Source organism: the organism of the source record quoted next, unplaced genomic scaffold, assembly GCF_019419815.1.
Source record: "Pyrus x bretschneideri cultivar Hongxiangsu unplaced genomic scaffold, Pyrus_bretschneideri_v1 Contig22, whole genome shotgun sequence".
NCBI lineage: Eukaryota > Viridiplantae > Streptophyta > Magnoliopsida > Rosales > Rosaceae > Pyrus > Pyrus x bretschneideri.
The window spans coordinates 5,504,753-5,643,357 of record NW_025999524.1 but is presented as its reverse complement, the minus strand read 5'-3'; the positions used below and the strand labels follow the sequence as shown (position 1 = coordinate 5,643,357).

The window sequence follows — 138,605 nt, the reverse complement described above, 5'->3', positions numbered from 1 at the left end:
TAATCCGGATTAACATGTTTCTTGAAGCAGCTTTTGGAAAGGTAAAAAGTAGTAGCACGATTAGAGATTAGTCATTTTCAAGAGGCCTGCCGTAATCATTTCTCTAACTTCTGTTTAATTTCCATTTTATGTTAATTGTAAATAATAATTAGTCTCTTTTTTTGTTAATAAATAGTAATTAGTTCAAAAACAAATATATTTGCCGCTCTTTGCATGCACATCTCAAACTTCTCGATCTTTCAAATTGGGTGTCCAGTAAAGTAGTAATCGATTACGGTAATTGACAATTATTCCAACATCTTTTCAGAAACCTAGCTTCCCGACCAACAATTATTCTAACATGTATTATCATTTGGCATTGAACTAATACAAAGAAATTCCCTATATGATTAACTATAGGGTTTTTCATATGTAAACGCGTTCCGCTTCTTATTTAGAGAGAGGTGCTGAAATCGTTCCTGTTAGTGTGACATCCCATATCACCTAGGGGTGTGATCCTTATATGTATATTTTCATCCCTACCTAGCACGAGGCATTTTGGGAGCTCACTGGCTTCGAGTTCTAGGGGAACTCCGAAGTTAAGCGAGTAGCGCGCGAGAGCAATCCCATGATGGGTGACCCACTGGGAAGTTGCTCGTGAGTTCCCAAAAACAAAACCGTGAGGGAATGGTAAGCTCAAAGTGGACAATATTGTGCTACGGTGGTGGAGCGGGCCCGGGAAGTGATTCGTCCTGGGCCAGGATATGACAATTTGGTATCAGAGCCTAACCCTGGTCGCGTGTGTGCCGACGAGGACGTCGGGCCCCTAAGAGGGGTGGATTGTGACATTCCACATCACCTAGGGGTGTGATCCTTATATGTATATTTTCATCCCTACCTAGCACAAGGCCTTTTGGGAGCTCACTGGCTTCGGGTTCCATGGGAACTCCGAAGTTAAGCAAGTAGCGCACAAGAGCAACTTCCCAGTGGGTCACCTATCATGGGATTGCTCTCGCGCGCTACTCGCTTAACTTCGAAGTTTCCATGGAACCCGAAGCCAGTGAGCTCCCAAAATGCCTCATGCTAGGTAGGGATGAAAATATACATATAAGGATCACACCCCTGGATGATGTGGGATGTCACAATCCACCCCCCTTAGGGGCCCGACGTCCTCGTCGGCACACACGCTACCAGGGTTAGGCTCTGATACCAAATTGTCACATCCCAGCCCGGGCGAGACCACTTCCCAGGCCCGCTCCACCATCGTAGCACGATATTGTCTGCTTTGGGCTTACCATTCCCTCAAGGTTTTGTTTTTGGGAACTCACGAGCAACTTCCCAAAGGGTCACCCATCATGGGATTGCTCTCGCGCGCTACTCGCTTAACTTTAGAGTTCTCATGGAACTCGAAGCCAATGAGCTCCCAAAAAGCCTTGTGCTAGATAGGGATGAAAATATATATATAAGGATCACACCCCTGAATGATGTGGGATGTCACAATTAGGACGTGCATGTCCCCCGGCACGGTGGACTTAATTAACTTAGTAATGGTGGAAGACGACCAAAATAATTTCGCAATTGGAAAATCAATTAGAGCATAACAAGTGTATAAATAAAAGTTTTTCTCTTCAATTGAGCAAGTGAAGTTTTTCATATAAATTTGATAGTTGTTAGGGTATTGTTTTGTAATTTACATATTATAATGTTGTCAAAATAACTGTTTGATCGCTATTGCCTTATGTGTAAATATAGTCATCCAAGATTAATTTTCTTATGGTTTGGAAGTGCTTTTAAATTGACTAAAAGTTTTTTTATGAGAGTACTTTTGGAATTAATCCATAAAAAAAAATATAAGTGAATCCTAAAAAAACACTTGAAGTGTCTTCCTGAAAGAAGTACATAATTGGTGCCTCCTTGCAAGAAGCCCTTCATGTGCTTTTTAAATCCAAAAACACTTTCATTAAAAGCATTTTCAATCAGTTTAGAAATATTTTCAAACGAGCCATTCGTTATTCAAACTTGCAACTTTGACACTCATATGTCTTCATATGACAGAATGACAGTTACAATTGAATTTGTAAGTTGAATTATACTTTCTTTTCGGAATGCTCCATCCTGTTAAGGGTTGGTACTTTTGAATTAGATAACAGTCAATAAGGGTCTTCGTATATATATGTACTGATAGCTTCAGCAATGCCCATTATTTTTTCAGCTAGAAATCCATCATGATTCTTCAGCACCCTCTACAGCCTTAAACATGCATCACCAACCGTTGGAAAAAAAATCAAGACGGATATCATCACGGGTCACATGCAGTAATTAATAATTATTTTTTATTATTCTTGTTTACATGTGAGCAAACAAGAGTTGGAATTCTCTTGATTAATTAGATAGCAAGAAACTGAAATTTTATTCTCCAAAGTTGGAGCATCTTCTTTTAGAAAAAATACTTCTCTTTGATTAGTTAGTAGCTATTATCCCCATTACAGGAAGCTTCTCCTTCTTCTTATCAGTTGCTAGTTGCAGATATAACTAGGGTTTCGTGACCTTGTGATATTCTTATATAATCTTTCCTTCTTTTTTTTTTTCCGGGTTCTTGCCCCATAATCAATCCAAAAAAATAAAATAAAAGTAAAGTAAAATAAACAAACAACAAATTATAAAAATAATTTAAAACAAAACTACTTTTTGAAAAATGTTCAGAAAACACATGTGAAAGTAAAGTTTTCACCAGATAAAGATGGGGGTTTTGATGAGTGAATAATATATGATGAAGGTGCAGGGCCAGGTTTTTAAGAATGAATATAATTAGATAAAGGAGAAGATGCTTTATTTACTTGTTGAGTTGGAAAGAATGGGGAGAAGGATTCTCGTCACATGCTGGCATGCATTGCTGCATCAAAAAAAGCAATCATCCCTCCCAAGTGTTTGTGATTCCAAATCTAATCAACTTTTCTTAAACTAATCCTTTTCCCACGTAGCAAAACAAGTTAGCTTTAAAAAATTCTGTTGACTTAAACCTAAAGTCCAATTAATTAGTTAATTAATTATCATAAGTTTCTTTTGGGATTTTCTTTTTTAAATTTAATTAACATATGGAGAGTACTACCATATATCTTTCGTTGCAATCGATTTGAAGTTTCCTGGGGCTTGGATTCTTGAAGCATGCCCTTTTCTTCACGGCTAAACAACTCGTTCCTTTTGCTATATCGCCATGAACTGGACTATTTCAATTAAATTTGAGCTGGTGATATGACCACTGTTTGGTAAAGTATAAGTATCTTAAGAACTAAATTTATTAAACTGGACAACACTCCAATATATCACACCATGTCTTATAAATCCCATCTAGAGGAGTCCGACTGTGAGTATTGCTAGATAGACTAATTTATACACTAAATTTGCAAACCGTATAATGTGGCACTAATAAGAAATAAACATATCAATCAACACTTATGTAATATTCAATAATCAACAATTACGTCATATGGTTTATAAATTTGATCTAAATAATTTATCTCTCTAGTTTTACTCGACTGACTTTATGTGTATAGAATTAGCTTGAACTCAGCTCCTATCTTATGCCGTCACATCGACCAAACATTTTCCTTGTTCTTCATTGAAGTTTCCGAAATTTCCGATTTGAAAAAGCAATGCACAAACAAATCCCACAAACATCTGAGATTATATTGGCAAGGAGATGTGTTTGGTTTTGTTCAATAATTTCATGATGGCGTGAGGCCGAGGGCCTGAGGGATTTTTGTCTGGTTTAGTTTTGTTGGTATTCCAAGAACTGGACCAACGTTGGTCTATTCCATTCTTTACTGTTGCACTGAAAACCGAAAAGGAGAAAAATAAAAATTAAAAAATAAAAAATAAAAAACAGTCACAGTACAAGCTATCATTAACAAGCCCATCTATTTGTCCATCATTTCTTCCCACTCAAGCCACATTAAACGTAGTGAATTGAGATATTTTTGTTTGTTTTCTCCACCTTCTGCGAACTTTCATCTTTTATTTCCTGGATAAATCTGTGTGTTTCGCTGTGTACATGCAATGTGTGTAATGATTGAAAAGAAAATTTTGAATAACAAAGTCTTAACAGTACTTATGATCAGATACCATCACAAAGAAACATTGGATGCTAAAACTTCGAATGCATACTTGCTCGCCATTTCGCAAGGACGATCTAACCAAAATGGTTAGGTTAGCTAAAATTATTTACATTTAAATCATTGATCAAAGATATTATACTCAAGTTTTAACGATTGAAATTTTAAAATATTCTAAAGCACCATAAAGTTTTGTTATATTAATCTATTAAATATTTTCATGTTGGTTCAATATCCTAGTAGATATGGCGTTGAGTTTCTACCTATGAGTTCCGAGTTCAAAACTCCTCCATTCCAATTTCGAACTCTCTCCCTCCTCTTAATGCATAAACAAATATACCTACAAACATGACTAGATATATATAAAGTTTGATTATTTGAAGTTTTAAAGGGTGCGATATTATTACATTTTATGCACCTCTCTCATTTATCCCCGCGACTAGTTTTTTATTTGGACATCATCTCAATAGGTGCATAAAATTATCTGTACTTTTTACAAGAACCGAATGAGAGTGAACTGTTAATCATACCATTTACTTAAGGTTAAATTAGTACCTTAATATAAACCTCCATCTCTCTCTAATAATTTTACCTAACTGATTCTCTATCCGATAAATTCTCACATCTTACATCACATGCAGATCATGTGTGATAGTTTTACTTCATGTTAATTCAAACGGCAATTTTCATTTTTTTAAAAAAATCATTTTATTGGAGATGCTCTTACTACTTGTGAGAATGTGAGGTCAAAGTAGGGACCAAATTATGCAAGAGCTTATAATAAATTGAGTTACTTTCCATATTGCCAAGTGGTTTTCTGGTGGAACTCCAACTTATTCATGGTTTCAGAGCAGATTGTTTCACATATGAAGCCGAAAACCCACACTTGCTCTACGTCATCCCGTTTGTATTGTATTCACAACACGGGAGGGGTGTGTAAGAATGTATATTGCTAATTAATTTTATGATGAAACCCCAACTTCGTCACCCACCCATTAAGAATATGATGCTCTACTAACCGGAGAGCATAGAACGTGTTTAATACAACTTCACACAGCTGTGAAACACAATTAAAGGTATTTGAGCATGAGGTCTAGAGATTGCAAGTTAAAAGGATCATGGTGGTCAAAGTCAAATATTGTAATTCATTGCACAAATAATTCTTTCAAATGAGTCTGCTTGCCTCTTCCCCTAAGTTACAGAAAGGACAAAGTTCAAGTCCTCGTACTCAAGTTTTGATCATACACAAAGGGATTATTTCTTGACCTCAAACAAAAAGGAGATGATTTCAATCCTAAGTAGCTAAATTTTGGTCCTCTAAAACACAAAAAGCAAAAGAAAAAGGGCTAAAAATTTGGTGGTGTCGAGCTCTCCTATATACTTTTATTTAAATTTTTGCCAAGTGATATAAGTCAATGAAAAGTTGTTGCCGTTTCAAAGTTGATAGGGTAAAAAGAAGATGATCCTTGTAGTTGAAGGGAATGTTTCCCTTTTTAGGCGTGCATGCAACACCTCAACAACCAACTACAAACATAAATTTGGCGCCGAGGATAATATCTTTAACAAGTTTCTAATCTATAATGTGCTCGTAATTTAGCCGTAAAACACTATTTCGATACAATAATTGTGTCGATATATAGAAACGAAACTCAATAGGCATAATTAGTTGAACAATTACATCTTTTATTATAATATAGTGAGTTGAAAAGAAAAACCATATTCACCACGACGATTCACAATTTACGTTGAACATTCACACTTGAGTTTACTAGTTTGGGAATAATAAGATTGTCGTTTTAGGTGTAATCATGTCTTTGTGCTAGTGGCCTAAAATTTTGAAGCCCACAATACTAACTGAATGAAGCCCATACGTTGTATTTGTGATCGAAGTTCTTGTTTAGTAGGTGATGGGTCCCAAGGCCCAAAACCGAAAATGCTTAACTAATTGTAGTTGACATATATGGATTTTAACTAATCAGTTAGACTTTGGTAAGGGCATCTGGATCACGTAACCCGTCCGTCTGCACGCCCAAACGGCCAAACCCCCACCCCCCCCTAATACCCCTTGTATTCTGTCACCTCGTCGCCTATGGTTCTTACCCTTTCCGTAGTGCGGTACTCCTACTGAATATGAATGCGTTTATTTGAGTAAAAAAAAAGCAGCTCAAATGATGAATCCTTCTCCAATTAACATATACTTTAATTGACTCAATTGATCTGTGTTTTTATAATCGACCAATTTCGATCTTATTCAATGCATACTACATGAACGTCTTCCAAATAAAATGACATAAATTAAACACATACATAAAATTAAATCACCACAAATTTAATAGGATCAGACATTGGACTAAAGGGAAATGCAAGAAATTACGTATAATAATTGCAGAAAATTAAACAAGGAAAGTAAATAAAGAAATTAAAATTCGTTCATTTGATGCATAATTCTCCTTACATCAGAAAATGGGTTGAAATTAGGGGTAAAAAAATACTGAAAATCTCGAGCTGTACCGATTTCCTACCGAAACCAAACCGAAAACATCTCAAACCTAATATCTTAAACCGTTCGGTACCCAAAACCGAACCAATCTCAAAAAGTTTGATACGGGCTTCGGAATCCCGAACTGAACTAAAACATATTTTCTAATATTTATTTAATTTAGATTAGGTTTAGGAATTATGTGGACCGTCGAATTGGGTGAGATTTAATCTCAACCATCCAATCTAACTTAGGGTTTCAATCTCGCTTAGTCTCTCACATTTTTTCATTCTTGAAACCTCTCTCATCACTCCCGAATTCTCTGTTCTCTCCTCTACCTCTCCTCCACCCATCTTCTCTGAGTCTCAACTCTGGCCACCACACTATACCTCTCATCTCGCTCCAGCTACCACATCATACCCTCTATCTCTAGTTCTCAACTTCGTCATAATTCTCTCTTCGATTCTCCCTCCTTCTTGATCGAGCAACTCTCGAGCCCCAAAATTGAAGTATTTGTTTTGAAATCTATGGTTTTGTTTCGAATCACCTTCAAATTTAAATTTGTAGGGTTTTGTTTTGTTTTTTCTATTTTTTTGGGTTGATTTCTAGGGTTTGTCAAAATTGGATTTCTTTGATTGTTTTTGGATTTGGATTTATGAATTTGGAGAGACTGATTTGAAAAACAGATTTGGATTTCTAGGGTTTTCATCTTTTTCTCGATTCAGGTTATGGGTTTTCATATTTTTCTTTCAATGTTTCTATGGTTTTCTTTTCTAGGTTGATTCGGATTTAGACTATACTAGAAAGTTGTGCCCGCGCGTTGCTGCGGGATTAAAAATTGTAAGAAAGATTATGTTTGAAAGATGTAAAGACTATGAGATAAAAGATTAATATTATTTACATTGAAAAGGAAATGATGATTTTTACATATGAAAGATTTTATATATGCAGCAGACACACCAAACGTTGCAGAAGTTGTATTGTATTATCTAGAATAACAAAATATGAGAAAAGTAGTTTACTGCAACGCTAAAAGGTTTTCTCCAGTACTGTTGATTGTTGAGGAAGCAGCCTAGGCAAGGAAAGAAAAATATTGAAACACATGAAATGAATTTATATGACAGTAGAATTATACCGTGAAGAAAATAAGGATTTTGTATTGTTACCTTTTTCAGCAATTTTACAGCACCTCATCAAACTGTTGTGTGTTTGCCTTTGTGATTTGTTTTGGCTCACTATCTTAGATGCATAACAAAGATTGAAAAAGACAAATTTATATTAGATAAAAGATGGTTGAAAAATAGGAGAAAATATTGTTTGGTAGGGTGTAAATAGAAAGTTATATACCTGTCGATCAATTGCGGTAGCAAAAGTTGTGTAGCTGAAGTTGCAATGTAAACGTTCTATATCAAATACGGTTCATACATCTGTCTTTGCAATTTAAACTAAATGGTGTAATACTTAATTGAATGAAGAAAGATATATATATATATATATATAAAGTAATTCAATTTCTTCAAAAAAGGAAAAGCTAAAAAAATAGTGTTTTAAGTTCCCAATTCTCACCGTAATGAACATAACGATATCGTTTTATATGTTCAAAAAATAACAACATTGAAAAAACTCATTACTAAAAACCTCAATTTGACAAAAACATGTCAGCTTTTATCACATCCAATTAAAGTAGTGCAACAGCACACTGACACACTTAAACATGGAAACTTATATACTATTTGACAATATAAAATCATGCAAACTCTAAACATTAGAAATGGATTCTAGAAAGTAAAAATATTTCCTTATTTATGTTAAAAAAATTAACAAATTTTCAGTGAACGGTCACAGAAAAGGTATAGAAAGTAACCTAATTTCTTAATTCCAAAAAGGGAAAAGATAAAAAAAAAAAAAGGGTACTAAGTTTTTAGTTCTTCCCATAACCAAAATTATCATATTGTTTTAATTTGAACTCGGGTTGATTTCCGTCATCAGCATTAATAGAACCAGTAATTTCAATCTATGTAAGCAAATGATTAAATTCGACTCAATATGACCAATTTTCAATTCAACTAAACCAAAAAAGTAACCACAATCAAACTAACCTCTCCGTCCCATATGGAGTAAAAAACCTTGTCTCCTGTTTTGTCCTTCGCAAAGAATGAACTATTCACTCTGTATATACAAAAAGAACACAGGATAATTTTGAGCACCGTTTCAAAAACCATACATAGACAATATTATATAATAAAATCCAAATATAACACAACGAATGAACCTTAATGTAAGGTACAACAGCCTCCGATTACTTCTCATTTGTCCTTGCAATGAATATGTCCAAAAGACAAATCACCATTGAAAGAGGAATCATTCTAGTGCATTAATTATTGCATATTCAAATCTAAAAGGTTTACTCTCCAGAAAATTACTCAACATACTTACTTTAAAATAATCGCAAAAAATCTTTAAAAGAATCCATACTATTAGATTATATCATCGCATTTAATGAATTGTTATAGTTGCATTCCCCCGTTAATATAACCAAAGCAAGTTCTTATAGTTACCTATTTGTCTTTTTCATAAAAATGAATTCTTTTAAAGTTTACACACCAAACATTTTGTATGCATATGAATCATTTGGCTTCTAACAGATTAGTGATTAAAAATCTGGAAAACAAACACTTCCGAAATTTCAAACAAAAACATCATTGCTTTAATCACACATGCGCTCGCGCACACACACACGCCTATTTTGAATTCATAAAAGAGAACAAAAATTATACATGCTTCAAGATAGCCATAATTTGAATTATAACCTACAACTTTAGAGGCCCTTAAAAGGCAAAATCAAGCCAAGCCTACAATTCCGCCATTAACTCGAAGAATGATTATCCATTTTTAAATAAGTGTGCAATCCAATCAAACCCAAGAACCATCCAAAGCAATATCACACAAAATTAACAGATGTCCAAGCATTGAAAGAATCACCAAAAAGACATGCACTTTGAAAAAGAAGAAAACTTACAGGGCTTTTATGTCTTGTGAGATGTCCAACTGAAGTACTTAATAGTAAAATATTATTATCATCATTGATAACTCTCTTCTATTACATGTTATGAGCTTTCCATTTATTACCCATTTCTTGGGAAAATTTACCCAATTATACTCGAAAGCATGAGACATGATAGTAAAACACAAAAACAAATTCAGAAGATTCAGAACTATTAAAAATTTCAACATTTCTTAACAACTATTTAGTAAGGATCAAAAAATCATGCCATAAAATAAATTTGAGGAAAAAAAAAAAAAAAAACTAAATTTAAGTTGAACAAAGGTGACACTTGCTTACCCAGAAATTCAAACCAAATCCCCAAAAATTTAAGTTGAATAGATGATAGCAACGAACTCTGATCTCCATCTCCTTCCAAATCCAAAAGAACCAAAACCCATACAGAAAATCTCAACGATGGGCGAGAATTCCTGAGAAAAATTCAAAAAATTTAGACAAAGATGGTGCTTTTTGCTGAAAAAAAAAAAAGGAAAAAAATCGATCTTTTCAAATAGAATCGAACTTGAGTGTACGTAACGATATGAACGTTTTGAGGAATCGTGGAAAGAAAGCCGAGGTATGGGTGAATTGGTGGTAGTAACGGTGGAAAGGGATCTGAAGCCTGAAAATTTCATATCTAAAATCACACCTTAGCCTGCAAGTCGAATCAAAACCGTGGAATTTCAAAAGCACTCACCTTAAACACAGAGGTCTTCGCAGGCTTCAAAGAAAAGTCATAAATTCGAAAAACCCGATCTCCTGAAACTGAAAGCAAAACCAAATTAACCATCATCACCCAGAATCCGAAGCTACAAACAAAATCCCCAAAATCACAACCAAAAAATTTGAACAAAAAACCCATTTATAAATCCAAATTTACACTCCCAAGCACATAACATTCAAAGCAGAGAATTACCCACACCAAATCCGCAGCAGGAAACACGATCTTTTATGGGCTTCAAATTTTCTTTAAATCGAGACCACTATTTTTCAGCAAGAGAGCACTGCCATCTGTAGCCCCCGACAAAAAGATCCGAACAAATTTCACTAACTTGAGTGTTTTCTGGAAGAAAGGAGACACAGAGAGAACTGGAGATCGGAGAGCGAGGCAAAGAGAGGTTCTCTGGAGATCGGAGAGCGAGCGAGGCAAACAGAGGTTCTCTGGAGATCGGAGGCAAAGAGAGGTTTGAGAGAAACAAAAGGGAGTGTGTGTGTGTGTGTGAGAGAGAGAGAGAGAGAGAGAGAGAGAGAGAAACGGAAAGAAGAATCCAGAAGAGAAAAAACGTTGCGGTTCGCGAAGTACACGCGTGGCAAAGGAGGGCAAAATGGACTTTATACTGTAGCAAAACGTAAACAGTACAGGAAGTAAGGAAGAAACCGAGGGCATTTCTGGCATTTCACTGTTAATGAACAGTGTTCATCAACTGAGTTTTAGTATATATAATAATATGTAATGGGCCTAATGAATAGAAATAACAACAGATGGTCAAATTGATTATAGCAGAAACTCAATAGCTTAAGAGTCACATCAAAATTGAAGAGGTTGATATTACGAAGAAGGCAAAAGTATGATTTCCCCTTCACATTGATTGCAGAGAAATATGCGAGCAACTTGTTTGCTGTTCAAAATTCGAACACAAAGCATATGCTGCATAACTTCACAAATGTCACACAACACTATTCTGCCTCATCGTCTTCCTTAGCTCCACAGGGACAATCACCGACATAGTTAATCGATTGAAACCGAATCATCTCTTACGTCATATGCCTCTTTTGTTGTTGTTGCTTTTCTTACGTGTTCCACCAATTCGTCTTCAATTGTAGTATTCAGGTTGAAGACTGAGGTTTTAAAAGACGCTAGGCACTAGTCGAGCGGCGGGTTGGAGCCTAGCACCTAGGCGACTAGGTGGGGTCTAAGCGGGCTTAATAGATTTAAGTAAATCTATTATATTTCATGTAAATAATGTCTGTTTACATATAAAATATATATAATTTCATCATAAACTACAAAATAGAATAACATATATATTATGAAGTATTGAAACATAATGAAAACATGAGAAATAAGCATGTGTGCTCATTTAAGTATTCAACAAGTCTCTTACAATTTATTGAAAAAATTAAATGCAAAGTAGACTCTCTCAAGCTTCTAGAGGCAAACTTTACAGCAGATTCTCACGCACTCCTTACTTGGTTACACAACGCCACACATATATTAGTCATGATTTTGCGGACTTTTCTACTGCCCGCCAAGTTGGGCTTTGCATAATAGCCACACATCTTTACTAGCGTCTTTGTAAAAAAAAAAAAAACTAGTTTACATATTAACTTTAGACTAGTTTACATATTAACTTAATACAAAAAAAAAAAAACTAGTTTACATATTAACTTAAGACTAGGGAGAGAGTAGGGAGTAGTATTAGTAGCAAAGGAGTCTGGTCAAGTAAATCAACAGCAGAGGAGCGAGAGCCAATATGGAGAAGGATGGTGGTGATCGTGATAATGCTGCACTAGTAACGCTGATTGTGATGTTGCTGATAATGGCAATGGGTGTGTCCTCTGCTTCTTCAGCTTCAGCTGCAGCAGCTTCTTCGCAACTCAGACGAAATCTGCTTGCCAACGGACTTGGACTCACTCCTCCCATGGGGTAGAATTTTACTTTTTTACAAACTACATACAGTGTATATTTTTTGCCTCCTTTGATCGATGGCCAGCCACAGCCAGTCAGATCAGATTCTAAAATATATACATTTCAGCGAACTTTTGAAATGGGAAGCCATTTATTTTTCTTCTGCTGTTTTTACACGCTTGGAGTATGTATGAATCTATGATATTATAACATGAGACCGTTTGCGTTCAAATTCCTAATATTATATATCAACACGTGCCGCAACCCACAAATGCAATTTTATTCAAATATATGATAGACATTCCCTAATCCTCTCAAAGCAAGAAACTTTATTGGTTTGGAGTAGAGGTGGCGTTGGGAGTGTGCAAAAGGTGTAGTGATACAAGGTTCCAAATTCATAAGGGTTCCAAAATTTTTGTTCTGCCTATATATTACATATGAGTAAATTTTCTAATAAAAATGTTTTTAACTGAATGATTTTTTTTTAGCAATATCATATGATGTTATCTATATTATAATTGATTAAGTGGAGCTTCCACTTAAACTTAATATGTTAACTTCCTCTTTTCTCTATCAATAAAAAAAACTTGTCTATTACTTTCTTCCATTTTTCTTTAGTAATAAAAAAATTAACTTGTGTACTACTTGCTTCCACAAATACAATCGTATTTTCGTATATCTTTGTCAGTCGTGCTTTATTTTTTCATGGATGAACCATAAATCATGATTTCATTACAATTAAAGATTATTTAATTAGTAATAGTGAGATGCTGATTTCAATTAGATTTGAATATTGATTGTTGAGTTTTGTACGAACATATTGTCAATTTTTTTTTTTTTAAATAAGAAGAATCTTTTTATTAAATTAGCTTCACAATATCAGAAACGGCCCTAATTCGGGGTCGCCCTTTTACTTGCCAGCTTGTGCGATTAAGATTAAATGATTAGTCAGCTCCTTATTTTCTTTTTTGCTAAATTAGGTGGAACAGTTGGAATCACTTCCACTGCAAAATCGATGAGAAAGTCATCAAAGCAACCGGTAACTCGAGCAACTTAACTTATCCCTAATCATCAAAGCCATGTTTTGTTTCCAAAGCTTGCTTAATTTCTCTGGTTGGTTTGACAGCCGATGCACTGGTTTCCACCGGTCTCTCTAAACTTGGATATACCTATGTTAACATAGGTATTCTTCTTCTTTTCTTTTCTGTCGTTTCGTTTTTTCCGGTAGCTTTGTACCAATTTTAATAAAAGCTCATGCTATTTGTATCTATAGATGATTGCTGGGCCGAAATTTCTCGTGACCACGAGGTATTTGTTTCTATTTTTAATCACAAACAAGCTCGGCTGTAAAAGTACTGAACATGCATGAGATTTCATACGCAGGGCAATCTAGCGCCAAATAAATCAACATTTCCATCGGGCATTAAAGCTCTTGCGGATTATGTTCACAGCAAGGGTCTTAAGCTAGGAATTTACGCAGATGCAGGGTAACACGACTAAGTCTCATACGCTCCATCCCAGTACAAATATATGCTGCATGTATTATGTATAGTTGCTCTTGAATGTCGATATATACCTAAATTACAACTAAACAAATTGTACATTCACTTGTACTTTGCAGGTACTTCACTTGCAGCAAAACCATGCCCGGTTCACTTGGCCACGAAGAACAAGATGCCAAAACATTTGCTGCTTGGGTACGATATACATGTTGTAACTCAATCAAAGGGAGTTATAACGTCTCTATTGATGATATGTTGTCACAGAGTCTTGAAATGCTCATGCACTTTCTTTGCAGGGAATTGATTACTTGAAGTATGATAACTGTTATAACGATGAATCCAAGCCAACTGTTAGGTAAAATACCTCGAATATCTATGATGTTACCGCACAAAGTGGTTTTCTGCCTGCACTTAATTTTCCCGGGGTAAGGTCTCCAAATGATCACTTTTCTGTAAATATTTCATCTCTTCTTTTAGGTTCCCTGTAATGACCCGAGCTCTGATGAAAGCAGGTCGTCCCATATTCTATTCGCTTTGTGAATGGTAACGGTCATGTTTGCTTAAACTGAAAAAACCATGTATTTTGTTTTTCTTAGTAATAGGCCTAATTTTTTTAATTTTTTGTTCTATTTCGTCTTTTAGGGGAGATATGCACCCTGCTACATGGGGTGCTAATGTAGGAAACAGCTGGAGAACTACTAGTGACATTTCTGATACATGGGAAAGGTAGAAAGTGCTTCCGTTAGCTCTCAACTTGGTCTCATGTTTTTGGGGTCTCACATAATACCTTTTTCTGGCGTTTTGCTTGGCAGTATGGTCTCTAGAGCAGACATGAATGAAGTTTATGCTGAATTTGCCAGACCTGGTGGCTGGAATGGTGAATATTCATTTCGGCTAATGGAAGGGTTTTACATGTACATTCATTTCGAGAGTTGATGTTTCACTAAGAGATTAATCTTATTTATCTGCTGAAAATTTGAACAGATCCCGACATGTTAGAAGTGGGGAATGGAGGAATGACAAAAAATGAATATATAGTCCATTTTAGCATGTGGGCCATTTCTAAGGTACGATAAACGTTTAATTTGCTAGATGCTCTTCCTTATATGAAATCTGCAATTTTAGTTCATCTGTTTGGTTACACTACACATGAACTGTGCTGCAGGCTCCCCTTCTTCTCGGTTGCAACGTGGGAAATATCACGAAAGAGACCATGGAGATCATTGCAAATAAAGAGGTTATCTCCGTAAACCAAGGTAACTACAAGCTTTAGACGCACACCAACTTTCCTTCCTAATGACTGAACAATCAAGTTTGCACAAATACAACTTGGAATTGCGATTTTTGTGATGGTTAACCGTAACAGATCGACTCGGTGTTCAAGCTAAAAAGGTCAGATTACAAGGGAATCGTGAGGTAAAAATGAAAATGTCATCAAATCTCTTGTGATACATACACGAAAGAATTCTGTCATTGTTTAAGTGTAACTCTGAAATTTGAACGAACAGGTTTGGGCAGGGCCCCTCTCAGGATACAGAGTAGCTTTACTCCTTGTCAACCGAAGCCGTAAGCGAGATTCGTTCACAGCTCACTGGGACGACATTGGGATCCCCACAAACAGTGTTGTTGAAGCAAGAGACCTCTGGGAGGTACAATAATCCTTGTATAATCAATCAATCATCTGTTCTTTCTCAGTTCTTGCTACTTTTTGTATTTAGCTGTATTGTAATTTGTGAGAGATACTGATATCTTGCTTGCTGTCTTGCAGCACAAGACATTGAAGGCACGATTTGTTGGAAACTTGACAGCCACGGTGGACTCTCATGCATGTAAAATGTATGTTCTGAAGCCGGTGGGTTAGGTAGCCTAGTTTGGTATTGCTTTGCTTTGAAAAAAACTGTTTTTGCAATGCTTCATAAAATAAAGTAGTAATGTGTTTGATAAACTATAATTGTAAAAGTGCTTCTAGCAAAAAGAAAAACATTGTTATAGCGTTTGGTAAACTTTAATATAAAACAACTGTACTTGGGTAAAATGACATAATATTAGATGTGTATTATTTATTTGGCAAATAATGGTCAATTATATATTTGAAAAAAAATATTTATATTTTATTTAAACTCATCTCAAATATTAATTAGTACAACAAATTACTCAAAATATTGGAATATTTCAAACTAAATATTTAGGATTCTTTAGCACAACATTGTTGTTGCACTTAGAACTATCATCAACCAACTGATATATACTTCAAATAGAATAACAATCCAAAAGTTGTTTAATACAAAAGTAGTCGCATTCATCAAACTTCGGCTATGCTACTCCTTAATGCTTCTATTTCATGTGATCTTTCAGCTTAATAATTCTGGTGTGTTTCATTATCATTACTATCACTCTCTTCACAAAAGTCATTAGGGTCATGAAAATGACGATCACGTTCAGAATGTCTCCCTATGTCCCTTAAAATTGCCCATTTTTTCTTCCAATACCCTAAATGTCCTTTCAATGATACTCCTAAGAGAAAAATACATATGGTTGAATACCTCTTTATGACCCATTAGTTGGGCACTCCTACGAAACTTCAGGGAGATGATATTTTTCACCTTTATGTGGTCTCAAATATCCTCTCATTTGTGGATACCTCGTATTTACCAAATAATATTTTCTTGCAAATTAAAAAATTTGTTTGCAAATGTAATAATTATATAAAGTAAGTATATAAAATCTTATAACAAGTACGAAAATTCAGGCAAAATAACAAGTAACAAGTAAAAACAAATGATATTATAACAACCAATATACTAAAGGATCAACAACAAACATATATTTGGTGTCGAGGATCCTCTTCAACAAGTTTCTACTCTTTAATATGCTCGTAATTACTATTTCGATACAATAATATGCTCGCAATTACTATTTCGAGACAATAATTAATCAGTAAGACGCACCAGTGTTTTGAGGTCCACAATACTAATTTAATGGAGGATCGGAGTTCTTGTTTAGTGGGTGATGGGGCCCAAGGCCCGAACAGAAAAAGCTTAACTTTGAGGTCCACAATCCTAATTTAATGAATCCGGATCCTCTCCTGATTTTTTTGGGGAGAATTGTGGAAATTATGAATCGTGTTCATTTATTGTAAATTGTACAGTTAAAAATTATTTTAAATATTTTTATTTAAAATTAAAGGTAAACAGTACTTAACAAAAGCTGACCGCACAATGTACGATGAACGAACACTATTAACAAATTCTTCGAATCCTCACCAAAAAATTCGAAGAGCATCTTGTTACGGTCTAGTGGTATTTCTCTTAGTGAGAGATCTTAGGTTTGAATCTCATAAATGACGAATTTGATACCAAATTAAGCTGCCCATGACTTAGCCGAATCCTTCCCTCCTTAATATAAAAATATCCTTCAGAAAAAAAAAAAAAAAAAAAAAAAAAAGGACAACTGATCAGTAAGACTTTAGTACGGTCATCTGGATCATGTAACTCGTCTGTCTTCACGCCTGAACCGCCCAATCCCCTTTTATTCTGTCCCACCACGTCGTCTGTAGTTCTTATCCTTTCCGTAGTGCGGTAGCTTTACTGAATATTTTCTCCAAGGCGATGAATGATGAAATGCGTTTGTACACAAATTGAACAAAAGAGGAAAACATAAGAAGAAGCTCAAATGATGAATCCTTCTGCAATTAACATATACTTCAATTTACTCGACTGATCTGTATCGTTATTCTCGATCAATTTCGATCCTATTCAATGTAGACTACATGAACATCTTCTAAAATAAAAATGATATAAATTAATCACATACATAAAATTAAATCACCACAAATTTGATAGGATCAGACATCGGATTTGAGGGAAATGCAGGAAGTTACAAAGAATAATTGCAGGAAATTAAACAAGGAAAGTAAATAAAAATATTTTTATTCATTTCATTCATAGGTCTCTTTACATCAGAAAATGAGTTTAAACATATTCAAGGATAGTAGGTTTGAGGTGGACAATTGGTCATAGCAGAAGTCCAATAACTTAGGGTCGCATACAAATTGTAGAGGATGATTCTATGGAGAAGGCAAAAGTATGATTTCTCTTTCACATCGATTGCAGAGAAATATGTGAGGAACTTGTTCGCTGTCCGGAATTCGAACACAAAGCGTATGCTGCCTAACTTCACAAATGTCACACGACACCATTCTTTCCCCATCGTCTTCCTTAGCTCCACAGGGACAGTCCACGACATAGTAAGCTGCTCCACATTCATATATCTCACGAACTCCACCCATCCTTTTGCTACTCCTACCCTCGAGCACAATCTTTTGACCCACCTCAACCATGCCAAAAACCAAATCTTTCCCCTTCGCATTGTTGAGATTTGCAATTGAGTCCACCACAAATCCCCTCAGCCCCCAGTAGATCTCCTTGAAATTCCTCTCTACTTCTTGCTTCAAATCATCAAATGTAGCATTGTTTTTTAACGTCACACACTCGTAGGGTTGCAATATTATTGCATTGTTGTTGTTTCTAATACTCTTACTATTATCGTCGTCATCTTCTTCGGAATTGTTTTTTAGTGATATTGTGCAGTAGATGTTTGATTCTCCATCCATGCTTAAATATTCAACTTTCATAGGCACCACCTCGCTGCAGTAATCCTTCACGAGGTACTTGGAATTGAGAATGATCCGTACAGCCATCGGTATGGCCGAAAATATCCCGGCATTGCTCATCTTTTGGTCCTTGAGAACGTACTTGTACATGTAGAACATATCCTTCATTAACCGAAACTTCGAAAGCTTGTACCAGGCAGCCTTCGCCTTCGGACTGTGCATGAGCAAACCGTCCCGATGATTAGGGGAAGCATGATTGGAGATGTCTTCTAAGCAGTACTCAAGAACTTTAGTCACTGGATTCAACGTGCGACGAACTAAGTAATTTCCTACAATGTGGTTTCCTAGTGACTTCAACACAAAATCTAGCAACCCTGTGTCGCCTACATAGGCACGGGCGGCATCCCTAACTTCTTGTCTAGATACCCACCTAAACTGAGCCCTCTTCAAGGCCTCAACAATCACCCGAGTCGCCATCTCAACTCTTTTCGAAGACCATCTACAATTCGTTTCCATCAGCATTCCCGGGTTATAGATTGGATCAATAAAAGGATTTTGATGATCTGTGGGTGGCAATCGCGACTTGAGCTCTAGCATGAAATGGAAAAGGTCGCCAAGAGTGACCAAAGAATTGTCAGACAATGTGTGATACCTTGAGAAGATGAGAGCGATTTCATGGTTGGATGTGCCGAGATGGTGAATGAGCAAGCATAAGGGCATGCCTTGTAGAGCTTCAATGGCTTTTTGGTACATTTGTTGCGTGACACAAAATGTTCCACGGCCAAATTTGTAACCCCAACGACCAAACCATGGCTCGCTGTATGCTACTCCGTGGATTAGCCTCAACTCCATCCCTCTTTTATGTGACACATCATTCAAACTCACTTTCCTATATCAAACAGATGTAATAAACTGTTTCATGCATGAGATTTTGTTATAAAACTATTTTGTATAATGAAAATACGTTAATCACAAATTTCCTTAGCAAACTACGAGCACATATATAGTTTAACTTCACTTCATATTACCTTGCACGCAATCCAGTGCATAAGCGATCCCAAAAGTCGAGGATCTGGTGACCAGCCAAGTCGTAACCGGTTTCCACCCCGTTGACACACAGCAAATGCCCGAAACCGTTAGAGTGAAAGACACCATGCATCATATGACCCTCTAATTCCACTAAATTATTCGACGACTTACCCTCATTACGACTATTTGTTGTCGTGGGGTTCAGTAATAGGTGGCCTCCATCGGAGGCGTTGCCACCTTTGCCATTCCAGCAAGCTGCCACCATTGTGTCCGAGGAAGGCAACACAAAATGATACTTCTTATTGCACACCATATGCTGCCCCCAGCCTGAGCTATGTATATATAATCGAAATTAGTCGTCATATAGCTAGAACATATCTGTGATCTTAAGCAAATTCATTATGTGTACATGGCCTTTATTAGCACACGAAAGACCTCAAGTATCAGTAAATACGGTTCAAATAGCAGTTTGTACTTTCAAATTAGAAATGAAAATAAACTTAGAGATGGGGGGAGTAATTGAAACTTTACCAACGTATTGGCATTGCTTGCAATGGTGATTGAGCGATGCCTCGATAGGTTCTTCGATGACAAATAACACGACATGGCCAGGAGCATGGCGATGAACTTGGAGCTGAAACGACCAGCATTGCATGCCATGGCCAGCTAGGTTACCCTCAACATGCCCATATTCAAGGAGAGACTTGACATTTTCCCTAAATGACGATCCTACCAACACTACCGGGTACCCGTTTTCGCCAAAACTCCTGAACCTAAATACCCTCTCACCTCTCTTCCTCTTCTTGCACCCACTTAACTGACTCAAGTCCAAATGGGACGCCATTAATGTGTTAATCGGGATTAGGCAACAAAGGAAGATTATATAGGCATGTATAGATGAAAACGAAGAAGAAGCATGATCAAACAATCTCATTAACATATTATTAGGAGGTCATTGATCGTTTAAGGAGGTAATTAAACTAGTTTAGATATACTGCAGCTAGATCATGCACAAGATTTGTGCCTGGAAATAAAATTGGGGAATGGAGCAACCCAAAAGAGCCCTTTCATCAGCTTATCTGCATGATATATTTTCAAAATTTGGGTTGCCAATTCTGTCGCGGCAACATATGGAAGAAAAGGAGGTTTGGAGTAAATTATAGGAAGCATGCTTTTGACAATGCATAGTGTTTCACCACTGGTGTATGACTTTATGTTCCGCCATTTTCTACGCTCACCTGGGATTTATGCATGTAATTGATATATATATTATATGTAAATATATATTTCTTAGAAGTAGGGATATGGCCAAAACATAAACGCAAAATTTCTTGCCCAACTACCCTTCTTGGGGCAATTATAAAGTTTTAACTAATTTATAGGCTTTTTTTCGATGTACTTCAACTTCAATCACGTGATGTTATTATTTCAGTTAAATTATATTGCTCACAATTATTATAATATGTACAATAATACATCATGTGATTTATTGTTTTCAGCGCCTGTAATTTATCGCAAGAGAGATGCCTGTTTCTTTTCCGTTACTTGAAAACATGCAGAGAGAACTTTGATTGATTTCCATAGTTTGAATAGCTAGGCAACATTTGACAAGGCATGCCGGTTAGACCTACATCAACAAAGATGTTATCAAGGTGCTTTGAGTTCAGCTTCTCGTAATCATAGCCTTCAGGGTTGTTCAGGCCCAATCATATTTGGAGTTTGGTCTTGTGTGGTTTTGGGCTTTCATTTTAGCTTAAGTTTTTAGGCCTAATTTTTTTCCTTCTTTTTAATAGGAATTTTCATCATCTTATTAATTTTTATTTTGTTTATCAAACAATAGATTTTGTTAGATTAGATGTAATGTCACATCCCGGCTCGGGTGGGACGACTTCCCGGGCCCGCTCCACCACCGTAGCACGATATTGTCCGCTTTGGGCCCCCACCACGCCCTCACGGTTTTGTTTTTGGGAACTCACACGAGAACTTCCCGATGGGTCACCCATCCTAGGAATGCTTTCGTGCGCTACTCACTTAACTTCGGAGTTCCCATGGAACCCGAAGCCAGTGAGCTCCCAAAAGGCCTCGTGCTAGGTAAGGATGGGAATATACATTTAAGGATCATTCCCCCTCGGCGATGTGGGATGTCACAATCCACCCCCCTTAGGGGCCCGACGTCCTCGTCGGCACACACGCGGGCAGGGTTAGACTCTGATACCAAATGTCACATCCCGGCCCGGGCGGCACCACTTCCCGGGCCCGCTCCACCACCATAGCACGATATTGTCCGCTTTGGGCCCCGACCACGCCCTCACGGTTTTGTTTTTGGGAACTCACACGAGAACTTCCTGATGGGTCACCCATCCTGGGAATGCTCTCATGCGCTACTCGCTTAACTTCGGAGTTCCCATGGAACCCGAAGCCAGTGAGCTCCCAAAAGGCCTCGTGCTAGGTAAGGATGAGAATATACATTTAAGGATCATTCCCCCTCGGCGATGTGGGATGTCACATGTAAGATTAGCCAATTCAAACCCACATCGTTATGCAATAGTTCAACTCCTTTTCACCAATGTCAGTAAAGAGTCATTTGCATCATCTTATTATTTATAATTTTATACTATTTAGGAGAAAAATATGTCTATAAATTTAAAACAATTTGATAAGTTCTAAACAAATTGGGGTAGTGCACATCTAAGTTTAATTAAATTGTTTAGAACAATGTTGCTATGTATAAAATATAACATATATATTTGATTCAAAATCTAATTCAATCTTTGCATACAACATACAAAAAGAAATGACTTGATTAGTTAACCAAAAATCTTACTCTTACCATCTATTTATATCATTTCTCTAATCAAGATGGAACTCACAGACATTGGCGGGTCCTACCTGTATTAGATAGATGATACAAATAGATGATAAGGACAAATTTACACTTAATTAACACATTTGAGTACGTTTACATACTAATGATGAGTATGATGTAAATTGGTAACAGTCCGGATTTTTTTTTTTTTTAGTCTTTACTAACACATCGAAATAAAATTTAAAAAAATGGATCACACATTATCAATAATCTTATACCATGTTTTGATGATCTCATCCTTGGTAAGCAAATATTAAACAAACCAAGTGTTTTTTCTAACTCACGACTCCTCCGATTCTAGATAAATCTTACATTAGAGTAGGTAATTAGTTTCCACACCCAACTTTTTCTTGATTTGAGTTTCCATCAAACTTTTTCCATATGTATGTCAACATTCCAAAGCTATGGATGTACCAAAATAAAGTTTGAATTTTTTATATATATAATTTTAAAAGCCTCAATTATTATTTTGTTAGATTCAAAAATATTTTGTCATCTACTCGCAGTTTGTAGGGTGTGCCCTGTAGGCCTAGAACATAATTCAACGTTCTCATACACCCAATCACTACAATGTCTTCGCTTAATTATAAGTACATGCTGTTATTCTCAGGGTTTTGATACTCAGAATATTTCTTCTTTGCGGAACCGACCTATACCTCGCAAGGCACCTAGTATTCTTCCTGTACTTTGGTCTCCTTTTTGGTTTCCTCAGATTAAGCTTAATACATATAGTTTGTCTAAAGGAAATCCTGATCCTGCTACTTGTGAAAGAGTTTTCAAGAATTGCCATGGTCTTTTTCTTGGAGGTTTCTCTCAATGAATTGGTCATCACAACTTTTTTTTTTTTTTTTTTTTTAGAATTCTTAGCAATTATTATTGGTATAGAGTTTGCATATCAATGAGATTAACATTGTCTTTGGTTAGAAAGTAATAGTTTTAGTATTATTTTTACTCTTCAATCGTCTGATTTTGATCCTCCTTGACCTCTTCGTACGCAATGATCTATTTGTTTAGATTGCACTTGGAAAATGATTTTCTATGCATCTCACATATATTGGGAAGGAAATCTTGTTGCAAACAATTTTGCTAACATGGGCTTGTCTTCTCCATCTTTAACATGACATGATTGTTGTTTTGTTTTTAGACTACGTTGGCTTGTCTGGCTACCGCTTCTCAAATTAATGTGCATCTCAGCATCCAGGTGTGTCTCACTTTCTTGTTGTTTTCCTAACTTTATGGTGTTATTCAATTTGTTTTGTAGGTTTAGACCTTTAGGTTTGGTTTTAGGGCTAGATTCCATGTCCCCCTATTTTCTTTGTATCATTCTTGTTTTTGTTTTTAGAAGGGTAAAATGTATGTCCCCTTTTTTATGTATTCTTTTTTGTTGCATTTGTGTTATAAGGGGTAAGGTTTATGTTCCTCAATTAGGTGTAACTTATTATTTATCAACAAAAATTTTATCGTTTTCTCAAAAAAAAAAAAAAAAAAAAAGAAAAAAAAAAGGGAGGTTTATTGTCACAAAGCAAATCCACTGTTTTTTTTTTTTTTAGGAAAACTAATGAAAATTGTTTGAAAACTTTGAGTTTTAATGATAAAGACAAAATAAATGATAAAGTGAATAGTAACAGGTTTGATTTTTTTAGTGTAAAAATTTAATTTTTCGTTAAAATGAACAATATCGTGTGCTTTTCGTTAAAACTTTTTTTTTTTTTTTTTTTCCAATTCAACTTCGACTGTTCAATTCAACATAATTACATCATATTTTTTACCCATAAGATTTATCAAATTTAATTAATTAATTTATCCATGGAGGGGCCTTTGGATTTTTACTTATTTTAAAGTGACAGCTATAACTTACAAGTTTGATAGATACCCCCATTTTTAGGTTATCTTGCTTTCTGTCTATCTCTTTCTCATTTTTAGGGCTTTCTCTCTCCTCTCTCCTCTCTCCTCTTTCCTATCTCTATCTCAGAAGTTTCTCTCTCTCCTTCTCTCTCAGGTTTCTCTCTCCTCTCTCCTCTCTCTTCCCTCTCTCTCTCTCCAGAAGGGCAAAACCCTAAAGAGCCGTTTACACCCACCCAAGTAAGTTTTCTCTCTCCTCTCTCCTTGCTCCTCTCTCACTGTCTCTCTTTCTCTTTCTAAATTTTGAATATATGGGTCCTTATACTATTAACCTGCCATTTACATTCTTATGCATATTTATTTATTTGAAAGCTTCAAACTTTATTATGAATTTGTTATTTTTTCTCCTTATTATGCCCAGATCTCAGATCCCAATTTCTCAGATTAGGAAACCCTAATTTGTTGTGTTTTCTTTTGGATGGAAATTCAGATCTGGGTGTTGGTCTGTTTACTTGGGTTCTGTTTGGTTGCTGAGAAAGTGTATGAAATGCACAGAATTTTTTATCCTGGGATTCGCATGTTTATTGATTCGGATTGGAGGGATTTCACTTTTTTAGAACTAAGCCATTGGATGAAAATATGTGCATACTCATTACCAATTGCATGTTTGCAGTTAAATTTTTGTTCTTTTAGATCTGAAAGTATGGGGATTAGGAAAGATCAATAAGATTTGTAACTTTGTAATTTCCTTCTTGTTCTCAGCTATCAAAAAATTGCTTAATCTTTAATTTAATGGGAAGATCCAATATTTGGCAGATGATATTGTTTATAATTTTGCCTCATAGTTCCTCATTTGTGATTGGATTGAGCTATATGCTTTCTTTCTCTATCTGTTTGTGTTTTTGTATTCTTGCTATCCTGTTGTTTTCGATTTCTCTGGCCTCGGAGGGCTAGACGGTGGTAAGTTTTAATGTTGTTCAAAGGCTTTCATTAGAGGGCCTATGCGAGACTAAACAATGTTTGTTTGTCTTGCTGAACTGTAGCTCTCATGGATGATGATGCATTGAACATGCGCAATTGGGGTTACTATGAGCCATCGTTTAAAGGTCATCTTAGCCTGCAGCTCATGTCAAGCATGGCAGAGCGCGACATTAAACCTTTTGCCCCTGGGCGCGATCCTGCAGTCATGGTTAGTGCCAATGGAGCCTATCACCCTCGGGATTGTGTTGTATCAGACGCTCAGCTTCCAATGAACTATATGAGGGAGAGTTGGGTAAACCAGCGAGATAAATTTCTCAATATGATGCCTGCCAATCCCAACTATGCTGCTGTTCTTCCGGAAACTTCAGGAGCTCATTCCTTGCAGATCTTACAGCCACCGGAAGCATCAAGGGATGAGCGGGTGGGTAGGATGGAAGAGCCAGTTGTCCCTAAGGAAGGTGGCACCTCAAAGAAAAGACAGGGTGGGGGTGCACCAAAAGCCCCAAAAGTGAAAAAGCCCAGGAAGCCTAAGGATAATGCCAATCCTTCAGTTCCTCGTGTGAAGCCAGCAAAGAAGAGTTTGGATGTTGTGATAAATGGGATTAATATGGATATCTCTGGTATTCCAATTCCTGTCTGCTCGTGCACTGGAGCTGCACAACAGTGTTATAGGTGGGGGTGTGGTGGTTGGCAATCTGCTTGTTGCACCACAAATGTATCTATGTATCCTCTGCCAATGAGTACCAAGCGACGCGGGGCAAGAATAGCTGGAAGAAAAATGAGTCAGGGTGCCTTCAAGAAGGTGTTGGAGAAGCTTGCAGCTGAAGGTTATAATTTTGCTAACCCAATTGATCTAAGGTTTCACTGGGCAAAACATGGTACTAACAAGTTCGTCACTCTCAGGTAGAGTTACTACGTTGGTAACCATTAATGGGACTTACATTGCATTTGGTCTATTTCATCTGTATATATTTATGTGGCCTTTTGCAGAGATCTTTCAGATACTTTGTAGTCATTTAATTTTCAGTCAGGATGGTGATACTTGTTCTTAAAACTTGGAATTGTTCTTTTTGTTAATTTTTTCCTTTCGGCTTCTGTTAAGGGCTGACTTCTCTGGCCACCAGGATTATGTGGATGAGTTGTTATTTATTGAATTGTTTTTGGTTAGGATTCAATCTCCATTTAATCTAATGTTCGCAATATTTGGCACTGAATGCTCCTTTTTTTCTTATTAATCTGTTGTTGTCCAAAGTATAGTGTTCAATGTGAATTGCATCTCTGGCTTATAACTACTTTGTTATCGCTTTTTAGTTTTTATACTCTTGGTTTTGCCTAGTTTGATAAGTTTCAATATTTGGGTGTTTCAAGCGTTGTGCTCATACATCATGTATGTTTTCGGTCGGAGAGGAAAGTTTTGTATGAGAAAAATTGGAACTAGAGAAGTGACAGGTTTAGGAAAGGAATTTAGAGTCTAATACGTGGACGTTGCTGTGTGTCTTCCATGTCTTTTACTTTGTTCTAACGTTGACGATTGCCTTAAGGAGGAAACTGAGAGTTCAATCAGAGGTTCATCGATAGTACTGTTGTCTTGCGGAACCTAGTTGAGGTAGTACATCAAAAGATTACAAGTAGATGGAGAGACCATTTACAAGCAATCCTCAACTAGAATATCCAAAATGAAGTTAGGTGGACTTGGTAGCCATTCGCAGGGGAGCCAATAGACAAGCTGAACCGAATTAGTTGATGGGTAACTGTCTTTGCTTGGCGATGAACATGGAACACAAATCTTCGGAAGAAAAGCCTGTGTATCCTCCACTAACTTGCCGATGGATGAACAGTTAGGAGAATGATACTGCTAGCGCTCTCACAATCTGAAGAGAATCACCTTTGATTACTAGATTTTTAGAACCCCTTGTCGCCGCCCAAACCACACCCCCCCTGGATGCCAAGGCTTCTGCGTGGAGACGGGATGAGACATTCTGAAAGTTCCGACAGGCCAGCGCCACAAGGATCCCTGCGTCATCTCTCACAATGATGCCCACACCTCCCAAATCTTTTTGGAGTGATGTCAATGAGATGAGTTTATGTGAGATCAGGACATGTATGAAGTGTCTCTGCGTTGTACTTGAAGCTGGACTTTGGAGGTTCAGCGTATACAAATGTGGCGGTCAATAACGAAAGTGAAGGGATTAAGACTTGGTTTGGTACTGAGGTGATTCTGAAAAAAGCTGGTATCAAAAAAAGCTGGGAGCTGTTTTTGTGTTTGGTAAACATTCAGTTTCAGTCTTTTTTTCACAGTTTTGGGTGAAAAAAAGCCAAAAACAAGAAGCTGCAAAACCCAGCTTTGAAAAATCGGTTTTTTTTCACATCTGTTTTACATAAAAGTTTACCAAACATTATAATACTATTTTTTTCTTGCAAAAGCACTTTTACAAAAAAGTTTACCAAACACTCTGCTGCTTTATTTCACAGCCGCTTATTCTCACAGCACAGCAGAATTAGCTTTTTTTAAAGCACAACAATACCAAACCAGCCCTAAGGTGCAAACATTATGAAATCTGGTGGCAATTAACGTCACAGTGACAGTGTAGATGTTTTGTTTAGACAGGAAAGATTACTGGCCATGAACTGAGCCAAAAGCACAGGCAACGGCTCGAAACTTTTCTTGACTTTTCGTGTTGCTAAAATAGCGAGTGTGCATTTCAAATTCAATGAATGTTTATCCCACTTTCACCCTAGAAAACTCAAATTCCGCTATTTAACTTCTTAGAACTCGATTGTTGCTCCACGTTGTCTTTACCGTCTGGTCTGTAAATTTGCTGAGTGGCGTGAAGATTGCTTATGTGGCGTCAATGTGGCAGAAAGGAAAGTATTTTGGTCAAAACATAGGAAAAAAAAATACACAAATTCCATCTACTCCCCGTGCCTTCTTCGGTCCTTCACCTCTATCTTCTTTCTAGATGATAATTCTAACCGTTAAACTCGATAACCATAAATAAGAGTCTGAATAGGTTAGATTTGAGTATGAAATTTAGGATAAATTTTGCATACGAGAAAAAAACGTGAATATTATTCGATTATGATTTCGAATATAGTTATAGGGATCCCAAATCCATATTTATACTTGAATCAGAATCGAATAATATATAATATTAAAGTATTATATAATATATTTATATTCATTATTCACTGATTACCTTGAAAATACAAAATTGTGTTAGTTGCATTAATTTGTCAAGAAGCAAGGTCCACTTTCCGCCTGACCTCTCCATTTTTTTACTTCAGAACAATTTTATTTTACATCTCAAGCAAAACCATCCCTACCATTGCAGGTGGTTGGTCATCTCATTAAGTTTTTGTAGGACCTTCTGGGTTTCCTGGGTGCTGGCGGTTGTGATGTCGAAGGATATAAAATTTTGTTGGCTCTGTTTTTTTCCGATGTGGGCAGTGTTCTTCAGAAGCATTAATTTGGACTCAATATTTAATTCGATTTGGTCCCAGCTAGAGCAGTGCAGGCTCTGAACTTGAACATTGGAGTGGTGGCTATGGTGGTTGGTCCGAGTATCGATCAATATCGACGAGACTACAAATCGTATATTCGACAAAATCTCAAAATATTGTCAATGATTCAACAATTGGGATTTGTATCTTCATCATTTCGACCAATTTCTAAATATAATAACAACACCAGAAGAAATTAGTATAATATATAGACTATAGTTCCTACATATTCCAGTTAATAATTCACAGATGGCATACTTGCACATACATAATCTCAATTCGTCAAATTAATATGATGATTAACAAGTAAAACAAAAAAAAAAAAAAGAATCACGAAGAAATCAAGCTCAAAAAATTAATCTACAACAGTAAGGCTCAAGGGGGAAGGATATAAGATCCACAAAAATTGGGAGAACATGTTTGATGAATTAAGCTGCGCACGGGAACAAGGGAATTAATCAAACTCTTTGCAACGTTTTTAACCAACAACAAGAACAACAATAATTCTAGTCAGAAACTAATCAAATCCGGAAGAACTTGGTGGTTATGTGCAGCATGTACAGGATGATGATACGGTATTATATTTTTCGACGACGGCGCAAAAGGGTTTCTATATTGTCCTTGTACCCCGACCCCGATAGCACTATTGGTCGTAGTATTGTAGTTGTATCCGCTCACATCCGAGAAACCTGATGTATCTGCGCTCACCCAGCTGATTAAATCCTCTTCAAACACCTCCCATTTGTCCGTAATTATCGTCTTGGATTTCTTCGACGTCGGATTCTGCATGGCCACGATCGCCTTATTGTCCTCCACTTTCTGAGCCGCTGCCATCCGATCGCATTCCACGAAGCTTTCCTCCATTTTTGACGCTTGGTTGATTATCCGTTCCAGGTCTCTGATGTCCTCTTCCGGAATCTGTTCGACTTTAGGACAATCCGCCGTGCTGAGGATGCCCATATCCATGCAGTATTCGAGGTATACAGAGAGCTCCTCCCCTTGAACCGCCGCCTTCTGAACAACCCCGAGCGCCATCTGCGCCTCCTGTTTGCCTGGCGATGCGTAAATCCTCAACAGCGCTCCGGCAATCCCTTTGCAGACTCTGCTGTACACGTCGAAGATCTCCGTCAGTAAACATATCATTGCTTCGGAAATAAGATAAACCTTGTTGTTATTGTATGTGTGATTATTAGTGCGATGCGGACTGATCGCTTCGGGCTTGATCTCGAGGAGCATATCAAGCAACGACTGCCACTTTTGCAACCGCCCGAGCTCCTCCAGCAGAGGCGGCTCCTCCTGATCGGATTTTCTATTGTTCTTCTTCACCAACGTGCTCAAAAACGCGGATCTCTGGTCCAAGTAATTAAAATACGCGCGAACAAACGCGTCGTAGGCCCACGTTTTGCTGGGCTTAGAATGTTTGTCGCAGAAGTTGGAAAGGTCGAACGGCAGACGCCCGATCTTTTGGACGGAGGGGATTTTGCAGCAGAAAATGCCGTGCATGAGCATTAGGCCTTTGAGGGCGACGACCCAAGAGCGAGTTTTCTCCATGCGCGTGGATAGCGCGTAAAGGAGGGGCTTGAGGTAGAGCGGAGAGGTTCGGACCCATTGGTACACCCTGTGGAAATTCTTATAATCGACGGTGGTCTCGTCGTGGCTGGTGGCTTTGATGATGATGGCCTCCAAATCAGGGTTGCGGAGCGACGTCCGCCGTGAGATGACGGCCACCCAGATGCTGTTCCGGTCTTTGATTAGCCCGGCAGCCTTTTTCCACAGTTTCATTTCCCCCCTCTCTCTAGATCTCCCCTCTCTCTCTCTCTAATTCTAATTGGTCACCAGCACCTTCTCATGCAAACCCTCCTTTCCCTTGTTTTAGCACTCTAATTACATTGTTTTTTGTTTTTTCAATTTTCCAATTTGGACATTTGGGGATGGGAGGATTTGGACAGCCTATGGCTATATTCGGGAGGTGAGTAAATCGGGAACATCTTTTTTAAGTGATTTTTTTGTTGAGTTTTGTTTTGTGATTATTGGACTTGTTTCAAAGGTAGGCTATGCTTCTCACACGTTGATTAACGCGCTTCTATTTTCAAGAGAAAACAGTATACTATATATATACCCCAATAGGCCAGAGGGGCTTCACTATGATATGAACCATGATGATGATGAATGACTGGAATTAAATATTTTAGAATGGCCATATAACGATTAGATCATTAGTCAAGGATTCAATAATTAAGGATTTAACGACTACGGATCTCTTAATTAGTATGCTAGACAAACTCGCTTATAATAATGTTATTTAGACGTACTGATTATGACCACCTCTCTAATACAGGTTAAGGAAATCATTACTTGTGAGATCTATATGTATTAAAAAGGTAGTCTCCAATGTGATTAGTTTTGTTTGTGTAAATGTCTTTGATGAGTAGCTTGAGCTTAAAAATTCAATAATATTTATGTAAGTCAACAAATGGTAAGATTATGCACATGCATGTGACAAAGCCTGATTGAAAGTAGTAGATGAGACAACAAAGTCTTCTAACGATCACGCTGTAGATACACTCTGTGTTTCGTGGAGGGGACTGCATAATGTATTGCAATTTGCGTTGAATGAACAAATTAGGGTTCACTGCATTTTACACCACAAGATTTGAGTTATTTGCGAACTGAGCTACGAGGTTTAAATTTTTGCATTTTAAATCACGTTTTTTTAATTGTACCAATTTAACATCTTCGTCAATTTCACCGTCTAATTAGACGTTAAGTGCTAATGTGGTATATATCGGTGTAATTTAAAACTCACGTACGTAGTGATGACTCTCAAATCTTAGGATGTAAAATGCAGGTAACCCAACAAATTAATTGAGCACCTACAAAAAAAATATCTTAAACCTTTGGTCTGTGTGAATGTAAGTGTGAGTATGAGTTTTTTTTTTTTTTTTTTTTTTTTGAACTGATTTTAGTTTTTCTTTCCTCCAACTATTCTACAGCCTCATCTGTCTCTCTCATGCATTTCCTGGCTAGCTGCTTAAGTTCTGCAGAGAGGTACTACAGTAGAAAATGTCCCTAAAAGCAACAAAGTGAATGGGAGAAGAAAAGAGAAAGGGAGCTGCAATTAAGGGCAGGTCCCAAACCCAATAAAGAAAAGAAAAAAAGGGTTCAACTAAAGTAGCTCAGGAAATCCAAAAAAGACGAAAATGGTGGGAATCTTCATTCCACTGTGCAAATCATCCCACAGCGCCACCTCTCTTACTCCTCCTACTTTTCATACTTTCAGCTTTCTCTTCATTTCTTCTCCTCTCTCTCTCTCTCTCTCTCTCTCTCTCTCTCACAGATCTTCTCAGTTTCTGGCATGCAACAACACTACTATGAACAACATCTCTATGGGGTTTTCATGTGGGGATGATTTTGTAAGTCCTCTTTTTCCTCTCTCTCACACACACACTTTTCCATGGGAAATGATTTTGATCCGCAGTCCGCACTCATTTTCTCCTTCTGCGCAGACTTGTTTAGTGTGCGGAAATCACTTCCTTTTTTTGTCCTTTCCTGGAGTAGTACTCGTTGACATGGTTGTTTAATTAGGACGGAGAGGAAGGCAAAGCTCCACTTTTATATGAAACGAGGGAGAACCAGCACAGCAGCAGCGGGTGCATGGATGGTCACAATCATCATCATCATCATATGCAGGTTGAAGTCGACTACGAGTTTTGGCCGGTAGAACATCCTCTCGAGCCACCGGATGAAGATCGCCCTGTCAAATGCCCAATGCCCGACTCTTCTGTCATTAATGTGAGAAAGTAATTCGATCAATTTCGTTTCAGCATCCATGAAAATTTTCATCTTATATGTAAAATATCATGAACGTTTTCTTGTCTTGAATAATACAATTTAGCGAGAAATTTCGGGTTCAACCCACTTGAACGATGAGTTCAAAACTCACTTGAATGACGAGTTCAAAACTTACTTAGTACACTTTGTCATTGTGTGACAAGCTAAAATCGTCCACCCGTTAGAATGTATAGTCTCGAAAAAAAAAGAAAAAAGACGTTTTTTCATCTGATTAATTCCTTGTTCTTATTATGTTTTTGTTTTGTGTAGATCTTGATGTTATTTTGTTGCTCGAATACATGTACTGAATGGAATTTCTATACAATAAAAAGCAAAAAGTTGAGGCATGTATTTAACCTCTGGCAGTGTTATATATGCAGATTGATTTTGTCTCATGTAAAATGCGTTTACAGGAAGGAGGAAGGAAGGAGAAAAGGTTTTCAGAGACCAGTAGCATGCGTAAAAGAACAGAAGCATCATCTGCGGCTGCAGCAGCTTATAGCAATCAAGGGTTAACGGATCAGACGGTAGTGGCAGTGGAAACGCCGCCTCCTGCTCGACCGGTGCGTAAGAGGCACCACCATACTCTCACCCGCGGCGACCATATGATATCACCTCTACGGAGAATGCCACCTCTTCCTTCTCTCCCAACTCAGAGCATCACTGTCTTTCAAATGCTCCAGCAGTTCGACAAGTTCGACTCTTGAATGAAATCAAACCCAGTTTTTGTTATCATTCAGTCACGAGAAGATGGACCTCTTGATCACATATATTGTTGCTTCTAGTGTTTCTCACTTATTTTAATGGAAACTGATTTCCGCACACTTGCTCACCTCTCTCGAAGACTCTTTATTTTTGTCTGTTGATTTTTTTTTTTGTTTATTCAATCCGAAGACCGAACAAAACAGAAGGTGTGCATGCAGAGGAAAGAGATTGCGGAAATCAGTTTCCTGTTTCAAAGGAAAAGGCATAGAATATGATCAATTTCATTATAAAAATCAGGTCCTTGATATAGTAGTATCTGAAAAGAAACAGATATGAAAAAACCGGAGAGGAAAAAAAGCAAGTTCACCGTCTCCCACGGAGAGTTCCCAGTACAATATCGCGGCAAGGTTAACCACGTTCATCTTTTCTACATCTTCCCGTCCCTTTTCCACATTCATTTCACAATTAGCAGCCTGCAAAACACTGATACCTGTGAAGTACATTTGGATAGTCGCGCTCCGGTTTCTGAACAAAATTTCATTCAAAAAGTGATATACATAGTGCAACTCCCATGCCAAGTATCAATGCAGTTAATTGTACAGCCGTGCTTTTCAACGATGAGCCGCCGTTGCTGTTCATTTCAGCAAGCACTCCAGCAACAGCAATGTATATAAATCCACCAGCTGTAAAGCCCTGAAAAGAGATTCAACAAAGTAAAAAGATGTTTAATTCCGATCATGCAAGCCGAAGATGAACCGAATGTTTAATGCAGAACATTCTCGGGCTAGACTCTTGTCACCTCAATCAAAGATGACTGTCCTGCATTCTGTCCCAAAATCAGAGCCTGCATCAATAGCAACGGATTACTCTCGTTTCAATTATCAAAGATACCAACTAAAATGGATATAACCCTACAACAAAGACAATACTTTTTTTTTTTTTGGTGAACCAATAAAGACAATACTTTACCATTGCGGTTCCAAGTAGTGCCACAAGTGCTGAGAGAAAGTTGAAGAGCAGAGCTTTAGATACGCTGAAACCAGACCTTACGAGAATACCAAAATCACCGACCTGAAACAAAGGTAAACCAAGCTATAAACCTCGCAAGAACTAAAACAACAAGAAGACTGATTAAATGAGACTGTTTAGCCAGCCAGCCTATCAAGACTGCCTCTTTGACGTAGGAAGATGTTGATGGTTAAAATGCAGACCATTACATATTAACGAACAACAGAGAGAACTCAAACCTCTTGGGGAATCTCATGCGCAAGCAAGAATAGAGTTCTAGACCACCCACCAACAGATCCATGAAGCAGGAATGCACTCCCTAAAGCCATCCCATCTGTAAAATTGTGCTGCAGTGGCAATACAAATCTTTCAGTAAATAATCTCTATCATGAACCGCATTTTGTTTAAAGAAATACAAGCTTGATTGCAAACAAGAAGTCACATACAACACCATCCGAGAAGAGATTGAGATAGCCAAACACAAGATTTGAGGGTGACTGAGTAGTTTCCCCTTTTGCGGACTTGGCCTCAGAAGTGGAATCATTTGCAGGATCTACATCTGTTTATCATCACTCCCACCAGTCCTAGTGTTTCTCTGCGTGATGTAAATATAGCAATACTTAAACTGCAGTCTAGTATTTAAAATGTAATCAACAAAATTAGCTTGGGTGCAGAAATCAGATATAAGTAAGATTCATTCAAGATGCATATAAGCCAGCAGATGTCAAGTCTATGGCCAACATTAAATGAAGATGAACACACACTCTGAAAAACCAATAAGCCAATTAACTGCTTACCTTACGAATATGAGAGTCCTGTTGAGTATTTTCGATCAAAGAATCGTTTAAACCATCAGATGCCACTTCTCCGTCAGATGTCTTCAGCTTCCATTCTATCTTTTCCATTGGAAGATTCTGAATGCAAGTCATCGTGAGAATCATTATCATCCTTCAGTTTCTTGCTGTTCATATGATGATGGTGATGATGACCATGACTCCATGAATTAGTTCCTCCAGAGTTTTCCTCAACATACCTCACTGTCTTTTCTACCAGAAGAAATAATACAATTCCCGCTGCAACAACCAATGTAGTACAATTAAAATTCAACTAAAACCCAATCAGCAAGGACATTAACAATGATCGGGTTAAATAAAAAGCTCAAAGAAACCAAAAACACCAGAAAACGAAGGAAGGGGTTACAGCCTACAGTCATATAGAAGAAGTGATGTGCAAGTAGAAACATTCAAGCACACAGAAACATACATCACATGTACCTGCCCTCAAACACCCACACAAATACAAATCATGCAGGCACAAAGGATGGTTAAGACAGCATGCAGAACATAGATCAGAACTAACCCAGGACAGATAATCCTACTGAAAGATCTTCCAAAGAATGCGAATGTGAATGCTCATGCGAATGAGAATGGGAATGGCCTTCATGGTGGTCATGTGAGTCAGAGTGCCCTCCTCCTGCAATTATATAAGATTCCGGTTCAACTGCTAATAAATATAAAAGACAAGCATCTTACACATTATCATTTATTAAGAAATTATACATTTTCGATTAAGGAAATTGAAGAGTTCACTTACACACATCATAATAATTTAAAGCTTTGGATCGTTATATGCTCTTCGTAAATTAAGATATAAGAACTTAAGACATAACCAAATCCTTAAAACATCAGATTAGATTAGGTGGCAAAAGATTATATGGGAATAGATTTGTACAGTGTGTAAAGATGAACTAAAAGCTGCAAATCAATGCAGGCATCATAAACTAGTCTCCGATTATTGTCTTACCAAAAGCATGCGGTAATTGATGAAGAAAAGCATCCCCCAACATTGCTCCAGCCTGCAAGTGAAGTACAAATTAAATTATCAAGTTAAAGTTCCCATCCACATGCTCCAACAATCTATATTGTAGGATACTTAAACCAGGCTAGGCATTGACTTTGAGATACTATTTAATTTCAATTCAAGAGCTACTCCAATGGTAGAAGTTCTGTAAAATTATCGACGGCATACTTAGAGTATACATATCAAATTGGTACTAAAGAGATGCAAACCATATACAATTTGATTAGATTTAAAAACTAGATAAACAGGTCAGAAGAATCTGACCCCAAATATAGCCAACGAATCAACAACTGCCTTGGATGGTTTCCCCTGTACTGCAATAAGCAATAAATTCAGTCCTGATCATTGGTACAGGGCTTCTTGAAGCAAAAGTCATCGCCAACGTCAATAAAAAGATTATGTAACTTACAATTGAGTCACTTACCGAACATCACTGGCAAGATAATCAGGCAGATAAGGGAGGCCATGCTCACCAAAAGCGAGCACCCCAAGGACTGAATCCAGAGACCTACAAACGATGAATAGGAATACAGTTCCAGCTCACGCATCTTAGATCAGTTCATTTCGTGTGACACAACAATGCATAAGTAATAGAAAGTATCGGAACTTTAATGTGAAGCAAAAAACATCGCACATCGAAGGTGGAACAAAATAAAACAAGGGTTAAAAAGAGCGAGACTTGTATAACAGTTATTCAGCAACACAATTCGCACTTTCGACCGCCAAAGAAGATTTCAAACCAAACAAGCATTGTGCTTTAACAATCTGTATCAATACCAAAGCAAAAATTTCCCAGCTTTTGCACTCACCACCACCACTGGCTTCTTCAAAATTTCCATTTGTTCAATCCACATACTTAGCAACAAATTATGCACAATTCTGAATAAAACCCAAAAAATTTAGGAAAAATACCAGCAACTGAGAGCTGCAGAGCACCAAAATGCTCGTGATCGTGAAATTCAAATCCGTACAACTTCATGTCCTCTTCCTCGGCCAATTCCTCGGGAAGCTTCGATCTCGGCAGTAATCTATCATCCTCCTCGTCGTGGCCGTGGAGGCTGCCGTGACTGTGGCCGTGGTCATGGTGGTCGTGGTGCGCATGACTGCAACCCTGGTGGTGAGTGTGAGGCTCGTGAGCAGCAGATGCAAGGAACCCAGAAACAAAACTCAGATCCGAACAGAGCCCAACAACCAAAGCAAGAGCAACCAAGACCAAACCTTTCTTACAAAGCGCCATTTTCTGAGAAACCCTAATAATCTTGTCGGTTAAGATGGGGGTTTTATTGTAAATATCGAATTTAAGGTCGGTGGTTGGCGGAGTAGTTGAAGCCCGTCCGTCGGGAGGGAGGGTTTAAGAAGAAGGACGGCGCTTGCAAGTGCCTTCGATGGTCATAACAATAACTGAAACGAAAAAGAGGATGATTATGCCGACTATAATACCGAATGTCACCGCATCCATCCCCGACTCTCTCTCTCTTTCCTTTTTCGGATTTTTTATTTTCTTTTTCTTTTATTTTTGTTCTCGGAATCCCCTAGAGAGACTCTGACAGCGCGGTCGGCTTTCTCTCACTCCACTCTCTCTCTCTCTCTCTCTCTCTCTCTCTTCCACTACTTTATGACAGATTTGAGTTTAAGAAATGCTAAGGCTAACGAGTTCTACGAAATTTACTGTTATGTCCCTTCATATTTTTAATAAAATATTTTTATAATGTTGGTTCGAGAGTTGACGTTAAAATATGAAGTGACAAAAAATTTATAGAGTCCAACTTTTAATAGATTTCCCTTAACATTTCTCATTTGCATTATTCATCCAAATCAAATACAACTTACAGGACAATTGGTGGCAAACCATGGTTATCTACTATTTCCGGAAGCTGAGAAGACTCACAGATACATATTAGTCTCCTTCTGACCACAAGTCTGGCTTCTACACCACCGGCAGGTTTCGAACCCAAGACCTCCAGTTTTTAATTTGAAGAAAATCTCGCAATTCGTCCTTTACCCCTGAACCACCAACTCGTTGCAATGTTTTATTTGAGCCATATCAGTTCTCCATTGTGGATTGTTTGAAACTGCTTTTAAAAGTGATGACAGTGTTTTGAGACAACTAATGTTTTATTTGAGCCATATGAGTTCTCCATTGTGACTTGTTTGAAACTCGCAATGTTTGAAACTGCTTTTAAAAGTGATGACCCGTGTTTTGAAACAACTAAAAACGTTTCTACCATCGCATGTCAGGAAAATTTACGTGTTTACAATCAAAGAACTTCCAACAAAAGCACTTATATGCCAAGTGCTTCTTAAGGAAGCAGTCTCGAACTAGCCATTCTTTACTGTGATTATTTGGTTTCCATTTTTACTATGCGATGGTTGGCAGGAAATTCACAAAATCTCATCTTTCCATTCTACCTTCATTTCATATGGCTTTTATTCAAAATTGATCAATGTCGTCATCAATCCCAGCAATCTAACTTCTGTTTGATGAGAATTCTAAGCTCCGGGGCCGGGCGGCTCTCCTTCGCCTTTGCTTTCCCTTCCCTTCCCGCAGAGCAGCATGAACTACTAAAGATTCTACAAACAGGCATCTCCAATCAAAACATACTAAAGATTCACCCACATGAAATGGAATGGTAGCCACCGGAGCGACGAGCCAATATTTACACACACGAAAACCAACCGTGAAACACAAACACAAGCACAATCCACAATTATACGAAATGGCAAACCACTCTAATATAACACTTCAGTTGCTCTCTTATTGCTCTCTTATATTGACAAGCAAAGACTTCTAAGTTAAACAAGGGGTAATTCCAAGACTACGAGTACTAATTACCTAGGCAGTAGGCAGAGTCACTTCCCATGTAAATCCTAACAAATTGCAATCATAAAACTAGTAGTGTACAACTCCCTCCGTATTCACAAGGTTTCTGCTGCTTTTAGTGAGTGTAAGTTCATCTAGCTTGTAACAGCTGCTGCCTGTTCCTGCACCAAATTCCACGTCTAAATCAAATAAGTCGAGCACAAGATTCATCGGAACTTGGGGACTACGGCTTAACATGATATAAACAGTGGGTAAATTAAGTTGATGGTAGCACTACGTACCATTTTCAGTATTTAAGATCAATCATGAGGGGGGGAGCCCAGCACAGAACCACAAACAGACGTGGAATATGACATTGTATCTTCTTTTGGTATGGACACAAAGTTCAGGGGCGTAGTAGACATTCTTCTCATTTCCTTGAAATATCCATTTTGGCGCCCAGAGTACGATCGAGGTGTCAAGAGCTCAGGAGTTCCACTGCCAACTGAGTTCCGACGAGGAGTAGGAGGCACAGATCCATTCCCATTTGAACGATATCCATTTGGCTTCCTAAAGCTGGTGCTTTTCCTAGGACTAGGTTTGGACCCATACATGGCTTCTTTCTCTGTGAGGAGCAGATCTTGGAGCTTCTTTTGGTTCTATAAATGGAAAGAATGTTAAAGACATCGTCCATATGACCACTTTTTTTTTTCGGTAACTCATTTCAAAGCATTGTTAAGCCATAATTAAACAAAACCAATTTCTAAATTCATTTGGATAATCTACTTTATTGTCATATCATTTGATAACAATTCACAACAGTTTAGATAAATTACCCTAGATTTTTTCTTATCCTCTTCTTTCTGCCGCCTGCTCACTTTGTAATCCTCCAGTATCGACACCAGTCGTGCCTGCAAATATTGTTACGGAAGTTTAAGATGGCGGACAGCTACACCAAAAACACATCCACGAACTTCTGTTGCAAAAGTAACTCACCCCATCATAAAGAAACAACTTCTTCCTCTCGTCTTCCCAGGCCAGAGTTTTGTGTATCAGATTGTCAACAATTGCTGGAAAGAGAACTTGTTAGCTCTACCGCTGTTACATCCTCAGACAAAGAGGCAAATTCTAAAGAAAATAATACCTGGAATTTTGGTTACAGTCACTCTAGCTCGTTCTGCACGTTTGAGGTTAATATGGGCACCTCTCCCTGCACTGTACCGGTTATCATCCTGGAATTCAATTAACAAATTTTTATAAAATGTGTAAAAACTAGAAGGCATAATAATCAACCACGGAAACTGAAGATGGATTCTTGTTTGTGCATGAATCAAAACTTAAATCCTAATTATGATTCCCTTTCATATCATGGCATGTGGAAAGGCTAACACAACTTCTCAAAGCTTACTTGATTGTAGTCTTCAAGCCAATTTTCCTCTTCACAAGCAAATAGCCACCGGTCTATCCTATCCATTATTTCTTTCCGGCTCATAGCCTCTTCTTTAGCTTTGACTATCTGTGCTTCTATGTTTGCCAGAAGTTCAGAAGGATCTACTAGACCTGAACAAAAACAACAATATTTTTCTATAAGAAACAAAAGACAAAAAACAATATTTATACTGTCTTTCTGTGTCAAGTATATTTAACCTAAGCATCTAATTAACTGGCTTTGAGACAAAGTGAAGTTTCATACCCGAATCTATCAATGCATTTGATTTCTCAGCAGCTGTGCTTATATCAGGTTCAATATGAGCCATTCTGCATACTTCCTCCAGTTCTGCCCTCCTTTTCATAACAAGTTCTTTCATTCTGCTTGCTTTCAATTCAGCGAGTCTCTCCACTTCTGCAGATACCTGTCAAAGAGATGACAAGGAATTTGATGTTCAACTTGCAAAAATTTAAAATTAGAAGATGCGGAGATTGATATTCAACCTGTTCAATAATTTCTGTTGAAAGAACGCCTGGTTCCGTAATTTCTGCTTCTGAAATTCCAAAAATGCGAGTAACCCTTGAAAAGTTACTCCTTTCTTCTTTTGACGAGTCCATCAAATTCCAAAGTTCTAAAAGTGACGCTACAATATCTTTTAGCTGCATTTTGTAACAGGGTTATACTTCAGATTCCAAAGTCACAATCAAAATACATGTACAGTATGATCATCGATTACCTTATTGATTCGAGCTTTTCTTTCAGTTTTCAACTTGAGAATAGTCTGTTCTAGGCCTTCCAATGTGCTGTTGCTGATGTTTGTAGACTGTTCAGTGTTCGCCCTGTGCAAGCTAGGATCCACTTCACTCACAGTGTGGCCAAAATCCAAGCCAAGCACACTGCAAAGAGAATGAACCTCGTTTACATGTCCCAAAACCTTGTTGAGGCGGTCAGACTGCAAGCAAATAAAGTATATTCTACATATCAGAACATATAAAACTGCGGGATAAAGCAATCCATATCATTCCAAGGCATCCAAATGATGCAAACATTTCACGAGGAGTTCAAATTCATATTATCATATAATTACCTTCTCTTTCTGAAGAGTGCGAAGATGTGCTTGATATTCAGTTAGCTTTCTAACTGACAAGTCGTGTTCGTCCAGGGTTAACGAACTGACTGGAGCATTGTTGAGATGATTGTATCCAGATATCTCCCCACTGATCTTCTCAATTTGTGCCTTTATATCTGAAAATTGCTTCATCCTCTCCTCTTTCTTCACTCTTAGATCTTCTAAAAGTGGTGCCACAGATGCAAGTTTTTCTTTCAAAGAATTTGCTCGCTTCTCTCTCTGGATCTGAAGATTTTATTTTAGAATCAGATGAGCAAGTCAAATAGCAGAGGCACATACAACAGGTCGCAGCAATTGGTTAAAAATAATTCATACTTTTGTTATGTGATATTGTGAGACAGAGAACGGAAGTTTCTAAACATTTTGTGAACTCATCGTGGAAACAGAAAAACTGGAAGAAACAAATGAATCACCAAGCGGATAAAGTTTTTACAAATCATTAAATGGCCCAATTGCAAAAGAGAGCAGACATAGGAGGAGAACAAAAAATTCAAGGATGAAGCCAAGAAATGGTCAAAAGATTATCATTACCAAAATGACAAAGTTCCAATGGATTCCTTACCGGTGAATTAATATTAAGTTCCCCCAGAGAAGCCATGAGAGTTGCAAGCTCAGCTTCTTTGGCTGCAACAGACTGATGAAGGCGTGCCTTGGCATTGGCAGCTTCGTCAACCTTTCTCCTGTAAACATCTAAGCATTCCCTCTCCAACTCTAACAACATGCGGTCTTGGTCTGCTATGCTCTCACCAATGTCATTCCATATTTGCTGCACTCATTGAAAAAGCCATACACAAAATCAATTACTGTGGAAACACGACTCAGTGGTTTGCAGTATCTTTCTCATTTTTAACAGGGAGAGAATAAGAAACTTGCAACACAGACTGGGGTCACGAACATCTTATTGACACAAAGTAACCAAATGCTAAGAGGTAAAGCAAATTCAATCAGAAAAACGAAACATCACACACCACACATGCTTCTCTTCCTCCCGTGAATTATTCATCATAAAAAAATTGCAGAGTAGAAGCAGATGAGAAAGTTAAAATCCAAAATTCAGATGGAGAAAGAAACAAATTTAACTATGGAAACTTGAAAGCAAAGTCCATAACCAGAAGTTCTATCTACTGCATTCCCTCTAACTGCCATCCCTGGTAACAATACCAGAGTCTAACACCAATCCAAATTAGGAAGAACCAAAAGACAGTCAACTCTCATGCGCTCATACCCCTCCTAATGCACAACCATTTACGAAAAAAGCTACAAACAAGTTAACAGAACCCTGGTCTAAAAAATCCCAATAGAATAAAGATTACAAAATAAACATATGGTTCTGGAACTATATAATTCAGGAAAACCCCCGCTTTTCAACAGACGAAAAAAGAAAAGAAAAGAAAGAAAATCAGTACAAAACAGATAACCAATCAAATTTGGTATATGATTTTGCAAAGAAATTCAAGAAATTGGAGAAGTCTAGTTGAAGGGAAAAAAATAGAAATATAACATAAAGAATCACTAAATATTCAAACACTATTTTATAGAAACTAGGCTCAATTCACACAGTAAAGAGAAAATGGTAACTGGGTTTCAAAATTACTGTGAACAGATTGCATTTCAGTGGACCTGTTACCCTAAAAAGGTGCAAAGACCTGTACTTTCTTTGTTACTTCAAAGACCCCAAATTTATAGCTCCACTAGGCTCATCATTATTACACATTTTAGAGAATTAATCACTGCTTTCTTTTGACGGAGCAACAAAAACTTAAAAGTTGCTAAAAACCCCAATCATTAAAAGGGCCTAGGTGAAAAGCAAATGTTCAAGCAGCAGTAGCAGAAGAAGAAAAAAGTTGAGGGTTTACCTGAAGTTCCTTGAGTAAAACATTGCAGCTGGCGCTGGTACGGACACCGATGGTAGGACTCCCAAGAGCCAGCATTTTGCACAGATCTCTCTCTCGCTTACTTTCTGTTTCTCTGTCTAGAAAGTGAAGTGAAAAGCAAGTTTCTTGGTGGGTTTTGAAGTAGGCAGAAAAACCAGAGAACCCCAACAAAAATTGTAGCCAAAAGGTTCAAATTTGGAAGACTTACAGACGAGAGAAGAAAGAAGGAAGAGGAGAGAATAGAGAGGGGTTTAATAAGTGCTTTTTTTGTAAGTCAAAAGAGACCAGGAGACCAAGACTCAGTTGGGCATGTCTCCATTGCCTCAAACAACCTGAGTTCTCCTAGATCTGAAGCAATTCTCTTCAGACTTTTGCTGCCAAAGCTTGCTCCTTTAGCTCTTCTTTTCTCTGCTTTTTTCAGATTTTTCAAGAAAATGTGAGAGACCAAGAAGAAGCAAAGGATCTCCGAGATGGGTTTTGAACGGAACGGGAAAACAAAAGAAAAAAATGGGATTAAACAACAACAGGGAGCGAGAGAGAGAGGATTAGAGTAAAAGGTTGAGACTTTAGTGAAAGAAAGAGAAAATTATTGGCAATGGACTTACTATTTAGTAATAACCAGAAAAGAAAACCATCTTTCTCTCTTTATGGGGCTTGAGGTTTGGCTAAAATGCGCCTTGTGTGTAGCAGGTGGACATCAATCATCATCTGCCTAAATATTCTCTCTCCCACTCTCTCTCTTTCTCTCTCTCTCTCTGGAAGTGAGTGTGTGTGAGCTCACAAGTGTCGCTCTCTCCGTCTCTGGAAGTGTGTGAGAGCTCACGGAAAAGGATCGGTGAGAATCCCTTTTACCAAATCCAACAAATCATCTAATTTGAATTTTTAAAATTTAATTCAACGATCGATGTTATTATAATTTTTAAAAAGATTTCATATTTATTGTTGTTGGTCAAATTCAAAAGCACAAATTAATTGATTAAGTGAATTTGATAAGAGAGATGCAGAGATGAACCTTTCCAGAGCTCCCAAGTAGAAAAAGCACTGCATCAGCTTATGCGCGTGGAGTTTACTCTCGAAAACAGAGATGGAAAATTGGGAAATTGAGCGAGAGAAACCCACAGTAATCAACCTCAGTGGTTAGCCGTTTTTTATGGTGATATTTAGCAATTAATTATCTCCTCTTCATTCTATAAAACTAATTAGCTTTTGAGCATATTTATACATAATTTTTTACTTGTTACATATTTTTGTTATTTTTTATTTGTTGATTTTTATCAATTTATTTGATTCAAATATCAAAAATTAAGAAGGGTGTAAGAGAGGTTAAAATGATTGATGTATAGCAATGTCCCTTGAGTAATTAATCTGCAACTGTTCTTATACATATGAAAATGATGTATGCTGTATTGGGTTGCTCAGCACCAGACTTCTTATCTTCCAATCAAAACAAAGCAAAATAGAAAAGGATGGGAATATTGCTTTTGGGGGTTTTTTTTTTCCCTTGATAATGTAGTTTTCAAGGGTTTGGTTTATAAATTGATGGTTTCACTTTCACCCACAAAAAGAAAACAAGACAAGCACATCTCACGTCTACATGTATATAGCTAATGTCATATTTTTACACTAAAAAGTCAATCCTGATACTATTCATTTTACCCTTTATTTTGTCATTATCGTTAAAACTCAAAGTTTTCAAATCATTTTCATTAGTTTTTCTAAAAAAATAAAACACATCTCATATATATATATATATATATATATATATATATATATAGGCCCTTTATGTAAGGTGATCCCCATTTTTTTCAAAAAATGAGATGTGAGGCTCACTCCACATCGAACTTCAACAATCCGAACCGTCTATTTTGTAAGTCTTGTTTCATAGATCATTCTTACAAAAATTTAATTCAATCCGAAACCATTTGCCTATTTAATTATCAATATAAAATTTCATTGGTTCTTATATAACAAATTATTCGTTAATTTATTTGAACTCAATTAGATGTCTTAAACATTTCCGATTTGGCTAATACTTTGTAAGGATGATCTATGAGGTGCAACTTGAAAAATAAACAGTTCAGATCGTTAAAGTTTGATGTAGTATGGATCTCACTACTAATTCCCATTTTTATAAAAAAATTGGGAATCTCTTCCCTTAAAGATTTCCTCTATATATATATATATACATATATATATATTAAGGCTCAAGAATGTCTCAAGATTGCTGGAACAAACATGGTACGTTAAATCAGGAGAGAAACTCTTGTAAGGTAGTTCCAGTTTCCATTTGGGTATGGATGAGGCACCCATAATTTTTTTTTTTTTTCTTCTTAAACAAGTCTTTAAGTTAAATTTTCACCGAGGAAGAAAATTTAATACGTGCTCCTCAATACTTCATCATGACATCCGAGCTAATAATACGATGACCTATGAAAACATTAAAACGAATATGATCACGCTATTATGCTAAGATGGGGTGTAGGTAATTCATTCCACTCCAAGCCTCGAGGTAATTCATAATTAACCTACGTAATTAGAGTCCCATAGGTTTCTTTTAATTAGCAGAAAACAATACATCAATGGTCGGTACGTCAGAAACACTTACAAGTTCCAACTGCCTTTATTATATGTACTTTGCGATGATATGAGTAATTGTGAGATGGACGCTTGAACTGATCAAGTTCATATGGATGCAACATTTGACATAGACTAAGCTCCAAAGTAAATAAATGAACAAATATTTATTTATCACCAAGGCTTAGGTTTGTTGTTTCACTACATCAAAATCTAAATTCAAGTCTCGTTACTGATAATCTATTTTTATAAACGATTGATGCAATTAGAACTAAACGGAAAAAGTAATTCAATTTAGATGCCTTTTTGTGGCTCCACTGGTGATTAGATGAACACGTTATTATTTTAAGAGAAACTGTAAACTCGATAAAAACTAAGACCTCACTGTAAGTCATAAAAAAATGCTTGTGATATGTTATGGCTCGGGAAAAGGTTATACTGCCCTCCCCACTAAACTTATGATTACCAATAAATAAATATGCAGCAGTTCTATGTAAGTTAAGCCTAAAAATAACATAATTAATTTGCAAATACATAATTAAAGTGCATGTGCATGAGAATGTGGAACACGTGAGCGTGAGGCTGAGACTTGCATCTATGGCCAGGTTAGTTTCGTATTATATTATATCCTCCTATTATCCTATACACATGAAATTTGTTAATCATAAAATGCATGTGTTATTATAAATATATATATATATAATTATACACGAAAATACTTAAAGCAAAATGCTTGTGACTTTCGGGAGCCATATGTCTGCTTTGTTTTTTAAGTTTTTTCATTTGTCTAGAAAAAAGGTCCACGGAATATGATTTTGCAGAAGATGATGATTCTTCAACCAACAAGAAGGAAGGAAACAGAGAGGAGTGAGAAATTAGAGCATTTCACATTGTACGTTGTCATTGTAGTGTCGTATGATAAGGATATCACGTCATACATACAAAAATGTACACATGTAGTTAGAATATTAATATGGGTACAATGGTAGTGTATTCATATTCTCGTACTATGAAAATTTTTTTCGAGAAAAAAAGACATGAAAAAGCTCTGAGTAAACCTTTTACGTAGGCATCTAGCTAATACATTATCAAGTATTTGTATCTAACAAACAAAAAATGATTGACGTTCGATCTTCCTACATAAATACATATTATATCTCAATCAATAAAATTATCCCCTAATAATTATTGAATTATTAGTCGGTTTGGTGGATTAGGTTAGGTCCAAAAGCATTATCATTCGCTTCAAAAAATTTGGTGCTTTTGATTAACAAATAGTTCCAAGTATTATGCTATCCTGTAATGGATGGTGATGGATGCTGTTGGTACCTACCAGCGACCATTCATTTAGCTTGAAAGAATGAAGGAAGTACTGAGCGCATACATGGTACTGCAAGCCAAAGACAAAGGAACTATATAGCTGGCCGTGAAAAATAAAAAACTGGATATGTATTTCATTAATGCCATGCAGGACCCAGCAGTACTGTTTTTCATTATCAATCATAGTCACAGTCACACGACGAAGGAGATGAACTAACCTCCGCTCAAATACGTATGTGCATTATTGTAGCATTCCGAACTAATGATGTATATCATATATCATATGTTTTAACGTTAAGAGTCACAATCACATTATGGAAAAGACGAACTTATCTCCACTTGAATACATATGTCATTGTAGCATTTCAAACTAATAATGCGTATCATATATTTTAACATTCTCACTTAACATTGCACCATTGATTAGGAACGGCATATTAAATGCCATGCCATCTTCTTTACCCTTTTTACCAGGAAATTTCTCATGTTAAGTACTGGTCTCTCCGTGCTACTTGTTTCTCAAACGGGTGGATGATTTCCACAGCTATATCTATATATATAGCAAATTTTTTTTTGAGAACTTTAACGAAAAACTCTCGGTACTGTTTATTTTAATGAAAAATCATATTTTTACACTAAAAAGTCGGTACTGTTCATTTTAACGAAAAACCATATTTTTACACTAAAAAGTCAATCCTGGTACTATTTATTTTACCCTTTATTTTATCCTTATCGTTAAAACTCAAACTCAAAGTTTTCAAACCCTTTTTATTAGTTTTCCTTTTTTTTTTTTTTCCAACTCTCATTACTATTCTTTTACTACTGATGCAATCAAACCCTACTTACACTTTGTCTTTATTCTGAAATGACAAAAAGAGAATTAATTTAGTAGAAAAAATAACAAGATAAATCATGCAGAAGCATTATACATTATAATATATAATCTGTGAAAGTCGTTTTCCATCATTATTTGGTCTACCGATTTGATATATTTAACTTGTTAATTTATATATAACTACCTGCATAATTGCATCATTAAAATAAAGCAGACTAATCATAATTAAAGTGAGAAATTTCTAAAAACTATATACCATTTTGGGAATATATCTACTAACCTACGCTTTTCCCTTTGTAGGGCTGAGCTGCTTTTCCTTTCAAACCCTAATACATCTGTTTACCCGAAAAAGCAAAACCCCAATTCATCTACAACAATTGTGTAGTCGTGTCGGCGCGGGAGCCGTTGAATTAAGAACACAGAGCCCCCAACCCACTAGAGAAAAAAGAAAAAGAGAAAAAAAGTTTGTCATATCTTAAAAGATATGAAAAGTAGGAATATAGTCCAAGCGATCCTGCTGCCCAAATGAAAAATTTTCAGGTGAGACATATGGAATAAAAACAAGGAGAAGAAAAACTTACCAGATGGTCAGAGATTCGTAGAAGGGAGTGATGGTTTTGTATTTGGAGATCGTGAGAGTACTCTGACAAGCTGCTCTATTGAAATTTTTCTCAAACATAAACCTACAAAAATCTAATACTCCAAATATAAAGGAGTATTTGAGCATTTTTCAATCGAAATTTTATCTCAGTCCAAACTTAACGATAACCAAGACTTGCCATATAGAGGAAATATGAAAGAAAAAGTAAAACCAATTGTTGCTATACTAAAATATATTATGTTATATATAAACCAAGCTTCGTTGTTGAAAGAAGAGCAGCATGTGCAGCTGAAACACTATCAAGTATCCAATTATAATGTTCAATTCAATTATTCACACATATGTCCATTTGTAATTAGTTTTTCAACCGCACTTCTTGTTTTTTTTTTCAACAACGAAGCATAATTCTTTATATATCACAACCTTGTCCACATAAAAAGGTGATGAAAAAAAATTATTCATGAGAGACAGTGGGTAGTGGATACCTACCCTTGAAAAAAAAGGGGGTAAGGGAGAATATATATGTCATCATATGGTGGTTGGGTGGGGAAGACTTGTACGATTTTGCACTAAATGAATGCGACTGTAGGTTAGTTGCTTCGATTATTAGCCGACACTATTAATGCTAATTTGGCCCTAAACATCCCTTGACTTGAGGACGATGTCATGGAGGACTTTGTTAAGGACTAATTACACATGATCATTACAAGTTTACAACAGGGCAACGCAAGGACTCAACCATATACATTAAAATCATTAACTCCTCCGATTAGTCTTCTCTTACATTATTAATATCACAATATAACAAGAAGAAAGTTGTGCTAACCGCTCTAAGTTATGTTTTGTCTAGACGTAATGGGATAAAGATGAAGAACCTAATAATCAGAACAATTTACTACTTACGAATCATCGAATCTTTCATTTAATTTCTTAATTTTTGTTGGCTACGTATGTTACGTTATTACTGGATTTGTCGCATGTTTAATATCTATGTATTGGTTTTAGGTAGCCGTCCAGTCGTCACCTACCTACCGCTATGGCGCCTGTAATTTGCTCGCATACAATGATTGGAAAATAGGAGAAATTCATCAATACTTCAGTCCAGGAGTGATAATTATCTTCTTCCTGAATAAAATAAATGTTCAATAAAAACTATTATTAAAGCTCAGAATGTCAACCTTAAGGGGGCCATTATAGTCATTGCATGAATTTGGCTGCCGGAATGAAGTACAGTGCTAAACAAAACAAACAAAAAGGTTACACGTTTATATGAATCGAAATTAAAACTTTTTACTTATGATATCATAAAGTGTTATTAAATGGAATTGAATTTCACAATTCATAGGAAATGCAGAGTGGTTAAAAATACTCAAATGCTCATTGCTCTTGCGGATTGTTATTCTTATCCGAATCCAATCTAACCTTACCAAACAGGACAAGAACAACAGAATTGTAAAGCATGAAACATCACACACTATACTTGACCCCCAATCCAAGCTTTGCTCACCAAGCAAATTTGGTGGGACAAGGGCTTCAAAATTAAAACTTATAAGAGATGGAAGACTCTGATGTACAAAGTAAAATGAGTAACGGAATGAGAGATACGAAAAAGTATATATTACAATTACACTCAAAAATTTCTCGCAAATTAATCCACAAAAAAGCTAGGGGGACAACTTCACACACTAGTTTGGCATCTCCCTTGGTTTCTAATGGACCCCGACAAGACAAGAGAAAAGAGAGAAATTATTGGATTATGATTCTCTTTTCTTTAAATCCCCTTCCTCTTCAATCGCCTCTTATTTGAACGATTATGATGATTAAGTCACATTAACACCTGATGTTAATTTCTTTATAGAAAAAAAAAAAAAAAAAAAAAAACTGGAAGAGAGATTTTAAAAAAGAGAAAATCCCACTCCGTCTCTAAAAATAAAGGCAATTTCCGGATCTCGACTGAAATGTAACATCAAGTGGGCGTGTGGTGGAGCCCACAGAAATGATAGTGTTCAAAAGTAGTTTCTTGTGTGTTAACAGCATACGAATGGCCCAGCGACGTCCATCCCTTATCCTCCTGTTGGTAATTTGGTATTGGATTCCAAGACCAGAAACCTTCAAGTTTTTCAACAAAACGTAACACAACTCAGTAAATCCAAGTATATAACGTAACACACCAGACTAGTTGCCCTGTTCAAAACTCCTATCTAACGACAAGCGTCGAACACGTGCTTCAGAATGTCGGTGACAATATCTAGAACATCCTCTTCATCGCATCTTGTTACAAACTCAACTGCAATCGGAAAAAGTATTTCAATCAGTACCAGTGCTCTCCCTCTGTCACTTCAACACAGGAAAAGAGAAATAAAAAAGAGGATGATAAAGGTGGGGCGTGTAGGGAGGACCAAACAACTGAGATGCTGCAATAGCAGTGTAGAAACACGAAATGGTGAAAAGTACAGAACAAATTGAAAAAAAGAAGTCGAAAACGCATCATTTAAAGCAGGAGTACTACTGATAAAAAATAAAAAAAGAAGCAGGAATTCGGGAAGGACCTAACAATCGAGTACGTAAGAAGAGCATCAAATCTTCGTTGAAAGAAAGACAACAAAATTTGGGAAGGGGGAGTGTAAAGTTTGAAATGGACCCCCTTGGATATATATGATCAACAGATCAAGATCAATGATGTAGCATTGTGTGTCTGGTTAGTTCTACACTTTCTAGCTTTTGGAACTCACTTGTGTGGACAGCCTACCATGCTAGTACGCATGAGAAATATGCACCTCTCTTCAACCACCCTACCACTTAGTCACTCATCTAGCGAGTAGTAAACAAAAACAGAAACCCTACCTACCTAATAGCTAACGCCTATCGAGTCGCAAATGTACGTGCAAGTTAACCATGCTGTACCAGACACACGATGTTTGATATGTTCTAATTACGACATGTCCTCTTAATTTTTTACTTGATATGCTAAGTGCTGTTTTTTAACTTTTTCCTTCCATATTTGAGCTTGCGCTCATGCAGGAAACAATTAATTGTTGTGCAGTGCTTTGTATTGAATCTGTTTCGAACCGGTCTGTGTAAGCGAAATTTCATCTTGCTTCTTCTAAGCCTAGCGTTTGATGTTGAATAATAAAAAAGAAAGAAACTAGCTGCTACATAGTCCATCAACTAGGGAATCCAGATAAGATATTCTGAGATGCAAAGGCAACCAAAGGTAAGATCACCGTCAGAAAGAATATGTTGTCAGCAAGGATTCTATGCAGTTGAAAAATGGCACAATGGACCACAGAAAGTGGGTTTACATCATATGATCAAAAGGCCCACCAAATTGATGATCATATATAGCCGGTGGTCAAGAATCAAGCAAAGCTGTGGAATGGAGATGGGTGGCCTCTTGATCGACTAAGTAGTCATTGTACAACAAGGTGTCAGTCTCCCTCTTCACGTCAGTTTCTCTCATAAGAACTAGGGACCCTGCGACTATTGCTTGGGAGCTCATCACGGCAAGAATAAGGACTCTAAACTCGCGACTTTTTGGTGTGGCCAAATAGTCAAGAATGCGGTTTGAATTAAGGAGGGTCCAGCTCAAAATGCAAGGCTAATAAATCTCTTGCCTAATTGACACGATTTTAGGAGAAGGGAGACCAAAAAGTTGGGTTAAAGGAAGGGAAGCAAATCAAGGGTGCAGCGTATCAGTATCTGACTGAGCTAACAAAGATATTTCACATGACTGAACATTTGTTAGAAATCAGCAGGTCCTAGGATCCCACGTTTTAATACTAAATATGCTATGCATGCTTGCGTCATGGTAGTTAAGGAAACTAGAAATCTTACCCCAAGGAAGAACAGGAAATTCCAGCATCTGTTTAGGAACTGTGATGATATATGAAGCAACCTGCAAAACAACATAAAAAACAAAATTAGAGAACACAAACCAAAGTTAGCGACATTTTACTAGTACTAAGATTCTGTTTTGTCAAGCATGCCAAGATTGATACAGCGAGAGAGCGAGGATTGATGTAGAGCACCGATGTCTCCTGCTTTTCTTTTCATAAAGAACATCTATGATTTCTATGCCTGCTTCAAAGTTCACAACTTCCCCAACTTTTGCCACTCCCCTGAATTCAAAAACACACGAAAGATGTATCAAAGTGAAGCTAGTAATCCTCGAAACAAGAAGATCATGAAAGAAAGAAGCTAATACTAGTACAATGAAAGTAACGAAAGCTTACTTAAATTGGGGCAGAAGCTCTTCAAAGTGTCCAAAAGCAATATTGTTCATGCCAATCTCAAAATTCACTTCCTTTGATAAAGAACTTAGATTACTCTCAGCCGACTAGCACAATACAAAGCAAATAAAAAGAAAGAAAATAAGAGAAATTCCGGAGCTCTAAAACCACCTCCTGTGACATGACCAGCGGAAATGTACAGCACCCGATAAGCAAAAAATTATCGTATGCTTATGTATGTACTTTGCGAAGCCCTTGGCAAAAATAGCACTACATATTAATCGCTTACTGCTTCCAAGTAATCTCAAACGGTGTAGTGTTGTTCCTTGATAATGGTGTCCCTCAATCACTTGAATATCTTCATAGACAAATGTGGAGAGGGGTGTATCTATCGATAAAGCATACAAATGGACATTGATTAGAATCGATTTTGAGAATTTTTACGGGATTCATTATAAGCCAAAATTCAAGTAATTCTAGTCGTGTCATATGTTTTTTGAAATTAATTTAGGACATTCCGAAGATTTTCGACACTTAATAATTTATATATTTTGTTTGTTTTTCAATTTAAAATCTAAAAAAATTGTTTCAAGAGCTAATTAATGGTAGGATCCCATCCACATGTCTTGAAATATTTTCCTTCACTACCACGCAAAAAAAAAAATCCTAAAACTAAAAATTTCAATTTCTCTCAAAAAAAAAAAAAAAAACATTGAGTTATAACTCACGTTTTTCAATCGATTTTGAGAATTTTTACAAGATTCATTATAAGCCAAATTTCGAATCATTCTAGCCGCACCACAAGTTTCCTAAAATTAAATTAGGATATTTCGAAAATTTTCAACACATAAAATTATACTTGGGACCCCTATTAGTTATAGGGCCTTTTGGATCTAGGTCAAACTAGATAGTTTTTGGGACCGAGTCCAGTTATCCAATTACATATTTTGATATCAATTTTACCCTTTCAGATAAAAATATTTAAATTCTTTAATTTTTTTTATCATTTATTCAGTTTTTAAATTTTGAATATTTAAATACTCAAACTAAAATATTATCTAGTAACTACCTACTACTTATGAAGAAAACAAGACCAATATAATCTAGTAACTACCTACCTATTGTATAGGAAGAAAATGTTTTATACCTACAAAGCAGATATAATCTACCTGCAAAACAAAAATAAACTACCTATTGTATTGGAAGAAAAATGCTGGCAACCTACATGGCGGAACATAAAAATATAAATATGATATAATATACCTCCATTAAAGGAACGAATTTGGAGGGAAGAACACAAAAATATCACCCATGAAAAGAAGAGACAAAAAAGAGGAGGATTGATAGAGGGAATTGTTTGGAAGAAGGAAAAAATGAGGGATGAAACATACTGGGGGTTGAGGTGATTATACGGCTATAACTAATCCTACAATTAAGGGATTAGTTAAACCACAAATTATCTCATAATTAAGAAATTTTGTGTTTTACTACAATTCGTAAGCCTAAGGGGTAAATATGGTACAAACCATAAATAAACATATATGGAATCTCAATTATTGGACCTATTTCAATGAAGTGGACTAATTCTACTAATGGCTCACAAAATTGGATCTATATCAAGTTATCCCTAGTTTATATCCATAGGTCTTGCAACATTTTCCTTAACTCCCATACAAAATATTTCCTAAAACTAAAGTTATAATTTTTTCACAAAAATTGTGGGACTCACATTTTCCAATCAATTTTGAAAATTTTACAAAATTCGTTATAAGCCAAAATTCAAGTCATTCTTATCACACCACATGTTTCCTAAAATTACTTTTAGGAAATTTTGAACATTTTCAACACATAAAAATATATTTGGGGGGCCCTATATTAGTTTATTTTATTTTTATTTTTTAACTTTCAAAATTAATTTTGGGGTCTAATAAAATGTAGGATCACATCTAAACATCTTGAACATTTTCCTTAATTCTGCAAAATATTTTCTAAAACTACAATTTTCAATTTTTTTTTCACAAAAATTGTGAGTTATAAACCTACATTTTCTAATTGATTTTGAGAAATTTTACAAGATTCATTATAAGCTAAAATTTGTGTTATTCTAGTCGCGCCACATGTACCAATTAATGGTCAGATCATATCCACAGTTCTTGCAACATTTTCCTTCACTCCGAACAAAATATTTTCTAAAACTAAAAGTTTTTACAATGGGCAAAACCAAAGCTTTTTATTTTTATTTTTTTAAACCATTTCTCTTTCCAAAAAATAATAACCCCTCACTGTAAAACCTGTATAATTTCCCAGAAAATAGTAATACATATCTATGTAGAAATCATGCTCGAGAGTAGTGAAAACCAAGTATATGCCATGTCAAGTATCTCAGCAATAAAATAAGAAAGTCAGGTGAAATAAATCAATGTAATTGATATGTCAGCTGGAGTCACCTAACGTGACCTGTACGGCTGAGTCTATATCTCATATACTAATTTTTGCACACCAGTCGGAACCACATAAATGTGGTCTGTATGACAGATTGGGTGTAAATAAGTACGCTCAAGTGCTACGATCACGTGAAGGCTGTGCAATGAATCGCATGTCACCTACGAGTTGGAACCACCTAATGTGGTCTTTACGACAGGCTGGCACCTAACTTAGATCCAAGTTGAGCGTGCGGTGCAGGAGGTGAACGATCACGTGAAGGCTAAGCCCTGGCCACAGGCGGAGCACTAACACCGGGGTGTAGGATAATGAGCACTAAATGCATCTAAACATAACCATACTCACCATAATCACTATCATCATGATATACTCACCTGAAACTTACCTGGGCCTTCGCAGCATCAACAAATATTATGCATATGTACATATATATATAGAAAACCAAAAGCTCACTCACTTGAGATTCGCGCTATACTCTCTAGCACGAATATCAAAATGTCTCGAATGATCATCACCTAGAACAAATATCAAACCACGTCTCAGAATCCTTACTGATAGAACATGTAATTTACATAAAACACATCCCCAAGGACGTTCTAGAATGATTTAAGACCCATTGACCAAAAGTCAATCGTCGGTCAAAGATCAATGGTAGGGTCTACAACCCTACGTAACTTGATTCGGAAGATCTGCATCTTAGATTTTCAATCCATAACTTCCAAAGATCCACATTATGCTTCTAGAACAACATACTAAAGTTTCATTATGATCTAACAACTGGATCACCGCCAATTGCAAATTCAAGTGGCAATTAACGTTTTATTTTATAAACTTACAATTCCAATTCGGGAGATCCGTACGTCAGATTCTCAATCCGTACTATAATGTATTAAAGTTTTGTGATGATCCAATGGTCGGATCATCGATTGCTATAATGGCCAAGTGGCGAATCTTAACAAAATTTCGCCAGATTCTGCAGATTTTGCAAACTTTTTGGGCAATCTTTGGAACTCCATATCCCACTTGTTTATTAACCAAAATCAACCCATATTATACCAAAACGAAGCTAGAGAAGTCTAGAACAAGATTATATCTTCTTGGAGTCCAAATGGTGGCCGAAGATGGCCAGAAAATGGCCTGAAAGACGGCTGTCGATGGGAAAAACAGGGAAATTCGCCAGAATTTCTGGGCAACCCTTCAACATCCATAACTTTGTCAATACTCAATGAAATTAAGTGATTCAAAAATAGAAATCATATTTCTCGATAATACGAAGAGATTGGTACCTTACACAATGGCTATCTCGTTGTGATTTGGCCGTAAAACACCTCGAAAGTGGTGGAGGTTTCCAGAAACTGGGCAAAATTTAAATCGTTATAACTTTCTCATTTCTCCACCAAATCACACGATCCAAACATAAAAACTCATCTACACAACATGAGGAATCGATTTATACCTGTTTTTACTTCAAAAGATGGCTGGGAATTGTCTGAATCACGCCTAGAAGTCTCGCCCTAAAACCTTGTTCTTCGAACTCTAGGTTAGGATTCGTTTTCAATTAAAAAAAACTCAAAACTGGGTTTATGGTGGTGAAGACATGTAGATAATGGTGGTTTTGATGTTCAACAAGCCGAAATTTTTGGTGATGATGGTGGTTTGTTTCACGGGAGAAAGGGAGAGTTGAGAGAGAGAGAGTTAGAGAGAAGAGCTACGGAAAAAGAAGAAAAAGAAAAAGAGAGAGAGTTCTAGAAAAGTGGGGGTGGCCCCACATGGCAGTCATCCAATGGTCAGACAAAATACCACTTGTGTTTCAAATGGTAAATTACCAAAATACCCTCAACGTTTAAATGTTCGTAGAATCTTCGTTATAACTCCAAATTACATTCCGCTTACACTCACATGTCTGTAGCGACGAGTACTATGAGGATACGCCAAGAAAACGAGTCTTACATGACATGACACAGCAGTCAATAAAAGTCAACGCATTTGCCTCGAAGGGCATTTTCGTAAATTCACTTATTAAAATTATAAAAAACCGTAAAATTGGGAACGGGTCGTTACATCTTGTCAAACCATATGTTTCTTTATATTTTTACAAGAATCATTATAAGTCAAATTTCAAGAATCATTATACTTTTACACATATAATATATTTGGTGGGCCTTCTATTAGTTCATATTTATTTTTCTATTTTTCAACTTCAAAAATTAATAAACATTAGTTTTGGGGCTACTAAATGGTAGGATAATAGTCAAAAGTCTTGCAACATTTTCCTTAACTCCCACTTAAAATATTTTAAAACCAAAAAAATAAAAAACAAATAAGTTTTCACAAAAACTATCACGTTTTCCAATTAATTTAGGAATTTTTATTAAGTCATTATAAGTCAAATTCGAGTCCTTCTCATTGCACCATATGTTTCATAAAATTCATTTTTGACATATAAACTTTATTTGGGGGCCCTGTATTAGTTAATATTTGCTTTACTATTTTTTAACTTTAAAAACAAAAAAATTATAATAATTTTGAGACCTAATAAATTGTAGGTTCACATCCAGAGGTCTTGCAACATTTTAATTAACTCCCATGCAAAATATTTTCTAAAACTAAAAATTTCAATTTTGCACAAAAACTGTGAGTTATAACCCACTTTTTCCAATTGATTTTCAGAATTTATGTAAGCTTGATTTTAAGCCAAAATTTGAGTCATTCTCGTCACACCACTTGGTTCTTAAAATTAATTTTAGGACACCCTGAACATTTTTGACACATAAAAATATATTTGAGGGGTGGGGGCTCTTTTAGTTTATAGTTAGTTTTCTATTTTTCAACTTTAAGGATTAATAAAAGTTAATTTCGGGACCTATCTAATTGCAGGATCACATCCAAATTAAGGTCTTGCAACATTTTCTTTAACTCCCACGCCAAATATTTCTTAAAACTAAAAATAATTAAAAAATAGTGTCATGACCTAATAAATGGGAGGATCACACCTAAATGTCACATCCCGACCCGGGACGGATCACTTCCCGGGCCCACTCCACCACTGTAGCACGATATTGTCCGCTTTGGGCCCCGACCACACCCTCATGGTTTTGTTTCTGGGAATTCACACGAGAACTTCCCGATGGGTCACCCATCCTGGGAATGCTCTTGCGTGCTACTCGCTCAACTTCGGAGTTCCCATGGAACCTGAAGCCAGTGAGCTCCCAAAAGGCCTCGTGCTAGGTAATGATAGGAATATACATATAAGGATCACTCCCTTGGGCGATGTGGGATGTTACAATCCACCTCTTTAGGGGTCCGACGTCCTCGTCGGCACACACGCGACCAGGGTTAGGCTCTGATACCAAATTGTCACATCCCGACCCGGGACGGATCATTTTCCGGGCCCACTCCACCACCGTAGCACGATATTGTCCGCTTTGGGCCCCGACCACACCCTCACGGTTTTGTTTCTGGGAACTCACGAGAGAACTTCCCGATGGGTCACCCATCCTGGGAATGCTCTCGCGCGCAACTCGCTTAACTTCGGAGTTCCCATGGAACCCGAAGCTAGTGAGCTCCCAAAAGACCTCGTGCTAGGTAAGGATAGAAATATACATATAAGGATCACTCCCCTGGGCGATGTGGGATGTTACATAAAGGTCTGGCAAGATTTTTCTTAACTACCACGCAAAATATTTCATGAAACTAAAAATCAATAAAAAATAGTTTTTGGACCTAATAAATGGCAGGATTATATTCAAAGGTCTTGCACCATTTTCCTTAACTCACACGAAAAATATTTCCTAAAACTAAAAATTTCATTTTTTTCACAAAAATTGTGATTAACCAATGTTTTAAATCGATTTTAAGAATTTATACAAGATTCATTATAAACCAAAACTTGAGTCATTCTCGTTACACCGCATGTTTCCTAAAATTAGTTTTAGAACATTTTGAACATTTTCGACACATCAAATATATTCAGGGGGGCCAATGTCATATCCCGACTCGGGATCCACTACATCCTGGTATTGACTCTGCCGTAGCATGATATTGTCCGATTTGGGCCTCGACCATGCCCTCATGGTTTTGTTTATGGGAACTCACACGAGAACTTCCTAGTGGATCACCCATCCTGAGATTGCTCTCGTGCAAACTCGCTTAACTTCAGAGTTCTGATGGAACCCGAAACCAGTGAGCTCTCAAAATGCCTCGTGCTATATGGAGGTAGGCATGCACATATAAGGCATAAATGATCATCTCCCCTGGGTGACGTGGGATCTAACAATCTATCCCCTTTAAGGGCCCGACATCCTCGTCGGTACACTTCCGACCAAGGATTAGCTCTGATACCAAATTGTCACATCCCAACCCAGGCTCCACCACATCCCGGGCTTGACTTCGCCGTAGCACGATATAGTCCGCTTTGGGTCCCAACCACACCCTCATGGTTTTGTTTCTGGGAACTCACACGAGAACCTCCTAGTGGGTCACCCATCTTGGGATTGCTCTCACGCGAACTCGCTTAACTTTGGAGTTCCGATGGAACCCAAAGCCAGTGAACTCCCAAAAGACCTCGTGCTATATGGAGGTGGGCATGTACATATAAGGCATGGAGGATCATCTCCTCTAGGCGATGTGGGATCTAACATCCCAATATTTCATCAAACTAAAAATTTTAATTTTTCACAAATGCTGTGAGTTATAACACACGTTTTCCAATCGATTTTGATAATTTTTAAAAGATTCATTATAAGCCAAAATTCGAGTCATCCTCATTGCACCTCATGTCTCCTAAAATTAATTTTAGGACATTACAAACATTTCCGACACATAAAAATATATTCGTGGGGGGAGAGGGGGGGCTCTATTATTATTATTATTATATTATTATTCAGCTTTAAACATTGATAAATTAATTTCAAGACCTAGTAAATTGTAGGATCACATCCAAAGGACTTGCAACATTTTTTTTAACCCTCATCTTTGCCAGACTTGCACTTAAGCCCTAAAAGAAAATTAGGAAATATTTTTGTGAATAAATTATATGTATACATAATTTTGAGAATATTTAAAAAAATGTTAAATTATATGAACTTGAAGATTCTGATCTAATCCGATTCCAAAATTTTGGGACAGAAGTTGAATTACGTTGTTTTCAATCTAATCCATCCGAAAATAACCTTATTTAGGTCTATACATTTTATGTGGCATTGTAGATATTTGTATAAGGGAATTTTGCAAGTACCACTAGAACTTGCAAGCATGTGTGTCAATACCACCTGAACTTTTAAGTTTTGGTTTTTACCACCTAGACTCTCTATTTGTTGAAATGTACCACCTACGTTATTTTCTATCCAATTTTCTATGAAAATATATCACACGCCCCTCAGGTGGATGGATATTTTTAGTGGCGCCAGAGTCAGGTCCTGGAGATAAATGGAGAAGTTGATTTCAGGTTTAATTTTGGCAGGGTTGTTGAAGAATTGAAGTGGATATTATACAAAATCTAACCTTTCATTTATAATGAGTTTTCAATATTTTTTTTGTAGGTCAGCAAGCCTGTGTGTGAAGTGTGATTCACCTTAATTTATTCAAATTTAATTTTTCAAACTCATGAAATGAATTGTCGAACAGGAGTTGTACAAAACCCCAACTTTGGCACCACATTGACTCGAACAATATTATTTTGGAGCTAATTTGATTCTAACCAGGCCCATGAAGTTAATTGACAAAAATATCCGTACAGATGACAACTTTTAACGACAAATGAATGGAAAGTAAAGAAGGTGGTATATTCCAACAATTAAAAGAGTACAGGTGGTAAAAAAGAAAAGAAAAGAAAAGAAAAAAAAAAAAAAGTTCATGTGGTATTATCGCACGCGCTTACAATTTCAGGTGGCATTTGCACAAAAAAAAGCCTTTGTATAATTAGGACGGTCCAAAGTTTTAAAATACGCTAGGCGTTAGTCTAGCAGCGGGCTAGGCCTAGCGCCTAGGCGGGACTTAGGTAGATTAGGCAGATTTAAGTCAATTTATCATATATTGTATAAATAAGTGATTACTTGTACTAAAAAGCCACATAATATTGTATTGGAATGCATAAATTGCAAAATAAAATAAAATATAAATGATGAAGAATTAGAACATATTAAAAATACAGGAAACAAACATATAATGAGTGCTCATCCAAGTATTTAACAAGTCTATTATATTTTATTGACCAAAGAAAATCCAAAATAAAAGTTATCGATTTTCTATCTAAGTGATAATCGCAATCTAGGCAAGCGCCTAGACGGGTTTAGGTGGACTAGGCGGGCATCAAGGCGGGCTAGACGAACACCTAAGTGGGTTTAGACGCACTTTCTTAATTTTCAAACACCTAGAGACTAATCAGGATGGTGGTCAACCACTTAAATGGCGTTAGGTGGAGATTTTTAGAACAGTGGGATGGTCCTGGTGTAGCCTTTTGGTCTTTGGCCCTTTCAGGTACCAAATAAAAACCATTACTATATCATTCTTTTATTTTGTTTTCTTTTTTGTACAAACCATTATGCCATTTTCTTCCTACTATCACTACCCTGCTTTATGTTTTGTAAAAAACGAATGGATAATGGTCGTGATTACGGAACCATGATCCATGACAATTAAATACTATTATTCGATATCTACTAATTACAACTTGCAAGTACTGTGTCTACCGCAGTTTTGGTTGAATTGATTGTGGTAAGTCCATGTATAGCTTTTCTTCTTCTAATTAATCTCTTTCAAATGAACTGCATTATTTGTATTCCAAATTGATTCTCACTTGAGGAGTGGATATGTAGGCCACTAGCACAAGCAACCCTCCGTCATAGTATTTTCTTTGAACAAGTTGTAGTTTTTCTTATCGATGAAACAAGTTGTGGTTATTAAATCATATCTTTGGTATCTGCTATATATTCAAATTTATTAAAAATGAAGATCAGATGGATGATGGATCTTCCACTTAGCCATGGTAATAGAATGTGATGTTCCCACTACTCCTCAATCATATATACATATATATATATATATACATATATATATATATATATATCAAGTTACGTGATGCATTATTTTTCGATGGTGGACAATGAAACTAATGTGTCTCAATTTTAGAGTATAGTTATATGGTTTGTGTTCCAAATACAATGAAAAATTTGCTCAATTCTTAAGATTAACTAATCAATCGAAAAAATTATCAGAGGTTATTCTTGCGGGTTTGAAATTTGCCAAAGCCAAATGTTTCAACCATAACATCATCGAAAGCGATTCTTCCAACGCCATCAATTGCTTGCGGAAATCAAACCTTCGTAACCAATGGTGTCTATATTGAAATGTTGATGAAATTCGTCGAGCAATGGCTTGCTTTGATTTTGTTCATCGGAGTTGGGTTCCAAGAACTGCCAACCAAGCAACTGATGTGGTTGTAGAAATTATCAGATAAACGGGGCAAAGGTCCACTATCAATAACATCAATATTGTCACCAACTTGTTAACTACCACTTGAACAATCCGTCAGATGTGGAATTTTATCACAAAAAATCTCGGTATTAGTTGGAGTGAGGTATGGATATTTAAACTCTTCTTTTTTTAGAGCTATGGTTATTGTGGAATATTTTAACACGCCCCCTTACGTGGGACCCAATTAGTGGGTCACACGTGGGAGATCCACACATCGGCAATCACGTGGCCCCAAAAGAGACTCACCCTACACGTGGGGCCAAATGACCCACCATCATCGTGCTGGGTGAAGAGGACCCACCCATCACATGGCTTACACGCCCACTATTTGACTCTGATATTATGCAAAAATTATCGGAGAGATGGGCCAAAAACCCACTTCCAACATCATTGATATTGTTCAGAACTTGTTAATTACCACTGCACTACAATCTGTCAAGTGTGGGTATTATCACAAAGGCACGGTTATATTGTCCGCTTTGGGCTTACCATTCCCTCACGGTTTTGTTTTTGGGAACTCACGAGCAACTTCCCAGTGGGTCACCCATCATGGGATTGCTCTAGCCCTCTTCTCGCTTAATTTCGGAGTTCCTACGGAACCCGAAGCCAGTGAGCTCCCAAAAGGCCTCGTGCTAGGTAGGGATGAGAATATACATTTAAGGATCACACCCCTGGGTGATGTGGGATATCACAATCCACCCCCCTTAGGGGCCCGACGTCCTCGTCGGCACACCACGGCCAGGGTTAAGCTCTGATACCAAATTGTCACATCCCGGCCCGGGGCGGATCACTTTCCGGGCCCGCTCCACCACCGTAGCACGATATTGTCCGCTTTGGGCTTACCATTCCCTCACGGTTTTGTTTTTGGGAACTCACGAGCAACTTCCCAGTGGGTCACCCATCATGGGATTGCTCTAGCCCTTTTCTCGCTTAATTTCGGAGTTCCTACGGAACCCGAAGCCAGTGATTGGAGTGGAGTTAGGAGTCATGGAGCGGGCATGCATTGCCACATGATGGGTAGGTCCCCTTGGCCCCATACGATGTTGGTGGGTCCCTTGGCCCTGCGTGTAAGGTGAGTCTCATTAGTTCCACATGGTTGCCGATGTGTGGATCTCTAACATGTGACCCACTAATTGGGTCTCACGAGAAAGAGCACGTTGAAATATCCCACATCGACCATTTCTCTAAGAAAAGAAAAGTTTAAATATCCTAACTCCATGCCAACTAATACCGATGTCTATTGTGATAAAACCTCACACCTGACGGATTGTGCAGGTGGTAATTAAAAAGTTAGAGACAATATCGGTATTGTTGAAAGTGGGTTTTTAGTTGTTAAAAACCCCACTCATTCAAGGGTCAACAATCTCTCATGGGAAACTTTACCCCCTTCCTCACCTCACTGGTTATGATGCTGTATCGGGATGGGCTTCCATCTCCCACGCCATCTTTTAGTTGAGATTTGATGGTGGTTTCACTATCTGTCTCTTCCTCTTTTGTTTCACCTGAGTGGTGTTTGGTAGTGTTTGCATAATGGTTTAGGACGTTTGTTGTTGTCTAGTTCGTATCGACTGCACCCTTCTTCTTCTTTTTTTTCTTTTTTGTTTTTCTAGGTTTAGCTTTTGGGCTATCTTGGCCTATATTTGTATTTGCTACCCCTCTTCGGGTTTCCAAATTAAGTTTTCATTCAACAAAAAAAATAACAATCATTACTAAGTACTGGTTTGGTATTGAAGTGTTTTTATAAAAAATAAGTGGGTATAAAAAAAAAAGCTGAGCTCAAAAAGGTGTTTGGTAAACACTTAAAAACAACTTATTTTCACAGTTTTGGGTGAAAAAAGCTGAAAACGTGAAGCAGCATAAATGTTGGATTATATGTTGAATGTTGGATTATGATTTCTTGTTAAACGTTGGATTATATGTTTAAGATAAAGTTTATAAATATTTTTCTTTTAAAAATAAAGTATATTTAGTAATTCACCTTTATTTGTTAAGAAAATTAAATTAATGGCACATCTAGTATTATACCTTTTTTGGTCATTTCACATAGTCACAATTGTTTTCCATATAAGTTTACCAAACATATAATACTATTTTTTTTCTTTCTTTCCAAAAGCACTTTTACAAACAAATTTATCAAACATTCTGCTGCTTTATTTCACAGCACAGTATTCTCACAACACAGCAAAAATAGTTTTTTTTTTTTTTTCAGAGCACAGCTATACCAAACCAACCCTAAGTTGGATTAAAATATTTGCCACGAGATATGGGTGCATGGTGGTTAGCACACAACACCCTGGTCACTGGTTGGGAGCATCATATATTATGCAATTAAATTTGTATCATTCATTATCATTGGACCAAAACAAAGCCTTCAATTTTTGTAATATTCGAGCCAAATAGAAAGGACTCTTCTTAACCAACTTTCACTGTACATTCATCAGCCGAGTTATGTAAGCAAAACTTTATATTTATAAATATCACAAGCTTCTGAATTAAAGTAACATTTTTATGCTCAAAGCTTCAAGCTTGTTGATCTACCTTTACAGAGAAAATTATCGGTGGAGGATATTTGAAACTGGCTTGATATTCTCTCAAACCTGTCAGATAGAAAAAAGCTATGGTATCCTCTCAATGTTCTTGAAAGCCTAACTTCGGCAGTGAATATTGCATTCACAGGTCTGTGATCAGACAATTTTGATTCACCTCTATTGTATACATGTTGCTTCAATCCTTCTCCGCGCCAAATTATCCGATCACACCTAAAAACCCAGAAATAAAAAACAATTAGTATAATATCACGTGTCGGTATGTATGTTGCAGATTACATGTAATAATTAAGTGAAAGTTACCATGCAGGAGCACGCTTCTTTTCAACTTTCTTTCCCGGAGAACACCCATAGTATACATCAGAATTTGGACAATATTTGTAAGTGGGAGCAAATTCAACAGCTCCTTCGTTCCAACCTTCGAGTACTTGTCCCTCTTTGAGCTCCATCATCAGCTAATCCAAATGAAAATTGATGTCAAATTTTGAGTGAAAGAAATTAAATTCATGTTTAAATAAATATAATGGGTACACTAACGATTAAGTGGTCTACCTGATCATGTTTTAGTAAGGTATTCCATTCTCTCATTTCCACCAACGAACGCGTTGTTGCTTCCGGAAGGGAAATTCTATAATTCAAATCTCCGAGGAAAATTACTCGACTGCAATATTTTTGAACCAAGCAATTAGTGGCCGCTAGCTGTTGAGGTTTTTAATTTAGAGTAGTACTTCAAAACATATTATATATTTATGTAATTAATTAGCTTGGTGTCTAGGGTTTATATGATATTAACTTTTGATTATATATATATATATATATGTAACATATATATGAACAAGACAAGTAGAGAAGTCAAGCTTTCCATGTGGTTATATAACATAATGAGTGCAACATGGCCATATCAAATTTGATTAACAACTACTTAATTAATTATAATTAATATTATATAGAACAAGACAAGTAGTTATAAAGATCAACAACACTACAGGTTAGGCGGCTCCATTAATTAGTTACTTGTCACGACAAATTCGAAGAAGAAAAAATAAACAATCATGGTGCTTAAGCCTTAAATATGTATATTGTAGTTGTACAATTGTCTTATTTCATGTTACATAGTGAAAAATAGATTGATTAATGAGATAAATTGTATGTTATGTATAAAAAACTAATTAATGCAATGGTTTGGACGGTTTCAAAGTTTAGTTAACATACTCATAATCTAGGATCTTTCGGGGCAAATCAAGCAAAGGGCCTCTAGGAAAACTTGTTCTTGACAATATATCGGAAATGTTAGAATTTCTCAGTTTCTCATCTCCTTCTCTACTCCCTGAAGCTAGATGAGTGCTCACAAAGCAAAAGCTTGTTTCATGTAACCGAAACCTAACAGAAACCGAACCCTGCATGCACATCATCATTTTGAAAGAGGAAAATTAATTAAGATTAAAAAAAATGTAATGTTTCTTTTGATATTATTATAGTTTTTAGATCATATATAATCTTGGACTCTAAAATATCGATCATGAGGCTACAATATTACAAAGTACCGATATTCTGCCACTTAAAATCTTTAAATTCAATCCCTAAGTATTGTAACATAAGTACGTGATAATAAGTACCACGTACCTTATTTCCTAGGCATCCCATGATCCCACAACCAACACAGGAGACACTTGGATTCCGAATAAATGGACACAGATTACTTCGAATCCAAACTGATACTAGAATCCCCACCATTTGCTTGCTTATAATACAGTAGAAGTGTGGATCTTTAATATTGTTGTGTCTATTCTTGTTTAAAGCTTCTCTGATCAAGGAATTCCATTTCATGCAGATCTTACTATTCTCCGATCCTAGAACATTGGAAGCTTTCAGAGGAACGATTTCTTGAAACCTGAACATCATGGAAATTTACTTGGACCATGAGTAATTAAAACAACTTTGAGTTATAGTTTTTCTAAATTATTATGAAATTATGTAAGTACCCAAAAACATAGATGTCACAGGACGTGTCAATCAAATCCTCCATATTCATATCTTCTTGTGGTTCCACCCCACCAACATTCCACGTACTAACAAAAACCCTAGATGAAGAGAAAACCACACGTATGAGATGTATGAAAATACATTTTATTAAAAAGACACGTACCAATTGAAGTACTAATCATGGTGGACCAGGGAAAACTATATCGAGATCGAGTTGGTAAATACATACTTGTACTTGTGTGTGCTAGTGTCCTTCTGCTGATTGAAGACGGTGGACGTAGGGTTTGAAGACGGTTGATCATCACTTGGTGTTTCCAGCACTAATCCTTCCGAGACATCGTTGCTTGGAAAATCTGCTACAAAGTTGTTGCTTCCCATTTGCTTTCTCAGAATCTTGTTTGCCACTAATCTAGGCCACATCACCTAATTAAGGGAAACATAACATATATTAATATTGTTGTAAGCATGTTTATCCATGTATATTTGTTTATATTCTGTATGTATAGATGTATATATGGATGAGGAAAAATATCAACGGGATGCCTAAGAGAAGAAGGTGCTCACTCCTCCTTGCTTTCTAGCCATGGACAGAGGGAAAGAGGCGAAGAGTTTAAGTATTTGATGCTAGAGAGGGAAGGAGAAAAGGTCGGATAGAGAATGCCAAAACAGATAAAAAGAAATGGCAGAGAGATAATCATGCATGCTGTGAGATCACTGCAAGTTGGGGTTGTTTGGAGGATCAGTTGCTACTAACTATAGCGACGTGGATGGTTTCAAGGATAGAGAATGCAGCAATCGTTAAAAAGAAGTGGCTGCATTGCTTGTCTACCAATATATATATTCTTTGAGAGAGAGAGAGAGAGAGAGAGAGAGAGAGAGAGAGAGAGAGAGTACAGAGAAAACATGGGTCTCTGCACGCATGAATTTTATCTGTTTTCTTAAGGCAAAACATGAAGGATATGTTTTTACAGAGTTGTTTAAGCAAGGGTGCATGCAAGTGGGCGTGGTCCATATCACCATTATGGAAAACAGACGATCAGCAACACTAAAAGAAACCCTTTTTTTTTTCTTCTAACGTGTCAACCACTTACTGGCTATCAAAATGTCCTCATCTGGACATATACTTCTCATTTAAGCTGGATCATCGCTTCTATATATGTTGCTGCTGATTCACAGCTAGCTGGTATTTGACATCCTCTAAACTAAAGCTCTCGTAATATATAACATGGAATTTATAAAGTTCGATTACTTTTTACTAAGAACGAATTCTCCATGTCAACTTTGCCCCGGTTTTTAGAATAATATTCTTTATCTCGTCCAATTATAAATCTCTCTGGCATACATATGTCAACATACTAATGTATTTGGTGAAGTAGCTAACTGACCCAGTCGAATGTAATGATCTCCGAGTTTGGTTTGTGTTGGAAAATAAGAATGCGTTTTTGTTTTCTAAGTGAACGAGCAATTTAATTTGTTTTTATTCTCTTTTTTTTTTTTTTTTGTCAAATAATTTGTTATTGTGTTAGGGTATTTTATATATTAAGGTTTTCCAGAGATATAATTAAGAAGTATGTCTCCTTTTCTATTTTCTACTAAGGTTAGATTGCTTTCCTATTAGTTTCAGGTTTTCTAGAGATATAAGGAGTATGTCTCCTTTCCTCTTAGTTTCAGAATTAGGTCTTTATAAATACACCTTTAACTTAGTATAAAAATTAATACGTTATAAGATATAGCATTTTAGTTATGTAGTCGTTTTGACAATAAATATACCTTTGTTGTAGTCAATAAATTTAGAATCAGAGTTTGTAATTCTTTTCTAGCCCTTCGTTTTGTTAACAGTTTGGCCTAGCTAGTAGTTTTGGCGAGCAAGGCAGCTTTTCTTGTGGCTGCGGGTAAAAACCTAATTGGATTCAATTATAATTTGTGAAGATATGTTATTTAATTTGCAAGAAGTCATATACATACTTTTCATTTGCAACTAAAAAAAGATGGCTTCTAATCCCCCTCCAAAAAAAAAAAAAATCAATCAAATTAATGTTTCATATGAAAATGGATATATATATTTTTGTTTCACATATAGACACTAAGAAGACACATCCAAAAAAAGTACTGTTGACTCTCTCATTGATAACACAAATATGTTTCCAAAAAGCTGATTTAAAGGTATATGATCTGATATATTCGGCTAGCTGGAATATCATACCAGGGATGGCTCAGCCCCAGAGCATGCAATATGCAAGTCGTTGGTAGACTAGTAAGTCCAGTTTTTCCAGAGCCGCCGGCAGAAAATCACAAGTTGGTGTATGAACAAATTAAATGGCTTTAAAATTAATGGTACGTGATCATCGACTAGTATCTTAACCTAACATTGAAAGGCGCCTTCCAATTTTTAAGTATTTATTTTCGTAGTGTATAGTATACTTTCCAGCGATCACACTGCAACTTGTTTACAAAGATTCCAACTTAATTCATCCTGAAAAATCAGCCATTTTAACACCTCCAATCAAATAGAAAAATTTGTATATTTTAACACCACTAATTATATATACTCGTTAAAGTTAAACTATCGTTCTCAAATAATATTAATTATTTTATAATTTACACACCATACGAATTGGAGGGATTTGATAGGCACTAATGACAGCCACAGAAAGCAAACCACCAATCCAATTTCTTATTTGGATGGCGAGCTAAATGTTTCCAATAAAAATGTCATATTTTTATCATATTAAAAAGGACACAATATTTTAGTCTGTGTTATTTCTGAATGTTTTTGTCTGTGTTCTTGTAGCTCCGCGACTTTGTATTTAGTTAATATGATCTCCTAATGATAGATATTAATTATTAGCTATGCGCTCATAATTGTTATATATAATATACTATTTGATGGTGAGATATTTGGCAATTGGGGCACAACAAGCTAGTCACGATCGGCCCGATTCAAGTTAATTTTATGTGATGCGTGCTTAGCTAAGCAACTTCATCTGATCAGCTTGAAATTAGTAAATTACATGCATCTCACAGGTACAATAACACGTCTTAGGGTTTTCAATCCAAAATTCCTTGAAAACTTTCTATTTCTGTTTATTTTAATGTTTAGTTTTTAAGCCTAGTTTGTTAATAATGAGTTCATTTTTGCTCGCCACCATTTAGTGTGATGTGTGCTCGCCACCTTATTTGTCACCGTTAGATAAGTATGAATTTTAAGATTTGTGCCCATCCACTACACAAATATCGAAATTCAAGCTCGTCTAACGATAATAAATAGGGTGGTGAGTATACACCACACTAAAAGATGATGAGCAAAAAGGGTATTGTTTTCTTGCTCAGTTGGGTGAAGTTAGTTTTCTATATGTATGATACTTTATAACTCTATAGAATAACAAGCTAGTCATGTTGTAATCTTACGATTTATAGCCATTTCATTATTCTTGTTTTGTTTAGTAATATTTCATATTCCATTATTTTTTCAACTTGGTATCATAATAGGTTTGATTCTTAGGGTTTAATCCGCTTTAATTGGTATCAGTTTGTTGGTCGGTGCTTAAGTTTGCGAAAATTCTTCGTTTTCATTTCTTGTCAATTAGGTTTGTGTTGGTTAGACCTAGATTTTGTTTTTGTTGGGAAAAAAAAAAAGAGAGAGAGATTGGATAATCGTGAAAATCTGATGAACCCCGCATCCAAGGACGGAGCTAGTGTAGGCCTAGGGGCGGATGCCCCCACTCATTTAAAAAAAAAGTATGGTTACGCTCCAATTCTCAATAACCAGCTCTAAACTAATCTACTGTTTTGGATCCCAAATGTCCTACCTGATGACAATTTAATTGACAATTAATTTAATTGTGCCTCCCTGTTTTTCTAACCCTAGGTCGTTAATCCACACAAAACTCATCCCACCACGTACGGCAAAGCAATTCCAGTCCCCAACTTCTCCAGATTTTTCCTCCCCTTTCATTCAACCAAAACTCAATTGAATTTGGAGTGTTATAGACAGTTGGAGTTCAAGTAATCAATTATCAAAATTCAACACAAGAATTTTACTCCACAAGGTATTTTATACGACTTTAATTCATTAATTTGTTTTTGGCATTTCAATTTACAATTTAGCTTTCTAATTTAGAGATCAATGGATAAATAATAAAATGATTATTTTTAATGGTATTAGTAATGATATTGTTATGCAACGCTTTCAAAACATGAAAACGATTCAAGGAATATTGTAATATGTTATATGAAAAACTTTATGAATTAATATATTAGTGTTTTGTTCAATAAATTCTTAAGATTTTTAATTGTGACTTTGTTGTTTAAGGATGCCCCTGCTCATACAAATCTTTGACTTCGTCCCTGCCCGCATCTGTTCCGCATCGGACTCGGCTCACCATCTGGACCGTTGAACCACCATCAAACATCAGCACGCACCCGCTTCTCCAATTCATTCATCCTCGCCGCCACACCGCACCCGCAATCTGCTGCACCCGCGAGACTCCGTGATCTGTGTACGCACATCCATCTGCATCTGCACCCACACAGACCTGCATGGCCTGCTTCTGCTCCAGATTGTATTGAGTTTTTTTTTTTTCGAATTTGCATATTGGTTTGTTGCACAACGACTACTCCCGGAGGAAGGAAAAGGAAAAAGAGGAAAAAAAGAAAGAAGGGAAAGGAACAAGACAAAAAAAAAAGGTTTGGTTTTTTGAGGCCACACGGCAAGGAGAAGAAATTAGTTAGTGTTTTAAGGTTTTGGGTTTGGAAGCCTGTTACTCAAATGCAAGATCACTCTCGAGTGTTCGGATTTGTGACCACTCAAGAACATTCGAGTAACGTTGTAAACGTGATAAATTGAATTTTTTGCTTGTTTGTTCAAAACTTTGTACTTACATTGGAAGTTTGCACTAGTACTTGCACTGACATTAGAATCTTGCACTTGCACTGTTGGATTCATTGGGCATTCGCATTAGACGTTAGCATAAAGAAGCTTGAATCCACATCTCTATGTTGGCAAACTCATGTCATGTAGCGCGAATTTGAGGGGTGTTGAAAAATATTAGTGTTTAGGTTTATTTTAATGTTTTGTTTATTGGTCCTAGCCCGTTATTATTAAGGTTTTGTTTCATTGCATATTAGGGTTAGGTTAGTTTTTTTTTCTGTATATATATATTTGATACTTTATAACTCTATATATAGAATAACAAGTTAGTCACGATGTAGTCATACAAATTTTATAATCGTTTGAGCATTCTTGTTTATTTCATAATATTCTTTAGTTTCATATTTTGTCGTTCGTGTGTTTGTTTATTTGTATGTGCACTCTAATTTTCAACAAACCAAACCATTAAAAATTATAATAATTTCCTAATCTTGTCCTATGAACTACGAAGGTAAATGTCTCACATGAAAATATAAAAAAACATTACAAAGATTTGTAAGAAGTAGAGTTACTCTTCCAATTACATATCAATTGATTTTATGGTATCAAACCTCAACATTCGAGTAAAGAGTCATGCTAGCTAACAGTTTCATTTTGCAATCGATACAAAAATGTGCACATGTTGTGCTTATGGATTATTTTATTTTATTTTTTCAAAATGCAATGACCAATAGTGGTCAGATTGGTCACATTGCTTAATTCAATTTATAAATTAAATGACTACTAATACCGACATATCAATTGGCTAACATAGGCGAAATATATAAATGTAGCCTAAAACATGTTATTTTATGAACTTTATTAGAGGAATCAAATATGCACATTTCAAACAATTGGTTGGCTCTGAATTTGCCGTCTATCCAATACTTTGCCATTGCGTATTTGAACGGATCACATAATTAATGGGATGACTAATATAAAACTAAACACTAATTTGAAAATTAGTGCACAGAGTATATATTAATTAGGTAGACGTATCGCACATATTATATCTGTATCAAGATTAACAAGATTAATGAAGATTAAGATGCAATTAATTTAACAAACATGTTCTTAAACAAATCCTGCAACTTGCTAGAGGGAAGGACTCATTACTTAGGAAACCTAGCAAATCAAATGAGAGTTAAAAAAAATATGCCGCAGATTGAAGATGATTGGTCGATGCTAAGTACTTTCTAGCTAAACAGTTACTTTAAGTGATGACGTGGTGTCGGTTAACTAACCTTGAATGCTAATTTGTTCGACTTTAAATAACTTAATTCCACTTTCTAAAAATTAAGCATCATCCATGATGCATACATGTTGATATTTATGGTATAGATTTGAGGACCACTGGGACTTGACAGTCATTTTATCTTTTTATTAGTTTTCAACGTCTTTGATTGGCTGCAACTTAATTATATTTTAATACTTGATTTTGGATGTTTACTTGGTTTTGACCATTAATTAATTGTGGTAAATTTATTCACACTAACGTCCACGAAATTGGTTATCAAGTTTTTCATGCATACGCGTTTTCTTCCAATTTTCAGCGTTATTCTATATAATTGATTGTTTAATGTATAATTAGACGTTGTCTATGGTCAAAGAGAGTTTATTGAGGTGGTAAGAACCATTTTTTTTACTAAACTAAAATCTAGGTTCGAGTTCCACTGCTGACAATCCTTCTTGTTTAATGATCTCTAAGAATAAAAAAAAATGCTAAGACTTTATCTAAAAGTCCGTAAAGAAACTTGTGGTATGCCTTGACTGTAGTTAAGATAATCTCCCCCTCCCCTTGAACTTTTAGCCGAAAAAAATATAGGTTGTTTATTTCAACAATATTCAACGCTTATTGGTTCACGTTTATATATATTACTTTCCTTCTCAAACAGTACGTCAACCTAAAGCAGGAATATAAATATTTATGCCCAGAAATGAATTGTTTGTGGATCATAACAGGGACTACAGTGCTTTGTGAATCTTTGTAGAATATATATGAGATATCATCAAGTATGTGACACAAGTACTGTTGACACAAACTCAACTAGAACTTCATTTTATTGACACAAGGGAAGACTTAAGGTTATCTATTAAGTATTGATTACTGTAGATTTTACCTTATTGACATTTGTCACAAGGGAATACTGAGGCCTGCTGGCCTGATGATGGATTTGAGATTTTCAAGAATTTTAATCATATACAAACTATATATTAGTTTTTTTCAGCCCACAAAAAAAAAAAATTGCAAATATTAATGGTTTTAATCCATTAATTTAAATTATCCTGGATTTTATTTCTTAATTTTTTTTTGGGTCAATCACTCATTTTTCTCTGTTGGGACTTGGGAATGGGAGTTCAAATAAAAGTGGGATGATTGTCGATTCTTTGGTATAGGCCACAATGGGCTCAACGTGGGCTAATCCATGCAAAAATTGTATGATATCAAGCCCGTTTGATTTCTTTTTAAGGGAAAAAAATGCTTCAAAAAAAAAAAAAAAAAAAAAAAAACCTGACCTTATGCTTACAAGTAATTTCAATAAAAGCGTGTCTACAAGAAGCACATGAATTTTTTTTAATAAAAATACAAATGCTTTCAATTTCAGAATCTAAGTGAGAGTGAGAAAGAAAAAAGAGAATATGATCTATGCTATATTAGATAAAAAAAATGAAAAGGTCAATGTGTGCGTTTATTAAGTGGATATCACGAGAAAGATTTAGGGTTTAGAGTAGTTGCATGAATTACAAATGTAGAAGTTTCCACTTTTTTTGCTCAACACATGGACGAGTTTCTTTCTGAATTTACTTAGTAACCTACAAAAAGGGAGTTGTGAATAAATTTAGCTGAAAAAACTATGAACTAAAGAAGGTGGTGGTGGTGGTGGGCTGTGTATCTTTAATACTCAACTGATCTGACTCTCTTTTCAGCATTCAATTAGCTACCCCTGCTTAATTAAACTTGTGCAAGAAACTAATTCATATATTACGACCAGAAACAGAGAAAAAAACGAAACAAAAGAATGGCATCTGTGATTGTACCACCGGTGCCACCTTCGCCCCGTGATGATGCTCTCCACCTTTACCGTGCCTTCAAAGGTGTGATCGCTTCTCTTATTTTCTAAACCCTAATTTTGTTTTCTTTCCCTTTTTCTTTTCTATGCATGCATGCATGTTTATGCGCATGTAGGTACTCTTGTTCTTTAATTTGTGCATAGAACCTGTTTTGATTGCTAAATTGACGAGAATTAATAAATCCTTATTGAACTGGTTTATGTGAGGGATCGATCGAGTTTTATTTTCTTTTTGCTACATTGGCGGGTTTCGAACTCTAGATCTAACGTACTCCTACGTCATACCCATCACTCTACTCCCAGCCTCACCACTGGGCTAACCTTAGTTGGCTTTCGATCGAGTTTCATTTCAGCATAGCTAGAAACATGATCATTTTTTTAATTACTGTTGTTTAATTCCTTTTGTTTCAAGGATTTGGGTGCGACACAGCAGCAGTAATCAACATTCTAGCGCACAGGAATGGAATGCAGCGCGCTGCCATCGAAAAGGAATACAAGGCCACCTACTCTGAAGACCTAAACAAGCGTTTGTCCTCAGAGCTTAGTGGACATCTCAAGGTATAATTACAATGATTAATTTGGACGTAACCATGAATTAAGAATTATTAATTTTGAATAATTTCTTGAAGTTATGAATATTTGATCTGCAGAAAGCAGTTTTAATGTGGATGCCGGATCTGGCAATGCGGGATGCCAACGTAGTACACCATGCTTTGGAGGGAGATGTTGATCTTAAAGGTGCCACTGAAGTGATTTGTTCTCGTACTCCCTCCCAGATGCGACAATTCAAACAAATTTATTTCTCAAGCTTTGGTGTTGATCTTGAAACTGACCTTGCTAAGAAAATATCCTCCGGAGATCACAGAAAGGTCCACATTATTGGACATAATTGGACATAATTAAATACATTTCACAAGTAAATTTTCAGTGTGACAGGCAGACAGTTACGATACAGATAATAAACATGCATTTTTGTGATGTGCAGTTGCTGGTAGCATATGTTAAGGTACCGCGGTATGAAGGTCCTGAATATGATCAAGGGATAGTAAAGACGGATGCTGAAGCGCTGTACAAGGCCGGAGAGAAGAAATTGGGAACTGATGAGAAGGTTTTCATACAAATATTTAGCGAAAGAAGCAGGGCACATTTGGTTGCTATTTGCTCTGCTTACCAAAGTATGTATGGTCATTCTTTGGAAAAGGTACCTCCTCAAACTAATCTGATTTATAAATTAATCATAATAAAGCACCTACCTAATTAAATTTTAAACTAACTATTTAATTACTTGTCACACAGGCAGTAAAAAAGGAAACATCTGGGTCCTTTTCTCATGCACTTTTGACTATTTTGCGATGTGCTGACCATCCTGGCAAGTATTTCGCAAGGGTACTTACCATATATCTTACTACATTTCTAAAATGTTCATTAGTTAAATCTTGATTATTAAGTGAAAGCTTCAAGTTTAATGCAGGTTTTGCGGAAAGCAATGAAGGGTTTGGGAACAGATGATCCCACACTGATAAGGGTAATTGTGACAAGGGCCGAGTTTGATATGCAGTACATAAAGTCAGAATATCGGAACAAATATGGAAAATCATTGCATGATGCAGTTCATTCAGATACCTCCGGAAATTATAGGACCTTTCTTCTTTCTCTGTTAGGCAACAATCCTTAGACAATTTACCTACTCTGCCACTTGCCTAAGGAGCAAGTCATTGGTCTTTATGCCTGCAGGGTTGGCTGGTTTTACCTGAATGAAACTTGAATGCATAGAGCTCCAAAATACTCTGAAATTTGCTTCTTGTTTAGTGTAGGTTCAAAGTAAAGATAGGTAGGGGTGATATCTCCTCTTATTATCTAAAGAAAAAAAAAAAAACTACATTGGAGTGACAATTTTGGACGCGACAAACTATGTGACTTGAAATTCATACATGAATATGGCACGATGTTTACGCAATTAACACAATTAACAATGTTACACTACTACTATATCAGTGTTAATGTTTTATATGCTGATCAACTCGTAAGTTGACATTGCATACATAAAAAGGTAAACCCAAATAAAACACACATGCCACATTATATTGTAAAGCCATTAACAGTGATAATCATTTAGGTTCAAATTTGGCAATATATATCCTGAGCAATTAATTATATTATAAAAACATGCTCAAGCAACTTGCAGTCTCTCTGCTTATATCCATCGCTTGCGTGGGCAAGTCATTATATATAATGTTCCCAAATTTGAACCTAAACGATTATCAACCATTTGCTTCCTCAATAGTTGAGTTCCTCGAAAACTGGCATGCCACATTATGTTTGTTATGGATCTAATTAAAACATGTATTTAAAGCTGAATACCATCTTTAAATACAACCACATCAGCTAGCTAGATATCCGACAAAATTTTCTTACCCTAATATTTTTTCTTCGTTAATCTATACCTTCCTGCTCTTAATCTCCCTTCCCCTTTAAAACTTTATCGTGCTAATTGCATCCTAATTAACCCCCGTCTCCCAGAAAAGCCATGGTTAGCAGCTCAGCCATGGCAAAACCCCCATTTGCTTCACGCCTTCATCTGGTGTTGGTGTTCTGCATTGCTATTATTTCTTCTTTAGCTGTTTCCACTTCTTTTGCAGAGCTTCAGAGATTGGAACACGCAACAAAAAGAGATGATGGGTCGCTTAGCTTTTTGGTGATTGGAGATTGGGGCAGAAGAGGGTTATATAACCAATCCAAAGTTGCTCTACAGATGGGAAGGATTGGAGAGCAATTAGATATAGATTTTGTCGTATCCACTGGGGATAATTTTTACGGCGATGGATTGAAAAATGTAAATGATCCAGCATTTTTAGAGTCCTTTAAAAATATTTACACAGCTAAGAGCTTGCAAAAACAGTGGTATAGTGGTAAGTCATCACCAAAATTAATAGTAAAAAATAAAATATATCTCTCCCTTTCTCTCTAATTTTCTCATATGTTGAAAGATTAAATATTTGCGTGCAGTTTTAGGAAATCATGATTATAGGGGTAATACTGAGGCACAATTAAGCCCTGCCCTCCAAAAGATCGATAGTCGATGGTTTTGCCAGAGATCCTTTATTGTTAATGCAGGTTAATCAATTAACACCACATAAACCATCTTACTATATATGTTTTTAATTACTTCTTGGTATTTATGTATTTTTTTCCGTATAAATTTTGTAGGAATTGCGGAATTATTTTTTGTGGACTCCACTCCATTTGTGAACAAATACTTGGTCGACAAAGACCACAATTATGATTGGCGAGGCGTGTCTCCGCGGGCAACTTACCTCGCTGACCTTCTACAGGTAACTACTATTGAAAAAATATATGTATGTTGTACATAGATTTTTAATTTACTGGTCATATTGTGAAACTCAAGAAGCTTGACGAAGATTAAATTTTGGTGACCATATATGTTGTGCTGTAATAAGGATTTGAAACAAGCATTGAATAAATCAAGTGCAAAGTGGAAGATAGTGGTTGGTCACCATGCAATCAGAAGTGCTGGGCATCATGGCGACACTCCGGAGCTCATAAGTCTCCTTTTACCAATGCTTAAGGTAATTAATTTGTTCATCATAATATTATATCTAGTAAAACAGGAAGAAAAAAAACTTCTAGATAATAATTTGTATTTCTCCATAGTTAGTTAGAATTAATAGTCTGATTTTGGTGGTGATGATTTCAGGTTTATAATGTTGATATGTACATGAATGGACATGATCATTGTTTGGAGCACATTACTAGCCTCGATAAGTAATTAAAACGTCAAAAACCCTATTACGTATTTGTACATAAATTATCTAATACATTTCACTAATTAGTTTATGGGATTGTGATTAATCCCTTGCGTGCAGCCCGATTCAGTATTTAACAAGTGGGGCAGGTTCAAAAGCATGGAGGGGTGATACTAAGAGATACAACAATCGAGCCATGAAATTCTACTATGATGGTCAAGGTTTCATGTCCGTGAAGCTGGCTGGATCGGATGCTGAAATTGCATTCTATGATGTTTTAGGCAGGGTTTTGTATACATGGAAGGCTTCTAAGCAGCTTCACTCGACCATGTAATTCAATTCATTATTTGTGTGCACCGTAGCTATTGACATTTAGGCACCAAAATTTGTGTGTATAGTGTAATACACACAAATAAATTCTTATCAATATGCGAAGAAAATTATAAGCCAACTAGCTCAGTTTGTAAATTAATTAATTAATAAATTAGAAGTTGGTGATTCTCTATACTAAAAATTAACGCGCATATATATATATATATATATATATATATATATATATCTTCATAAATCTCATTCATAATTGTGGATTCAATGCTTGTACATAATAAAAAATAAAAAAAATAAAAGATAGAATGATCATTCAATCGATCAGTCGTTCATGGTATAACTGGATATGGTCGCCGGTCGCTAGTCTCTGTCGGGGACCTTTGGATATGGAACGTGTGGCTTTCTCAGATTAATTTGGATAGGCATGCACATGTATGCACTGGAACGATATGATGAGGATACTTTGCAAGGAAACACTACAGCTTAATCGATCGAACAATTTCTATTGCTTTTGATTCCTCCATATTTAATCAAAGATTAAAAAGTAACACATACTTATATACCGTATGATCACAAATGACATAATAATAAGTTGATTAACCATCATACCAATATCAGTGCCTTCATTCTCATCTAATAATCCAAAATATCCCCATACATGCACAAAAATAATTAGATATGGGAACATGACATGTAGGTCCCGAGACAGGTAAGAACTTGGCTAGCTGGGGTTGCCACTATGTATATTAAATTCTTTTTTGTTGGATAAGCTAAGTTGCATAGATGAGCAAAGTGAAGATATATATCGTTTGGTGGGGATTTTCCAGAAGTTGAGATCCGTATATAGCTAGCTTTCTTATCTCAAATTATTCACAAAGCATCCAAACGGATTAGGCTGTTTGATCACTTTCAGGCAAAGATCAATGAAAACCCTAACTTTTACGGCATGAGCCTACTTCTTCTCGTGCCAACTTCATTCTTTGATTCAAAGAATTAGTACTACATACTGTTGTGATCGGCATTATACATCATTTCGTGTTAGGGACAAAAGATTTTTCGTTGTGCGGTTTGTTTGCTTTCAATCAAATTTGGTTGGTTTCAGTCAATTTGCAGTGCAAACACTATACGTTTTGTTACCTTTTTTTTTTTTTTTTTTTTTTTTTTTTTGAAAACTTACGTTTTGTTACTTTTGACAAATTAAAGGTGGACTTGTGGATGCAGTTAAGAAAATAAAGATTCATTTTCCATATATTGTGGATGTCTACGTCATTCATTTTGCATGCATATTACGCCTTGTGCGCATCTTATAAACTCACGTTTCCTTGAAACTTCGGGTCATTTCTAATATATATAATTCCATATTCGTAACTAACCCTTATGATATTCCGTGATCTAAAAAAGCTAGGTAATCATACAGTGTAATATTTTAAAGACCAAATTTTTAGACTAAATTTGTTAAACAATATGACGTCATTGTTGATAATTGAATTAAAATTAGTATTGATTAACTTACTTATTTCCTAGATGAAATTGTAGCAATGGTCCCTCAATTTAACCCAATTGGAGTAATGGTCCCTCAACTAAAAATATGTGACCATTGGTCCCTTAACTCATCAAAACATGTAGTTATGTCATTTTCTTCAACTCTGTTAAAATCTTCATCAAAATAAGTCACGTACCACACACGTGAGGCTAAATCAAAGAGTATATATGGAAAACCAAAAGAGAAAAATTGTAGCAATGATCCCTCAACTTTAACTCAATTGGAGAAATGATCCCTCAATTTTAACCCAATTGGAATAATGATCTCTCAATTTTAACTCAATTGTAGTAATGATCCTTCCAACATGACTCATTTTGACGGAATTTTGATGGAAATGGAGTCGACAAAAATGACAATAACTGCATGTTTTGATAAGTTAAGGATCAATGGTCATGGATTTTCAGTTGAGGGACCAGTGCTCCGATTGAGTTAAAGTTGAGGAACATTTCTACAATTTTTTCTATTTTCTATTGGTGATAGATCACATGATTAAAAATTTTGGTTTACATGACATTACTCAATTAGAAATACAAACCGTATGAGACAAGGAAACCTATGGTACTAGTATCTAATATATTACTAATTCCATCAACCCTACAGCAAAAAAATAAAAATAAAAAATAAAAACATAGAGAATGAAGGTTGAACCTGGGGCAGTAACATTCCAGGAGGATAATAGGTTAAACCCGGGGGCCGGGCCAGTAACATCCCACGATCGATTATCCAAAGCCTTTTAAATTCCTTAACCCAAAAATAAAAAATAAAAATAAAAATGCTTTTTAAATTCTTTGTTATTCATGTTAATTAATTTGTAATTTAGTATGCAACATTAACCCAACTCGTCAACCATAATTATAGATAGCTTTCCTTGCTTTGCTCACCCTTCCTCTACTCTTCCCTTTGTTTCCATCTAGCTGCTAGATATGCAAAACAAGACCATGATTAGGTCAAGTATTCTGTTTCCTGCTTTAATAGCTCTATGCACCTTGTCATCTTTTACATCTTCTACAGCGGAGCTACAACGATTCCCGCACGCAGTGAAAGCCGATGGATCTCTCAGCCTTTTGGTTCTGGGAGATTGGGGAAGAAGAGGAGCCTACAACCAATCTCAAGTTGCTAATCAGGTATATAGTACTTCCTTCTAAATTTCAAATACTTGATTTCTGCGCCAAGTAAACAATAATTAATTAAGTGTAAGGAAAGTATATAAATTAAGTGCAAGGAAAGTATATACAGCTGTCAGAAGTTCAATGGGTGTGGGAGCTAGCTTAATTAGTTACTTTGTTCGAATAAAATTTATCAATCTCAATATATGTCAGAATCACAGCTACCCATTGACTATTGTACTACTATTCCGATATCGGAAAATTTAAGCTTTTCCAAACTGTCATGTAATGTTGAAAGGCTCTTCATCCATTGTCATGACCTAAATGAATGATGATGAGTTAGATAAGTTAGACGGGCTCTAATTCTAGTGATATATGTCATACTAATAATAATGTTCTTAAACTTATTTGTCTTAGTGTTTAATTGTTTTCGGACATCTTCACGAATTATATGTTGTCTCATTCGCTTATTAGAATCTTTATCATAGTATTTAATTGTTTTCAGGCATCTTCACGAATAACAATTGGTTTTGAATGAAATTTTAATTCTAACATAATATGTAACACCATATATCTTCATGTGAGAAATGAAAAACCTTACACACATTCAATGACAACATGTGTCATGAACCCTCTTACTTCTGTTATCAAATAATTTGTATTAGTATCTAGTTAATTATTATTTTGCTATCGTCTACCTTCATTTTGTTTTCTTCCTGTTCTTTAATCTCTAGAATTGGTTCCATTTCGTGATCATACATCGGCAGTGCATGTATAATGCAGGAGTGGCCCTCCTTCTTGATACTATATAGGACAAGTTCTTTATATTGTGGCTTACGGAGCCCAAACACCATGATTTGTCATTGACCAAAAATAAACACCATGCTTTGTCTACTTTAAAACCAATCAAACTCTGACACAAAATGATGAAAGATATTGGATTTGATTGGACACACCAAAATGTTTGATACTTTAATGTTTTCACTAGTAACGATAGAGAATCTAAATTTATAAATTAAATTTTGTAAATTAGATAACGTGGATTTTGAATGATTAAATTATTAAGTAAGTAATTATTAATGTATTTATTTCTATTAATGATACATTATTTAATTTACAAATTTAATTTAAAATTTTAATCTTTTTTTTTTTTTTTTCATTCAAGTATGTACATATATACACGTAATTGTATTATTGTGTTGATTTAACTTTAGGAACCAATTTCGTGCATTTGATTTCTAGATGGGAATAGTTGGAGAGAAGTTGGATATTGACTTTGTAATATCCACCGGCGATAATTTTTACGACAATGGATTGACGGGCATCTATGATCCACAATTTGAAGACTCCTTTAGCAAAATCTACACGGCACCAAGCTTGCAAAAGCCGTGGTACAGTGGTATGCTTTCCCAAACCCTAATTATATATTCACTTTTAAACCAATAAGGATTTTGTTAAAAAGATTTCATGTTTTGTCTTTGTTTAATAATTGTATTGCAGTTCTTGGTAATCATGATTATAGAGGTGATGTTGAGGCACAGTTGAGTCCTGTCCTTACGGAATTGGATAGCAAATGGCTTTGCTTGAGATCCTTCATAGTTGACGCCGGTAAGGATAAGGCCGTACTACTTAACTGTTATCAATATTTAATTATGACATAAACAGAAGATTTATTTGTCTGTTAAATTATTTGTCTGTTTTGACAGAAATTGTGGAGTTTTTCTTTGTGGATACAACTCCCTTTGTTGATAAATACTTCACTCATCCAGAGGAGTCCGTCTATGACTGGAGTGGCATATTACCTCGAAATGATTACCTATCAAATCTTCTCAAGGTACTTTCTCGTCAAAACAGAGATCCTAGCGGGGCCTCATCCCACAAAATCCTAAGGATCCAGAAATTCGGATTCTTAAAATCTCAATTCTTAAAATTTGATTCAACAGTTACAAACAGGGAGTCCTTCTAAAAGTGATAATAATTGTAGCTGTTGCATCAAATTTTAAAGGCCTAGATCTTCAGATCCTTAGAATTTGATGGGAGAAATCTGGCTAGCATCTTTATCCTTAATTTAATTTAAAATATTTTCAAACATTTTTTAGAAACCCCAAAAATGAGCTGCATGCAATTGTCCATATAAATTAGAGATGTTCTCTGTAATTTAATAATTTTAATTTTTGGCCCGTGGAAGGATGTGGATTCAGCCTTAAAAGATTCTACTGCAAAGTGGAAGATTGTGGTTGGTCACCACACGATTAGAACCGCTGGATATCATGGTGAAACCAAGGAGCTTGTAACGCAGCTTCTCCCGATTCTTCTGGTACGACTGATCATGCTAAAGTAAAACTAGAAACGAAAAACAAAACGCTCGCCTTTTCCCTCTTGTTTTTATTTTTGCTTCTCGTTTATTTCTCAACAATGTCAAATTTTCAGGAAAACAATGTCGATCTTTACATCAATGGCCACGACCATTGCTTAGAACACATAAGCAGTCCCGACAGGTACTGGTATTTTGTAACTCTTTAATTTTAATATTTTCAACTTTCAAAAGTATCAGCAATGTATCAATTTTATGTATCTAAATAAAATTATTGTTGTATATGTTAGTATAAAACTTAAACTTTTATGCATGGAAACTAATTTGAAGCATTGCTGTGCAGCCCACTTCAATTTCTAACAAGTGGTGGTGGTTCAAAGGCATGGAGGGGCTGAAGTTAGCCCTTACAGTCCAAGCGAAATGAAGTTGTATTACGATGGGCAGGGTTTCATGTCAGTGCAGATCACTCAAACCGAATTGGATATTGCATTCTACGATGTTTTTGGCAATGTCTTGCACAAATGGGGGACATCAAAGCAGCATTACTCTTTCATGTAAAGAGGTGGACATGTAGAAGTATACGCAATCTGTGTATGGTTCTTAGTCTGCTATATTATTTGTAATGCAGGTAAAAAGAGGTAAAATTATAAGTGCCTATGTCTGGATAATTATGTCGTTAATGGAACTTAATTTGCTTAATCATTCCAGCTGATCTACTTAAACATAGTTACATATTATTGATTGTAAAACTGATCGGTTCCTCCTTTCCCTTAAAGTAGCCTACCATTTTGAACGGCGAAAAAATCTCCGGCAAGTCCATGAAAACCTAGCTAATGTAATTGAGATGAATAGCCGTAGCTACAGATAATTCAGAATCAGAATAGGTCCAATCCAGGGGGAGCACCTTAGGGATGTGACATAGCCTTAAATAAAGTTAAAGACGAAGTTCAAACGAGGAAAAGTTTGCGGTGAATACCTAGGCACCCAGAGACAAGGGTGTAGGAAGCGGAATTATACGGGAAGTTTGATGGGGAAAGTTCACTTTCCTTTTGTTACTAAGTATGAACTACAACAATTGGAAAATAAATGAAAATATGAGCAATTGAAAGGAATGGTTTAACGTAAAAGGACGATTGATGCTGAAGGTGGTGTACCAAAGTATATAAGTAATTAAGCTGTTCATTTATGGTGAGTTAGAACCAGTTATCCCCTTTTGTGCTGAAAAAAGATAAAAAAAAATAAACGAAATTGTTACGGAGATCGTATTTTTGTATAACAATGGTATACTATTTGAAGTGACAATCGATGTGGAATCCAACTTCTCCTAATCCTTAAGGTAACCTAGTACTTCCTAAACAATGCCATAATTTTTGCACTCGAGGTTCTGTCTAATTTTCTTCTCTCCTAGTATCGCTTGTTTGTTTCTACTTTTTATATTCGTTCCCACTTTTCTTCAAGCAAATAGAGTCAATTTTGAACGGACATCAGTGATTCCAATAGGTACATTTGTACACACAAAAACTCGATATTAACTTGGTATTACATACGTAATCACAAACTAATTTGGTTTAATTGGTTAACCATGGAGTCAAATTCAGTTCCTTACAAGTGGAGGTGGATGAAAGGCATGGAAAGGTGAGATAAAGTCGTGGAGTCCAGAGGAGTTGAAGTTGTATTACGAATTTACGACGGCCAAGGCTTTATGTCGTTTCAAATGACCAAGGCCACTGCTGCCGTTGCGTACTATGATGACTCTGGCACTGTTTTGCACAAATGGAGCCTCTCCAAAGAGATCGACTCAGCCACTCACAGAACATTCACCTATTCTTAAAATAGTAACTCTGCTAGTTAAGTTATTGGAAAATAAAATTTACTGTGTATAAGGCGTCGTAAACATACCTGTTATACAAAAATTTCGATAATTGCAGTAAAAATTCTTTCTAGTTTAAACTACGGGGATGGAGGCACATGGCCTTGGCCACGACGCCATTGGCCTTGGCCACGACACCAAGGTCTGCAATCAGTTAACAAATACAACGAAAGAACTACTTTTCATCGAATGATACATAAAATATAGAATGATGCGTTCTCCAGTGTGGAAAGCTCATTACCAGTTCTTTATGTAACTTGCGCGAATAATCTTCCCAGAGAGTGACTGCAACTGAAAAATCAGCCCAGTTAAAGGAATTTTGCAAACTCTCAGGGCATGCCACGTCGCTGAAAACAGACTCTAGCAGATGAAGATCTTTCACAAATGAAGATTTGATATGAAGAATTCTTTCCCTCTGTGATTGGGACAAGCGTACCACCTTGCTCGTACCAAATTTGGCAGATTCAAGACCAGGAGCTTTCCAACAGTGGAATTGCACAATCTGTTACATATAATGAAAGCAGGTTAAATGTGTTTACTGAATGAATTCTTTAAATTTACATTTCATCACACTATATACCAACAGAATATGACAGACCGTGTTGGTTTGAATACCTGCAATGCATGCAAGATGTTGATGAACTCGTGGTCAAACAACTCATCTCCCCTTGCTAATCGCAGTGGCTCCATCAGTAACTCGGCAATATTTGAACAGTGGCTCTTGTCTTCACGGAAAAGTAGATCGTATCCAAGAATATGCAGTCTTGCCCAGCATATATCAAAACCCAACTGGTGATCAGAAGAAGCTTGATCGGGTGAAAACCAGTACATATTCCTAGATGCTGGCATAGGTAGACACAATTTAGGAACATTATCATGCAACAGACTCTGTGAGAGAAGGGATATAAGTTTAGCATCCTCATCATAGGTAGCATCACGACTGAACCATAATGCCAGTGTGAGTCTTTCACCATCAGTAATCTGTCAAATGATTAGCATCAGAAAAGAATCTCTCAAATGATGTTTTAGCATGAGAGAGAGAATTGAATCTACCTCATCAACGGAGTGAGTGTTGCGGCTGTCAGCTGTGTATATCACAACATCCTGACAAATACGATAAACTAACGAATTGTGATCAAATGTTGAAATTGACTGGAAATTACGGCAACTAATAAACCTTTATCGAATTGTTTTTTCCCCCATTATGGATATGCATTTGAGATGTTTGTAAATCTCACCCCTATATTCCCATGCACATACTGTATAAAGAAACTGGAAAATCTCAAGAGCTCCAGTCACTTACCCCACGTGATGGAACAATAGTTTCTGGATTGCCATCCTGGAAGTGAAAAAGTCCACCTTTGAAATCATCCACGTAATTGTTTAAATAACAGACTGCCTTTTACAAACAAAATTAGGAAAACCATCAGCAGAATGACTATATAAGAAATTACAAACGATTGCAACAGCATAAAAAAACGTAGCGTGTGGTTAAGGAGAGGTTAAAGCAATGGAGCTTGCAACAGCCAATTTGAGAAAAAACAATCAAGAGAAACCATTCAAAAGATTCATCAGCATTAGTAATGAGTTGAATGAAAATTGTTATCATACTGCACTTGACAAAGAACAACATTTATGTTTTAACATGAACATCCTTCACAAGGTTGAATACACACCGCAAAGTGACGCTGTTTGAGATAGGGCCGGTTGTCATCACTATGCCACCCAATGCTTGCTCCTCTACTCCAGCTGAGGAACAAAGACCGGAACAATAAATGAGAAATCATCCCAGCATGCTCTGGAGCCAACTTTTGATTACATCATACTCAATAAATCGTCAATATGTCATCGATATTATTGATACGATGTCAATACCAAAGTTAACAGTCTATCGACGAAACTGACGAAATGGAAAAATGTGAGATATGTAGGGAATGAAATTAAGCCTAAAGTAGGGGGGGAAATGATACTTTTGCGATAGTTTATGGGGAATTTTGATAATAAAGCAGGTAACTTTTTCACCTGATCAAACCGGTGAATTCAACGAAGAGTTCAAACTGGCACCCAAAGAACTCCTCAACCTTCTCCTTCAATCTCTCTGCGTGTCAGCCAAATATGAAAAAACCCAATTTCAAAAACCCTAAACCCTAATTGGATGAAGAAAAAGAAAACGGGAAATTGAAAAGAGGGGCAGATGATTGTACCTCTGACGGGGACGAAGGGGATGATGAGGTGGGCGGAATTGGTGGCGATGAGGTGCGAGAGAGTGGTCGAGAAAACATTGGGTCTGTAGCCAACCGTGCAGTTGCTCCTGTGGATGAACTCCAGCTCCTTGCATTCTTGGAGGGAAAGGAAGTTGTGGAGGATGAGGCGGCGGCGATCGCCTTCTTCTGCCTCTCCCATCTCAGTTCTCCGCTACTGGGTGTAAACAGACGACGCAACAAATTGACTGGGATGAACAAGAGTTTCTAACTGCACCTAACTTTTACCATAGTTACAATATACTACTAGAAAAATGAAAATTTGAAGTGTCGACAACATTCGAAAGCAGTTGTTTTTTTCTCAACAATCTGATCTGAACTAATCCAAGAATAAGACTGCATCCGATATACGTACCTCTCAACCTCGTAAAGCGGAGAGTTTTTTTGGTTTTGGATCCCTCTGATGTGAACTAATCCAAGTTAGTTACAACTTTAAATTCACATCCTCGAGTTTTTTGGTTTTGGATCCCTCTGATGTGAACTAATCCAAGTTAGTTACAACTTTAAATTCACATCCTCGTAACTTAGATTCGGTTAAAATTACTTCAATGAAAAAGTAGGAATATTCTTGAAAACCAGTTAGGTGTATTAAAGGAGAGATCTTCTGCCCGGTTTCGAACTAGGGCAAGAATAATGTTAGAAAGATTAAATTCGGATATTAAAATTACAAACTAAATGATGTATCATAAATAGAAATAAGCACGTGTATTTAAGAAATAAATCAAACATCGTCCGATTTCATATGTAGATGAGCAATCAAATCAGATGGAGAGAGAGGCGTCAAAATTTGAGAAGAAAAGATGGGAAGGAAGAAGAGGAAAAGATGGATGATTCATAACGTGGTTTGCTTTGCAACTACTAGTGTAAGAGTTGATGTGACATAAGATTAACCAAAAAACAAAAAGAGGAAAAGGGATGATCTCTCAATCCATCCTCCCAAAGAGAAACGGTAACTTCTTCCGCCTGTTCCTCTTGCTTACTACGATTTTAGCTCCACTCTCGCCGCTCTTTACATTTGTTTCCAACTCTCGTTGCAGTTTGCAGCCTCTACTCTGTTTCTTCCTTAATCTCTCTCGCTCTCTCTCTCTCTCTCTCTCTCTCTCTCTCTCTCCCTCCCTCCCTCCCCTATACTGCTCCGGCTTGATTGCTTGGTGTCACACTGTCGGAGTCCTGATGTTCTTCTTCAACGACTGCTCTTCCACTGCCAGTTCCGTCCGCCCTTCCATTGCACTCGTGTCTCTCAGCTTTCCCATCCGACTTTCCTCTTGGAGAAGGCGTAGTGCTATGGTTGGATTTTGCAGACCCGTTCTCTTTCTCTATCTGGGGTGGAATCTCAACAGCAGGGCTCTTTTGAGTTGCAATATAAGGCAGCTGTTGAGGAGCTGATGAGTTACCCGAACCTGGGGGAGGGAGGAAAACTCCAGTGCCAGGTAGAGGGATGCGAGGCGGAGGATGCCTGGGAGCTGCTGCCCATCCAGCTGAAACAGGTGGCATGGGAACTGCTGTGGCAAAAGGTATTGCTGGTCCTACCGGAGCTGGCACAAACAATGGCTGGATGCCATTTGGAGGTGGAAGTTGGGACCGAATTGGTGGGGCTGGCAAAACACCAGTTGTTGGAACTGCCGCATAGTGCTTGGGACCAGCAGGATGCCGGATGTGACTTGGAGATCTACCAGATGCTGGACCCCAGTGAGATGACTGAGCTGGAGTAGGTCCAGGAAAGCGTTGACCATCGCTCATCATCGATTTCTTTGGTTGAGACTTTGTGAAAGTAACAAGTATGCGTTGCTTTCGGATAGAAGGTATTGCATGTTTAGCAAAATCTGTGGATTTCCCTTGCAGCAAAAGGAGGGATCTGCAGCGTTCATGATCAAACACCTTGTGTCAGGAATCTCAAATGAAAGTAACCAGCCTTTAAGTTATAAATGATGGCACGATTTCATATGCAAGATCAAAAGAAAGGACAAGACAATTGCATATGGATGTGAGAAAACTATGCCATGATCCTGAATATTCAACTCATATTCTTCCGGCATGCAAAGGCAACAAGGAAAATGTGTTCTATTAGTATGAATAATGTATCGATCTCTAATGGGTGCGATAGAGCCAACTTCTAAAAAAGCTGCAAGCATTACTAGGTCATCAGAATTCAATGTTTCACCGCTAAGAAACCTTAACTTGATTCCGATATTTTTAAACCAGTACTACTCGGCCTACAATACTTTATTTAGAAAGATGACAATAAATAAAGTACATAAAAGAGAAGCAGCAGCAAACCAAAATGAAGTTCACACTGAAGAAGATAAATATTATCAAATGAGAGCGGTCAGAAAGGCTACCCAGGTGTAAGAGAAAGCTTGAGGGAGCCTCTATAATCCCCAGGATGGTCTGATACTAGTACTCTCCCAAAAGTCATGTCACATTCTGTCAGTAACAGAATGCAAACAGGCCTTCCAAACCAAGGTGGCCACGTGTGAGGGTGTGAATGATCTCCCTACAAATAATTGTCACAAAATTTCATAAACATTATGACTCTCAGAAAATTGTGCAATTATAGAAACCTAGAAGAAGATACAGTAAACCAATATCAACCTCGTTATAAAAGTCAATGATACAAGAGTCTGGCTTCACAGTCGTAACTTGCATCCCATCCAAGCGATCTATAACATCCTGCAGCAAGGAAGGGATGGCTTCTATTCTCCGATCTACAGATTTCATTTATAGACAAATCAACAAATGGAATTTGAATAAAATGTGAATAGACATTTCCTTATATTGACAAAAATTAAAAGACCAACGTAATTTGCAACATGCCTTTGGAGGTTCCTGCAGAAATTTCATCTTCAGATGGAGCATCAGTAACAGGTAGGCCCAATTGAATCATTTCTCTTCCATGTCCCCTCATGGGCCTCTTTGAGACCACATATGTCTGAGCTGCTTTGCATAGAAAAAGAGAGTATATATTATTCGCAAGGGGCTTTTCATACGTAAGCCCTGGATATAACATCACACTTTACAGAAAAAACACTTCAAACTCAGTAATTTAGAGAAAAACCCAACTTACTTTATAACACCAAAGGAAATTCACAACTAGAATCAATTATAGCATGAGAAGTGGATAGATGAGGGCGTTTTCTCCAATTGGCCTCTTTAAGTGTTTTTCTTTAGAACTTAAATTTGTCAGGTGTGCTTTCTAGTTTACCAAAAACAGTACTCTTCTGAGAGTTAATGAAATTATGAAATACAAACTTACCAAAATTTGATTAGAAATTCAATAATAGTATTTCCCTGGCATGATGTGCACACGCCCACACAAATAACATAGACCATAGTGTAGATACAATAATACCAAACACAAGTGATATTAGAGTCGCTAACACTAACTAGTACAAGCATTTTGAAAACTTTCTCGAAAGGTTTCAGGGGTAAGACAACCAATAGTCTTGCAGGTTAGGATGGAAAGGATTTAAGGAAAATGTAAGAATAAAACAACATTCAAAATGTTAAAACTAAGCCATCCAAATCCTCACCTATAAAAAGAAAAGGGAACAAAAAAAGTTTGCGAGGGAACGAGAGATCCTCAACAGAGAATTAAAAAACAATATAAGTTCAGGCAATCATTTATTAGATCGCTTATTGAACCCTTTGCTCTGAGCTAAACATTGACACAATTTTTTTTTCAAAGATCATTTCTTAAAGCAAAGGGTTCAATACAGGTTCAAAACAAATTATTGAAGCAGCCCAAAGAAATAACAGGTGGAGTAAGCTTATGTAGTTTGAAAATATAAAACAAAAACCACTAGATACACCTATAACCTAAAACTAGTTTAATTGGAAGGTACATGACAAAGATGTTGACCAAAACTAACATGGGACACAACTACATTAAATATGTGAATTTAATAGGAGATAGTAATAGAATAGTAAAGAAAGGCAAGAATACATGTAGCAGATTAAATATGCTTAGCACATGGGTAAGGATGATGGTGATGATTTGATCAGCTCAAATGGTGTTTAACTACCAAATTGATGACAACACATGGCGGATTTATGTTTAGTACTGGAATCAGCCAAAAGTTTTTCATACAAAGGATTGCTAAACTCGCCTTGCAATTGTCCTCTTTTCCCTGCAACCCTTAAATCATTAGCCAAAGAAACAAGTTTGGAGACTTCTGTGTCACCAAGCAATCCTTCAAATAATTTCAGTCCATCGACCACATTAACCTGAAAAGGAAAACGTTAGAAAACCTACTGATTCATAACATACTTCAAGCTAAAAAGACAGTATCAAATGAGGAAACTACCGTCTTTCCATCTATTAACTCGTTGCCAACAAAAGTTTTAGGAACAACGGGAAGGTTCTGCTTTGCATTCTGAATTTGGATAGAATGTGATTCATTCTCTGGAAAAAGATCACATAATCCCAAGTTTAAACACAATAGTAGAAGAAATAGAATCAAATAAAACCACATTTTGAAGCCATGTCAGGATAGATTTGGAGTTGATGTACGTATTTTAGTAGGCAATAGAGAGTGAGAAATATTATGGCAAACCATGAATTGGGATGAACAATTCTCAACATATTTACCCTAGCGTAAATCATCTAAAGCACATGCTAAAGACGGAAATATAAGAGGTATCCCACCTGGTAGGCTTCCCATGCCTTAGTAATACCTCCTAAAAAGATCTATATTCCACATCTAAACCTTTCCCCCCAGACTAAAACTCCCAAAGTAATGAAAGAAAGGTAAACTAACAAAGTGTGTTACCTTTAGAGCTTGAGGTGCATCCATCTCCTACCGCAACTTCAGGTTCTAAATTGCAATATATAGTCTGCTGTGAATTCCCTGAACTCCTTAATCTGCTATCTTCTTGAGGTTTTGTAAGAGCATCTGTAACAGCAATCATAACTGTATTACAATAAGGTTTACAACTGAAAATTATCCGAATCTGTATACTGCAGATAGAACACAGGCATATTAAAATGAATTTTGCATGTGTATGCAATGCAAATAGTTCAGAGACGGGCTGCTACTTTTGTACAACTTTTAAGACAGTGCATTTACCCTGCAGTGATTTCCTAGTTTAAGAGAGCAATCTCACCTGGTGAAACACTTTCCTTTTCAGGTCACAACCTATGAATTTCAAAATTACTAAAAGATAGTTTCTCGACCATTTGTGAATGCCAACTTAAAAAAAAAAATTACTAACATATTCAAGACAAGCTTGATGTTCTTCAAAAGATTAAGACTTTGTCGTTCAGCTTTAAAGCTCGGACTTGATTACCATCAAACCAGCATTTACTATATTTGTTCAAATGAGCACGAAATCACCAATCCTAAGCCCAAAAGTTACCTTTTTTCTCTCCAGCAGGCGCTAAACCGTTATCATCCAACTTCCCAACCTCGCCACGGGGCTTAACTTCCTCAGCTACATCGCTTCCCCGCTCAACTTTCTCCGAAGCAACAAGCCCCGAAGAATTCCCATCATAACTATGAACCTCTGTCCTAAAATTATGTCCTTCCTTGAAATGCTCAGCCCTCTGTTGGTCCTTGTTAAACCCCGAAGCGGATCTCTTATACTCCTTGGTCCCCACTTTTACAGGATCATATTGCATCTGCTGCCTCCTCCAGGCAACATGTTGCAGTGCATATATCACCTCCGCAACGGAAAAGTATTGTTGCATATGAAGCACAGGGTTCCAATTGCACCTCCTCTGCTGAATACACCCGATAACGACGTCGTACTCGCCTGGATCACCAACTGCACGTAAATGGTGGCAAAGGGAGTCTATAATGGTATTTGCCGCTGCGAATTCTCCGCGCAACCACGAGATGAACCCATCACGCTCATCCGGGAACCACTGACGGGGGTGCTGGTGGATCTCGCCGCCTCCAACGGCCGCACCGCCCCCACCACTAGGAAACTGCATTTTGTCCGATAAAACCACATTCCCCGACGGCATTGTCATCAGAACCCACTACACCAAACTCACTACTAAGTCTACTATCACTTACAAAGCATGCCTCAGTAACTCCCAGATCCAATCAATCAAACCTACGGCTATATCCCAAACCCCACAAAATTCAAGCAGATCGCACCAAATTAAACCCCTACTCTAGCAGGAATCAGCTTAAAGACCACAACTATATTAAATTTTACCACTTTTAGAATAATAAACCCTTAAAATTTCTCAAGAACAATGCAAAACCTGAGATGGGTTCCACTTAAATTGTTCAAATATCGCACCGATCCAACGAAACAGCTGGGTTCAAGCGAATTGAGGTGAAGAATCGGAGCTTGGTCAACTAGTCAGATCTGGGAAATGGGGTTTGTGGGAATTGAAAGCAGAATTAAAGAGCAGTCGTTTTCTCTGCGTGCATATTTATTTGGGGATGGACGAGTGGGTCTCTGAGTGGCGTACTGATTGGGGTGGTGGGGTTTGGAAGAAGAAGAAGAAGACGAAGAAGAATAAGATCTAGGTTTTGGTGGAAAATGTTAAGTCTCTGCGCGTGTAAAATGTGGGGGAAGGTGACGAATGGCTTATTGAGCACGCATTTGGTCTAAAATGGTGGCTGAGAAACCCTCTCTCTCTCTCTCTCTCTCTCTCTCTCTCTCTCACCTTGATGAGGGAGCTCTGTCCTGTCAGTGTGGAAGGAACCAATAGAGCATATCTTGACTATAGGGGCATTTTGGTCATTGTATTAGATTAGTTCTTTAATTTCTTAATAGGATTTAGGGTTATAACTTGTTTAGAATTGCTTTTAACATGATTTAAAAACACTTTTTATGAAAATATTTTTCAAACCAATTTTTAGTAAAAATATAAATGAATTCTTGAATTCAATCTTTAGAAAAGTGTTTCTTCTAGAAAACTTTTTAAATGCTTTTAGAACTGAAAAATATTTTTTTTAAAAATTGTTTCTATCATTTTAAAAATAAGAGATTTAACGAAAAACTCGTGGTACTGTTTATTTTAACAAAAAATCATATTTTTACTCTAAAAAGTCAATCCTGATACTATTTACTTTATCCTTTATTTTATTCTTATTGTTAAAATCCAAAATTTCTAAACCTTTTCATTAGTTTTTCTTTTAAAAATACTTACAAACAAGTTTTTAATCTTGTAGCTTAAGATTAATGAGCTGCTTACAAACCCAAAGAGTCCACAAATTTCTTCTCCTTTTGTTTTGGTCAACAAATATTTCAGTTTCGTCACTTTTGTAACAACTATTTGTTGTTAGAAGTTCCCATTTTTGGTACCTGAAATTCTAGTCTGGTCTAGTATATACATTTGCACATGTACTTATGACAATACAACAATCTCAATTCGCTTGAATTGTTTTATATGTGAACAAATTTGCATTATTCTCAATTGCAAAAGATACCAATATGGATATGATTTTGTACTCACAGTGTCGTACAGGTTAAACTTAAACTCAACTTAATTCAACAACTTTCATGTTTTTTCCTCTCTAAACTCATATCAAATGTGATAACTTCATTTGAATCTTGTGTTTGTTTGTACGTGAGTTGAGTGTTAGTAAATATGGCATTTACAGTCAAAATCATACACCATAAACAAAAGTACGAGGAAGGAGAAAAAGAGAAGAGACCAAGAAAGATTGTTAAGAAGATTGTTGCGGATTCAAAGCTAAGGGCCCGACAGATTTTTTTTGTCTTTGTTTTTCTCTCTAGACGGCTAAGATTTTTGAATTGTTTCATTTATTTCGGTCTCTTGATTAACATAATTAAACATGGTGTGTATGGCGTGAAAAATATTTTTTTTCCCCTTCTTCAAAATAGAATCTAAATTTACCCACCCATATAAGAGCTAGCTGTAAGTACTCAATAGTGTAATTGTCGGAACTTAGTTTAAGAGCCGTCTTCGCAAATTTTTCAAAAGGGAAGTTAGGTAATTTTTCATGGACTTTTGAGTTTGAAAAATAGACCACGCATATTATCTATCGTACTTTAAAAGAGATCTAATGGTGATTTTATTATAGTAGTCCATCTTTGTGGATTTCTAAAAAACTCACAAAGATATTTCAGTTTTTTTTTTTTGTGATTTGATGTAAAAATATGATTATCCATAATTTTGCAAAACCACGTTAGCTTTGTTTGGATATTCACCGAATCTACTCAAATTTTGCTGAACGAAGAATGCTCTTTTTTAATTCCACCCCAATGTTTCAAATTTTTTTTTTCAAATACTTTAAATTTAACTGCATGATGATTTTTGAAATGTTCTCAAATATTATGTGTTGCTTAGCCTTTAATTTTTCTTTTTGATACAAACTTGTTACTTAAGACATCGTAATTAAAGTAAGACTTGCATCTTTTTGTTCAAACGACATTGGTGTTGGGAGAATTCGAACTCAAGCTTAAAGCAAGGAAAAATGTTATTCTCCAAAAAAAGCTACAAGCTTGTTGTGAATATCATCTTTTTCAATTTCAGCTAATCGATTTTGTCCAAACTTCTTATTTTCTTCTAAAATGCAAAGGATCTTCTTCGGTGAATTCCTCTTGTTCATGTTTTAGTCCCCTTTCTCACAATTTAAGATTCCAAGCTTGTTTAAGCATACTAAACAAGGGATTGTCATTCATATGTAAAAGATTTGCAACCATTAGGATGATATTGTTCCATTAGTTTATTTATTTTTTATTTATTTTTATTATCTTGTTTAATTTAAGCACTAAATGTGGTTTGTTATGCACATATCAGATGTGGATGTACTCTATTAACCCAAGGTCTTTAATGCGACCTCAAAACATTGAGGTGATGAATCTCTCGTCTTGTTAAGGTAATTTTTCATACAATCAATCATTTTAATGTCTTACTTAATTGCAATCGCACCACTCGGCTATAATCTTGTTTAATTGTTCCAAAGTTGAAAGTCACCAAAATGCAATTGGACTGAAGAATTTCAAGCGACGCGTCTCTCCTCTCTCTCTGTCTAGCAATGGCGGCCACGGTGACATCTCAGTCCTCTCTATCAAAACCCGCTCTCTCTTTCAAAACCCTGCAAACCCCTCGTCCTACCTCCATTGCCGTGCCCTCATCTTCCCTCTCACGTACCTCTCTAAAACACACACGCGCGCGCGCGCGCGCGCACTCTCTCGCTCTCTCTCTCTCTCTCTCATCCCAGCTATGTGAAATTGACACAAAGATGTGGTTTTTGTGTGCAGGACTGCGATTTGGTGTGAAATTGGGAAATGGGTTTGCCGCAAAAGCTTCAATGGCCGACTCCGAACAGAACTCGAAGCCCCCCGTTGCCGAAAAGAGGGTCAAGAATCCCATCATTGTCATAGACAATTATGATAGCTTTACCTACAATCTCTGCCAGGTTACCAATATAACTGATTTTCTCTTCGAATTTTCCTCCTTTCATGAACAATGATGAATTTAAATTTTCGATTTTTTTATGTACATAGAGTTAGTATTTCACATCTTTTTCCTTCCACTTTGATAGTTATTTTGCACAGAATGTTTGTTTTCTCTTTTCTGTATTCATGGAGGATTCCCTTTTCGAACAGAGGAGGTTTGAGCTTCTAGAGCCAAAAATTCAATATAACAGTTGCAAAAACCATCCATTGTGACTCTTTTAGCTTTGTGATTGCTGCACTAGAGAGAAGATATGAAAAGGAGACGCCTTGATTTTCAATTTTTAATAGAATGCAACGAGATTATGTATGATCATTCAAGGAATGCTCAACGAACATGCGTTTGATTTTGAATTCATGTGCTTTAAGCACTCTAGATTTTTTAAAAGCCCTCTTCCAGGGTCAGGTGGGACTGGGAATTCCCGAAGCAGTTCAACATAATTAGTCTATCTGTCCTTTTATTTATTGATGGTTGCAAATCAAGAAGACGTTGTACTAATACCTTTCTTTGATGCGAAGTATATGGGAGAGTTGGGATGTCTCTTTGAAGTCTATCGGAACGATGAACTAAGTGTTGATGAACTAAAAAGGTAAGTAGTTGTACTTTGCCTATTTAATCACTTTTTTTCTGATGCGTAAGCCCAATGTATTGGGTGGCGAAGCAATAATGATATAAAGATATATTCTCTGTGACTGCGAGGAATCTAACTTTACTAACTGTTGCTTCTTTCCATGATTACAGGAAAAATCCCAGAGGAGTGCTAATCTCTCCTGGGCCAGGTCAGTTCTGCACCTTTTGGTGATGTTTCATAGTTAGATGTTTCGGAAAGGAAACAATCACTCATTATTAGATCTTGACACTAGTATTTCCTTTTTTTTAGGCACCCCTCAAGATTCTGGAATATCATTGCAAACTGTGTTGGAGCTAGGGCCCATTGTACCCTTATTCGGTGTATGTATGGGTTTGCAGTGCATCGGGGAGGCTTTTGGAGGTAAGTCATCTTGCATATGATAAAGGCTTTTTAACAATCTTTATATTTCTGTTATGCATTTGACTACGTACTTTGATTATCTATGGTATCTTTTCATTGTACCCTTATTTATTGTGGGCTTTATCATAATCCACGTGGGTTTGTGGCGTTGCAGGGAAAATTGTTCGTTCTCCTTTTGGCGTCATGCATGGGAAGAGCTCTCCTGTATATTATAACGAGGAGGAAGATAGCTTGTTTTCAGGATTATCAAAGTATGAAATTTTCTGTCCTTTTGTGATGCCTATTTATGTCTTCCTAGTGTAAATTTTACCCTAACCGTCAGCAAATATTAACAATCCTATTTATTATTTAACCATTTCCAAACATTGCTCACATTTTACATTTCTTTTGTTTTTTACGTTATGAATGATTGCGGTACCTTGTTGTAAACTTCTATTTGTACCTTTGTTGATCGTTTGTTAACTATAGTTCCTTGTGGCTTTCGTGTAAGCAGGCTTTAATGTTGCATAAAATGCATTTCATTATTAGTCATTTCTTGAATGGCATTGTTGTGCAAGCTTAGTAGCAAATACTAAGTTGTATTTGAAATTCTTGATTATATATGTGAACATTAATCTAAAAATCCTACTACTTTGGCCATATATTATTTGAAAGTAACATGTAGGGGCTGGTGTTTGGTTGCGGTACCATATATTAGGTTGGATTGGTTGCTAAAAGGAAATGTTTGATTTAGTGTATGAGGTTTCTCCCGTTGTTTGTAATGTAATGAAATAATAAACTAGTATGAGAAGACCTTGCTTATCATTAAATTGACGAAGAATATCCTTCCGAACTCTCAACCATCCTGTGCATTAACTCAAGTAACAAGTAACAAGTAACTTTCCTTTTGTCTTTTCAGCCCTTTCACTGCTGGCAGATATCACAGTCTTGTAATCGATAAGGACAGTTTCCCAGGTGAAGAACTGGAAATTACAGCATGGACAGAGGATGGACTGATAATGGCTGCTCGTCACAAGAAATATAAGCATCTTCAAGTATGAAACAGTTTCCTTTTTCTTCTCTCTTTTCAAACTATTATGCATAGGTAGAATGTTGTGCTATTTAGATAATACAAATTATAAGTTGCCTTGTCTACAGAAAATGCACTTCAATGCACAAGTAGTGTACCATATAAAGAAGAGAGTCATAAGATTGGGAGGCAGTTGCCGTGGGCGTCATTTCTGATCCTTAGATTCCTTTATTAGGTTACTGACAATGTTTTGCGTTGAAAATTTGTAGCTTTATACGTAAATTTTGGCGCTTATTGAATTTGTAGCTTTATAGGTAAAATCGTTAATCATGTAACGTAAAATTTGATGTTCAGTTAGCTGGTACTCTTCGTTTCTTTTGACATGCATTGACACACGTTACATTCATGAAACAAAAAAAAAATTGCCATGATGGATTGCAGCTAGTTTGCCTCAAACAAATTAGTTTTAATGTGATTAGCTCTTAAATTGTTGAATCTGATTTCTATGCCTCCTTTCTAACCAAATGTATTTGAAATTTGCAGGGGGTTCAGTTTCATCCTGAAAGTATCATAACTTCTCAAGGCAAGACAATCGTGCGTAACTTTATTAAATCGATAGAGAAAAAAGAGTCTGAATCTGAGAATTAGAGGTTTGGTTGATCTGCAGATTCTGCACAATGTAATGTAGCATGGTGATAAGACCCACATGTATTATGAGTCAAGTTTGTTATCAATGCACTTTCTTTTACCTTGTGCACACTCTCTGTTAATCCTGACTGTTGATTTTACTTTCATTGTTAAATCTAACGGCTACAAAACTAGAGGGGCGTATATGAAGTGAGAAAAGGTGTGTGAAAAGCACTACCCTTAGAATTCTCAGTTTCTTGAACATGGTTCTTGCTCGTACATCTCGGTCTCCCTGTTGCTTGTGAGTTGCTTGTTTCCCAAGTCTTACATGGACCGAAAAATGATTCGAATGATCTTGTTTCTTAGTAGTTTCATATATTATCATTTATACAATTGCGTTTAGTATAATTTGCAAACCAAATAGGCACTAAGATGTGTTTAAGCCATTTAATTATCCATTTATTTTAAGATATGTAATGGCAAAGGCATTAGCCCTCTCGCGTGGGCAAAGACAAAGGCAAAAGCAAGCAGAATGGTCCGATCTGATGTCAAAGACATGCAATAAAGTCCACAAAACAGCAAAATCTGCTTCTTGTAATTGTCGAAAGTAATTAAAGTACAAGCACTTAGAGCCAACCTAATCATATTTATTACAAAACCAACCCTAGCACCATCGCAACTTACTTTTTCTTTCATCCAATACATTTTGGCTAGCGAAGGTGTTTGGAAGCCTGAGTAGTGTTCTCTGAAGCGCTAGTTAAGCTCGCCTACTATCGTTAAATAATCTGCATTGAGGCATTTTGACCTACCAAATCTAACAAAAACTATTAACTTGCATTATAAAATTGCAACTTTACTGGTTTTGGGTGAAAGATATAACTAAATATATATATATGGGGGAGTGGATCCGTGACCCTACTTTTTTTACACAAGTTTTTGTGTTGCCCACGTTGTAATGTATATCAACGATCCAAACCATCTTATCTTTTAAGTTTTCCCTCAAAAATGATGCCTACCAAAAAACCCTCAAATCTGAAATCATATGACCCTTTATCTTTTCAGGTCGTTGAAATACAGTTCGGTGCGGGTTCTACGAAAACTTATGTCAAAAGTTATGTAAAAAAAGTGGTATCACGGATCCGTCCTATATATGTGTATATTATATAATTAAACCAATGTTATAACGTTTGGTATAAGATTCTAATTCTATCGGCTATTGTATTAGGGTTAGTGAATAATGCTGCAGACAAGATGAGCTGTGTCAGATGGATATTACCATGCAGCAGATGTCAAAGCAATTCGCGACAGTATGCATCTAACCTTGTATTTGTTTTCAACTTATCAACCTTAATATATATTTAGTTTGGTAAACACATGCACAAACTCAGCCAAAGTGGTCGGTCGGTTCTGAATGTTTTCGTTTTTGTTACAGAATCTTGACCATTTTTATCAGTCTAACATATATTTTTCTGCAGATGTTAAAGCAGTGACTTGTTGTGAAGAAATAATGGTTAGTGTAACTTCGGTTCGGTTCATATTTTCTCGAAAGATATTTTAAATTTAAATTTCATGTTCCTGCTAATCCAATAATAAAACAAAACATTTCGAAGCTCAAGATGTGGAAAGATTTTGGAACAAAGACTTTAGAAGTCACGTTGGATTTTCGATGCTGGATTATTTTGAAACGCTAACAAGTAGATACCGTCCACCAAGTCTTAATTAGGCTAAAGCTGCCAAGGTGATGTGAAAAACAGGAAAAGGAAAACCCTAATGGCTCAATTTTTTATTTTTTTTTCTTTTGTTGGACGTCTGTCCTTTAAAGCAATGGACTTGCAATAATATTAATAATTTCCAAAATATTTATTTCGGTACGTTTTGTTTGCGATGGTGATCAACAATATCTATAACGTATCAATACTTGCTGTTTTGTTAAAAATAAAAAAAAAATAAAAAAAAGGACGTCCATTTTATAGCTGGACTATTTAATTATATACTTGTAACAGTTTGTTTGGCGATTGTAATCATTCACTCTCATAAGCATGCCATAAAGTTTTTAACGTTTTTCATCTTCCCTTCCGTTAAAGACCATCAGAAATCAAGTGGGTAAGAGGAGTTGAGATTCTCTCTGGATTTCACTGTCTGAAGCTTAGGAATCAAGAAATTCGAACCGTTTAAAAGAGAGATTCGAACATTTGTTTTCTGTAAGATGGGCCAGTAAAACAGATTAATAGAGACCACATAATTCAATTTGAGTGACCTGAAATTTTTTATGCTTGGGCTCCGGACAGTGATACAACAAAGCTCCAAAAACCATAGTTTTCATGTCAGCTAGGGTTAGTTACCGCTTACCCAATGAGCCTCATACCAAACCATATTTTGACAGCTCATTTCTTATCTCCAGTGATCCAAAGAATTTCCAGGAAAACTATTCCAGAGAAATTCATATTATTTTTCCCTTCAGGAAAAAAAATGAAAAAACAAAATTCAAAAGTGGTTTATGAATGCTGGGAACACGTGGAGTCGAATAAGATCAAATCATCAGAGATTCTGGTTTCTTGTAAATGGACTTACACGTAGAGTCGGATGAGACAAAAACATAAGAGATTCTATGTTTTCTAGTAAATTGAACTACAAACGACGAGGTCGGACACTTCCACCAGTTTTCTCTAGAAATTCAGTGTTTTTTTTTTTTTCAATTTCTACAGGGTCATCAAGTGTAGCAGGTTTTGTTTCCTCATTTTACTTGGTTTTACTTTTACCTCTCCACCTTCCAAGTCACGGACCCAACTTTGAAGCCTTCAAGAATCTAACCATCTGCATTCACAGTTCAATGTGAAGGGTAAAATCCAACATACTGAACCCATTTTTCCAGCTCTTGTCACATCCAACTGACCTTGGATTCCAATTCACCATTGACAAACTATCAGCCCAACGTTTACTGCGCAGGCAGCTCTTGACTTTATAAGATAAAAGGCAACGACCATTGACCCGAACTGTTGGCCATTCTGAAAGTTCAAAATAAATTAAATTTTAAAAAATAATAATAACGTAAATCCTACAAAACAACGCTCCAGTGCAGTGGACCGCATGACTAAATTTTGACAGCCACAATCTAGCCGTACAAACTCTGGTGCATCACATACACCGGTTTTTTCGGTTTACCGTAGAAAAAAAAAATAATGATGCCAGTGCACACAACAGATAGAAAATCCATGCCTACTACATATCATAGAAACTTATATATGCTCAAATATTTATTGAAACCATGAGGGCTTTCAAAAGTACAGAGAAAATCTCAATTTGTAAAGCCAAAAGGAAAGCATGAATGATAGCCAGGGACGGAAGCATTCTAAAGTTGTATGAACTATACACATACCCCCCAAAACACCATGTAAAACTCTATCCACCCTCAATAAATCTATGCTTCTCCACTCACTATACAACGAAAAAATTAACCCAGCGCGCTATATCAACCAAATGCCAATGGAGTGACTGTAGTGCTCGTTCGAATCACAATATCCATACATTACTTGCAGCCCTCTCAAACAGAAGTTGCCTCATCTGCCTGGTTTACTCTGCTCCGGTGGTGATGCTTTCCACGGTGGCGCCTCCCTTTCCCGAATGTGACAGGGTCAAACACACGCAGTCTTTCAGCTTCCTGGGGATTGATCACACACTCTGAAGGAGGGGACTTGTAACGGATTCTGTCATAGCAGTAGGAGTATGTCATGTGCTTCTTCCTGAAACTCTCCATCTTCATTCTTTGGAGGCGGGTAACGCCAGTAGGGACCGATTCTGAACTTCGGGTGTTTTCGCATTTCTTTGATAATTGTTCAATTGGATCGACTGCACAGCCGTGTAGAACAAGGTCAGAGAACTCGGCCAAATAGGGAGCATACTTGTAATTCACTCGGTATTTGCCCCCGTTGGTAGCCCAATCAGATCCATCCCATATCGTGGCATACAATGACATTGGCTTAGCGGGGAAGTCACCACCCATTGATTCTGTTTTCTTGAACTCTCTAATGGGAACATTGTCAACATAAAAGCTGCAAGTAATTGACATTGGAAACAAATACGCGATCAAAATCTAAATCACAGAACTCATAAAATATGAGGTGAAAACAATAAAAGGCGAGAAATCGCTATGAACAAAATTTTCCCTTGAATAACAAAAAATTCTATTTTCATTTATTCCCTAAAACGAAAACTTGCACCAAGGATGGTAGTTGTATTAGTCTGTCAAACCAAACTCTGGTTTATCTGTCCCTTAAACTTATTAAGTATCTACCATTCAAACCAAAATTCCCATCCTTCTCTTTTTTACTTTTCTCAGAAACCCAACAGCTGGTTTTGAAGAAACAAAAGGCGGTATTAAAAGGACGAAAACAGCAAGTGATCTACTGTGTTTTCCTAGAAGGAGAAACCCTGCCTCTGCATTTGCCATACACAGAGGCATCACATCAAACCCCAAAAAACAGTAAACTCCAGACTTCAAAGAACATAACATTATTGGTGATAATATGGAAAAATATGCTCACAAAAAGTTGATATGCTAACTGATAGATTTAGCATATTAATCCAAATATAGAGTGGCGAGTTTTGATTGATGCTCACATGATCTGAGAGTCAGTCCAGAGAATGCTGTACTGATGGTAATCGTCGGATGGATCAAACCATAGATTGTATCTCTCTTCCCTGCCGGTGTTGGTGCTTCCGTTGCCGTAAATGTTGGTCTGAACCCTCCATTCTTTGCCCCGTATGTTCCCCAAGAACTCAAAATCAATTTCATCATGGTACTTCGGAAACATGTCGCCGTTCGACATCTGTTAACATTAAACTGATTAGAACCTATATTCCCCTATTCATTTAACAGCTCAGTGATAAAATAAAAAGGAAAACACAAGCAAACATCAGTGTGGAATATTTATTCATCCGAAATCTTAAACATAAACAAAAAAGAAAGAAAATACTCATCTGGGTGTGAACTTCAGGTAACAAAATGGACATTTTAAATGTAAAAAGTTAGCCTATCTGGGTTATCTCACAAGGTTGAGAAAACAAGTTTTTAACTGGGATATTGATAGAATTAGATCCATAACATTTTCCGGGCTCCACACCATCAAATTTACAACAAACAAATGTTGGGATTAATCAGCTAACCATAAAGATTGAATCTTTACAGAACTGTAAAATTTTGAAGTAAAAATTCGGGTCATATTATTTAGTTCATTGATAAAAACATACAACCTAAGATACAATCATACAACAAATAAAGAGGGAAACAAAATTAAAAAACCTTAATCAGATAGAAAAACAGGATTAACTCACATAAAACGCCACAACAACTCCAGCAGTATAATCAGCAGGCAGCTTAATGGAAGCACTGAAAAACCCATGCTGGTAGAGGTCCTGAGAAACAAATCCAGACCCTGCAAACAGACAGAGTCACCAAAAACCAAACAAAGACAACAACTTTAAGGTCAGATAACTCATGAAACATCGCCACCTCAAAAACCCAGAAAACAAAAATTCAAAATCCTTTCACATGATTCTCGAAGCAGCAAGCCAAAAGGGAAGCAGATTACAGACCTGTCCGTTCGTCTAGCGAGAGATGGACGGATTTCCCATCTCTAAGAATCATCAAATTGTCTTCACCAAAAAGCTTGGTGTACCCTTCATCAAAGGGTATGACTGGTAACTTTCCGGAGGGTGCAGAAGCAACAACTCCAAGAACAAGCACTTGACAGGCACACAGAAACAATTCCAGATGAAAAAACCCCATCTTTTTCTCCTAAAAATAAATGGTTCTTCTTTCTTTCTTTGTTCTGAGTTTTTTATTTGTTTTCAGAATTCAGAGTCGTATAAATAAGAAGGGGAAGAACGAGAAGAGAGAGAAAGAAATGTAGAAATGTAGAGAGAGAGAGAGAGAGGTGTAGAATATCTCTATCTTTCGAGAGCAATGGGGAGAGAGACAGACAGAGAGAGAGAGAGAGAGCCAAAAGGCTAACGGGGGAGAGAAGAAAGACAACACCAAGGGAAGTCTTTTTATTGCCGAGTGTCAGTGGAAGCTGTTGAGCTGTGTTCCGTCCATATGCACATTGCTCCACGCCTTTCTTTTTCGTTTCTTTTTTTTTCTTTCACCAAATATTTTATTTTATTTATATTTATAGAGTAATTTTTCTCAAAAAAATATATTTAGAAAGAAATTATGTACGTCATTCTTTCCAAAATTGTTTAATGCAATTATCTTCTTATCGACATTGAACTGTCAACGCGTATAATTAAGGGCCACTAAAATATCCTTAATGAAGGGGAGTTTCTTTTCGAAGTTGTTAATCAAGATACGCGATCATGAAAAAACTAGTTACGATTAAGTATTTGACTTAATTAGATATTATTTTTATCATTTATTTTAGTCAAATTTGAGTCGTTCTGAATCCAATTCGAAACATATATTCTTTTATCAATCGGTTTTATTATCAGTCATACATTACATAAACGACACGCGTATAAATAGTCACTTGATAAACCATATTAGTAATATGATGATTTATCAAATTACATGGAATATATCATAAAAATTTATAAACAAAGTATGGATGTTGTATGTTGCAGGGGTTGGTGAATTATAAATGAGACTATAATTACGTGTTTACTGGTTTGGACCGTTTTATAAAGAAAGGATGTAATGCTCATAAATACCAAGTACTCAGCTGTACGAACGATGCAATTGCATTTCATCCATTTTCCACTTTGCTACTTTCCTCACTAATTGAGATGAACTTTCTATTACATGGGACTCACCTGTATTAGGAAGTTTGTAAGCAATATGATCAATAATATATGTTTGGACTAAACTCATGACTTGTCATCGTGCGTTATAGTAAAACATGTGAAGCATGTGGTTTATTATTGCATTGACAAGACAGCAAACTCATTTGGGACGCATTTTGTTGTTCAATTCAATAAGAATTGCCTCCTACCTTTTCATTAAGAATGTCTAAGAACTCGTTGGTGGATTGTTGAAAATGAGTTCTTTATTCTTTCTCGTCCTCACATTTTTTTTCTGTCGTCTATAGTACTATGTCATGATATAAATAATTATAACTTTCAGACTTTCAGTTATAAAACATCTTAACATGATTTTAAAATATCGTTACAGTTTAGATATACGCTAAAATCAACGATAACACATATTAACTAATTCTTAATATAACGGTATTACTCCCCCATAATTAGAGCCCAACATACACGCTGCTCTTCTATGTTCCATTATTCCTCATACAATGATTTCGTACACTTTATCCCTCATTCAAGACTTTGAAATAAAATAGTCATAGCTTGAATATTAATCTTTCAAGAAGTCCACATTCTTAAAAGAGGTATAAAGTGCTCAAATAATTGCATTAAAAGAAAATAAAGAATAAAAGTAGAGGACAGTAGCGGGGATAAGAATAGCACTATCAAGTTGCTAAGAAAATTTTCAATGCCAAAACACCAATTCGTATATTTACAAAAAAAAAAAAATTAATCACTTGTATTATAAAACTTAGTATATTAAACCGTATTTGCAGCACATTGTAGAACATATCCAAGCACACAAGTGGGAAAGCATGAATCATTACGGGTAAAAAAATTATTATTAAGACTTTTGGGGCAAAAAGAAGTTTACCTTTAAACTCTTTTATCCTTTTTAAAAACAAAAGGTTTATTTAAATAATAGAAAAGGAAAAGCAGCTGGGTGCATTCTCAATCAGGCAACCGCCCAAGGCGCCGTCTCTTTTGACACTTAATAGTGCATCTAGCTTTCCTAAACTACCCTCATATTACACCACATATTTACGGATTTGGCACAACAAGGGGATTGTGATGGCAATCTGGTAAATAATTTCAAGCGTGTGGGCAATACAATCTGCGGCCAGCGTCTAATTTCGGCGCTTAGAGGAATTGACACGTGGCTTTTGAAATTGGTTTTTCCATCTTTAGTAAATTCCATTTAGGCAAAACGGTGCCGCACAGCTGACGTGACACGCTGTCCCACTCACACCTCAAATCCCAAGTAGCCGTTGAAGGGCCCCACCGTAATTCATGGGCCTCCTAAAAGGTACCCGCTCCTAACGCCGTTAATCACGGGACAATCCCATCAAAGGGAATTAAGCACAGTCCCCTGAGCGGTGACCCCCTCTCTTAACGTCCGTGTCCGTTGAAAACGGCGTCGCCTCCCCCTGATTAGGCCCCACATTTCACGCGGAACGGGTAAGAGCATTATATTAGTCACTAATCTTGGTTAATTAACTTAATTAATAGATCAGATTATCGGGAACCGGGGACTGCCTAGTGGAGCAGCTGAATGGACTCCATCTCGGCGCCAACGGTTAAATAGGCGCAAGTTAGATGGTGCTAACATACGCCGTTAGCGAATCTTGCATGGCAATATACCACGTGGCGCCATGGCATTTGCCCACGGGTTTTCGATGCATGGTGAATGACGTGTGGTATCTAGCATATTATGAGATTGAGATCATCCCGACGTTGCATTGAGGATGATGCATTGATGCTGCCTGTGGTACTGGTGGATTCCATGCACATGAGGTTTGCAGGATCTACACCCGTCCACTAGCCAAGATCATTAGACAAGATCAGTAGATGGACGGCTGATGTTTATCTTGGAGTTGTGAAATATTGTTTTGCTAATTAATATTTGGGTTTTTTGTGGATTTCTTGGGACTTGATGACAATTTTATTCGTATAAATGTTAAGAAGATTTTCTTAAAGTGAGATTCTTCATGAATTCTCTGTCATTTCACAGTTTAAAGTCAATTTTTATGCCGTTATAAAATATTGTACCAAAAACATTGCACAAAAAACATGAGATGGCAGAAAATCCTACTTTTAAGAGAGTCTCATTAGCATTTGTCTTTTATCTAACAGTTAGGATTGCTTATTTGAGAATGTGGGACATAGAGCCCAATACGTATTAAGGCTGTTTTTGGTACAGAAAAATAACAAATTATAAAGTTATATGTATTTTTTTTTGTAACAAAAAGGTTTAGGGGAGGGGAGACTACCCCTCCCAAGATCAGGGCTTTAAAGTTTTTTTGAGGACTTACGGAGAAGATCTTAGTCTTTTTTCTAGCTTTTACAGGTCTCCCACCAAGAGGAATTGCCAGCAGTGAGATTCAAATCTAAACTTTGATCTTGCGAAGAAAACGATCCTTACTAACTCAATCAATCTTTATTGAGATTATAAAGTTATATATATTTGACTCAAAAGTGATGGGAGAGTCAAAATGTTACAGAGAGTTGTTGTCAAATTATGACTTTGCATAAATGTAAGTTCTCAACTTTTTTGTGTGCATTCCAGAGGGATTTTGTTATTCTTATTGAATACTTAATTTGTTGGATAAAATTTCTTAGTTCCAGTCGCTTGCATCCACAGAAACACAAAGTAAAGGAGTAAATTAATAAAAACACAAATAATGCAACAAAAAAATTGATAAATAATACCGACCAAAACAAATACACCTAAAATAATAGTTTCTTAAGCTCCTGGGGGCATGTTTGCCTGCCGTTTAAGAAATCGAGCTTTTTCCTTCGTTTCTTCCATCTCACACTTTCATATTTAAGATTTTAATTTGGGAGTGGGGTCCACTCCATGGCTCTCAAGCACGTGTCACGAGGTCCAGGAAAACCGCGACTTTTATTCGCGTAGAGATGTACATTATCCTTTGCCACGCAAGCCGTCGAGGAGGAGGATGATGACCTGACCTTCTCTGTGCTTCTTGCTTCTGGCTTCTGGCTTCTGGTGGGTCGTGGGTGGTAGACCTGGTGGTGGCCTTCTTTGTTCTTTCTTCCCGCGCCGATTTTAGGGTTTATCCTTTTCCTCATGTAGCAAAACCTACCATGTACTATACATATTCTCTATCACATTTCAAAGCACGCCCACAGGAAAATGACTTATCCAATTCTTTCATCTGTAAACCTTACTGTAATATGCTGATGAAGAAGAAGAAATGAAGAAGATAAGAACAGAGATAGCTCGGAGGAAAGAGAGAGAGAGAGAGAGAGAGAGAGAGAGAGATTACAATGATTAATCTTCAAGAATTTCATTACACTTTCTGTTAGAGATACTTACATACTTATACTCTTTTTCATTACTAAAGCTTATCTCTTAAGCTACCTTATAACTACCTCATCTAACAACCTTTCTTATCTAATGACAAATAGCATCTTATTAACCATTGGATCACTATCCTCAACATCATCTTCATGAATTCTCATGTAGTAAACCCTACCACCTTGTACTATAATATATACTTTGTCTTTACAATTATTTATGTGAATAATATTTTTTTTATAGATATTATCATCTTAATTCACATGATAATATGAAATCTTTAACAAAATATAATATCAGATTCAGATTATTTATAACTATGATTTGTGATGAAATATGTATCAATGTTTCAATTGAAGGTATTATTTTTGACGTGTTCTAGATGATGAAACAATTGGGATAATTAGTAGTGTTTTCCTTTGCTCCATCATTCTTTGTCTTACAATACTTAATGTTCTTGCAAATGATGTAAACGCCTCCATTAGGACTTACGAAAAACAAACAAATTAACAAGAGATAATACAGTCGAGCTATAGTGAAGAGACTGACTGGTACGTACTTAGCTGAAAATATACCGTAAAATTATTGTCTTAATTGTAAAAATAACATACTAACCAACTCTTATGTTAGTGTTACTTGTTCTTGGTGTTGGTTTAATTGTTTAGTAGTCACAACTCATTAATCAATGATTTTTCCCTTTTAAGAAAAAAATGGGGATAATTGGTGACAAACCATAATTATATACACTCCTTCCAGGCCCTGAAGAGGCTAACTGGGACTTGCACCCTACCCATGACCACGATCAAGAAGATTCACAGTTTACAAACCATGTTACAAAATGCCCTAAGTTTGTGCTGAGACATTTTTATGTTCCATGGTTTCCAACTTTCCATCCATTTGTTGATAGTTTTTTTTTAATTAAAACTTCCACTAATTTTCTAATTTGTTAATTTAGCATGTCATGTACGCTTCCAAAATGATGGAAAATCTCAATTATTATTCAACAAGTTGATTTTGGATCGACAATACTATTGGCAAAAACAAGTAGCTACATGATTCATATTATTAGTTGAAGTTCACATGAAATATAAGTTAATCATAGTGATTCATATTATTAGTTGAAGTTCACATGAAATATATCTTAATCATAGTGATTCATATTATTAGTTGAAGTTCACATTAAACATATATTAGTCATAACGTCACTTGGCTATAATTAACCAGAATAATTGCGTTTGCTCTCTTAAGCGTCTTGCCTCAAGTTGCAATATTATAAAACGAGTCGTAGATAAGACCAGAGAATTCTTGGTAAATAATGCATTGATCACCAACAAAAATATATGGTTCCCTTAATATATTAATACAGTACTATATATAAGCTTCTCTGTCATAGGACCATTTTAGTCAGTTAACGTTGTTTATATAAAACCCTAACCAACTGCAGGCAACTGATTACATGTGTTTGTCTGCATGCATGTGTAATTTGTCTAACTAAAAAAACTTCTGTACGTATAATATTCTGTAATATATGCACGTAACATGTTAAATACATATGATCTTCAAGTAAATTTAATTTTTATACAGTACCAACAAAAAAAAAAAAAAACATTTTGGAGTTAAAGTTCTCTTAAAAATATACCAGACAGATAGATATAAGTTCCGACTTAAACAATAGAATATAGATATAACAGAAAAAATAATTGATGGGTCTGTTTTTATAGCCGTTAGCTGTCCAGAATAAGCTTTAAAATTAAAACTTCCACTGTGAAAACCATGGTGCGTGGAAGAAATTAAACAGACAGTTTAGGAAAAATACCATTCCACCGAACGGAGCATGAAGCCAAAAATAATAAAGATTATAAATATATGTACACTGTGGTGGGCACCTCCTTCTTCAACAACTACTGCATCGCATCCTCTGTTAAATATGTACATAAAAAAATATTTGTGATCATATATTTGTAGGCCCGTTTACATCATTTACTCCCGACATGTTAACCTAAAGCGAGCTCCGATCCCTCACTCCTTTGCCTATCTTTCTCTTTCTCATCCCCTATTACGTGCGTGTTGGCACGTCAGGACTCAGAACCTAATTTTCAATGTGTTATTGCTTATACTACCAGAAAAAGATGTACAACATGACTATTATTTGTCGGGATGGCCATTGGGGCTTAAACAAATATATATCAGGGTACCAGACTACCCCGAATGGTGTGGTTTGATTTGACGATTTATTTCCATTCGATGTTGAAACTTTCGTTAAATTGCTTCACTAAATACACAATGGTAGACTATCATTTAAATTAATGATATTTGACAGTTAATTTAGACTCACAGTAGAACTAATTCTATTAAGAAAACATTTGATATGTGAAGTGTGAAGTGGGTGTTATTATTTTTATTTTTTAGTACATCGATATTTTTACACTAAGGAAAGAGGAAGTTCGGTAAAACCGCATAATGAGCAGTCTAATTTGTGGGTGTCATTTGTGTGTTTAGTTAATTTTAGAATTGTTCGATAACAATTTCATTTGTATGTTTTTTTTTTTATGAAAAAAAAAAAAAATTTATGGAAAGGATCCTTAATTTGTTGTAACAACATGAGTGGTGCGCACACACTAATTAGTGTGGTAAAGTGTAAAGTAAGGCACGAAATGCAGTTATTGTAAAATATGGTTTGGAGATGGAGGGGGGAGCGTTGGTGTGCTCTTATTTCACGATTTTGCAGCTAAAGCTAGCCCCATTTCACACATTTGCCACTTTTCTTGTTACTTTTCTTTCATTTCATGCATATATGTTGTTTTAACATCATGTTAAGTCACACCTTTGATTGAGCCTCTGAGTTAAGTTTTTCAAAGTTAAAGTGGTAATTTATTTTCTTTATTTTTGTTTTTGCTAATATAATAAAGATCGTTACTTAGTACTGCGGTCTAGTGGTAATCATCTTTGCTTGTAAGTGAGAGGTCTTAGGTTTGGTTCTCTCCAAAGCCGAAGTTGGACCACATTATTATGATAAGCCCATTGTAAGACTTATCCCATTCTCACACTTCCACTATTGTTTGTTAAAAAAAAAAAAAACATAATAAAGGCATTTTAATTGAGAACGCATTATACACACACACACACTAGCAGAGAGCACACACATTGTGTAGTGAACAATTTCTATTTTGTCCTCCTTATGTCGATATTGTGCATCAAAAGTGAGGGTAAAATTGGAAAACAAGTATATGATTGTTATTTTCTAAAAAAAGGGGGTAAAATAGGAAAAATAGGGATATGATTGTCATTTTGTCAAAAGGTACAAAATTACTATTTTGCCCTCCTTTTTGTCAATAATGTGTATCAAAAGTGAGGACAAAATAGGAAAAAAGTTGACACGGAGGGTTCTCTTAATAGTATAAGTATGTGTGTGTGTGTGTGTGTAAAAGATATAGATATGGATATTTGCTTTCATCTTATAAGCTAATCTCTCATCGATGAATGAACCCTAATGTCTCGTAGCAAGATTAATCAAATATCCCAACCACTTTGTATAATTAATTTAATTACGACCAGCTAGCTATACATGGTCACGGCCCAAAACCCTAACATATATACACACACACACATATATATATATGTGTGCGCGCGCGTGCTATATGGTATTTAGTTTTAACCTTTTTCTGGACTAGGTCATGGTTTCTAGCTGCAGGTTCCTCTCTTGTTGTGACTTGAACTGCAAATATTAGTTGAATAATCGTTTGATGTTGACTTACATATTAAGTTAAAATAAATAAATCAAGTTATGAATATATATAGATATCACAGGTACAAAATTTAGTTGATAGGAATTTGTCTAAATTATGAGTTATAATTTACTTGATATCTCTTGATTAGCAAGTCTTTTTCTTGGACAACTGTAAGAACGGATATTTAGAAACAAGATCAATATCATCCATGGCCACTCAACTTTGGCGTGCCTTTTAATTAGTGCACATCTGATATGATAGATATATATACTGGCCAAAGATGTTCCTTTGCCTACTAGTCGATGTACGTATTTACAAAAGACATTCACAAGAAATACATGCCACTATCATGTTAACTTGATCTATCCCTTGTGTTATTGTCATGCATCTAAATTTTTTGTATGAACCAAAATGTCTATGTATATGATGTTAATCAAATGGCAGAATAGATCAAATTAAAAAATGCAAATTTGACAGCAAGAAGAATGGTTTACAAACTTGTGCTTTGGTATGATTTGATCCCGGCCGGCCGCAACTCATAGTTTCAAAGAGAACGGTACTACGAGTCTAACACAGTACTTTATTATGACATATAAGAGTTTTTTTCAACCGAAATCTATCGTTTACTATGTTTTATTACCATTCTAAGTTTTTAGAATGTTTCAATATTTCGTTATTTGTTTAATTTATTTCCTATTTCTACTCCTAGAAAGTTCAGGACAAAAAAGACATTATATTACATAACCCACCTTTAGGGTACTAAGATTTATTATCAATCACTAAATTTGAAGTTTTTTTCTTCTCAAGATTTCAGCTTCCTCATTCCTTAAAGTCTCCATTGGATATTTTTTTATAATAAGTATGGGCTCATTTGGGAAGTAGTTGTAAATAACTGAAAGTACTTTTAGAGAAATGATTCTGGGTTTCAAAAGCACTTAAAGTGCTTCTTGCAAGAAATTTACTTGCATTTTTACTAAAAAATTAGTTCAAAAATATTTTCACTAAAAATGTTTTCATCGATTTAAAGACACTTCCTAAACAAGCCTTATATTTCATGCATTGGAAAATTAAAATAATAATGCCCACTTTTTAATTTACACCGAAAAGGAATCTAAAGATCGTTGAGTATACTTTTGCTCTTGCTGCATGAAACCAGTAACTAGATCATAGCCGATCGAGACATTGAGAAATTGGATACAGCTCGATTTTCTTTTACTTGCTGCATCCACTTGCGTCGCACTAAACTAATTTTTTTGAAAATAGAGTAAAAATATGCAAAAGCAGTTAAGAATCAATATATAAGATATCAAAACATTACGTGCAACACAAGGTTGTCCAGCAGCTCAACATTCCTCTTCCCTGTCAATAGTATAAGAGCAATGGTAAGGAGATTCTTTCAAAAATGAGATTCTTCTTAGACTATCTGCTACCTTATGTTTTTGAAACAATATTTTATAATGTTGGTACGTAAATTGACGCTAAACTATAAGATTGCAGAGTCAATAAAAAATCTTACTTTGAGATTGTCCATTTAGCATTTCTCATAATATATTACTAAACTAATTAATATGTTGGTTAAGAAAACTAAATTTTCCAGTAAGCAAGCATATTTCAAGAAGATTAAAAAATGGAAATAAAATCATAAGAAAAAAGTCAAATGAAATGAAGAAAGTGTTGAAAGGGTGATGGAACTGGAAGGAAGTATAAGTCTCCATCGAGTAGTTATGCTGAGAAAAGCAAGCTCGGAAAAGAACGCTTATCTGACAACCACTGGGACTCCGTGATGATTATATATATGTATATTATGAATGCCAATTAATCCAGAAAATAAATTTAAAAAATAATGATCATGAGTATTAGTCATGAACAATCAAAAACATTTAAGTGGTAGGAAATGCTTGCATCAATGATAGCAATTCCATTGTCTTTTTCGATTTCCTCAGATTCATCATCCTTCCTCCATAACCGTAGCTACACGTGTCTGGTTCATCATAGCTAGTAGCTACGAGGGTGAGAATAATTTGTAAAGGTAGTCTACATGTATTGGATGGAGGCAAGATTGTCTGCCCTCCTTTTACCATGTACTTCTTATTCATTCTTATTTATACGGTTACGATTAAAAATCAATATAAAATGTTAACGTGACTTAACCGTGACCGTATAATATAAAATATGCGAAAATTTGCCTCTGTATTGGATTGGTGTAGCTGTTGCCGTAAATTATAGAATGAACTGGGCTCATGTCATAATTCAGGATTCTTAGCCATTGTTTCCGTCTGTAAAATTCGTGCTATGGCCAGCAAGTATTTAGCAACTTGGGATTGAAAAAGTAATCACTTTGAAGCGTGGTCCTCCTAAATGTGTAATTCCAAGTGCATGCAAGCTCATGAACATAGTGACTAGTAGTAATAGTATTACCACCTTGTTGCCTTTTGTAGCTGGTTCCAAGGGAGGGAATTGTGGAAAGAATAAGACTTAGACTATTCAAAAGATGAGTTGAAGTTCCTACTCAAAATTATTTGTTGTCGTTTTATAAAACTTCGTATTTATAATCAGAGTTGTTCATAATAAATAACTTTATAAAGATTGAATTTGCAAAAAATAAATTAAAACTAAGGTCATTTAGTTATCAAATTGTTTAAAAACAGATGAATGAATTTGATAAAAGTATTACAAACTCTTTATGTATGTACTACAATAGGTAGACTAAACGACCATATTTTTAGTTTATTTTTTTCAGAGATTATCTTTACAGAGTGATTCATATATGAACAATTATAATCATAAGCACAGAGCTTTGTAATTTGAACCAATTATAATCATAAGCACAGAGCTTTGTAATTTGAACACGAAGAATTTTGAGCATGAGTTCCTACTCATCTTTGAGTGACTAAGTATTGTTCTCAGAAAAGAAAATGTCTCTCCAAACTTTTTATTGTGTGGCCAATCCATCAGAAAGGGATTGGTTCACGCTTATTTTGGTTAAATTTGTTTGCATATAACTAGTCAACGATCCAATTCAAGTTCATAAATTTGTGTTTGGTTAAGGAAATGTTCTTCATCCTTTCGGCGTAGTGATTCCTCCAATCGCATAGCCTATAACTGGGCGGCCCTGTGTTCTATCTGGTGGACAGTAATAACTTAAAAGGTTGGGCCTTCAAATCCTAATCCAGTTCAGACAAATGGGCCAGGCTAACCTAATTGTAAGAACCAAGCTTTTGGGGTCTGACTGTAATTAGATCAAACCCTCATGGAAATCCTGTACCTTACAGAATATACGTCTTCTACTTTGTTGAATGGCATCCTGGCATCCTGCTCTAAGATAACCACCCATGGAGCTCTCAAGTGCAGCTAAGAACTTCACTGAACCGATACTGCTCATACAATCAAAATATGAATCTAAAGATAAGTCATATTGATTGATTTTGTCCTTTGAAACTGCAATTTAGTTTCATTTTTATCACATATAATTGACTTTGTCTTGCTTTGCTTTATGAAATTGTCATTTTTTACTCATTTAGTTTCGGTTCACCCTATTTTCGTTCATTCCGTAAAAAAAGACGTTAAATTAAAGGATAGTATGAACATTTACTTTTCACACAACTCCTTGCCTCCAACTTGCTTGCTAAAACAATCACAATTCCATTTTGATGAAGTCTTATCCAAACCCCGCTTTTCTTTTTTGCTGAAATAGATGAAAATTAGGTGAACAAAAACTAAATGAAACGAAACGGCAGTTTGATGGGGTAAAATGAGATAAAAATCATTTTCAATGGATAAAGTGAAACCAAATGACATTTTCAGAGCAAATCAATTAATAAACATAAGGATAATTATGTCGCCATGCAGTACTCTGCTTTCCTGTACAGGGACACCGATACTGGGGGATATAAGAAAGTTGTTCTGGTAAATACGTCAGTTAAATTTATATTAATTTAATCAGCTCTCTTAATCATCATGGTGATATGAACTATGAAGTACTGAAGGTTTACTGATATATTTTCTCCAGTTATGTTAATTTATTTTTGTTGTGACTTAGATGGTGTGATGCTTTTCGTACATACTGTAAAGTTGTTTGAGGTTTCTCCACAAAACTTTAATCTTCTCTTTTGCTTTACTGCTTTAGCAATAGTATTAAATTAACCAGCATCTTCCTTTAGCTTGTCTGGTTTTGTTTTCTTTTATATCTTTTTCTTGCTTATGTTTTTATAAAGGTCACGCTTTTGCTAATTATTGTAACATTAATTGAATTCTGATTATGCTATATACTGATAAATCAAAACAAAATAATACTAATAGAGAACTAAATTTCTGACCATTTGGTTCATTTATCTGTTCTAAAAAGTAGACAAATCTTTCACATTTTGGAAGTGCGTGTGGCATGTGCCCTGAGTAACAAGAAATTTTTTACACGTTACGAGAATACCTATTATATGGTGTACTATTGTACGTATTATAATAAGAATTAACAGCAATATGGTTGATATGTTAATATGTTATACTTCTAAAATATATCAACAAAAACCAAATACAGGTGTTATAAATTTACAAGAATAATAACATCACATGGTCATTTTTTTGGGACACTGCAAAATTGTTCATGAGTAATATTACAAATAATATTACCTTGAATGGATTTATTTTTTGCTTGAAAAAGGCTAACCTTTACCCCTTTCAGTCTAATCTGCTACCACATTTTTCTTTTTCCTTTTTTCTTTGGAAAAAAAAAAAAAAAGATTTCCTCAAGGGGTGATGATCAAACAGCTAGATAGCTAGGATACCTCCACAAAGTGTAACATTAAGAGATCGGATATATACTTGGATTAATCATCAATGTGAACTTGTGATGCTTTAGCTTTTCCTTTTTCTTATAATTATAGGCAGAATAAATACCTTAGTACAATATTAGAGCTGGTTCTATTTTGTCCTTGTGATGCTTTGCTAAAGTTCAAAGTTTCCCCAGAAGAGAATCCTAAAACCAACACAGCAAGCAATCCCAAGAACAGTGCATGCATTTTTTTATCACCAACTCTTACAAAGATACATATATATAAGAACTCATTCAGACATTAAAATTAAAGGAACCAAATTTAAGATATTAACCCACCAATCCCCATTCTCAATTCCCTAGATTAATTAACTTCGCCGTCATCTGTCGTCTAATCACTTAATTGCAATGCATACTACTGTTGTAAACTATAGGTACCAACGATCAGCCTCTAGGTTGACAGTAGGTGCACACTTGTTTGGCATCTTAGCAATCATACTTATGCTTGTTTGGCTCCTGCATTACCGTGGTGGCATCGACTATGAGTCTGACAATTCAGATCGAGTTTTCAACGTAAGCGGTCATTAAACCTTCATAACCAGTACTATTTTCTTAATCGTGGCTCAAATTAAAGTTTAAGTCATCTTCCTTGATTTGGCAGGTTCATCCGTTTCTTATGTTCTTCGGGTTTATTTTCTTTGCTGGTGAAGGTACGTAAGCAGTAGGGTACTAGGGTTTCAATTTCTCTCTGTATGTAGGCTAAATATACGTACATACATTTAAATATTAATATCCAAACGAAAAATTATTATTGCGTGTATGCGATATACCAGCGATGATGGCATACAAGACCGTAATGGCAGAACACAAGGTGCAGAAGTACACTCACTTCTTGTTACACGTGATAGCTCTATGTACCGGGATATTTGGTATCTGCGCTGCTTTCAGATACCATGACATGAGGCAGATAGATGACATGTATTCCCTGCATTCATGGATTGGTTTGGGTACCTTTATCTTGTACGGTTTGCAGGTACGTACTTACTAATAAATTAACATAACTTCATTAATTACTTAATTATATTCCTTAATTACTTAATTAAGCACATGAATGTTTGATTTGCATGCAGTGGCTGTTTGGAGCTGCTGCGTTCTTGTTTCCGGGAGCTACGCCAGAGTCAAGGATGAGATTAATTCCATGGCATATGAGTATGGGCAGGACAATTCTATACTTGTCGATATGTGCTGCCCTAACTGGGTTGATGCAGAAATTCACATTCCTTGGACTTTCGAAAGTGATGGGAGAGAGAGAATCGCACTTGATCAATTTCACTGCACTAGCAATCCTCCTCTTTGGCATCTTCGTCGATCTTTCTGTCGCCCTTGCCCGCTATGTGTGATGTATAGTTTTTTAATTAATTTCTATCTTTTTCTTTTCTTTTCAGCTGGACTATTCGGTTGAAGACATTGGTTTGGTGTTATATATAATGTTGATTTCATATGTATAATCTTTTTTTCTTTTGGTGTGATTCATTTGAGCGAATTTATGTATGAGGGAGGGTTCATATGGGAGACCAATATATTGATTATGATATGAATTCATTATTTTTGCGCTAATGATCAGATAATGTTGTGTTGATTCCTTAATCAGTTGAGTTTGTATATCAGTCCCTAATATCTTTTCTAATACAATTTTCTTGTACTTTTGCACTCTATGAAAAACATATAGCATCACTCCCTAATAGTTCGCATCTTCAATGATGGTGTACACGATATTTTACTGTGCAAACGTCATAATTGGAACCATTCATTCTCTTTATCATAATCTAAAGATAATTTCTATAAAAATTCATTCGACTTAAAAGACTATTTACTGCCGACGACTTGACTTAGCCATATGGGACACACAGAAACAGAATGCAAAAAACATATTCCAAGTTTTTGGCCTCGACACCTAAAGATCAGCCGGCTAGACGGTTTTCCATATTCCACGTACTGGGCGGCATCGATACTTCGAATTCTCATTCAAATATTGTTTACTTTGGGCAAATAAAACTCTAATCCTTACATTGATTTCATCAAAATTTCCCTTCTTTTCTAATCAACAATGTTTCTCTTGGTGTGTTTTAAATACAGTCCTAGTAAAGCTTGTAGCTCTGGATAGGGTAACACTTACACATTACAACAATGGCACCTAAGAGTCGTAGCTACCAACTTTCAGCAACCCCAGCTACATTATTTGGGCATTTGCTAGCTATAGCCATAACAACCCTGGTTCTTGTTTGGACCCTAAAGTTCCGCGGTGGCTTCGCTCTCGAATCTGGCATCAAAGAGAAAATTTTGAATGTAAACGTTACGTAATTGTTTAAATCTTGCATATGCTCATATTATAACTGAAGTTTATATGATCATATCCTTTATTTCATCATATTCTTCCTCTCATTTTTCATAGGTTCATACGTTTCTAATGGTGGTCGGGTTTATTTTGATCGGTGGAGAAGGTAATCATATTGGAACTCACTAGGTCAGAAAATTGTGTTTATAACCTTGCTAAAACGAATGTGCTCCTTGTGCACCTAAGTTGAATCCCTGTCTTCGCAGTTCATATTAGCTTAAAGTAGACTATCATCTGTATCAAAAGCATTGTTAAATATCCCTAGAATATTAAGGACTGATCTGATGGGGTGGCAATTTATTCGTGCAGCAATCATGGCATACAAGACGGTCCAAGGGACAAGGAACACACAAAAAGGGGTGCACCTGATATTGCATCTTCTAGCCCTGGCGGCTATAATTTTTGGGTTGTACTGTGCTATCCACTTTAATCACGAATCCGGAGTTCCACATTTTCTTACCTTACATTCCTGGCTCGGCATAACAACCATCTCTTTATTTGGTCTTCAGGTAATACTAACACCTTACAATAGCTAAAATACGTCATCATTTTATACGTCATGTCACTTTTGCGGAAATAACCTCTTGACTAAATGACCATACAATTATGTTGTTGCTTATTTTTCAGTACTTGTTTGGCTTCGTGCTCTATGTGTTTCCGGGTGGAGACATGTCGTCGAGGGGAAATTTTATGCCATGGCACACATATTTTGGGATGGTGATATTTCTTCTAGCAGTGTGCACGGCTGAGACAGGGTTAATGGAAAGGTTCTTTTTCTTGGCCGTAGTAAAAATTAATCAAGAAGTGCTTATAGTCAACTTCACTGGTCTTTTGCTCTTTCTCTTCGCAGCCACCGTCAGCCTCACCGTCCTCCTCCCTCGGCTTTATTAACTAATACCAACCAGTCATCTTTACCTTAGTATATTTTTCTTATTAAATTTTGTTTTGAGACGAATTATTTTTGTTGTTGTTTTTATAGAGCGTTATATTTACGCTTAGAACGAGAGAATTAATATCGGTAGGTTGTAGTGCTAAGTATTAATACATTTCTACTTTCGTAAAAGATTTGTTGAGCCAGATGGCTATTTGTATACTTAAATTAATAAAGCAAAAGATGAACATTCAAGTAAGTTCATTGTCATCTTACTTTGTATCTGTCAAAGTGTAGACGATTTATTACGAAAAAATGAAAGTGGATCGATGTCATTAGTGTCATTTTACTTTAGCATAATTTTCTCATTATTTTTAAATATTGTATATTTTATACTGCAAATCTACAATCACAAAGTCAGATGCTTGTAATTCAAGTGATTAACAAAATACGAAATCACAAAGTAATGATGATGTTTGGAATGAGATCCATTGTGTCCGTAGCACGCATTCAAATGGATCCGGATCATTTAAGAGAGAGAGAGAGAGAAAGAGATTCGAGCGGTTCAAATTTTTGAATTTTTGTGAAATAGGTCAGTAAGATGAGCTAATAGGGTAGTAAAATTGAAATTGAATGATCCAAATCTCTCAATCCATGTACTCTATATGTAGTGCTTCGGAACAGATCTCAATCCGCTATGGTTTTGCACCCACGACATTATTAATTTTAACAATGGTGGAAGTGGTGGGACCAATGGTACAACATCCTTGTAGCCACAATCGGCGTCGTGCTTTTACTTTGTAGGAGGATATCGTATCTATGACTATGAACAAGAGACTTTGGTCTTGGTGGCGCATTATAGCACCCATACGTGTGGACAACCTTACATAAACAACGCAAAAACATATCTTCTACTGCAAGACATTCTGGAGAAATTCTTGTGTTCACTAGAGGACTACTTCATTCGTACGTCCACACACAGAATTTCGTAGTGGACAATAGTACAAGAGATCTCGCTTACGAATGATGACTTAATTTTCTAGATGGACACAAGAATTTTTCATCGTTGTGACAAAAGGGGAGGCACGTGTGCGGCATTTCTCAGCTCAAACATTGCCATCCATGGGGGGCACATAGAGAACAATTCCAGCACTAGCTATATAATCATTAGAAGAACAAATTTGGAATTCCACAACCGAGAAACAATCTCTCACTTTGATAAAAATAACAAGCAGAATCCAAAATTGAAATAACACTAATAATATACTAAACATAGTTAGCACCATTGTTAAAAAAAAAAATGAAAGGAGAAACGAAACTAGACCCGTTGCTGTTTTGTTGCTTCCATTCTCTCCAACAAGCCAGCAATCTCGCCTTGCATTCGAGTTTTCATCTTGTAGTAATCACAATGTGAACTTTCCAAAATTTTCAGCTCCTCCAGTTTCTTCCTTCGCTTTTCCTCCGTCTCTTTCAGACACAATTTGGAAAACTTTCCGGCATACTCTTCCTCCAGCTTCTCCGTCTTTGTTTGTATCATCTGACGGTACCCTTCTGCCTCTCTCCGCGCTTCATCAGCCTTGTCCTGGAACATTCTAGCTTCTGCTTCCTTTATCCTCACTAAGCTTTCCAAGCTCTCAAACCCGTCTATTTTTGGTAATGTCCCAAACTGGAACTCATCCTCATCGCTTATGTGGGATGAGTTGAGGGGGTTCTGACGCGTATTGTTGGACAGTGAATCACGTTGCATACTAGAACTTGTGTTGTAAACAGCATATTTCGGAGGTGCAGAAACGGATTGTGAAAAGGGGGTCAAATCTTTTCTCAGGCTGGATTGAGAGGCACTCAACTCTTTTGTGGATATGGTAGAAGCAGGATATTCTGATACTCCATCTGTATCTATTTCAAAAGGAAAGTCAAATCCAGAGTTAGGCATAAACAGAAAAGAAAAGAATCATTTAGAACGAGTATAACATTCAAACTCAAGCTATAGAGGAGATTTAACCTATCAACAGTGAAACGAAAAGAAAAAAAAAAAATAGGCCAAAACAACAAAAGGGTAAGCTGCAGATATTAAAATGCTATTTAACAGCCACAGGAATATGATCCCCATCGTAGCTAATGTGCAGACAAGCAGTAGCCTCAAGTAAGCAATTCAGAGTATTCCATTCAACATAGTTCCAATTACCCTAGCCTCCAATACATGCCATAGGGTAATCAATCAACGTCCTTGAGACATTCAGTGACTGTTCTCTAATTTATAAAAGAACATTATGCTCAAGTAGAATACGGTGAGCTGAGATTAGGTACAATTAACATCCCTATGATTTTATATTCAACGTGTGAAGAAATAAAAGTAGTTTCTTGTTTCTAATTCAAAGATTGCTAGTTATGTTTTTCTTCCAAGACACTCTTATCATCTACCTTAACATCTCATTTCGCTACATTAATACTTTGCTCTCGTTTTCACATCAATGGCCGAAATTTCGTCCCATAGGTAGTGGCTGACCTAATGGCAATTCGTAGAATTTTTCATTTACCTCTATGCTTTTTGGCACAATATCAAGTAAAAGAACAAACGTTTAAGTTGAAATAGAAAACCGAAGAGGGTTGACTTACAATTAAAGAACTGAATAATGAAATTGCAGGCATCTGAAGGAGACATCAACTGGCTTCCAAGCTTGGAAATAATCTCCTCAGCCTTAATATGCAGTTCCCGGCCTTTAAAATCATCGCTTCTCCTAAAAATCTTCTTAACACAGTCAAGCTCCTTGATAAGGGTCTCTAGTCCCCAGTCCTTTGCACAGCACAGAAACACATCCTTAACAAAACCAAACATTTCCGAAGCATGGCTGCATCCAATGCAATGAAATTGCATCTCAGTTGTCCCAGAGGGACCCTTCAAGCTAGGACCTGGTTTAATGAGATTACTCTGAATACCACAAGCAGCGTGGCACCAATGCGAACAAACATCACAGCCAACCCAACTACAAGTATTATTGGCACAATCGAAATTCAAACATACAGGACACATACAGGAACTACAAAAACCCTTATTTGTAGAGCAAATCTTGCAGTCACAATCATCAACGGGCAATAAACTCTTGCAATTCACATTCTTACACCTCATAAACGAAAAAATCTCCACCAGCTCGGTTGCTGGAAGGCGGTTTTTCCCAGATACGAAGTTCCCAAGTCCCATTTTCACAGCAACCAAAATCTCCAATTGATCCTTCTGACATTTAGAGAGATTCTCCTTTGTAAGATCAGACCTTCTCTGAAGCCGGTTTTGAAGGCTCACCAATTCTTCCTTCTTCTCTGGCGCAGATATCAGATTCTTCAAGTATTCTTTTGTTGATAAGAGCATTTCTTCAGGAAGCTCTTCAACTCTCTGAGCCATGACAGTTACAGACTCCGAAACAATTTCGCGGAGAATTCTCTCCGGTCTCGAGAGTTTCCTGGCTCTCCCACCACCATCCACACCCTCCAATCCTCTCAAACTTTCAGAACCTCTCCCTCTAGAATCCCCGGAAAGGGTATCGATTTTCGGCTTAGCAGGCAACTCAGATGGAAAAAAAGAAAGATTTTCGGAGCTAGTTGTCCTATAAACACTGTTATTATTACAAGAATCCTTACGATTACTCTGCATCATCGACAAAATCCCGCCGCCGTGATTCGACAAACCGACTCCGTCTCCAATCGGCTTAAACCTGCTATGCACAGACCCATTAGTCCCCTCCCCGCAGTTCCAAATTTGATCATCTTTCCCGACAGAATACTCGAAATCCGTCGAATTTCGGGTAAGCGAGCAACTGGGGTTGTGGGAAAATTGGTGGGAATAAGAGTACGACAATGAAGCTGCTGTGAAATCATTGGAGCAAGTTGTCTGTGTGTTGTTAGCAGACGGCGCCAACGACTGAATGCTTCTGCTGGGCCGCAGCATCGCCGGATGATCGCCATTCTGCAAGGCGTTTGAGGCGGTGAGAGAGAGAGATACCTCCGGCAAGGCTAGAGAGAGATTCAAAGTCTCGAGCTTTGGCTTCTTGTCATCCCTGCTTTCTCTCTCCGCGTCCTCCTCAAGCTCTCGCTTCGAGGAATTCAACCTGGTTTCGTTCAAATTAAGGAAATCCCTCTCTACCCATTTGTTAGAATTCTCAGATACGATGATGCCTTTACCTTTGAAACTCTCTTTCTCCAACGAAGTCAGCAAATTTGCGCCGGCTAAATCCTTCTCGAGAAAACCCAGTTTGGAACTGTCGCAGAGGTAGCTTAGAGTCAACTCCTGCGAACCTAAATTTCCAATCTTTGAGGGTTTTGATTGGAACCCATCAGAACCCATGTCTGATTCTCTAAGAAATCCGAACCCCTTTTCGGAGAATCCCATTTTCTCTTCTGGGTTGTGTTTGTTTTGCTTGGAGATATGGCGAGTGACCTTGCTCTGAGACGCCTCGTCGGCGGCAAGATTCCCAATCGCTCGATCCTTGTCGCCAAACATGGCCTTATCCACAGAGAGAGACAGAGAGACAGAAAGAGATAGGAGGAGAGAGAGGAATTACCAGGTAAGAGAAATAGGGAGGGGAGACAGGGAAAGTGTGTCTGAGAAGAGAAGAAATTGAAGAGAAACAAAGGGGAAAAGGTCTGCACCCTACAGGGGCTGTTTGGAAAATAGTAAAGAATCTGGGGTTGTGTTTGTCAATTGATTCTTCAGCACACCATAACTGAAATCCCAATTTCTCTATCTGCAACGGGATTGCCCCAACGGCTGGAGGGATTTTTCGGTGTACCCGGCACACCAAAAAAATTTGGTGCACCCTCACTTTTTGTACACCAAAAAAATTCTAATGAGTGAGGGTACACCAAAAAAATTTGGTGTACCCGGTACACCTAAAAATTTTCGCAACGGCTGGATTTTTCAAGCGTTTACACCGAAAAAACGGCGATATGATTGTAAAATTACTGAACTGGCCCCGCTGTGTTTGACGGAATTACTGATGCTCTGCTTTGAGTCGTCTTTTTCTTGGTGCATGCCTTTGACTCGGAGTGGTGGTGAAGGTAGAGGACAACTTTCTGTATTTTTCGAGAAAAATATGGATTTACGTTTAATTAGGGCATAATTACCGTTTAACTTCCTAAAAAGGTGCTTAATTGCTTTCAATTTTGAGTCAAAGTTTAGCCGGTAAAGGGTCACAAGTTCATGAAAATTTTGTTTCTGTAACTTGTCTCACATGAATTTCAAGCCCGTATTTTACATGGTACGTTTTAAATTCGATCTGTTTCTGTTGACTCAGTTGATTGTTCTCTTCTTTTGCTAATTAATCAAAATTTTTTTTAATTAATATATTGTTCTTTGCTTTTGAGACCAACAAATAATGTTTTTGGAGTATCCAGTCGCGTGACATGTTATCTCAGTAAGATCTTCTTTTAGTAACATCCTTTGTAAAACATGTTGCATAATTATGTGTGTTCAAAAGTAAGGAATCTCCATGCCTCATTAATGATCTTCTTCTTGAAGACTGTACTGGGTAGTTTAGCTGCTATTTCAGTCTTTTATTTCATTACTTCTGCGTATTGACTTGTTCTTTAAAGCAATAAAATTCCCTATCTATCTATCGTTTCAATTCAAACAAAAAAGGGGGAATATTTTTGCTCACGTATGCTCATCATTCTATTTATCATCGTTAAATGAGTTTGAATTTTGAGATTCGTGTAGTGAATAAGCACAAATCTCAAAATTTAAATTCATCTAACGGTAATAAATAAAATGGTGAGCATACATCACATAAATGGTAATAAGCAAAAATGCACTCCAAAAAAGGTAGGAGAGGGACTGAAAAACCAAGATTGTAGTTTAACAGTTACTTCATGATTAGAACTGCCATCCATAAGATGAGTGATTAATAAATATTGATGAGGGGCAAGACATGATTAATTGATTGTTAATTATATTTAGGACATGACACACCATCATCGATCACTATCATCATGCAGTACTTAATATTCATTGTTAGCAAAAAAGTCATCATATGTTAATTAATTAATCACATAGGGCCAAAGGAATCTTACAACAAGTTAAGAGTGGTATGGTTAATTTGGTAATTACCGGTATAAAGCTGTGTAAACAGGTTTGCCTTTAGTCTAGACACGAAAACGACGTGCAACTGGTAAAACGCGTTTGGCAAATCCCATTTTCTCATTGTGTTACTATTAATTTTGAATGAAATGATTACGTTTTGTTTGTTTTTCTAAATAAAAAAATAAGGTTGTCTTACTCACAACATATGTTTTTGTTGAACAAATTCATATATTGAATATATTATATTTATTTTTAATCTAAAATTTGTCTTCATACATCCTATATTTTTTAATTGGCACACGCTGGATTTGGTTAAGGAGTAGTATTATTATTCACATTCATTTTTACCTGGAAAAGAATCCTCTTTGGATTCACTTTTTGGGGATCCCATCCTAGCAATTTATCGTACATCGTGCGGTCAGTTCTCGTCAAGTACTATTTGTGTTTAATTTTAAATAAAAAATATCAAATATTTACTGCACGATGCACGATGAATGACTAAAATGTGATAATCTTTAGGATTCCCACAATTTGATGCTGAATAGAATCCAAATCTTTTTTACCTCTCACTTTCTTGCTCACTTTCGATCATTAATTTTCTTTAATTCCAAGGACAAAAAATTGAAAAAAAATATGCGAAATATAAAAACGGGAATGTTACGTTGCCTGCATGAGAGATAGAGCGCGCGCAAAGGCAAACGCGGTATTGACGTATGCAGCTGCGGCTTCCGACGTGCAAGGAAAGTACTTCGTCAATGACTCGATTTCGCAATGTCATGTTCCCATCCGTCGTTTTTTTATTCATATTTATCGCATTTCATGTTTTGTCCTAACAAAATATCCTTTTGATATTTTCGTTCTTCTTATTCATGACTTCTTACCTTATCTCTATTATTTTGATTATTATTTGATTTATTCAATATAAAAGTTAAAAAAGCATATGGTGTTTTAGGGTAGTAGTGAAAACCGATATATTTATATATTTTGGTGCAGGTTCATCCACACTGATCTCCTTCGCTAACAACTAACAATTTAACGCATTAATTAAAAAAATATACAAGCTAAAAAAAAAAAAGAGATAGAGAATGCACAAAAACAAGAGTGATTAAAATTATATTCCACCTCTATCTAGCATACTCACAACCCTTAGTCTCCTCCCTTGAATTTGATATGTTTGATATGCCTTAAAAGACATTTCATCCACATCCTAGGGTCAATATTGAATATTGAATATTGAGGCCAAGATTGACCGTTGAAATTATGAATAAGAAGCGTGCTTTTGGGGTCAACCAAAACTTCATTTCTTGCCAAATTATGTTGAGCGCTCCTTGAGACATATAGCTCAAGCAGTTAAGAGCATTTACCTATATACACTCGTATCTTCGTCTCCAAAAAGAACGCTAAAGGAAGTGAAAATTATGAATTTCATAACTTAAACCAATTACCGGCTTCCAATAAAACATTTTCACTTCCAATACTAGCAACAACAAGAACATCCTTAATTAATTATGAACTTAAGAAACAGATACAACCAGAAAAACAATTTAGAAATCTCTGCAGCCGTTACAAATGGCATATCTCACTGCACAAAGTTAATATTAATACTATTTGATTAATGTCAGCATGCATGCTTAATTAGTAGGAAATATATCTAATTAAACACAACAACAAAAATCTCAAAGCTTTAGAGTAAGATCAGGTGAAGACGAACTTGTATTATTTCTTGGTGCCATGCTTGTTCCTGAATTCATGTTTGGATTTTGTGCAGATTGCACATTGTAATGACCTCCAACTCCCTTGCCTACCTGCCGGAAACTCCCGGGCCAAAACATGCCCTCGTCATCCTCGTCCATGAACACCGGCACTCCAAAATAGCCATGTTGAAACCTCGCTACGCCTCTTGTGTCGGGGACAGGGAACCTCGGATGATCTGATGATACCATCGTGTTTTGGTGCACTGCAGAATGAGCTTGGATGCCAAGAGACCGGAATGCAGAAGCGGCAGAACCATGTAGGGGGAGAGATGCCAAGCTAGTATACCTGTCGGTAAACATTCCCATACGCATAGCACGCTTGGCCATTGTCCTCTCCCTCTTGTGAGCATTCTGATGGCCACCAAGTGCCTGTGAGCTATAGAACTTACGCTTACAGTAGTTGCATGAGAATACCCTTGGGTTTGTTCCTTCTGAAGTAGGGGGTGCAGCTGTCTCACTACTTGTCTCCCCTGTGCCCTTCAATTCAACGTCGCTGGAGCAAAACTGGAGTGTCAAGTCAAGTGAAACAGGCCCGGGATCTTGTTGTTGATGGTTTGTCTGATTTGTGAGGCACGAAGAAGTGGTTGTGCTGTCCTTAGAGGCGTCAGGGGATTCTTCTTGCAGAGGTACGTTCGAAGTTACTTGGTTCGTGACTTCTGAATTATTTTCAAATTCCAAGTTCAAGTTTTGTGTTAACATGTTTCAGCAGGGCAGTGAAGTCAAGGACTTTGTTTCTTCTATATGACTAATCACACGGAGAATTCAAGAAACTTTCTTAAGAGTGATGTTATCAGCTTGCCCTTCATCTGCAATCACGAATGCCAAAATGAGTCATTTTCCATGACAAAGTGGGATTCTTTCTACTCTCCTATTTCTTAGCGAGAGAATTTGCGAAGGAGGATCAACGATGATGAATGAGACATTTGAGTACTCGAGCAGGAAGCATGTCAAAACACAAAAAAGGCAAACGTTTCTTGAGAATATTTTCACATAATGCACACATTTCATGCTATCTCAAAAACTCGGCAAGGAACTTACAGATAAAAAAGAAGAAGAAAAGAACTGTGGAAGAAGAACTTTTGTGTCTCACAGGTGAAACCGTGAAAGTCATACTTTCAATAAGGGAAAGGTGTGCTGAGAACATTTTTGTCTATAGAGAAAAAAAATGAGCTCTGGGGTCTGTCCTCTAAATGGTGCAGAATCAGTAAACATTCCGCTCTTAGTTATCTCTAAGTGGCATTTAACACATAGACAGAACTTGGAAAACCACAACCATTCACCATATATTTGAGACAAGAGGTTAAGATTATTGGAGAACAAATATATGCTCATATATGCTTGCCTAAAATCACTAAAATGCATGAACAAATTAAGAAGAGCGTCGGGAGTAAGGAATTCCTATGCAATCGCTGTTGTTCCGTGTTATTGCAAGTGATAAAAATAAAAACTTTAATCGGAGATGTATGGTAGCTAAATTGTCTTTGTTCACGGAACATATTTTAAGCAACTTTTTGCATATCAGCAGTTCAGCACAATAAAGCTGCAGAATGCCAAATCAACCTAATACCAAATGCAATTTAACATCAAATTTCCCTAGGAGATTTTAGTACCTAGTTTTCGATAAAAATTCATGGTTCTCTCACTTTGGCGAGATCCGATAAAATTGGAGCCGTAAAAATACATGAATCTTCTAAATGACAGTGCTAATTAGCATGCTTGAATGATTAATTTAAATTTTTTTTATCAACAGAAAATCAAAGTGGAGTTTAATCTTCACCTTTTACTTGTGAGAAAGCAATAAACTTCATAACTTTCGTTTATTTGGGGAAGAGAGAAAAGTCACCAGGAAAATCACAGTAGGGAAAACCAGAAAGCATGGACTGGAGATATAGAAAAAACATGAAATCAACCAAAACTCACCAGGCATGTACAATCCAATACCAACGTGAAAGTGAAGACATGAGCTAGGCCAGCTGATTAGGGTAGTGTGCTACCTCTTTACACCAAGATCGAATCCATCTCCCGTAGATTACAGTAGCTTAAAATCTTGTGAAAAAAATAGCAACAAAACAAGAAAATTTAGAAAGTAAAAAAAAAAACAGTAGGCAGTCTATTGGATTGCAGTGATTATAACCTAAAAACCAAAGAAAGGAAATTAGATTAATTTATGAGCAACGAGCAACCTAGGACTTGAGTGAGAAGAAGCTGTTATCGAAATCAAATCTATAGAGAGAGAGAGAGAGAGAGAGAGAGAGATGATACTTGATAATTGTATAGTACTGAAGATGCAGGCGGGCTAGCTATGGGTTAGGAACATGGGTACTGCCTCTGCCTTCATGCCACTTGGGAAAGTGCAAGCAAAGGACCACCGCCACCAACACCACCACAAAGGAAGGACTAAAAAACAGGCATCTGGGATTTTTATTGTGTATTTTGATTTTTACCAGAAAAGGAGTCGGTAAAAGGACTTAAAAGAGAAATAAATGAGGATAAGGTGAGGGAAGGAAGGGGAGGACAGAACGGACAGAGCAAAGTTGTACAATTATGGGAAAGAAGGGGGGAGCCTCCAAGAAGGGGTGTGGTAGGAGAGAGAGATGGGGATCATGATGGTGTCAGGTCAGAGATGGTCAGACAATTTGTGAGAGAGAGAGAGAGAGAGAGGGAGGGAGAGAGTGATAATTCAGATAACCTATTACTAATCACTGTACTTCAGTTGAATTTTGAGCAGAGCTAGCTTTTCTTCTCTTTCCACTTTTTATATACTCCCATCCTTTTCTATTTATATTAAGTTACGTCGATATTTTATATTATGATTATTTTTTATCTTATTATCTTTATAAAAAAAATTAATATAAAATATTAACGTGGTTTAATATTAACTACATAAAATAAGAGATAATGAAAATGTATGAAAAATGGAAGGGTAGAGAAGCCGGATCCATTTTGAGCTGCTCTTCCTTCCTTCTTTCCGGTCCCCAACAGCTAACTTATTAATCAATCGATGAGAGAGAAAGATGGGAGGAGAGAGGGAGAAGCAAACAAAGAGACATAGAAAGCATGGGAGTACTTCAAGTCCCACATAAAAAGATACTTGCAAAGTCCAGTGTCTCTTTGCTCATTCTTCCCTTTCACTTTTGTAACCGGTGTAGGATCCTCTTTCTCTAAATCTCTCTCGCATTTCTTTCTTTTCTGTTGAAATAATTATAATTAAAACACGTCAATATTTTATGTTGAGCGTTTTATAGGGGGAGAAAGATAAAGAAAAAATTATGATAGGAGAAGAAAGAAGGAAAGGGAAGAAAATTTAGCAGGGAGAGAATTCTACTCTATAATACCAATGGCTTATATTCTTTTTCAACATTTTTACATGCATATATATGTATATGTATAATAATATTATATAGAATACAATAGAAGATATCTTTGTCAGATGTACTCGTTTCGGTTACATGCATATGTAAATAAAGGCCTCACATAATTCATAATTTCATATCATACCCCTCCATACATGGATATTCTTATTTTTTATCCCATATGCATTTATTTTATTTTTTTATGGTGCCAAGCTATGGGACACACATATCATTACTCATTAGTCACTCTCACCATGCAAGTTGACAAGAAATTATGAAAAATAAATGCACTACTTTTAAGTCAAAAAGAATTTTCATTCCACAGAAATATCACTAGTGATAGAGTCAAGTTTGAGTAAGTAGGAGCACTTTAAAAATATACTTTTTTAGTGACAAATCAACTTAATTTTTGGAAAATTCCCGATTTTATTTATTTTCTCTAAGTTTATTTTTTAGTCAACAAATGAATAGTCTAACACTCACTCTCATACCAACAAATTTTTAATAAATTGTAACATAGTAGTGAAAGAGTAAACAAAAAAACTAATGTTAAGAAGACTAACATTTTAGATCACATTACAAAACATGTCATGTGTTATTAATAGAAAATAAGCACGTTAATCATTCATCACGACCACGTTGTATTGTTAACAAAATATGATTTGAACAAATGACCTCCCTAATATTACTCAACAAAAAAACTTAGAGCCAACTTTATTAAATTTAAACACAAGTTAGGGGTATATTATACAATTTATACAAATAATAATGCAAAATCAAATTGTAAATATCTACACATATTATGCAAGATTAGATATCGACACAATAGCATTTCCGTTTTAGTTAAGTTTCTCTTCTTCATTAAATATTGACACAGTAACATCTCTGTTTTAGTTAAGTTTCTCTCCTTCTAAGTTGATTGGTGTCACTCCTCTATAATTCAAATACCTCAACCATTTGAGGAGCCCAATTCCTCAAATTTGGAGAGTTGAATTCTAATTTTGTGTGGACCTAACCACTCTTTAAAAAATAAAAAATAAAATCAGCCATTGGCTTTGTCAAAACAGTTCATTTTTTTGAGAGTTCAACCATTTTTTTTATTCTTCCAAATTTAATGAACGTTCTAATACTCCGTAATAAGAATTCAACTTCTTAAATTAGATCGAGTGGGAAAAAGTAAACACGACAATAAAGCTCCAGGACAAAATTAATGACATGTGCTTACCTTTAATGTGGGTCCCCAAATTTCTTGCAAGATCTCATATTGATTTGGGAAATGGCCGACCCAGATCACAAAGATGATCAAAACGTGATGTTTTTGTTGTAATTCGAAGACGACATTCCCCATGTCAGTCGCCCGTTGTAAGCTGGAAGTTAATCAAACTTCCATCACTGCCCAATTATTTGTTAATCTTTTTCCTATTTCTTAATAATTTTACTAACAAAATATGAATTCATGCATTTAAAATTCGTTTTTCTTTATACTTAATTCGTTTTATGGGTGGAGTATGTTTCAAGCGTATATTTTAAGGAACTTTAACGAAAAGTTCACCGTACTGTTCATTTTAATGAAAAATTACATTTTTACACTAAAAAGTCAATCCTAGTACTATTCATTTTACCCTTTATTTTTAAAACTCAAAGTTTTCAAGCTCTTTTCATTAGTTTTTCTTAAATTTTAACATAATTGCACATTTGATTGGCTCATATGTAATAATAACTATGCATTTTGATGCAAGCTCGATCCTAATTGATTACTTTATCTCAACAATTATCAATTCAACCCACTAAAGTCATTGTTAATAAAAAAAATTAATATTTATTTCTAAAAAAATTATTTGCAAGAAACCAGTATTATTTTCGTTTCATGTTATATTTTCGCTTATTAACAACCAGGACAAAAAAGTATGTGAGTTTGACATTAGTTTGGAATATAACATTCCTCAAAGATTAAGTATAAAATAACCAAGGTAGAGGTTGTTTATCATGTATCAACTCCCATGGGCATCCGCATAAGGACTCGAGACCCTCTGAAGGTCGGGAGAAAAGCCGGTGAATGCCCTTCTAGGACCATATAAGGATCTGGTAAGAGACTTTTTTGTACCCACCAAGTGTTCGATAAAATATATTTTGCATATCTCGATAAAACTTAGCCAGACGCGTCGACATCTCTTGGTGTTTGTATCACTCGATTGAAATTTGCAGGACCTCTCGACAACAACCATCAGATATCGGCATATGTCAGCACGTTTACAACATGGTTTGACAAAATATGCACTCCAAACACTCGAAGTCAAAATTCTGAATCCGTCGTTGCTCATTTCCACTTATTCGATTTTTTTGTACCGATTCATGATTTATCCGACTCTAAACAAGTAATCATGTCAAATAGGGTTCCACCAATGCAATATTTTTTGTGCTGATTCATGACTTCTCCGACTCTAAACAAGTAATCATGTCAAATAGGGTTCCACCAATGCAGTATTCCAATTAAAATGGACCAGTAACCTATGTTAAAATTAAAAAGAAAAACAAAATGACAAACGTCAAAGAAAACTTCACTGCTGTGACGATAAATGGATCGTCGGCCCACCAAAACCCGACAGCTTTATGTTCACCAGTTGATGCTACCACTCGAGTACAAGACCTGTTGCCCGCCACTTCGCTAACTCCAAAAACTAATTAATTTAAAAAAAACCGAACGTTATCACCAAATAATCACATAACATAATAATTAAGAAATGGCCGACCGCTGGCACGTGGTGCTGACACGTGTAATCATTAGAGAAAGATGAGAAGTGGTCCCACTCCTCCGTTGATTGTCCTTGTTCTTCCTTGGCTTCGAGATAGAACTAGAAGGAGCACTAAGCACCATAATTTAAATATAATAATTCTGAGATTAGAGCACATTACTGTTTGTTTAGTGTGTGATTTCGAATTTGTATTATTTATTTGCTTCGAGCTCTTAACCATTAATCTCTTATCTGCTTTCTTTTAAAATAAAATAAAAAAATCAGCTAGTAATTTTACCACGACAATTTAAGGGGGTATAGTCAAACTAATAAGATTTTAAAGGATTTTAAAATTGATAGATTTTATAGGATTTAAGATGATTAAAGACTCCTACAAAATGCATATGGATTTTAAAAAATTTGAATGAATTGTGGTGGAAGGATTTGAAATCCTAGGGGGTGAGGTTTGATTCTTTTTAGTCTTTGTTATATATACTTTTTGCTTTCAAATCCCACAAAATCCACAACTTATTGAAATCCTCCAAAATCTTAAATTTTTTTAATACACTTAGATTTGAATGGATTTTAAAATCCTTTAAAATCTTTTAATTGACTACACCTAGATTTAGACTTGAATGGATTCTAAAATCATTTAATTGACTATACCTAGATTTGAATGGATTCTAAAGCCCTTTTAAAATTTTTTAATTGACTACACTAGATTTTTAAAATATTTTAAAATCATTTTAAAATCCTCTTAAATCCGAGTTTGATTACATCCCCTTACTTTTTTGGAGACTGAAAAAACTTAAACTGGAATTTTGGCTTTTCTGTGTTTTACACTTTTATATTCTATGATTAAACAATTTAACACATGGGGTTTTGGCAAAACAGATCGTTACCCAAAAGTCCGGGCTTCTCATTTAAAAAAAAAAAAAAAAAAAAAAACCACTTTGGGCTTTAACAAAAAGAACTTTTAACCCTGGGCTCATAATTGAGGTGACAGAAACTAAGGCCTAAGTTTCACTTGCATTATGGGCTGAAGGTAGAAGATGGTATCACTTAGCATTAGCCCAAAGTTTCATTTGCATTTGCATAAAAAAATAAAAGGTTAGTTGGATGGATGGTTGAGATCATTTCGGATCTCTGTGTTCTAAACAGCTGAACTCGAAAATCTAGACTGCTCAATTTAAATCATGTAGTTCTCATTAGCTAATTCCACGGGTCCACCTAACAGAAGATGAAGTATTTGAACGGTATGGATATCTCTTTCTTGAACAGCTCGAATTTATGGGTCCGACTACTTCGGACACAAAGATACAGAAAGGATCTCAACTGGACCTCAGGATTTAAATTGAATGGTCTGAATTTCCAAGTTCAACTACGCTGGACATAGAAATCTGAAGAGAATCTCAATTCTAATTGGATGAGATATTGTCAAGATTACAAAGTTGACTTGCTGCTCGATATTGTGCCAACATTACAAATTTATCATAAAAAATTCAGTACTAATAGTAGTTTAACCATTTAATATAAGTTTTAATTTATTATGTCAAGTTTTCGATTTGTGATTGCTTGCTTCAACAATCCTGAAGACTAATATGGCATTGACGAGATATACAATGGTTGACAAACTTCACCAGGGTGTCCTACTAAGGTAGCTCTTATATAAGGTGTGCAGAGAACGAGTTGAATGCGACCAAATTACAAAAAATCTTATATATTTCAATAAATGCTCTACAAATGACGTAGTCAATCTTTACACATTATACCTCTCTTACAGAATATGACTAAAATGAAATCGAGTGAGACCAAGATACAAATGAATCGCATACTTTTGGTCCCTTTGAATGCCGTGTTCGGACTTCGGTGTTCCTACCCCAAGTTTTTATCATACGGTGCGGTGGATTCAGAAATGCAGTATAAAGGGGGAGGGGGAAGTGGAATATTTAGTCGTGAGGTACATCATTCAAACTTTTGGCTTCTAGTGAGTAATGAGTCAAGTCTTTTGAGTGGGCTTTGATACACAACACGTGTCTAAATTTTTTTGTACTTATTTTATATGCAATCTTTTTGTAGTTTCTGTTATTGATTAACACGTATTAATAATTTAAAACATTAATTTTATTATTATAAATTTAATACATTTGAATTAATAATAAATACGCTAAACACGTAGAGCATACAAAATACGTGCAAAAGATTTAATCTCACAAACATCTGCAATTCTGAGTTGCATTGCAAATTGCCTGGTCAAGGGTCAAGTCACCAGCCTTCTGCCACCTCCCACCTGCCACATGCATATGAAGGGAAAAGGATTCTTGCCCGATCTTTTTTCTAAAGATCTCATGATTATGATAATTCATCGTATATCATGCGATCAGTTTTTATTAGGTACTATTTATATTTAATTTTAATTTTAA

The 138,605-nt window shown here is 36.2% G+C and overlaps 19 protein-coding genes and 1 non-coding gene across 28 annotated transcripts; 9 read left to right on the top strand and 11 right to left on the bottom strand.

The window, feature by feature from the left end:
- Positions 1-11,949: 11,949 nt before the first annotated feature.
- LOC103943123 (alpha-galactosidase 1) lies at positions 11,950-15,735 on the top strand. Of its 2 annotated transcripts, none has more exons than XM_048585205.1 (15): positions 11,950-12,260; positions 13,223-13,281; positions 13,369-13,425; positions 13,516-13,550; positions 13,626-13,729; positions 13,864-13,939; positions 14,041-14,099; positions 14,222-14,287; positions 14,387-14,470; positions 14,557-14,621; positions 14,729-14,811; positions 14,910-15,000; positions 15,129-15,160; positions 15,253-15,393; positions 15,513-15,735. In XM_048585205.1, the coding sequence occupies exons 1-15, from the start codon at positions 12,088-12,090 to the stop codon at positions 15,603-15,605; spliced, it is 1,218 nt and encodes a 405-aa protein (XP_048441162.1). In that variant the 5' UTR covers positions 11,950-12,087; the 3' UTR covers positions 15,606-15,735. The 2 variants fall into 2 exon arrangements, with proteins under 2 accessions (XP_048441162.1, XP_009351606.2); XM_009353331.3 differs by having other exon boundaries at positions 11,952-12,260; positions 15,111-15,160.
- Positions 15,736-17,697: 1,962 nt separating this feature from the next.
- LOC103942446 (PHD finger protein MALE STERILITY 1-like) lies at positions 17,698-20,229 on the bottom strand. Its single transcript, XM_009352636.3, has 3 exons — positions 19,917-20,229; positions 19,385-19,712; positions 17,698-19,245 (listed from the first exon to the last, which is right to left on the bottom strand). Exons 1-3 carry the CDS (start codon positions 20,227-20,229, stop codon positions 17,811-17,813), a joined length of 2,076 nt encoding a protein of 691 aa, XP_009350911.2. The 3' UTR covers positions 17,698-17,810.
- Positions 20,230-24,150: 3,921 nt separating this feature from the next.
- LOC103942443 (protein BASIC PENTACYSTEINE2-like) lies at positions 24,151-26,241 on the top strand. 2 transcript variants are annotated; one of them, XM_009352633.3, is made up of 2 exons: positions 24,151-24,333; positions 25,137-26,241. In XM_009352633.3, the coding sequence occupies exon 2, from the start codon at positions 25,142-25,144 to the stop codon at positions 25,979-25,981; it is 840 nt and encodes a 279-aa protein (XP_009350908.1). In that variant the 5' UTR covers positions 24,151-24,333; positions 25,137-25,141; the 3' UTR covers positions 25,982-26,241. The 2 variants fall into 2 exon arrangements, with proteins under 2 accessions (XP_009350908.1, XP_048441080.1); XM_048585123.1 differs by lacking the exon at positions 24,151-24,333 and adding an exon at positions 24,345-25,053.
- Positions 26,242-28,771: 2,530 nt separating this feature from the next.
- LOC103943121 (putative clathrin assembly protein At1g25240) lies at positions 28,772-30,656 on the bottom strand. The gene has a single exon (XM_048585327.1). The coding sequence runs from the start codon at positions 30,355-30,357 to the stop codon at positions 29,086-29,088; it is 1,272 nt and encodes a 423-aa protein (XP_048441284.1). The 5' UTR covers positions 30,358-30,656; the 3' UTR covers positions 28,772-29,085.
- Positions 30,657-31,523: 867 nt separating this feature from the next.
- On the top strand, positions 31,524-33,230 carry LOC103943118. Of its 3 annotated transcripts, none has more exons than XM_048585314.1 (3): positions 31,524-31,988; positions 32,082-32,367; positions 32,787-33,230. In XM_048585314.1, the coding sequence occupies exons 2-3, from the start codon at positions 32,230-32,232 to the stop codon at positions 33,111-33,113; spliced, it is 465 nt and encodes a 154-aa protein (XP_048441271.1). In that variant the 5' UTR covers positions 31,524-31,988; positions 32,082-32,229; the 3' UTR covers positions 33,114-33,230. The 3 variants fall into 3 exon arrangements, with proteins under 3 accessions (XP_048441271.1, XP_009351598.2, XP_009351599.2); XM_009353323.3 differs by having other exon boundaries at positions 31,525-31,988; positions 32,161-32,367; XM_009353324.3 differs by having other exon boundaries at positions 31,531-31,988; positions 32,161-32,367; positions 32,820-33,230.
- Positions 33,231-33,372: 142 nt separating this feature from the next.
- LOC103943120 (IAA-alanine resistance protein 1) lies at positions 33,373-37,589 on the bottom strand. Its single transcript, XM_048585313.1, is given in 13 exon segments — positions 33,373-33,804; positions 33,911-33,955; positions 34,081-34,182; positions 34,359-34,466; positions 34,566-34,681; positions 34,684-34,714; positions 34,917-35,009; positions 35,011-35,192; positions 35,479-35,592; positions 35,923-35,974; positions 36,244-36,293; positions 36,404-36,487; positions 36,892-37,589. Coding segments are annotated over 13 exon segments (1,458 nt in total). The 5' UTR covers positions 37,217-37,589; the 3' UTR covers positions 33,373-33,648.
- Positions 37,590-38,658: 1,069 nt separating this feature from the next.
- Positions 38,659-43,760, bottom strand: LOC103943117 (65-kDa microtubule-associated protein 6). 3 transcript variants are annotated; one of them, XM_048585312.1, is made up of 12 exons: positions 43,194-43,760; positions 41,900-42,103; positions 41,296-41,562; positions 40,945-41,160; positions 40,712-40,867; positions 40,473-40,632; positions 40,188-40,339; positions 39,924-40,011; positions 39,776-39,849; positions 39,616-39,690; positions 39,082-39,438; positions 38,659-38,979 (listed from the first exon to the last, which is right to left on the bottom strand). In XM_048585312.1, exons 1-11 carry the CDS (start codon positions 43,266-43,268, stop codon positions 39,100-39,102), a joined length of 1,806 nt encoding a protein of 601 aa, XP_048441269.1. In that variant the 5' UTR covers positions 43,269-43,760; the 3' UTR covers positions 38,659-38,979; positions 39,082-39,099. The 3 variants fall into 3 exon arrangements, with proteins under 3 accessions (XP_048441269.1, XP_009351596.2, XP_009351597.2); XM_009353321.3 differs by having other exon boundaries at positions 38,659-38,961; XM_009353322.3 differs by having other exon boundaries at positions 38,659-38,955.
- Positions 43,761-49,815: 6,055 nt separating this feature from the next.
- On the bottom strand, positions 49,816-53,634 carry LOC103943268. The gene is made up of 3 exons (XR_007258561.1): positions 52,774-53,634; positions 52,376-52,659; positions 49,816-50,828 (listed from the first exon to the last, which is right to left on the bottom strand). It is a non-coding gene; the product is annotated as an uncharacterized LOC103943268 (transcript).
- An 11,563-nt stretch (positions 53,635-65,197) lies between these two features.
- On the bottom strand, positions 65,198-67,799 carry LOC125477583 (type IV inositol polyphosphate 5-phosphatase 9-like). The gene is made up of 8 exons (XM_048584856.1): positions 67,779-67,799; positions 67,444-67,637; positions 67,214-67,312; positions 66,855-67,122; positions 66,444-66,628; positions 65,784-65,892; positions 65,535-65,686; positions 65,198-65,444 (listed from the first exon to the last, which is right to left on the bottom strand). The coding sequence occupies exons 1-8, from the start codon at positions 67,797-67,799 to the stop codon at positions 65,198-65,200; spliced, it is 1,275 nt and encodes a 424-aa protein (XP_048440813.1).
- Positions 67,800-75,091: 7,292 nt separating this feature from the next.
- Positions 75,092-77,311, top strand: LOC103943115 (annexin D5). The gene is made up of 6 exons (XM_009353319.2): positions 75,092-75,219; positions 75,607-75,752; positions 75,845-76,063; positions 76,180-76,395; positions 76,491-76,580; positions 76,666-77,311. The coding sequence occupies exons 1-6, from the start codon at positions 75,144-75,146 to the stop codon at positions 76,867-76,869; spliced, it is 951 nt and encodes a 316-aa protein (XP_009351594.1). The 5' UTR covers positions 75,092-75,143; the 3' UTR covers positions 76,870-77,311.
- Positions 77,312-77,622: 311 nt separating this feature from the next.
- LOC103943114 (purple acid phosphatase 17-like) lies at positions 77,623-79,447 on the top strand. The gene is made up of 6 exons (XM_009353318.3): positions 77,623-78,103; positions 78,201-78,308; positions 78,402-78,526; positions 78,653-78,781; positions 78,910-78,977; positions 79,079-79,447. The coding sequence occupies exons 1-6, from the start codon at positions 77,722-77,724 to the stop codon at positions 79,290-79,292; spliced, it is 1,026 nt and encodes a 341-aa protein (XP_009351593.3). The 5' UTR covers positions 77,623-77,721; the 3' UTR covers positions 79,293-79,447.
- Positions 79,448-81,646: 2,199 nt separating this feature from the next.
- Positions 81,647-84,950, top strand: LOC103943113 (purple acid phosphatase 3). The gene is given in 8 exon segments (XM_009353317.3): positions 81,647-81,952; positions 83,177-83,333; positions 83,435-83,542; positions 83,641-83,768; positions 84,123-84,251; positions 84,365-84,432; positions 84,592-84,639; positions 84,641-84,950. Coding segments are annotated over 8 exon segments (1,005 nt in total). The 5' UTR covers positions 81,647-81,751; the 3' UTR covers positions 84,807-84,950.
- Positions 84,951-86,101: 1,151 nt separating this feature from the next.
- Positions 86,102-88,846, bottom strand: LOC103943112. Of its 2 annotated transcripts, XM_048585335.1 has the most exons (8): positions 88,735-88,846; positions 88,323-88,590; positions 88,141-88,216; positions 87,795-87,867; positions 87,422-87,517; positions 87,172-87,222; positions 86,734-87,099; positions 86,102-86,620 (listed from the first exon to the last, which is right to left on the bottom strand). In XM_048585335.1, the coding sequence occupies exons 2-8, from the start codon at positions 88,519-88,521 to the stop codon at positions 86,294-86,296; spliced, it is 1,188 nt and encodes a 395-aa protein (XP_048441292.1). In that variant the 5' UTR covers positions 88,522-88,590; positions 88,735-88,846; the 3' UTR covers positions 86,102-86,293. The 2 variants fall into 2 exon arrangements, with proteins under 2 accessions (XP_048441292.1, XP_009351590.1); XM_009353315.3 differs by lacking the exon at positions 88,735-88,846 and having other exon boundaries at positions 88,323-88,714.
- Positions 88,847-89,207: 361 nt separating this feature from the next.
- Positions 89,208-94,478, bottom strand: LOC103943111 (RNA demethylase ALKBH10B). Its single transcript, XM_009353313.3, has 8 exons — positions 93,735-94,478; positions 93,149-93,271; positions 92,684-92,781; positions 92,486-92,603; positions 91,194-91,313; positions 90,972-91,084; positions 90,719-90,873; positions 89,208-90,234 (listed from the first exon to the last, which is right to left on the bottom strand). Exons 1-8 carry the CDS (start codon positions 94,348-94,350, stop codon positions 89,505-89,507), a joined length of 2,073 nt encoding a protein of 690 aa, XP_009351588.2. The 5' UTR covers positions 94,351-94,478; the 3' UTR covers positions 89,208-89,504.
- A 2,641-nt stretch (positions 94,479-97,119) lies between these two features.
- On the top strand, positions 97,120-100,512 carry LOC103943110 (anthranilate synthase beta subunit 1, chloroplastic). Its single transcript, XM_009353310.3, has 9 exons — positions 97,120-97,183; positions 97,271-97,454; positions 97,569-97,726; positions 98,283-98,353; positions 98,506-98,543; positions 98,645-98,755; positions 98,910-99,006; positions 99,654-99,789; positions 100,308-100,512. Exons 2-9 carry the CDS (start codon positions 97,343-97,345, stop codon positions 100,410-100,412), a joined length of 828 nt encoding a protein of 275 aa, XP_009351585.1. The 5' UTR covers positions 97,120-97,183; positions 97,271-97,342; the 3' UTR covers positions 100,413-100,512.
- A 3,081-nt stretch (positions 100,513-103,593) lies between these two features.
- On the bottom strand, positions 103,594-106,176 carry LOC103943109 (probable xyloglucan endotransglucosylase/hydrolase protein 28). The gene is made up of 4 exons (XM_009353309.3): positions 105,984-106,176; positions 105,723-105,823; positions 105,009-105,217; positions 103,594-104,440 (listed from the first exon to the last, which is right to left on the bottom strand). Exons 1-4 carry the CDS (start codon positions 106,174-106,176, stop codon positions 103,933-103,935), a joined length of 1,011 nt encoding a protein of 336 aa, XP_009351584.2. The 3' UTR covers positions 103,594-103,932.
- Positions 106,177-119,304: 13,128 nt separating this feature from the next.
- On the top strand, positions 119,305-120,644 carry LOC103943108 (probable transmembrane ascorbate ferrireductase 3). Its single transcript, XM_009353308.3, has 4 exons — positions 119,305-119,580; positions 119,669-119,717; positions 119,841-120,040; positions 120,138-120,644. Exons 1-4 carry the CDS (start codon positions 119,416-119,418, stop codon positions 120,405-120,407), a joined length of 684 nt encoding a protein of 227 aa, XP_009351583.1. The 5' UTR covers positions 119,305-119,415; the 3' UTR covers positions 120,408-120,644.
- A 229-nt stretch (positions 120,645-120,873) lies between these two features.
- LOC125477593 (probable ascorbate-specific transmembrane electron transporter 1) lies at positions 120,874-122,389 on the top strand. The gene is made up of 4 exons (XM_048584885.1): positions 120,874-121,353; positions 121,460-121,508; positions 121,712-121,911; positions 122,030-122,389. The coding sequence occupies exons 1-4, from the start codon at positions 121,195-121,197 to the stop codon at positions 122,291-122,293; spliced, it is 672 nt and encodes a 223-aa protein (XP_048440842.1). The 5' UTR covers positions 120,874-121,194; the 3' UTR covers positions 122,294-122,389.
- Positions 122,390-123,409: 1,020 nt separating this feature from the next.
- LOC103943105 (protein OBERON 3) lies at positions 123,410-126,775 on the bottom strand. The gene is made up of 2 exons (XM_009353306.3): positions 124,890-126,775; positions 123,410-124,169 (listed from the first exon to the last, which is right to left on the bottom strand). Exons 1-2 carry the CDS (start codon positions 126,763-126,765, stop codon positions 123,592-123,594), a joined length of 2,454 nt encoding a protein of 817 aa, XP_009351581.2. The 5' UTR covers positions 126,766-126,775; the 3' UTR covers positions 123,410-123,591.
- Positions 126,776-129,821: 3,046 nt separating this feature from the next.
- On the bottom strand, positions 129,822-132,733 carry LOC103943106 (zinc finger protein 4). 2 transcript variants are annotated; one of them, XM_009353307.3, is made up of 3 exons: positions 132,360-132,733; positions 132,018-132,143; positions 129,822-130,903 (listed from the first exon to the last, which is right to left on the bottom strand). In XM_009353307.3, exon 3 carries the CDS (start codon positions 130,794-130,796, stop codon positions 130,020-130,022), a length of 777 nt encoding a protein of 258 aa, XP_009351582.1. In that variant the 5' UTR covers positions 130,797-130,903; positions 132,018-132,143; positions 132,360-132,733; the 3' UTR covers positions 129,822-130,019. The 2 variants fall into 2 exon arrangements, with proteins under 2 accessions (XP_009351582.1, XP_048441167.1); XM_048585210.1 differs by lacking the exon at positions 132,360-132,733 and adding an exon at positions 132,281-132,299.
- Positions 132,734-138,605: the final 5,872 nt, after the last annotated feature.

Coding starts and splice junctions, on each gene's coding strand:
- LOC103943123 (XM_009353331.3), top strand. CDS start 12,088: ATGGAGAAGGATGGTGGTGATCGTGATAATGCTGCACTAGTAACGCTG. Junction 13,551..13,625: donor AAATTTCTCGTGACCACGAG/GTATTTGTTTCT, acceptor TTTCATACGCAG/GGCAATCTAGCGCCAAATAA. Junction 13,730..13,863: donor GGAATTTACGCAGATGCAGG/GTAACACGACTA, acceptor TGTACTTTGCAG/GTACTTCACTTGCAGCAAAA.
- LOC103942446 (XM_009352636.3), bottom strand. CDS start 20,229: ATGGCGTCCCATTTGGACTTGAGTCAGTTAAGTGGGTGCAAGAAGAGG. Junction 19,713..19,916: donor CAAGCAATGCCAATACGTTG/GTAAAGTTTCAA, acceptor TACATAGCTCAG/GCTGGGGGCAGCATATGGTG. Junction 19,246..19,384: donor TGCACTGGATTGCGTGCAAG/GTAATATGAAGT, acceptor TGTTTGATATAG/GAAAGTGAGTTTGAATGATG.
- LOC103942443 (XM_009352633.3), top strand. CDS start 25,142: ATGGATGATGATGCATTGAACATGCGCAATTGGGGTTACTATGAGCCA.
- LOC103943121 (XM_048585327.1), bottom strand. CDS start 30,357: ATGAAACTGTGGAAAAAGGCTGCCGGGCTAATCAAAGACCGGAACAGC.
- LOC103943118 (XM_009353323.3), top strand. CDS start 31,776: ATGGTGGGAATCTTCATTCCACTGTGCAAATCATCCCACAGCGCCACC. Junction 31,989..32,160: donor TTTCATGTGGGGATGATTTT/GTAAGTCCTCTT, acceptor TTGTTTAATTAG/GACGGAGAGGAAGGCAAAGC. Junction 32,368..32,786: donor CCGACTCTTCTGTCATTAAT/GTGAGAAAGTAA, acceptor TTATATATGCAG/ATTGATTTTGTCTCATGTAA.
- LOC103943117 (XM_048585312.1), bottom strand. CDS start 43,268: ATGCTGGCTCTTGGGAGTCCTACCATCGGTGTCCGTACCAGCGCCAGC. Junction 40,633..40,711: donor CAACAGAAATTATTGAACAG/GTTGAATATCAA, acceptor TCTCTTTGACAG/GTATCTGCAGAAGTGGAGAG. Junction 39,691..39,775: donor AGTTGTTTCTTTATGATGGG/GTGAGTTACTTT, acceptor CAATATTTGCAG/GCACGACTGGTGTCGATACT.
- LOC125477583 (XM_048584856.1), bottom strand. CDS start 67,799: ATGGCTAGAAAGCAAGGAGGA. Junction 67,313..67,443: donor ACTAGCACACACAAGTACAA/GTATGTATTTAC, acceptor CTCTTCATCTAG/GGTTTTTGTTAGTACGTGGA. Junction 66,629..66,854: donor TGGGATGCCTAGGAAATAAG/GTACGTGGTACT, acceptor ATGTGCATGCAG/GGTTCGGTTTCTGTTAGGTT.
- LOC103943115 (XM_009353319.2), top strand. CDS start 75,144: ATGGCATCTGTGATTGTACCACCGGTGCCACCTTCGCCCCGTGATGAT. Junction 75,220..75,606: donor CCTTTACCGTGCCTTCAAAG/GTGTGATCGCTT, acceptor TTTTGTTTCAAG/GATTTGGGTGCGACACAGCA. Junction 76,064..76,179: donor CCTCCGGAGATCACAGAAAG/GTCCACATTATT, acceptor TGTGATGTGCAG/TTGCTGGTAGCATATGTTAA.
- LOC103943114 (XM_009353318.3), top strand. CDS start 77,722: ATGGTTAGCAGCTCAGCCATGGCAAAACCCCCATTTGCTTCACGCCTT. Junction 78,104..78,200: donor GCAAAAACAGTGGTATAGTG/GTAAGTCATCAC, acceptor ATTTGCGTGCAG/TTTTAGGAAATCATGATTAT. Junction 78,527..78,652: donor ACCTCGCTGACCTTCTACAG/GTAACTACTATT, acceptor TGCTGTAATAAG/GATTTGAAACAAGCATTGAA.
- LOC103943112 (XM_048585335.1), bottom strand. CDS start 88,521: ATGGGAGAGGCAGAAGAAGGCGATCGCCGCCGCCTCATCCTCCACAAC. Junction 87,868..88,140: donor GAATTCACCGGTTTGATCAG/GTGAAAAAGTTA, acceptor TTTGTTCCTCAG/CTGGAGTAGAGGAGCAAGCA. Junction 87,518..87,794: donor TCAAACAGCGTCACTTTGCG/GTGTGTATTCAA, acceptor TGTTTGTAAAAG/GCAGTCTGTTATTTAAACAA.
- LOC103943111 (XM_009353313.3), bottom strand. CDS start 94,350: ATGACAATGCCGTCGGGGAATGTGGTTTTATCGGACAAAATGCAGTTT. Junction 91,085..91,193: donor TTCTGCAGGAACCTCCAAAG/GCATGTTGCAAA, acceptor TGAAATCTGTAG/ATCGGAGAATAGAAGCCATC. Junction 90,874..90,971: donor TCATTGACTTTTATAACGAG/GTTGATATTGGT, acceptor AATTATTTGTAG/GGAGATCATTCACACCCTCA.
- LOC103943110 (XM_009353310.3), top strand. CDS start 97,343: ATGGCGGCCACGGTGACATCTCAGTCCTCTCTATCAAAACCCGCTCTC. Junction 98,544..98,644: donor GCTAATCTCTCCTGGGCCAG/GTCAGTTCTGCA, acceptor CCTTTTTTTTAG/GCACCCCTCAAGATTCTGGA. Junction 99,790..100,307: donor AGAAATATAAGCATCTTCAA/GTATGAAACAGT, acceptor TGAAATTTGCAG/GGGGTTCAGTTTCATCCTGA.
- LOC103943109 (XM_009353309.3), bottom strand. CDS start 106,176: ATGGGGTTTTTTCATCTGGAATTGTTTCTGTGTGCCTGTCAAGTGCTT. Junction 105,218..105,722: donor GAGTTGTTGTGGCGTTTTAT/GTGAGTTAATCC, acceptor TAATGTTAACAG/ATGTCGAACGGCGACATGTT. Junction 104,441..105,008: donor TGGACTGACTCTCAGATCAT/GTGAGCATCAAT, acceptor AATTACTTGCAG/CTTTTATGTTGACAATGTTC.
- LOC103943108 (XM_009353308.3), top strand. CDS start 119,416: ATGCATACTACTGTTGTAAACTATAGGTACCAACGATCAGCCTCTAGG. Junction 119,718..119,840: donor TATTTTCTTTGCTGGTGAAG/GTACGTAAGCAG, acceptor GCGATATACCAG/CGATGATGGCATACAAGACC. Junction 120,041..120,137: donor TTATCTTGTACGGTTTGCAG/GTACGTACTTAC, acceptor ATTTGCATGCAG/TGGCTGTTTGGAGCTGCTGC.
- LOC125477593 (XM_048584885.1), top strand. CDS start 121,195: ATGGCACCTAAGAGTCGTAGCTACCAACTTTCAGCAACCCCAGCTACA. Junction 121,354..121,459: donor TCAAAGAGAAAATTTTGAAT/GTAAACGTTACG, acceptor CATTTTTCATAG/GTTCATACGTTTCTAATGGT. Junction 121,912..122,029: donor TCTCTTTATTTGGTCTTCAG/GTAATACTAACA, acceptor CTTATTTTTCAG/TACTTGTTTGGCTTCGTGCT.
- LOC103943105 (XM_009353306.3), bottom strand. CDS start 126,765: ATGTTTGGCGACAAGGATCGAGCGATTGGGAATCTTGCCGCCGACGAG. Junction 124,170..124,889: donor CATTATTCAGTTCTTTAATT/GTAAGTCAACCC, acceptor CTTTTGAAATAG/ATACAGATGGAGTATCAGAA.
- LOC103943106 (XM_009353307.3), bottom strand. CDS start 130,796: ATGTTAACACAAAACTTGAACTTGGAATTTGAAAATAATTCAGAAGTC.